This window comes from Haliotis asinina, chromosome 14 (assembly GCF_037392515.1).
Source record: "Haliotis asinina isolate JCU_RB_2024 chromosome 14, JCU_Hal_asi_v2, whole genome shotgun sequence".
Classification (NCBI taxonomy): Eukaryota; Metazoa; Mollusca; class Gastropoda; order Lepetellida; family Haliotidae; genus Haliotis; species Haliotis asinina.
This window is the reverse complement of record NC_090293.1, coordinates 52,486,413-52,589,230: the sequence shown is the minus strand read 5'-3', so window position 1 is coordinate 52,589,230 and position 102,818 is coordinate 52,486,413. Positions and strand designations below refer to the sequence as shown.

At 38.8% G+C, this 102,818-nt stretch overlaps 1 protein-coding gene across 6 annotated transcripts; it reads left to right on the top strand.

Annotated features, from left to right (window-relative positions):
- The first annotated feature begins 10,543 nt into the window (after positions 1-10,543).
- Positions 10,544-100,983, top strand: LOC137262194 (1-phosphatidylinositol 4,5-bisphosphate phosphodiesterase delta-1-like). Of its 6 annotated transcripts, none has more exons than XM_067799987.1 (22): positions 10,544-10,667; positions 70,657-70,812; positions 75,417-75,487; positions 76,436-76,589; positions 77,929-78,056; positions 78,397-78,509; positions 82,414-82,480; positions 82,633-82,726; positions 84,223-84,340; positions 85,522-85,607; positions 85,721-85,841; positions 86,253-86,338; positions 86,862-86,938; positions 89,820-89,849; positions 92,121-92,325; positions 92,777-92,956; positions 93,351-93,458; positions 93,930-93,997; positions 94,494-94,629; positions 95,039-95,185; positions 95,599-95,710; positions 96,003-100,983. In XM_067799987.1, exons 1-21 carry the CDS (start codon positions 10,634-10,636, stop codon positions 95,694-95,696), a joined length of 2,277 nt encoding a protein of 758 aa, XP_067656088.1. In that variant the 5' UTR covers positions 10,544-10,633; the 3' UTR covers positions 95,697-95,710; positions 96,003-100,983. The 6 variants fall into 6 exon arrangements, with proteins under 6 accessions (XP_067656088.1, XP_067656090.1, XP_067656086.1 ...); XM_067799989.1 differs by lacking the exon at positions 10,544-10,667 and adding an exon at positions 37,465-37,516; XM_067799985.1 differs by lacking the exon at positions 10,544-10,667 and adding an exon at positions 42,232-42,319.
- The last annotated feature ends 1,835 nt before the right edge of the window (positions 100,984-102,818 follow it).

The window sequence follows — 102,818 nt, the reverse complement described above, 5'->3', positions numbered from 1 at the left end:
CAAAAACAAAGTTGCGTTTCTTTTGTTGTGCGGTATAGGCAGGAGTACATATTCACCTGGCATACACTCGTGCCATACAAGCGTGTACGGTTACAAGCGCAACGCCCCTTGAAAACCACTAAAAGGCACATACCATATTCATGTTCCAACCTGAAAATATTTTCAAATTAGGGTCAAGTCCCTGGCGCTGGTAATCTCTGAAGCAGGTGACCCCCCACCTTCAAATACACATACTCCACACATACCGAAGTGCTCCAAGACAAAAGACGTTAATTGATGGTACTTATTGTTACCCTGCCTGGTGGCGTTCATTGATGCATTACAGAAGAACCGGTGGATTCGGCGTCGTTATACTGTCCCTGTGCCTGCCCTTGCCGCCCAGGTGTGTTGAATAAAGCCCGATGTGTGAAACAGCCAAGTGGTTAAAGCGTTCGACGGCGACCTAGATGCGAACCCCCACATGGTACAATGTGTGAAGCCCATTTCTGGTGTCCCCCAATATTGCAGAAATGTTGCTAAAAGTGCCGAAAATAAGCTCACTCGCTCACCCCAATATTGTGGCGGCAGTTAACTCACACTCTGAGTGTTGCGGTCTGTGTTCAAATATGACAGTTTGACGAACACATTCAGTGTCGTGACAGTTCTCATCAATGAACAGCGCAGTGCTATACATTGTCTGGTGTGTTGTAAAAGTCCACCCTGAATCACCAGAACACGCATTACCCAGCTGAGCACAGACGGCGTCTGTCTGGCAGCTGGTTTAATTAAGTGTCGAGGGCGCCTTCACGACCTCTCTGCTTTTTATAACAATGTAACCATTTATCTGATTGACAAGATAACGTGTACATATCAGTACTGTATACAGTAGATAATGCCCTACCATGTTATTGCGAGATAACAGGTGTAATACATTACAGACAGATATCGCTCACGTGTCTTCGGTTCCCCCTCGGTGTAACCTGTTAGTTGAACATTGCTGAACAGACAAACGTCCACGACATATTGTAAAGTATGCCCACGTCGATCAGTGATTGGTTGAGTGAGTGAGTTTAATTTTACCCCGCATTCAGCAATATTCCACGTATATAGCCGTGGTATATAAATAATCGAGTCTGAACCACACAATCCTGACCAACAGTATGAGCATCGATCTACGCAACTGGGATATAGTGACATGTGTCAACTATGTCTGACCACCCGATCTCGTTAGTTGCCTCTTATGACAAGCATGGTTCACTGAAGATCAATTCTAATTTCTAACCCGGATCTTCATGTGCCACGTCAGTCAGTAGATGCTGACATGCTTGAAAAGATAAAGATCTGTCAACATTACATTGTATAACAAGACATAATACATTAAATTTTAAGACCTTTGCAGACTGGTGGCAAATATTTGCTATTGGCCACAAAACTCGCCTCAAGGTTCAAGACAACTGAAGTAATTAATAAATGTGTTTTCTCCAAGTTTAGTAAAATTCCCGAGGAAATAAGAGTTTGCAGACAAACTTGCAAAAAAAAAATTCATTTCGTGTCGGTCAGGGGAAACATTGCAGCATGCAAAGAATGTGACACTGAGTTGGGATAACCAACGCTTAGTATATATAGATATATAATTTTGACACAAACAACTTTGTAATTGGAAAAACAACTCCACTAAGAGGGCACACTCAGGGACTTTGTACCTGTTGAAAGTCTAGATTTGCTACAATTAGAGGTGTATCATGGGAGAGGGCGAAAGAAAATACGGTATATGGTGCTGCAATATAAACTAGCCATTTAAAAAAAACCATGGAGGCTAACGCTCGTGATTGTGTTTCGAACGCATTTGTCCTTTCATAAATTATTCCATGTAAAGTTTTAGTTTTAATAGGCTTCATGTTTAATGTTGAAATATTACAAAATCACAGAATTATTAAAGTCTGACAAGGGTGGTGTACATTTATAGCAATGTACACGCCTTATTACGGGAGGGATCCACATTAGTCGTCGCGCACATATATACATTTATATAGTGTATAATAAGCCGAGGTTATATTGAAGATAGAGCACACTGGTGGATAAAAATATTTGGGTATGTTTTATTGTACTGAAGACTAAACAAACGATTTCAACACAGCTGTTTCCAAATATATGCATAATCCCTAGCCTTTTGTGTCCTGCATACAATAGATATCTGACATACTCAGAAATCTATAAGCAATATCAATGATTGAACCATATTTACTGACCAGTAAAACTGTCTCCTCCCTCTCCCATATTTCTAAGCTTGAGGACTTGTATTCCCATGTTCTATAGCATAAGCGTTGTCGCATCTCCTGTATATCAATGTATAGACACTCCAGCAGCTATCTCGCCTATCCACGGTGGAGTGACATGTGACCTATATTTGTATATTGCTGAAGGCATGTATTGGAATGTAGTTTGTCATTAATAAGGACGAAATGTTGCTGATTACCTCGGGCCAAATGTGTTCTGTCGCTCATTGGAGGTGTTTTATCTTTTTGGTTTGTCCAATTTGTCAGCGTGCGTGCGTGCGTGCGTGCGTGCGTGCGTGCGTGCGTGCGTCCAAGCACCGTGGTTACTAATCTGACGGATGCACTGACGAATTCGTGTCTATTTCGGCGAATCTAGCTATTGAGACCACACACTGACATTCACACTCCTCCGCCATTGTGACCCTCCAATCCCCATTTAAAGTGTCTCCACTATCTGGCCCTTGAATCCACAAACTTGAACCACTGATGGTGGACTGGGTCTCATATACAACATGTTTCTGTCATGTTGTTTTGCGCCGCTGTCAATGCCGTATCACAAAGACATGCTTACATAATCTCTAACTAGTGAGTGAGTTCAGTTTTACGCCGCACTCAGCAATATTCCAGCTGTATGGCGGCGATCTGTAAATAATCAAGTCTGGTCCAGACAATTCAGTGATCAACAACATCGATCTGCGCAATTGGTAACCGATGACATGTGTCAACCAAGTCAGCAAGCCTGACCATCCGATCCCGATAGTCGCTTCTTACGACAAGCATAGTCGCCTTTCATGGCAAGCATGGGTTGCTGAAGGCCTATTCTACCCCAGGACCTTCATGGGTGTAAACTATCCAACCAATACACATTATGCAATAAAGCAAGCATGGATCCCGTTTGGACTCTGGGGTAGAAATAGGACGGGATCTACAACGCGTTCGTAACGTTACGATCCATCGTAGTCTATACTTATCACTTAAGAATGACGCACTGCTACGAACGTTCATCAGTGGGGATCAGTCCCCAAGGCCTCCTTTCACGGAGCACTAAGGTGATCGTAAGTCACTAAGGAAACCTTAGTGCAATGTTTAAGAATGGGACTTAAGGTTGACCTCAGTAAAGGTTTGCTTCGTGAAAATAGCCCCAGGTCCTTAGCAGTTTATGCCGGTCAAGTGGCTCGGGTGGTCATCGCCCCCAGCGTCGTTGTTGATGTCCTTGTACCACGACAGCGTGGACGGCGTCCAGAGTCCATTTCTTACAGGCCGAAGTGACAAGCTGAGTCACGTTCCACAACGTTACGTTACAGCTGCGTTAACGTATGAGTTACGGCGTCCTCAGTGGTAAGATCACTTTGTGGAACGGGGCTTGCCTAGCTATTCTCCAAACGTTCGTAGCTCAACTGACTGCTTAAGCCAATGCATTCTTAACGCACTGGCTACGATCAAAGTTAGGAATTCTAAGGGCAACGAACGTTTGCCCAGTGCCCTATTTCACACAGCGGTCGTAGTGCTCAGGTAATCGTAACTCCCATACATTAACATAGACTAATGACAGCCGTACTCTACGATGGCTTTGTGAAACGGGCACCCAGAACTGTAGCTGAGGGCGCCATTTAACGAGCAAACAAGCGAGCGAACGAACGAACACACAAATGAGTATGAGACCCACGAGACCTTAACTGCCCCCAGTGTTTGGGGCATGCAGAGAAGTCGAGCTAGACATACCGTCTATATATCATCACTTACAGTTCAAATGTTATGACAGTGACGTCATCAGCGTTATTAGAAATGTAATATTCATGCACAGGTCGCGTTTCAGCGTTCCTTGCTTCATTATTGATGTGTGCGTGCACTGTAACCAAGTCGCTAAGTCTTCATACTGCCGACAGATTTAACCTGAAAGCAACCGGTTTCGATGAATACACGAGATAATTTATCATAACTTTCATCAATTATTTGATAGTGCGTCGCACTCAATCAAGCTATGACGTAGTAATGGCCATTTCGGTTATTTCTGGACCGGTAATTAAATAATTCAACAAACTTACAGATCCTTATTTTTTTATGCAATCAGGAGAATACATTTAGTTGATCCCTAAAATAAGGTCAGACGAGGCGTGTGACCTCTTAAACGTTGGTGTCGCGGCGTTGGTCTGTTCCAAGATGAACCCTTGGCGAATATTCCCGACCTAATCGCCCCTCTTGAGCGGTACTCCGACCTATCCTGTATGTATACTCGGAATACACACTCCACACAACAAATACCCTCCCACATCGCTGTATTGAGGAGTAAAGCACATGTGTGGTTAATGTGTCAACATGAGGGGTGTGGTATTTGTGATATACTTATGAATCCTATAAGGGGTTCAGTGGTGTGTAGGTAGGTGTAGGTGTAACGATATTAATTGCATTATATAATATATGAGGCGGTGCGGTTTCCCAATTGTTAAAGCGTTCGCTCGTCACAAGGAAGGACTATGTGGTCCCGTTTGTCGCCTCATACGACAAGTGTTGCTACCCGATCCCGTTAGTCACCTCTTGCGATAAACAAACTGCCAGACCCGTTAGTCGCTTCTTACGAGAAGAATGACTAATCGATCGCGTTAGTTGTCTCTTACGACAAGCAAATTGTCCGATCCCGTTAGTCGCCTCTTATGACAAACTGCACGATCCCGTCAGTCGCCTCCTATGACAAACTGCCCGGCCCCGTTAGTCGCCTCCTATGACAAACTGCCCGGCCCCGTTAGTCGCCTCCTATGACAAACTGCACGATCCCGTTATTCGCCTCTTATGACAAACTGCACGATCCCGTTAGTCGCCTCCTAGAGTCTTGTCCACTGGGTACACAAACTAACATTTCTTGCGAAATTAGCGTTCTAAGAGTAAACGTTTGTGGACTGAGAAATAGACTTAATTTTCCAGAATTTTTGGAACTTGTAAATAATTTTAACTTTGTTGCTCTTCAAGAAACTAAAACAGATGTACTTGATGATATTGAAATTGATGGCTACAAACTGTTTTTGAAGAACAGAGCCCAGGGTGAGAAACGCTCAGGGGGTATTGGTCTAGCAGTTAAAGACTGTTTCTCCAAATATATCTCTTTAGCGGATTTTGATTCAGAATATATTCTATGTTTTAATATATCCAAGGTAGCTTTTAACAGACGATATTATGATTGGCGTCGTGTACCTCCCCCCTGAAGGATCCAAGTACGCCACTACTGACATGTTCGATCAGTTAGAACGGGCACTGTTATACTTGTATTCTCAATCTGAAATTGTCATTCTTACTGGCGACTCTAATACCCATACTGGAACATTGTGTGATTCTTTAAGTTTAGATAAACATTTGTTAGAAGAATTAAATATAGACACTGATGAAATGTCACATGACTTAGATCATGAAATTGTTTTAGAAGAGCTTCGCATCCCGCTAAAGCGATACTCGTACGGCAGACATATAATTAATAATTACGGACATAAACTGATTGATATCCGCAAAATTTTCAATTTGCTCGTATGTAACGGTAGAATGGATAAAGATGCAAAGTTAGGAAAAGTTACTTGTAAGAACAGAAGCACTGTTTATGTCATATGTTCTAATAGATGTTTACCATATATTAGGAACTTTGAAATTGTTGATTTTCCCCCTCTCTATTCAGATGTACACTGTCCTATAGCATTCTCCTTATCAAACATGAATAGCAGATTGCATACTAAGGCATCTAAATCATTTACTGATAAACCTGTAATTACATCGATGAAACCAAAAAGATATGACTTTTAAAAAAAGGACCAATACAGGAGCAATATTGATATTATCCAAATAGTAAATGTAACAAACCCTGGTTTGGAAAAGAATGTATTCTACCATAAAGCTAGAAAGAAATACCGAAAACAAAGGAATGATGCAAATCATATCTACTACCGCCATGCAGCTAAGGAGTATAAAACATGTATGAACAAACACATGAATAGATACAAGTGTAAACTAGCCACCGAAATTCGAAATAAACAGAAGAACCCAAAGGAATACTGGAAATTACTGCATAAACGGAAACAGACTCATAATGATTCTTCCCCTAGTATCAAGGAGTTATATGAATACTTTAAGAACATTAATGCACAAGGGTGTAATGATACAGTCTCTGAACATATTACTGATACGGATGTACACATAAACTGCTCAACTCTTAACGCTGCCATAACACAGAAGGAAATCTCCGATGTAGTCTCACAACTAAAAAGAAACAAAGCATCACTTGAGGATCTTATAGAAAATGATTACATGATTGATTCCATAGATTTATTTCTCCCATTCCTAGAAAATCTTTTTAATGTTGTATTGGACACAGGAAAAGTTCCAGAATCATGGTTAATTGGAGTCATCAAACCCATCTACAAAGGTAAAGGTGACTCACGTGATCCGAGTTCATATAGACCGATTACAATCTTAAGTTGTCTTGGAAAACTTTTTAGTAGCATACTTAACTGTAGATTATCCAGATTCTTAGATACCAATTCTTTATTATCACCTTGTCAAGCCGGATTTCGTAAAGGCTACTCTACGATGGACAGTATGTTTGTTCTAAACTCAGTCATTGAATTTCTAAAACATAATAAGTACAAGCTGTACTGTGCTTTCATTGACTTTTCTAAAGCATTCGATAATGTCTGGAGAGTTGGTCTTTGGTCAAAAATGTTATCTTATGGTATTCAGGGAAAGTTTTTTACATTAGTTCAAAATATGTACTCTAACATCAAATCAAGCATAGAGTTTAACTATGAAAAATCGGCATCTTTTCCAAGTTTCTCGGGGGTCCGACAGGGAGAAAATCTCTCTCCTTTATTGTTCTCTATTTTCATAAATGATTTAGAATTATGGTTAAAAACATTTGATTGTAATGGCGTTGATATATCCATTAATAACTATGATATGAATGTAATCTACATACAGCTTCTGGTACTTTTATATGCAGACGACACCGTACTGTTTGCTACCTCAGCAGCATCCCTGCAAAGGTTCTTGGACCAGTTTGATGGGTATTGCCAGATGTGGAGACTGACTGTAAATAGTGATAAAACTAAAGTTGTTATTTTTGGAAGTGGGAAGTGTAGAGTAAATAAGCTATCGTTTCATTATGGCACAAATGAAATTGAAATAGTAGATAATTATAACTACCTGGGGTTTAATTTTCACAAAAATAGAAACTTTAAGGTTTCCTTCGGTATTAATGTACTTGCTACACAGGCAAAAAAAATGTATGTTTTTGTTGTTGAAATTGGCAAGAAATAATGACCTACCACTAGACTGTGTACTTAAAGCGTTTGATATCATGATTCTACCTATCACGTTGTATGGCTCTGAATTTTGGGGCCATGGTAAAATTGATATACTTGAAACCGTACATATAAAATTTTTTAAACTGGCCTCGGGTCTCAGAATGTCTACACCAAATTACTTCTTATATGGTGAATTCGGAAGATGTCCTATCAGTATCCATGTATCTAAAAGAATTATTAGTTATTGGCATAAACTTACTACGACCATGTCCCAATCCAAATTATCGCAGATAATCTATAATCTCATGTCACTAGATAGTGTAGTAACTAATCATTCCAATCCTTGGCTTAAATTTGTTGAAAATATCTTAAACTCAAGCAGGCTTAGCAATGTGTATATGTTCCCGGGTAATTTTAGTCGAACATGGTTGTTGAATATGGTAGAATGTAGATTAAGAGATAATTTTTTTCAAGATTGGAGGAATAAAATAGAAATGAGCTCTAAGGGACAATATTATAAATATATTAAAACTCTACCCTCATTTGAAGCCTTTCTATTATTGCCCAAACATATTTATTTTCCATTATTAAAATTCAGAACTTCCAATCATTGGTTACCAATTGAAACCGAGCGCTGGAATAAAATTCCAACAGAAAATAGAACCTGTAAATTATGCGAATCCCCAGCAATTGCAGATGAGTTTCACTATATTTTTCGCAGTCCTGCCTTTAACGAATCTAGAAAAAAATTAATACCAACCAAATTATTGAAACACTCAAACATTGTATCGTATAAAATTTTGTTTACTTGTTTAGATTTTACTGTACAAAAAAACTTAGCAAAGTTTGTGAATGTTATCTCTTCTGCCATAAAAACTGTTAGGTAACAGACATGTCATATCATCAACTGATTTGTTATAATATATTGTCATACTCTGCCGCCATTTTGACTGTGTGTAAAGATTGATGTGTGTAACATGTACTCTCATACCACCATTGGTGGTCTTTGGAGAATAAATGAAGTTGAAGTTGAAGACAAACTGCCCGGCCCCGTTAGTCGCCTTAGTCGGTTGGTATGTTGTTCCACGAAGCGCTCATCAACATTTCACCTACAAGCGCGGTGGTCTGTAAGTAATCGAGTCTGAACCAGACAATCCAGTGATGAACATCATGAGCATCGATCTGCGCAACTGGGACCCGATGACGTGTCAACCAAGTCAGCGAGTCTGACCACCCGATCCCGTCAGTCGCCTCTTACGACAAGCATACATGTAGTCGCCTTTCATGGCAAGCATGGGTTGCTGAAGGCCTATTCTACCCCGGGACCTTCGCGGGTTCGTCACGAGAGAACCTTATACAGAAATAGAGCATGAAATACATTCAAATGTTATAAAGTCCTGTCGCCTAAAGACAGCAAAACAAACAGTACATTACTTTTTTAAAACTTGTTTGGGAGCACATAAAATAGTTAACTGTTTTTTGACAACGTGGTATAAACATGGGTTATAGATGGCCAGTGACTGAAGGTAGGTCACATACCGGGGACCATGGGGACTCCTAAGGAGGCACAGGACCAATACAACATCTAATTAACGAGTCAGTTTGTATCGATGAATATAAATTGGAACTGATGAGTGAAAGAAACAACAGGAATCATTTCCAGTGTGCACTGATGTTCACACACTGGTCTATCTGCGGATGTCAGCTCGCTGGCCAGAGAGTCAGTGTGAGAGCGAGTTCAGCTTTACGGAATCAACCAATCCCTTCAGTATAACACCGTATCATTTCCCCCACACCCCCAGTTAAGTTCACAAACTTCTTTGTACTTCCTACTGACGACAAAGCACGGTCTTGTACTAGAACTTGTTGTGCTTTCTGTCCCCTAGACATAAACAAGATTTTCCAGTTGCGTAAAAATATTGAAGCAAAAGACACGCCTTATAAACGGCCAAACAGAGACAGCGTCTAAAACCGCGGAATGTAACGAATCACAGTTTACCACGGGCACACAATGTGAGTGAAAAATGGACGTTTGGTAATTGTGTGTGGAGACATCAAAATGTATTCTACTTATAATCAGGCATCGACCCGTGAAGATCTGGGCTAAAAATGATCTTCAGTAACCCATACTTGTCACAGAAGAAACGCGACGTCATGGCGTTCTTGACGTCGCGTCACCATGACAACGTGATAGTTTGCCGTGGGGCATCGTATGAGAAGTAAGAATCCTGATATTTTCGCCCTCGTAGCTAATAAATATCCACGGGCGAGAAGTAAGTATTGGTATCACCAGTTTGTGTCTTCTGGAGTATTTTTCAAATTGGGAAGCACAAAAGTGAAACTGTGACAAACTTAATGGATAACATGTTATTTCACTTCGTGAGTGCGACGTTTCAATACACATTCCGATTGACCATTGGCAGTGGTACCCAAACCTGTATCGAAACGTCGCACTGAAGAAATGAAAGAAGTTTTTATCCATAACGTCTATCAATATTATACATACATCAACAAACAACATTTCAGGAAACAAGGTGTCCCGTGGAGTGATAATGAATAGTAAAGAGTTTTTTTTTCTTGTTAATTCATAACATTTGTAAGACCTGAGTGCTCTGTGTTAAAGTTTGTAAAATGCAAACTGGAACACTGCTGCTTGCTTTCAACCTTTTAGAACACAGCGTGGAGCAACTTGGACGTGCTATATTTCAAAGAAAACATGCGGATAAAAAAGTGGAAAGATCAGCACGGTGACGCAACGTCCCACTCATCTCTACCTCACGCAGAGAGTTCCAGTTAACTTCTACATACGCGCTGCGTCGTTGAATAGCCGTATCTCACATCTAACACATAGACACATCAACGCGGAACTCACCACCATTCGTGAGTCAAGGCTACTAAACTTAACCCGTGTGTATCTACCTCAAATTCCCACATCGTCCGACCCAGCACGTCCCGTGCACAACACCTCGCCGGGCAGGTAAAGTCACGTGACAGCTATTAATAACTTGGTATTGACTCAATCGCAGCGTGCCGTCACTATAGGCCTGTGCTGGTCAAGTTTGTGACAGATTTTGGGATACGGAATTTACAGAAGTAGCTATGGCAGTTTCCAACAATCCTCAAAGACTGTCACGTAAGTGTTTCAACCATTTCAGCGATAATTACTGTTTTGCAAGCGCGTCACTTCTTCGCCGGTGACAGCGAGCAGTCTAGTCACGGATCACTGCGCTTGGTTCGGGTTTACTTTCTCAAGTCAAGATGCTCGACCTCAGAAATCTTTTTATATTCCACCTTATAATGTCGGTTCGGTTGGTTTAAATATATGGTGCATATAAATGACAGCTAATGTGTCTTAAACGGGGGTTAGAGTTTGTATAATTTTGTCAGTGTTTATATTTGGAAGTGCAGTGAGAACTCGCTCTTTCGTAAGTAAACATTGCGCCGGCGAGTTGACCGCTGTCGTGACTGACAGTTGCAATCATCAACTTTGACATATGAGACAATTTACTTCCAACCTGACTTACAACTAGGCGAAATGCCAAATATATACACCAGCAGCATAACTTCACGATAACTGGTTGTGGTATATGAATACTTTCATCACTTGTAACTGTAAGTTACCACAAGTGTGTTAGACGAACATGTAAACGCGATTTGCTATATATTCTGATCTGATTCTAATAGATCATATGATAACAAAATTCACAACAACGGCGAGTTACATTTAGTGAACCCACCTGAATTCAAATGGATATTGATTTAGAGAAATATCATTAATGATAAACTCATGCTCCCTCATCCAAGACAATCAGAATGTTTTAATAAATAAGGACGTGTTTCTGCTGAAAAGCTGTTACCCAATACTCAGAACTATGAAAGTAGTGATTACTAAGCAAAAACTATGACGTTTTCCAAGTAAGACTACTATGTAACTTTTTAAAAATTACTCTTATGTTAATGACAACATGAGCTTAACAGTGGAACAGCTGGGAGTGTTCCTATACTCCACAAGGTTATGTTACGTAAGATATTAGTGTGCTGCCAGAGTAGCTTCAGGCTAGGAATTAGGGACAGCAGTAGACTACAGGTCAAATTTAGTTTTATAAAAATCTGGCAGAGTTTATGAAGCAGCCATTGCTGTGTTTTCTGAGATTTTCTAATGTGACAGGTTGAGGTGTGGCTACGTGTTTCAGAACCTGTTATATGAAATGTGAAATCTGATTCAGGAAGGATATCAAACGCCCTGTATTACTTCACCAATGTTCATTCAACACAAATAAACACCACATTCTTGACAATCTCATGCACGCTAAAAAATTAGGAGTTTTCAGTTTAACACAGTCTTTCTCAAGGAAACATTGACTCTTGTTTTAGAAAACAGTTACTCACCCATTCAGAAAGATAGGATATTTCACAGTGCTATCAACACTACATTTTTTCACAGGAGGTGGTTAACAAGCCGCAAGGTTTGGCTCGTTAAGACAGACATTTATACCCCAAGGCAAGCTGTGTTGGTATGGCCTAGACGAATTGCTTTGAAGTGCTTTATCAATGAGCTCGGGTTTGTATCAGCTGATGTTTTATTTGGAAGTAAATCAGTTACAATTTTGTTCTTTATCAATTAGTTAATGGGAAAGTGGGTGTGAGGCACTGTCACGGCCAGACAATGAGCAAATGTTTTAATGTAATGCTCTTGTAATGAAATATCACTTGTATACTGCTTGAAAAGGTTAAGCAAAATGTGTTATGATTCTTTAATATTACCACAGTTAATCTGCAATGGCTTGACAGATTAGTTATTGCAATATGGATGTACCATAAGGTCCTTAACTTCATTTGAGTAGTATATACAAGGAGGCACCTATGGTGTGGACAGCAAGATTTGAGGTATTGTATTGTAGTATTAAGCAAGGATCAGGGTGTTAAATCAATGCTATGCATGTAACCTATATTTTACACTTCAACATAGTTGGACCTAAATAACTGTACAAAGTAAATGAAATAGCAAGACTCCTTGATACAGCCAGTAACTGTACATGGGCACATGGATGCCCCCTGTAAAATGCTTTCCCTGTTTCACAACTATCCAGTTTGGTCAACCCTCTGGTCACAAGTATTTCTACAGCATGGTTGTCTCCCAACAGCAGCAACATATCCATGTACAATGAGTGAGTCAGTGAGTTTAGTTGTACGCCGCACTCAGCAATATTCCAGCTATACGACGACGGAATGTAAATAATTGAGTCTGAACCAGATAATCCAGTGACCAAGAACATGAGCATCGATCGGCACAGTTGGGAACTGATGACATGTCTCAACCAAGTAAGCGAACCTGACCACCCGATCCTGTTAGTCACCTCTTACGACAAGCACAGTTGGTTTTTATGGTTGCTGAAGGCCTATTTCACCCCAGGACCCTCACGGGTTATCCATGTATGGATTTCATCACCGAAGTCTATGGAATGTCATTGTCCCTCCATGTTTATTACAGAGGCAGCAAAATTAATGCAGCATTTCACTCACTCACTCATAACATTTCTGGTGAGGTAGCCTAGTGGTTAAAGCATTCACTTCTTACACCGCAGACCGGGGTTCAATTTCCCACATGGTAGACTTGCACAAGTCTCTTCATGTGAAAATTGATAGACTACATGGTAATATCTAAAAATCATATACTAATGAAGACACTGGGCTTTTCTAGACTTGAGTCTTTAAAGGATAGAATTACTTTACATCCATGGGCTCAGTGTTCAATGCAGCCTTGGAGCAAAGCTAGACTCATGGTTACAGTGTGAAGCTCATTTCTGGTGTCCCTGTCATGTTATTGCTGGAATATTGCTAAAAGCGACATAAAATCAAACTCACTCACTCAGTGATAACTTCTGTAGCCTAAGCTCTAAGTTTCAGTATTTAATCTGACTGAATCAGACTTGGCATGCTGAAACAGGTAGCTATATTCAGTGACAGAGTCTAGACAAGGGTTTGAGTGGGTGTTAGGAAATGTTATAGTGCCCAGGGTGTGTTGACAGGGTCATTGTTGTCACAGGCCCTACCTTGTGACAGAGTTCATATACTATACTTGATCGAGATAACCACTTGGTGGAGTGGATTGAGTGTACGCCAGAGGTTCGTTCCCCTCACACCAATATATGTTACAAAATGGCAATGACAGGATAAAACATGGACTGGTTGGTTCAGTCACACTGTGTCTTTGTGGGTATCTCTGTTAAATTGCAGCATGGAGTCTACGTTTGTTATTACTTATCATACAAATGGCACTGACTGGAGTGGTACAAGCAGCCAAATACACAGTATCTAATAAAGACACTGAAACAAATATATCCAAGGAAGCCCATGCAAGTCTAGATTATGTGGCAAGTATATATTTCCATAAAGAAGAAAGTCTGTAAACTCCATTTTATTATATTCAATGATTATGATTAAGGGACTGTCTTTTTCTGTAAAATATGTTCATTTCAGGGACTAGATGTTAGTCTATCTTATTTACTGTGTTGTAAAACCACCACAATCCAGCCGACAACATTCTGATATTTCTTCTAATGATATGTGTCCTAAAATGTGAATGTTACAAATTTTGCAAAATCAAATATTCTATGCGTTTGTGTGCATCCATGAATATTATTTCCTTTCAATAAAAAAATGTAATGCTCTGCAGAAAATTTGTTTTTTTCAAAGCATTATTTGTTGCCGATGGATTTCGTGTGAATTGACCCTGTGTTGTATTGGGTTTAGTAATATTTCTGACACTCTGGACAAACTGGTGTATAGCCCGTCTGCTTATATTTTAATTGGCTGAGTCAGCATGTTTTTAGTTGTTCATCTGTATGCCTTTCATCAGGTGCTAGGGTAGTGCAGAGGGTGAAGCATTTGCTTGTCACTAAAGACTGACTGGCTCTGCTGTTTGTTCCAGTTCTTGCCTCAGTGATGATGATGTTGGAATATTTCTCAAAGTGACCCACTCTCGCTCACTTATTCACTTAATCTAATGTCATCTCATCTTTAAGCAGTGAAATCAATGCAACACAAGTGTAAAGAAAAAGGAGCATGCATCTTTATGCTTGACAGCTTGTAGGTGACATCCCTTTTCTGGAGGTGTCAGGGCTGTTCTATAGAGATGGGTGGAGTAGATGTGATTTTGCCCCATTGTATAACAGTAGTGTATATAACACATGGTCTGTGACAGCGCCACTCGATACACAGGACATGTAGGTCATGTCTGCCTAGACTAGATGGAGGTTGTATTGTTGGTACTTCTGATGTAGATGGTAAAGGGATGCTATGATGATGTAAATGAGTGAGTAAATATGTTTTTATGCAGCTTCTAGGAATATTTCAGCAATACCATGGCAGGAGATGCCAGAAATGGGCTTCACACATTGAAACCACGTGGGGAATCAAACCTCGGGCTTGGCATGATGAGTGATCACTTTAACTACTGGGCTACCCTACCACCCATGATGATGTTGTGATGATGTTGTGATGCTGTGGTAGCTGTTGATATGTATTGATAGGAAGCTTTAGTAGTTATGGTAGATGGAATATCAGATTATTGTTATGTAACAGGTTTCAACATTACAATATTAGAGTGATGTAACTCATAACGTATAGACTGTAGTGGTATATGTAACATAACAAACATGTTACAGTGATATATGACAGGGTGGGGTAATATATCATGTAATACACAGGCTGCATTAACATAATCATTATATCAGAAAGATTGCAGTGATGTAAGTTGCACAACACTCGAATGACAATAAACACTGCAGTAATATAACCATAGTTTATCAGTGGTTTAATAGTTGTTTAACAGTGATATAACTCTGGTTTAACATTGGCATAACAGTGGTTTATCAGTGGTCTACAAGTGATTTAACTGTTGTTAGACAGTGGTACAACAGTGGTTTATCAAAGATATAACAGTGGTTTATGAGTGATTGAACAGTAAGTATCTACAATGCATTTGTGAGAATGGCATATAACTTTGGTATAACTTTGGTTTTAACAGTGGTAGAACAGTGGTTTAACAATAATATACCACTGGTTTGACAGTGGTATAACAGTGGTATAACAGTGGTTTAACAGAATGATATCACGATCTACAATGCTTTTGAGAGGTTGGTATCTAAAAAATTAGGTTTCACATGAAGGTGCAGTCAATATTTCACAGATGGTCTGTTAACACATTTATCACAGTCATATGCAATGATTTTCTTCAACAGTATTAATTTATCACCTAGTATAGTGAATACTGGGTTACAGAAACAGTGGATGCTGGGTATATCTTCATCCTGAGTGATACATTCAATGAGACAGCTGCACATATCTCTTGAGAGTAGCTTGTGCATCGTCCCTCAGCAGGAGTGAAGAGTTAAATTCTAAATGTCCTGGGTATGGCATGATCAAATATAATGCCCCAGGCTGATTAAGCTAATAAATATCTGATGGACATTGGTTAGTTTGTAATGAAGTGATGGTTTAACCAGTTGATAATCTGCAATGCTTCTTGTGTGGACATCAACAAGGACAGGTCACAGTCATTATGACTTTATTCTGCAGCATTAAAAACGTGGGGTGTGCTTGATGAACAAAGTCTTTGTATGTGAATTACTGTAGATTTGTTAGTTCAACAGATTAACTCGGCTTTAGTAAGCTTGGCTGCTACATAGGGTGATGGTGACTGTACAGGAATAACCAGAATTTCGGGGAACTGATTTCGTAATTAATGAAACTGTGTACTTTAACATTGACGAGATTCTTCTGATGCAGGTTCAAATTGACCTGTGCAACCTAAGTTTACAAGCAGACTGTGAGTGGTCTCTGTAACATGCTACACAAACAGATTGATAAATTTATGCCCTGGATATAAGCTCTAAACAAACTGAAACAAAATTACAAGTGCATTTTTTAAATCACTTTATTTCTTTTTAAACGGTAATCATTTGCATATTGTGTGATGAATATGTTCCCATCTTGTATACTACAGAGAGCGAATCTTTCATGTGCGCTTGTTAGCCAGAAATGTAATATTAATTGTAATCTGATAACAATGAGATGATTATAATCATACAGTGCAGAAATGTTGGAGTGCAAATGTACTTGTATCAGGATAAGGTTAGTATAATATGACACAATATGTAAACCAACTTTGTGCGACATCACGTCCTATTTTATAAGTGTTCCAGAGAGTTATGTAGTGCTGCCGGTTGCTCTGTTATTGTCACTAACCGCTCTTTGAGTTTTTATTTCACATTGTATGTTTATGGTGTTTTACGTGTCAGTTCAGCTATGAAGATCCGGTTTAGATTTGGCCTTTAGTAGTGGTGTTGTGTTGTAAGAGGTGACATTCAAAGGTGTGGGGATGGGGAGATCCCTAGCTGTGTTAGCCGACCTATGTCATTGCGTAGATTGACGCATTTGATGTCAATCAGTGGCTTGTCTGGTCCAGCTGTCATGTAGCTGGAATATTGCTGAGGTTTGTATTAAGCATCACACAGACACAAAACATATTACTTTAAATAGAACTGTACAGTTTTGTATTGGTATACAATGTGTAAATATGACTCTGTGCGTTTTATATAGCTGGGCGTTTTATGAGTCATAGAATGTTTAACATCTTCAGTGTCTCTCTAAAGCTTTACTGTACAGTGCCCAATACAGTTCCATACATCATGTCATTCTGAAGGAAGTGAATGAAGTTAATATTCCGTCAGTAGATTCATACAGTTTTATTCTACAGATGACTCACCTAGATAATTACAGTTGTACTGGAGGTTACTGCAAGTGTGATAAAACTGTTTCTGTAACAGAGCGTAGTAGATGTCCCAGCTAGTGATGCATGGAGATCTCGGAGATCTCGGAGATCTCGGTATGGCTTGCAAAGCTGAAACAAGGATCTCCTGTCTGGGAAATATAACATAGATCAGCCAATGATCTCAAACTTGATAAACAGTTATTTTACGTAAAGGATGTTTAGAGCCTCTAGTCAGTGTTTTGCTACAACTACAACTACTGCTGCTACTGCTACTATGGCTACTAGTACTGCTGCTACTACTGCTGCTACTACTGCTGCTACTACTGCTGCTACTAGTGCTGCTACTACTGCTTCTACTACTACAACTGCTGCTACTGCTACTGCTTCTACTACTACAACTGCTGCTGCTACTGTTACTGCTGCTACTGCTGCTACTGTTGCTACTACTACTGCTACTACTTATAGTTTGTAAAACTTTGTTAAAACTATCTCCCTCTCTCTCTTTCTCTCTCTCTCACACACACACACACACACACACACACACACACACACACATTTTTGTTGTCAGTTGCATGATCATTGTTTGATTTTTTTCTCTAATTTTCTCAGCTTCATGGACAGTATAAAACCCTGTGAGGTGCTAGGAGGTTGTTACATGTAATCCTGCCAGGTACCCATTTATTCCTGGGTGAAGGGATGCAGGCCTCACACAAAATCACCCGCTGAAGGAGATGTGTGTTTTATGTTTGACAGTGATCTGATAAGTGAGCATCAATCTGGTGTTTCCAGTAACTGATAGAGTTTTTGTGACTTTTTTCAAAATGTCACCCACAGTGAAGTTTACTGATGTGTAAGCATTCAGCAGAATGTAGACATTTTTGTCAATAATGACGTTAAAAACACCACATTCCTGCAATATTTCAGCAGGCTGAGCACTGAGTGGGACGTTATTTCTGGGTCACATGTATTGTGTCAGCTACTGGTTTTACAGGGGCACCTGTTTCACAAATGTTGTTTACTTACTCCCTGTGTCGGAGGAATGTATGTTTTAGTCGGAAGTAAATTAATAAACAAATCACAACCCAAGATGACTCTTGTTTACTTTTGTAAAACTTTTCTCTCTGAAACAATAATTACGATAACACATGATGTTTTTATACTCTTTCTGGAAGGATTTTGTGAACGTTAAATTTTAAGCGTTATACAGGCACTAGTTGATAGATGGGTAAATGAAGGGAGAGTGGGTTTCATCAACGGTTTACTACTACTACAACTGCTGCTACCCCCCCCCCCCCCCCCGTATGTTTTGTTTTCTTTGTTGTTTACAGTTGCATAAAGCAACATTCCAGCTATATATGCAGGTGGTCTGTAAATAATTGAGTAAGGACCAGACGATGCAGTGATCAACAGCATGAGCATCAATCTACACAACTGGGGATAGGGCTGAAGTCCTGACTTGTGGTGGGGAAGATAAGATCATCTTATGTCATGATCATCGACTGTTTTGTTTGCTTGAAGGCTGATATTAAAATATGTTTCTAATATATGTACTAGGAGTTATTATCACACAGAATATAGTTTGACCCCATCAAAAATCTTGAGTAATGAAAATCCATATACTTTTTGCTGTAAATTTTGTTGAGAACCATATCTGGGTAAGGAGGTTCAAATGTGTTTGACACAGACTGCATTTGTCACACCGAGTAAGCACACATCACATTTAAGCCTTGGTGGCAAAATGCGTGTGTTAACATTTCAAATTTTGTTTTGATGTTAACTAGACAATTCATGAAGGTAGTTGAAATAAATGATTGTTTGTCAGGAAATAGACACCAACCTTTGACACATTGTTTCAAGCTAACTGAGTCATGGAAGGACCTTTAATGTCAAGGGCATGTGATATATTTTGTATCACCTCCCCATGTCTAGCCATATTTATTTTCTGCAGCCCTGTTGGCTGAGTCAACCAGGATATGCTTCAATGGGATTGAAGTGAACAAAAAGCCATGTAAAATAATGTGGACAGAGATATTTGAAGAAGAGTTGATAGAATACTGAAAGCATCTATTGTTTACACTGTATATGTTCAGATTTCATTGGATTTTAGTATGACACAGTCATTAGAATGTTTTTTGATACCTCTTGTGTTGTAATTAGAATTGGACTTCATCAACCTATGCTTGTCCCCACAGCCCCAAAGGGAGAAAACAAACATCATGCTGTTTTTGTTTCCTTTTGTTCATTTTTGTGGTTTTATTTGGACATTGAACCAGACTGGAGCAGTTTCATGGAATGGTCATCACACAAAAGATCAAAATACAATTAATGATGATAACATGTGACGCACACCTCTGAGTTCTCCATTAGGTTCTGGGGGGATATTCACACCTACTTCGTGATGTGAATGCAAAATGATTTTTTGATAATACTGTAGATAACAAGGAGGATGATGATGATGATGGTGATGATGATGGTGATGATGATGATGATGGTGATGATGATGATGATGATGGTGGTGATGATGATGATGATGATGATGATGATGATGATGATGATGATGATGATGATGATGTCGGGTCTAGACTGGATTATTTCCAGAATTCTCTGGGAGCTATGAGAGCTTAATTACATTATGACATTAAGACGTTATGACATTAAGACATTATGACATTAAGACATTAAGACATTATGACATTAAATAACAAACAATCAAATAATCAGCATAGAATCTTTAAAACACTCATGTTGATGTATCAGAAAGTTCATTCTACAATTGTTCTGCCGATCTTGTTCTATATAGAGGAGTATGAGGTGCACAGGACATTAAACCAATTAGTTCATCGGTAGCAGTGCTGTTGGAACTCTGGCATTAACACAACAACAGTACATGGGGTAACAGTGCACTCATCAAACACGATTGATTTAGTTTTCTGCTAGACAAAATTACCTGATTGGATGTATTATACATGACATCGGGATGCCTGGGTTGTTTATCGACATGTTGACATGACATGACCTCTTACCATTATCACTTTAACAGCGGAATCGTGACGCTGTATTGGGAAGGGTTTGCACTTCATGATTAAATTAGGCTAGTGTGCTGGTAATGGATTGTGAAGAAACAGACTGATGTATGCATTTCTAATGGGGAATTCTGGTGTGCGGTTGGGAGTAGGTGAGTTTACTAAGGGAATGAGTTAGTCTGAGTGTGAGTCTGAGAGTGAGCGAGTCTGAGAGTGAGTGAGAGTGAGTCTGAGAGTGAGTGAGAGTGAGTCTGAGAGTGAGTGAGAGTGAGTGAGTCTGAGAGTGTCGGTCACTGAGTCTGATAGTGAGGGAGAGTGAGTCTGGGAGTGTGTCTGAGAGTGAGAGTCTGAGAGTGAGAGTCTGAGAGTGAGAGAGTCTGGGAGTGAGTGAGTCTGAAAGTGAGTGAGAGTGAGTCTGAGAGTGAGTGAGAGTGAGTGAGTGAGAGTGAGTGAGTCTGAGAGTGAGTGAGTCTGAGAGTGAGTGAGTCTCAAAGTGAGAGAGTCTGGGAGTGAGTGAGTCTGAGAGTGAGTGAGAGTGAGTGAGTGAGAGTGAGTGAGTCTGAGAGTGAGAGAGTCTGGGAGTGAGTGAGTCTGGGAGTGAGTGAGTCTGAGAGTGAGTGTGTCTGAGAGTGAGAGTCTGAAAGTGAGTGAGTCTGAGAGTGAGAGAGTCTGAGAGTGAGTCTGAGAGTGAGAGAGTCTGAGAGTGAGAGAGTCTGAGAGTGAGTGAGTCTGAGAATGAGTGGGTGAGTGGGTGGATGAGAATAAGAATAAGAGTGGGTGATCGAGTTTTGACAGTTTTAACTACATTCAAACATTGCTGTGTCTGTGGTTGGTTGGCTGCACCATGATGAAGCTTGCTTGTCATGATCCCAGTGCTAACTGTTGACAGGTTCCGCTGTGTCCATGGTTGGTTGGCTACACCACGATGAAACTTGCTTGTCATGATCCCAGTGCTAACTGTTGACAGGTTCCGCTGTGTCCATGGTTGGTTGGCTACACCGTGATGAAGCTTGCTTGTCATGATCCCAGTGCTAACTGTTGACAGGTTCCTCTGTGTCTGTGGTTGGTAGGCTGCACCATGATGAAGCTTTCTTGTCATGATCCCAGTACTAACTGTTGACAGGTTCCACTGTGTCCATGGTTGGTAGGCTGCACCATGTTGAAGCTTTCTTGTCATGACCCCAGTACTAACTGTTGACAGGTTCCGCAGTGTCATGACTTAAGTCATTCCACTTCTTAAAGGTCACGTGCAACATAAAACACAACTTTGCAGATTCTTGTACCTTTTGGTATGCACTTACCGAAACAAATCATAAAAAATGCCAGTTCAACCTATAAAGTTGAAAAAAAAACGCGATGGAAAAAAAGCCCGCGAAATCGGAGTTCAAACGTTTCACTAAATTCCCCCCGGCGCTGGGGGGAAAACTGGTTTCAACAGCTGTGCTGCGCTGCGTATATTACGCATGCGCAGTGAATGGTTCGCGGAATTGGAAACAACCCAGCATCTGAGGTTGTGAGCAGTGGTCTAATCTTGGGTGTGTACACAAACAAGTAAATAATCTACTCGTTACGTAAAAAAACTTGTTGATTGTGGTAAGCAGCCTCTGTCACAGAGAAAGCTCAATGTCTGGTTTATTCACACCTATGTGTCTGCCTGCCTGTCTGCTAAAGACAACATGCAATACACAGCTTCAATCATTGACCAAATGCAATTTGAACGTAACACCTATCAGACTCTACGACATAAAGAAAATAAGCTGATTTATGACTCGTGCACCCGAGTCCCGTGTCTGCCACATTATGTAAATAGGCTCATGTGATACACATGACATGTTTTTATGTCTGTGGGTTGCAAACAAACTACATTCATTTTTTTCGGATGACTGGATCTGATGGAAACTGGTGCAAATTCTTGTCAGTTTCAGGTCCTGCTTTGTACTTGGACGAATGACAGATTCCAGCTACGCAGTAGTTTACCATCTCTACTGACATGATTTGTGATTGGATCGAGCGCAAATTCAGAGAACATGTATTTTCCAAACCCAACATCTCTATGTACATTCTTCTTCGTCTAACAACTTCTTTTAGTGTATATGATTTTGTTTGACAACAGTATATGAATCCATACTGAAACAACACATCAAGTACACAAGAAGAAGTTGTTATCCATAAAGAATCTTATTTTCTTGTGACTGGCTATACTTCTAAAATGCCCATCAAACGGCCAATTGGAAGCCGTCGTTACACTTGAGTGCATATCAACCCGCTATGACTGGGTTCGGTCTCCCGAGGACTTCGTTTCGGGGGAAGTAAGCCCAAGGATAAAATATTGCACTTTTGAATTGCGATTATACGCTTATAATTTTCTTTATTTGTTTTTTTAAAAGCAGCAATGTATATTATGTGTCATGAATAAGCGATAAATGTGTTTCAATTATGTTTGATTTTTTGGTTGCATGTGACATTTAAACAGTGCCTGCGGTTGAGCATGGTTTCCTTTGACCTCCCCAACTTCAGTAGGTGAAAGACAACATAGATGTTCTTTGTTGTGAACACAACATGACTTAATATCTCCAGAACAGGTACAACGGGAAAGGAAGTATTTCATCGTTTGCCTCTTAGCTTTCTGATGAATGTTTAACTATGTGTTCACTGAGACGTAGATGACCACAAGTTATCAGGTGTTCCCTTTGAGATTTATGTGTGCCAGATAGAAGATTCTTTTCTCCTTTCAGTGAAACAGAATAGGTTCTTTGAAATTCTGTTTTTTGTAACATGTTTATATGTCCATGATTATATGTGGTTTCGTGTGGTTTACCTTTACTCATGTACATTAATCACTGACTTCACAAAGCAAACTGTGACTTGTAATGGAATCCGTTTTTGACAGTAGTACAGACACATTGTTAATACAAGCAATTTGAAACCCTGTACACACGGCATTCCTTGTGATTTACATACTGATGCTCTTTAATTTCTGTATGTTTGTTTTCCACAAAAACAAGAAAAAAATTTAGTCTATCTGCACTTCATTAACTTATAATAGCTTATGAATATAAATATTATTAAACACTCTATTCCATGCATGGTGAGGCAGAGTGCTGCCATCACAGCTATTGTCTGCTCGAGTGACCTCTGCCATTTTTTTTTCTTAGGGAGATGAATTTCTCTTTTGTAGGTAATAACATCAATATCAGTATTTCTCTTTTGTAGTTAATAACATCAATATCAGTCTATCAGAAGGCTAATATTGCTCATAAACAATAAACAGATGTTAGTTACCACTGTTGTGTTTAATCAATATTGATCAGTGTATCCTGATTGGACAAATCAGGCTAGGGTTATTTTCCCATCAATCTGACATATGCAGTAAAAAATATATCACCTGTACCTTTGATAGGTGAAATTGTTTTTTGCAGCCATTTGTTGTAAGCTGTTATTGGCATGATTACAAAAGAAAATATTGATCAACACTAAATAATGTACCTGACTTGCAAGGGCTAAAACTATTGATTAGCACTCACCTTGTATTGAGTGCCGTGAATTGCTCTACTGGTGCTTAACGGTGCATAACGTAGATGATCGATAGATATTGGTATAGATGGTGGGTACTGTGTATGGACGTTTGTCACGCTTGGCTGTGTTACGTTTACACATCACTTAGTCTGGAGGAAAGAACCTTGAACTTGAAAAAACAGATGTTCAGTCATAATGTTTTTTTATGCTTTAGATTTTGTTGTTGTTTTATGCCAAACTGCAGTATTTTAGCTGCCTTTAAAGAATAGAGTTGGGGCAGACGATCCAGTGATTAACTTTGTGAATGTTGAGCTACACTACTGGAATAGTTCCAACCAGTGTGTGTGGTAGCCACTGGCCTGCTAACATGTGGCTATTAAAAATCCAGTCAGGCCAGTAGCACCACTCATTAATGCAACTGTCTCGTGGGGTCATGTTCTAGATGGTACTACTCTCTCCTACTTGTTACGCTAAAAATGCACTTTTAAATCATGTAACATTATAGCCTGATATAAATATTGATCATATTAGCAGCTTCAAGATGAAACCTGTGTCTTGCCGACAGTATGCAGGTTTCCAGAACACTGGGAGTACATACACTGTACTTTTGCAAAATAGGATTACTTAAACCCTTAAAGTACATTTGGAGTACTGAATGGAATTTAATGGAGTATCAGTAATCTAGTATTTCATTTCATATATGCGTCAACAGGGGGCCTGTGGTCATCAGCTTGTGGTGAATTAGCTCATGATTTTGATGAACATTACGTTGACGAAGACAAATGAATACGTTGATGAAGATGAAGGCATAGTTTAGTTGTTCAAACTTCTTTAGTTGGTTTCACAAGACATGACAACCAAGTATACTTGAATGAGGTAAGCGGACTTCCAGCTCAACCCCAGGGCCTTTCCTGCAAGCGGCATAATCCTGCTCACTGTCGTCCCTACAAAGACAGTCGGAATGCCAGTTTCCACACTCACATCTCATGTACAGTATAGATGTGAGAATACATATATATAGTTTTTTAACAACTATAGACAGGCAAAGATTCAACAATAGACAGATAGAGAAACAATAGCACTTCCTTCTACAGTTGATGTGATGACAGACACAGCCAAGGGGGATGACCAATGAAGGCCATAAATGTCATATACAGTAATTAATGGAAGTGACAAAGAGGAACAAGGTAGCTGACAAAACCATGTACTTTGCGGTAGTGATAAAGATCAAAATTGCAGATTGAATAATAATAACTAAATATCATATAGCCTGGCTACATAGTTTTTGGTCTGTAGAAATATTTGGACATGGCTGTCCTGAAGTAGACACTATAACAACTTCCCCTTGTTCCGTAAAGCTTGGACCTCAAGCTTAAATAAATTGAGTCCAAACTGATAGGAGTGAAGCTATGTACATACCAACGGTGCGAATCAGTACATATTCACTGTAAAGCAATTCTTGATGTTGTTGACATGCCGTGGAGCAAATATATCTATGCAGTGATAGTAGGAGAATGGTCATGTTATCAATCTGACATCAAAGGATCGTTGCAATGTACATTTCACTTTCAGGTATTGTCCACTTCAGACAGATTATTTCAGAGAAAGTATCTTCAAATCAGGAGTTTGGCTTTGCGACAAGGCTCAGTACTAAATAGTGATAATGATTAGTGTCATAAAAATATATATTAGCATCTCAGCAAATATTTCACATTAAGAGAGTTGAAACCAGGAGTCTAGCTTTACCGCACGACTCAGACGGTACTCGTGGGTACTGTTGCCCTTTTAAGTATGATTGGTGCTCTTCCCATTTTCCCATGTCGGTGACGGAGCTTGCCCATATAGTGTGGGTGCTATGCCCAATAAAAATAAATAATACTCCTACAGTGGGGGCTATTCCTGTGTTGTTGACAGAGCTTGCCCATATATTGTGGGTGCTATGCCCAATAAAGAAGTATTAATAACAACCCTACTCTGACTTCAAAATTCTAAAATGCTGAATATTGCTTTGCTGTTAATGCCTTAATATTGACACATGATAAAAATGTGGTTATGGGTATCTGGACAAAAGAATATTCCTATTCTGACTTCATTCTATATCTGTATAAGTAATCAATTTTCACATGCATGAAATACAATATGGTATAGACATGAGAAGGTAGTATTGTACTGGTCTTGATCAAACATACCTGGCTGCACTTATCAACAATAACACATAATATATCCGAAATGAGTCTTTTGAAGGCAACACAGACAAGTAAGTCCTGATGAGCTGTCTTGTACACAATGTCCATCTTGAAGATGTTCATAAGGTGGCTTCTGAATGAATACACGATCTCCATGTTGATGGCCGTGGTAAGATCTCTGTGGGAGAAACGCACCTACTTTTTTGGTCTGTCATATCTTGCTGTTCCATTCTTAACTTGTAGGTTGTCCATTAGGTGGTTGCTGTATGATGCTCCATTCAAGAAGGCAGTGTTGAAGGACCATGTTCGCTTGCAGTCTCTTCATTTTGACGTAGAACTTGGGGAATCATCCTTGATTAATGGAAGGCACATAGAGAGGTTTCAAGATCGGGAATAAGCTAGAAAGTTTCTCCAGCTGGATTCAAACACCAGTTGTCGACAGGGGCCTGTGGTCATCAGCTTGTGGTAAATTAGCTCATGATTTTGATGAACATTACGTTGACGAAGACAAATGAATATGTTGATGAAGACGAATAATAATAACTAAATATCATATAGCCTGACTACATAGTTTTTGGTCTGTAGAAATATTTGGACATGGCTGTCCTGAAGTAGACACTATAACATATGTACCTCAGCATTGCTACACATGGGTAAACAGGTCAATAAATAAAAACAGAATACTTGCAAATATACATGTCCGTAAATGATTCTTTGACTGTGGTGCATATCTGCTACGTTGTCATAATTATTATATGGTGGATATTTTTTATCCATACATAGGCTGATATGGCCCCAATCTGGATCCCTCAGTATGAGACTGATTCACATCATGTACTTTGGAATCTTTTCTACATTCAGATTTCAGGCGAGTGAATTATTTTGTGGGTTAGTTAAATGTCTTGACATAGGTTTGGACACTATTTTGCACGCTGGTGTCAACCGACCAGCCCCCTCCTGGGGTCTGCCACTGTGATAATGCTGGAATTAAATAATCTTCTAGAACAGCATGGACCTCTATGAATATTAGTAAAGGCATCCAAAAAGTATGTCACTCACTATCTTATCTATTTGAGATGTTTGAATGAATGATGCATACCAGCAGTTAACGAGCATAACCTTTCTGCTTAATTTGGTTTTGTATCTTTGGTGGTTTTTATCCATGTCATGAATGCAACATATGTTATTCTTGGGATTTCACTTTCTTAGTAAAGTAAAATTCTAGTACTTTTTTGGTTGAGTCCCATCCGGGATTTGAACTCGCACGCTCTGGGCCAGGCACCTAATCACCAGCACACAAAGTCAGCTGCCTAGCCCGCTCAGCCACCACAACTTCCACAAAAATGAAAGTGAAATCCCAAATATAACATATGTTGCATTTGACCACTTTCTAAATGGTATCGTGTAATCATGTTATGAGTGTTTTTTGTACATGACTACAAGTAGTTTATAGTTTATAGAGGACAGGATTGTGAAATACTCATCAAGTGTCTTAGGCAGGACCTACTTCTACATGGATGTGCTTGGTGAGATTTAGAAAACAAATATTCACATACATGTATTTAGGTAATGTAGAAATGTAAACAACACAGGATTAATAGCTTTGTCGCTGATATGGATCAAGTTACGTACTCATGCAAGAACGAACATGACAGCCAGCTTGTTGATGGTCACTCTCAAGGTAAATGCTCTGTCTGTTTGACCACGGAAGAAGTGTGGCAACCAATCTCATAAGGGTTCCTTAGCCTATACTTATTACATTCTTTCATTATCATAATTGTTACAGTTGGTCACTCTGTAGTAAGAACATGTAATGGAAGCTGTAAGTATTTGCCCCAAGCCGCAAGCCTGACAAATATCTTGTCTGGGGTTAAATTAAACACTGCACTCAGTTGCTCCAGCTGGTCAGAATAGGTCTAGCTGTTATATTTTGTAGGAAGTATAAAATTCATAATCCTGTAGTGTTTTGTTCAACCCAGTAGATTTGACCTATGGATCATGCCCGTGGAGATCCAGGTTAGAAGTACTTCTCAGTAACCCATGCTTGTTGTAAAAGACTCACTGACTTGGACGATGTTTTTGTCGTATTCCATTTGTGTAAACTGATGCTCATGCTGTTGATCACTGGGTTGTCTGGTCCAGAAGTGATCATTTATTGTATAGCTGGAATATAGTCTGTCAAACAGACCCTGAAGCAAAAATATCCTAGAAAGGCCATGCAAGTCTAGAAAATGGGGCAAGTCTAGATTTCCATTAAATGAAGAAAGTCTTAGGCATCCTTTTCATTATATTACTTTTTTTTAAGTATAAACTTTGTTCATTTCAGAGACTAGTTGTTGGTCTAAGTGGAATATTGCTGAGTGAGGCATTCATTATACAACCAGCCAACCAACCAAGCACCCAATCTATAAACCTATTGTCCATGAAAAATAGGGAATGTCTGTAGATGTTCTGTTGACATGTAAACTGTGTTGTCTGGAAAACAGTGTTGACAGGTAAAATTTGTTTTCAGATTAAATATGTTGATAGGCTGTGTAAAATTCAACTCCAGGAAATATACTGACAGGAAAGATATTTTGACATGTTAGAAATAATGAATGCAAAAATGTCATCCTTTTTCCTTTTCGACAAACCCCACTTTCTTTCCATAGTTTGAAAATAAAAGAATTATACTGTATAGTAATTTTGTGAAACGTGTTTGTCTTACTTTTGTGATGCTATTTGCACTTTTTCCATTTGCATGCATTGCACCTGACAAGGGACAGTATTTGTGTGTGTTGGACAAACACAGCCTGTTTGTACTCATGGCTGATCCGATGGACTTTCATTGAAGCTGCGGATCACGTATTTGTTCGCTCCACATCAGTGACGTTCAGACCTACCGTAATTAATCAATATACGAAAAGCAAAATATTTGGCATTTGGTGATGTTTGCCTGTTGTAAACATGAATGATATGAACACTCTGGTTACATCTGTGGAGTGATCTTAGCGCTAGAACTTTAGAATAACAATGTTAAAGCATGGGCATCATGCTCACCTTACTGCTGAGGTCTGTTTAAGGGAGGTGCCCTTCGTCTTTGAAGATCTAGTCTCCATAATTGTGTATTATGTTTGTTTCATATTATTTCCCTAATGTCACTTGAATGACTGAGTTGAAATAATCAATGAATATATTTGAATAACTACATGTTTATGAATATATTGGAATAATCATATGTTCATGAATATATATTAGCAATCACATGTTCATAAATATATTTGAGTAATGATATGTTTGGTAGCTTTTGATACACATGGAAAAAGTTGCAAATTTTAAGTCCTAAAAAATCTTTACATGGACATGTGTAAATAATTTTTTCCTCAGTTCTTATTAGGGTAACAACAATAGGTGTGGGTTGAGGATGGGTCTGAATCTCTCTTTTAGTGGTATGATAGTGGCGCTTCTGCACAGGTAGTGTTAATTACATTATATGGTGTGTATGGAACAACATATCCACAAACACATCTGTATTGAACTTAATGAGCACAGTGAGAAGTTTGTATTCTTCGTCAGATACCATTCGAAGGATACTTGTATTGCATAATTTGTATGTATTTATACCTCTTATAGTATACTCTATATCTACCCAGAGTTTTCACACAGTTGGGGAATAAGGAATAACAAAGCTGTTCTTTTCACAGTCACTTATGAGGCACTATGCAATTTTTGTCGCTGTATATTATGCAAACCAGACTATTATCCTCCCCCGTAACTATTATTGAACAGCCATTGTGATGATGTGACCCTCCTCGAGTGAGTTGCTCCTTATTTCAAGCCTGGTTTCACACACATTACATTGCTCCACATTAAACTGTCATGAAGCCCCATCCAGACTCTGCTACTGTAACATGGCTGCATTATTCATCTTCATGATGACATAATACCTTCAGCTTACATGAGAAAAAAATGTTGGGAACATATTGTGCTATTGCAGTTGTTTTAGTGATCTGCTGGAGAAGTCTGTGAAGGCTTAATGATGTAGATAACATGTTATTCGTTAACCCTACTGTGTATTCTGTGAACGTCTTGTACAGTGTTCCCAGAAATTATTGAGAAAATCTTTGTTTTTTTCTAATGATGCTAAGATTGGAAAAAGGGCTTTCACTATGCACTAAGCATACTAAATAAGGGAGACAACTCTTGAAGGATTAGAAGGCAGCTCATTGCGTCAAGAGTTATCTCCCTTGTCTGAGCAGACGGCTTCCTGTGTTGACATGGCAGAATTTACAGCAAGAGAGAAAAGAAAGCTCATTCTAGATGATTTTAAAAGGGGTGAGGCTGATGCTAAAGTGTTAGCTTGTAGACATGGTATTCCTCTGTCTACAGTATACAGAACTTTGAAGAATATTCAAACAGGAACCGGGATAGAGCACAAAGCAGGGGCAGGTCGGCCTAGGAAATTCAGTGTTGTGGATCGCCGAAGACTTGGGCAGATTGTAAGTAGGGCCAAATTGAAAAGTGTTGAGAACATCAGAAATGAAATGATTAGCAGAGGAAGTCCTCAGGTGTGCAATGAAACAGTTAGGCAGGAATTACAGAGACATAATTGGGTGAAAAAACGTGGAATTCCCTTGCCGTTGATGAAAGATGCACAAAAGGAAAAACGTTTAAACTGGTGTCGGGCTCATGAAAATCAAGATTGGGATAATGTTTTCTTTTCGGATGAAAGTTCTGTTTGGCTTTTCCCTAATTGTGTGAAAATTTGAACCAAAGATACTGTCAAACCTATCTACCAGCGACCAAAACATAGCCCGAAGTTTCACATGTGGGGTGACATATCGGCTCGCGGAGTGACGCCATTGTGTGTTTTCACGGGAAACTTGACAAAAGAAAGATACGTTGACATTCTAAATGGTCACCTTCTTCCGACAGCACAAACATTGTATGAAGATGATTGGATTTTCCAGCATGATAATGACCCAAAACACACTGCGTGCTACACAAAACAGTGGTTGTCAGGCGAAAATGTTCAAGTTTTAGACTGGCCCAGTTACAGCCCAGACCTAAACCCAATTGAGAATGTGTGGGGAGTCATGAAGGACAGAATAAAGCAAAAGGGGACTGAGAAATATTGAAGATATGAAGGCCGAGGTGGTCCAATATTGGGATACCCTGTCACACGATTACCTACAAACTTTGATGGGTAGTGTGCCTAGGCGTATTCAGGCATGCATTGCTGAGCGAGGAGGTCTAACAAAGTACTGAAACAAGACTGAGACTGTAAAAGGATGATGTTTTAACATGTTTATGTAAGTAAACGCCAGAAGTTAATAAACGTAATGAGTTACATGACGCAACATGATTCTCAATAATTTCTGGGAATACTATAAACATGAATAATCTGTAGGGTTGTTATCAAAGATGGAAGTGTATAAAAACTTTAAACATGCCCTGTATTATGGAATGTTAGCATGTGTTATTTCTGAATGGTATATTTACACTGTTTAGGAAATGTTAAAAATCATGCAACCTTTTTCCCAATATAGATTTATCAATTAAATTGTATTCATAAAAATGAACTGTTTTAACTGAAAAATTCCCAGATTCAGAAACTCAAGAAGATGTCTGCCCAGATTCATTTCTTGATATCTTGTCAATGCATAACATTTTTTAGAAGGAGGAATATACAGTGTGACCAGAATCATTTCACAGAACAAGAATCCTATCAGAATTTGAAACTTCATAAACTGGGTGCTCTTGGTTAACAAGACACACCTTATAACACCTGGGTTCAAATCTTTTTTTAAAGGCAGCTTGCCACAGGGCAAGGGACTTCAAGAAAGTAACTTGTCTTGACTGATTTTCCACTTGCCCTGATTTTATGACACAATGTGTGATGTTAATATTTACTGGACTATTTATCGAAGAGTGATGAATTTCAAAGAACAATAGCTCTGAATAGGTATTATTGTGAAATGTAATAGCTACATTATGAGCAGATATGAAACAAAATTCAAGTTTATTTGCAGTTTGGAACCATAAGTGAAAATTATCAAGTAGTCTATGGACAAGTAAAATATCATTATTTCAATGCCTGAAATGAAAACTGACTCGTCCTGGGTGTCGGGCGCTGGGGTTTTCAGCCCCTGAACACAATTATATAGTTAAATAAATAGTTTCCTAAAACATTCCTAAAGAGGGTCACAGACATAGCTTTTGGAGAGGAAATTACTGCATTCAGTATTTCTGCAAATTTTAAAACTGAACTTTACAATTATGTCACTAGTGCATATGTAGTGAGCTGTATGTGAGGCTCCACAATGCATGAGAAGCCCACAATATTTTTACAGGTATGTTCAGTCCAACTAGGAGCTATATATGTGAGTCTAATAACACAAGAGATGAGAAGCCCACAAAATTTTGACAGGTATCTTCAGTACAACTGCAGTGTGTGTTCGTGAGAAAATTTACCAGTATATTCAAAGCCTGGCTCCTAAAGAAGAAATTATTTAAAAGCAAGCGATTAATTTCTGAGGCAGGATGAGGGATCCAAGGAAATGAAATGAAAGTTGATATGATACCGATACTGATTCAGTGAATTTACACTTAAGTGATTTTTATGTCTTTCCAAAGTTATTTCGGAATAACTAGAATGGTATATTGTTGCTGATAGAAATACTTTTGTGTTTTTCATATATGGCAGTCAGTATTGAACAGTCCCCTTGTCCTATCCACAGTCTTTATGAGGGAGTGAGTGAGTGAAAAAGTTTGGTTCTACACTGCTTTTAGCAATATTCCAGCAATATCACGGCAGGTGACATCAGAAATGGGCTTCATACAAGTGGGAAATTAAACCTGGGTCTTTAGTGTGATTAGCGAATACTTTAACCTCTAGGCTACCCCACCACCCCTAGTCTCCATAAAGATTGATGATCTTAGATTAATACTGGAGTGCTTTGTACCTAGTAACACTCAGGGATGTCTTGTGGCTGTCCACAGGTGTGCACATGATGCTCGTGTTTAAATTCATACCAATATTCCCATGATGCTGTGCCAACTCAACACTTCCTGTTATTGTTTAAGAAACATGAGTGAGCGTTTCTACACTTCACGGTAATTGCCTCCAGACAACCTACGTGAGCTCATGAGGTACACCTGAGTTAATTCCCTTGGGTTATTCTGTTTTTAATGACCTCATCTTGGTAGACGTCACAAACTTTGTAAGTAGTGCTTTAGTTGTACAGTAGTTTCATATCACAGTTGAGTTGTGCTCTTTTGGTCCAAGACATTGAGTAATTGATAAAACAAATATTGATCTTCATAGTTAGGATATTATGACTGTTCGATTCTCTAAGTCACCGCTTTTGACAAGCACCAGTTCTTCCCCAAATCTTCACTGAGATGAATTTGTTACAGTTGTGTTGTGCATGTGTACTTTTTGTTTTAATGTTTAGTGATTGACCTCATGAACACCGATCTGCATAGCAGGGATGCTGCGACATATATCACCCTTGTCATTGTTCCTGTTAGTCACCTCTAATGCCATGCACCAGTTTTAACTAGGATCTTCACTTAGATAGGGAAGACAAGCTGAAGACCAGTTCTAATCCCAGTTTGCTGAAGACACCGATCTTCACACGATGCCTATCTGAAGACAGTCAGGTGGATAATATGTACTGTTTTCATGCTCTCCACCACTACATTGCCTAGTCTGTACTTAACCATTTTATGGCCACCCTGGATTTATTTGGTATGTTGTTTCACGCCCTCAGCAATATTCCAGTCTGGACCACACAATCCAGTGATCAACAGCATGAGCATCATTCTACACAGTTTGGACAGGATGACATGCATCAACCAAGTGAGCGAGTCTGACCAATACATTAAATTGTTGTGTCTTATGACAAGCATGGGTCGTTGAAGATCAATTCCTGGATAGTAAACCTTTATAATCTCAGAAATAAGGAAATTCTTGTATTTATTTCTGTCATCCCTAACTACAGTTGTTCTGATTTTCTTAAGTAGTGTATATTCAGCATGGAGATGAATTCCATAATACGTTGTACAAGTAATAGTGTCTTGCTGCTTGTACATGCATGAATCAGAAAAAGCTCTTAAGTGTGTGTGCTTATGGTTTAACATAGACTTAAAATGACTCATACGAAATTATTTTTGATGTAATTTTCTAAATTTGTGAGGCATGAAACTATTGTAAGTACAATGCATGGATATTGCATGTAGTGGAGTCAATTTGATGAAGGTACTCGCATTTGAAAAACAGCTGCATCAGCTATGACTCATATGGAAATATTTTTGGAGTATTTTACAAGCTTGTTGAGTCAAATATCCAGTGTGTAACACCCTGGTGCTCACCTGTAAAATGTTAGTGTTTGTGCATGTTGTGTGTGTTATGTACATTTAATCTGCTCATGAACTCGAAAATAAGAAAGGTACAAACATCTGAACTAATGGGGGATGCCATTAAATAGTTTCTTCAGAATGTGCGTGCTTTAATGAAATTAAAACTGTGCCCTTGTTGGACTCTTGTTGGTTAAAACCATTTTCTTACAGGTGTGATAATATTACATGATATGTGATAATATTACGTACCTGGACTGGAACAATGTGAAAGATGACCAGAGAAATGAATATTGAGCCTCTGTTGACAGACTTGAGGCAGGACACTGGAATGCACTACACAAATATAGCGTCCAATGGTAGAGCTAAGTCATATCAGTGTTTAACAGGTATTGTGTGAAGGTGAAAGAGTTGCTTGAAGCTCTCCTACAATCTGCACAGTGTTGTACAGAATCACTTGGTTGAACCCAGATCATGATGATACACTGGGATTGGTTACATGCAACGTTTTTAGTTTGCCGTTGCATGTGAAGTCGTAATGCCATCAGTAAGCCCAAGCTTGTTTGCCATGTACAGTGAGTGAGTATAGATATATACTGCACTCGGCAATATTCCCGTTTTATGGAGGCGGTCTGTAAATAATCAAGTTGGGACCAGACAATATAGTGATTGAAGTACTCAACTTTGGTTATGATGACATGTTAATCATCAAGCTTTGGTTTCATATTAAGATGTGGATTTACATAAAACCTTGTTATTTGTTATACAGTGTCTGCGGTAGGTTTTGTACGAGTGCATGCAGAAATGAAATCATAAATATGCAGTCCAATTCTTTTGTGTGTGAAATTTTCATTGAAATCCTGAATCATGTTAAATTGTATTGTTTGTCTTGCAGTTTTAAGGTACTTTTTAAAATTACGTAGGTCAGAATCTATGCGTCCAAAACACGTCCAAAATATTTCTATTAGTTAGTGGTTCTATTAGTTTTTTATGTAAAAAACGCAGGTTTCTGCGTTAATGCGAACACTTGCATTTATATATAATGATGTTTCCCCCAAACATTATTTCTGTCCTTGTCACAGAATCTAGCCATATACAGACAAAATGGTCATTATTATCTCAAATATGTTTTTGATTTGTTTAAATCTCACATTCCTGCCTTAGTGATCCATCATTTCTCTGTTCAGTTGTAGTATAGTTTGTAATATGTACAATGTTCTGTGGTTAGAGCTTGAACCAACTGTGTACAATTGAGATGTTTGATCTTAAAGGTTTCATCGTACTCCATGCTCTAAGTATGGAACTGTTAAAGCTTTTCTTACACCCGTTTCCTCACTCGCTCACTCACTCACTCACTCACTCACTCACTCACTCACTCACTCACTCACTCACTCACTCACTCACTCACTCACTCACTCACTCACTCACTCACTCACTCCACATAGTCAGGAACTATCAGTCCATGCATGGTGTTGTGGACAGAGGATGTAATGTCTCCTGATTCAGGAGGAGACCAGAATCTGGGATGGTAATCAGGTGATATGTGCCTTGGGAATTAGCATGGAGCCATCGGTAGTTCCTGACCCAGTGTTACATCCCCACAGGAAATCAGGTCAATTAAACTTACTATAATCTGATCTATGCCAGTTTTATCATCTCTGGAGGTTGTTAATTGCATCAAAGTCTTAAGAAAGCTGTTAAAGTATTTATAGCTCACAGTACCACAAGCTATACATGGCTATAGCAGAGGTGGCATTTCAGTTCTCACAGTAATGTGTGTGGATACCTTTCAGTGGAAGAATGACCAAATTACTCTTCATCACTTCTGGTAATCCTCTGTCATTCTTTAGTCACATAGTATACTTCAGTGTTACCAGTATGTTTCTTATCTAGGTGGGGTGCTGGCATTACTTAGTGGTTAAAGCATTTACTTATCAAACTCAAGACTTGGGTTCAATTCCCAACATGGGTGCAATATGTAAAGCACATTTCTTCATTTCAAAGGTGTCCTTCACTGTGATATTGCTAGAATATTGCTAAAAAGTGTAGAACTGAACTCACTTACTCAGTGATAGCCTCAAGAATGCTTCTAAGTTTGGTGGAATCCATCGCCAGCAGATCTATATATGGTGAAAGCAGATGCTTTTGCGAGGAAATCACCTGTCATTACTGCAGTGCTCAGGGTCCCTGGTGTCCTACAGTGTGTGTCATGGCACAGGACACAGAAGTATATCCTGTTTAAAGATAAATGTCAACAAACAAAAATTGAAATCCAAATGTAGTGTTCATGTTGGAGCTCAGTAAGTTTATAAGCTGTTAATCAGGGTATTTTTTGCAGATGTCCAAGACTGTTTGTCCAACAGATCAGTTTAATCTCCTCTTAAAAAGTGCAAATTCAATGAATTCGTTTGGTGCAGTAGCCTAGTGGTGCAGGCATTTGCTCAACAGGCTGAACACCTCGGTTCTCCTTATGGGTACAGTGTGTGAAGCCCATGTCTTGTGTCCCCCACCCCCCCTGTAGACACAAGTACAGATTCATGTTTTGTTCTGAGCTTCCTTAGAGGTAGATAGACTAGAACAAGTTTCTAAGGTAGACATTACTGATTGGTAGTTTCTGAAAAATAATAAATAACAGACTAAGGTCCTTGAACCTTTACTGACTGATTATCGAGACATGTATCTTCAAAGGTTAGAATTACTATACATCCATGTGCTCAGTATGCAAGGCTAGGAGTTAGACTACAGATCTTCATCCAAACAATTTCTTAAAATATGATGGCAAGCTGCAGGAAAATGTGTCAGCCAAATAAATCTCAACATTTTCCAAAATCATCCATCATGGCTGTACAGTAATGTCCTGAATATGAAACAGAAATCTAAACTAGCCTGACATCTCAGATCCCAGATGACATCAGCCTGAAGTTGCCCCAAGGAGGAGCAGGTCAACAGGCCCAAGACTACGACCTTTAACGCTTCAGGAGGATGATACGACCATAACCTCACTGTTGGATATACACAGACCTGACCATGTGTGAAACACATCAGTAGGGGGCCAAGTTTTCTGCAGATTGCAGATTGTTGCTGTGTTGTTGTTTTGGAGGTTCATCGGGCCATGAAACAACTGAATCCTTGTATTACTGAAGTAAGTGTTCGCTTCAGTTCAGCTCTGCTGTGGGGAGAGAAAAATGCCATGCTGTTAAGTCATTTATCACATAGTTTCAGCTATGATGGAGCTTTTGTTGATTCTAGCACTCTCCTGAAACAGTGCATTGTGAGTGAATATTGTTTAATGCTGAGTCAGCAGTATTTTAGCTTATCTTAGCAGTTTGTACACATTTGAACATGAAACACAGTGAGTGTACTGTACTGTACTGTACTGTAAACAGTTTGGTGGAGTAACCTAGTGGTGCAGGCATTTGCTCGACAGGCTGAGGACCTCGGTTCTCCTCATGGGTACAGTGTCTGAAACCCATGTCTGGTGTCCTCCCCCTGCTGTCATATTGCTGTAATACTGCTAAAAGCTGCAGCAACCAAACTGACTAATTTGTTAACAAACTAAAAAATACAGATATGTGGCGCATAAGTGTCGGCTCTAGACTCAAGTACAGTTGAACGTGAAACACAATGTAAGTGTACTGTAAACAGTTGAACAAGAAACACAATGTGTACTGTAAACAGTTGAACAAGAAACACAATGTATGTGTACTGTAAACAGTTGAACATGAAACACAATGTGTGTACTGTAAACAGTTGAACAAGAAACACAATGTGTGTACTGTACTGTAAACAGGTTCATCATGTTTGTCTGTATAAATATTTCAGCTTGTTTCAGCAGCTTTCTGTATAAATAAATCTGTATAATCGAGCCTAGACCGGACAATCCAGGGATCAACATCATGAGCATCGATATACGCATTTGGGATACGATGACATATGTCAACCAAGTCAGGGAGCTTGACCATGACATCCAGTTAGTTGCCGCTTATGACAAGCATGCATTGGTTGCTGAAGATCAGTTTTAATTCAGATCTTTGCTGGTGTCGGGATAAAGTAGTGTTGTACATCACCATGATGTGTGTAGCACGGATTGATGAAATGTTGGGTGAGAAACACCTTGTGGCATAAATTTCTCCTTTATCATGATTAGCTGAATATAACAAACAAGTGGACAAAGTCATGAGCATCACGCAGTGTGATTTATGACTTACAGCAGGCCTGTAACCTGGATCCTGACAACCTGAGTAGTTTAGCTGCCTGTTAACAAGGGGTGAGGTGATAGCCCATCGTGACAGAGTCCCAGGTTTGATTCTACACATTGCTGTCAGAGGGGTAACCTAGTGGTAAGGTGTTTGTTCGAAATGCTGAAGGTCTGGCTTCAATTCCATACAATGTATTTCTGGTGGTTCCCACCATGATATTCCTGGAATGTTGATGAAAGCAGCGTAAAATTGAATTTACTCACTTACTGTCCACACTGAGTCAGTGTGTGAAGTATATTTCTGGTGTTCATTGCTGCGATATTTCTGGAATATTTGTAAAAAAGACATAAAGCCCAGCTTACTTACTCTCTGCCTACAATGATACAATGTGTGAAGCTCATTTCTGGTGTCCTCTGGCTTGGCCATATTGCAAATACTGTTTAAACTGCAGTAACAATATACTCACACAAGTGAAAGACAAGTCATTCTAGTGACACATTCAAACCCAGGTTCTTACAAGATCTGCACTTTCTTGTTCGTATAGATATGAAACACAGCCTTTTGTAGTTATTTTCATTTACTTCATGGTTTATTTTTCATGAGTATCGATTTCTGAACATTTCCATTGCGGATTCATGTTTGCACACTTTATCTACTCGTACAGACAGAATTTCAAACTGTTGATCAATGTGTTAGTGTCTGCCAAGCCATTTTATCACGGGGCCTGAATAGTTAAAGGTACAAGATATGGATCGTATGTTTACATAGAGCTGAGAGCACTCAGTGCATTACACTTCCAATGTGTTGTCAATCCGTGTCTACTGGAGACTGCAGGCGGTGTTTACATATGTAGACTCTGACATGGGGAATAACAGACTCACCACTTACGTGTCAAGATGTTTTAAGGCCTTCCTAGTATGTTTGATAATGTACAGGGGCATAGGCTTAGTGGTTAAAGTGCTCACTCATCAGACTGCTGGCCTTGGTTCAATTCCCCACATGGAAACAGTGTGTGACTCCCATTTCTTGTGTTTCCTGCTGTGATATTGCAGGAATTTTGCTAAAGCAGTGTAAAAGCCTCTCTCAAACAACATCAGTTATCTCCATGAAGATGGTTTCATGTACTTTTTATAGTCAGACCTCTTGATTCACTTTTTTATGAGCTGAAAAAGTTCTAAGAATGATGTTAAGTGATAAACAAAATCACACCCTCAAGTCTGTTTATTATCAAATTTATCAAGACTCGTTAATAAAATTTAAAAACTCAGCAAGCTTTGGAGTTTTATGTTTTACCTATTTTGACATATTCTTTATGCTGAAAGACACATATTACATTATCTTTATAGCTGTCTAGCAGGGTGGTGCGGCCTGGGTTCAAATCCCCGCATGAGTACAATGTGTGATATTGCTAGAATATTTCAAATAGCGGCATAAAACTTAACTCACTCGCTCACTTATAGCCATGTTGAACACTGTATTGCACTTAAAAAACTTCCTTTCCAGCCGCCGTGTTGTTGTAGGTGGTAACAAAGAAAGCAGTGCAAAGCTGGCCAAATAGGCCTACATTCCACATAATGGATCAGTTAGCTCGCCATCAATATCCAGGAAGTGCATTTCTTGGATAGTGGTGTATTTACCTGCACAGCTTCACATTCTTCATGCACAGTCTGACATTGTTCATAATAGGTTTGAAATGTGATGTACAGCTGAAATGCTTCTGATTGTAGCAGATATAATCTTCTCAAAGTCCCAGAATTATTTTTTCCTCATTATTTTCCCTACTGTCTTTGCCCCCCACCCTTCAGTGCTAAAGGCCTGAATGAAGCCAGTCTAGATTTCAGAATTTCTTGGCTTACTGTCTCAACTATACACATTCAGGGACTATTACTGATACCAACCTCTACTACTCTTTTGTAGTTTGCTACGAATTAGCCTCAAACAATGCCAGTACAATTGCACTAGAATTTCTATGTAATTTGATGACAATTCATTACAATTTGGATGTAGAGACAAGAACTTATAGGTTCTTTGTTTGAATACATTTTTGGACTTCACTTACTGTCCATTCATCAAATTTAATAACATATTTGAACTGCAATCATTGCAAGTAACAAACACAATTTTAGCGAAATTGAAATCTGAAAGCTGATTTCAATACTTTTGTGATTTGGCCAACTTGTGTATTGGCCGAAAATGAATTATTGAACCATGTGACTGTTTCTTCCGTTTGATTGTACGAAACTGCTATGTGAAATTAAACCTTCTCTCTAGATAGGTGTCATGTTATCATTATCAGAATCCATCATGATTTTAAGTATTTAGTTGAAAACTAATTTATGGTCAAAGCACTAAATTTGTTCCTTGAAACTACTATTTGCAACTCTTGGTTTGTCATGTTTGGACTAAGCATTAGTCTTTAATTACATGTGTGTATTTCACTATGTCGTATAGTCTTCTATGATGCTTCTCAGGTATTTATATGTTTGATCATTGCCAGCTCATGGTATGGTCGTCATGCATTGACTGTATACCTTGTCGAACCACAAGCTAATTGTTTTGACAACAACTTACCATATGTGTCCAACTATGCTATGCACAAGCATTTCTTATCTACATGGCCTTGAACTTGAGGTGTAAGTAACCCTGCACAGCTGGTTGACCTTTCATCCTCCTGGCAGCATTGCACAGTTTCCATAAAGCCTTTTGTGCAGTCAATGAAAACCACAAGTTTCTCTTAACACAAATATAAAATTCAGTAGTGCATAACTCCATACAGTGACATACAGTCCACTATAACACAGGTATTTCATAGTATAATGACTTTGTACTCCATACTGTTAAAGATTAACACTGAGACTTTGACCTATCAGTGAGCAGGGGCTCGGTCAGCTATATCTGTCTCATTTCAAAGGAGCATGTGTGTCTGTTATTTTGTGTAGTCTCTTATAGAAAAGTAGCAAAACAGTTCAAACCTCAGAGTTTGCCTGTCAGGTGGTTGACCAGCAACTCATGTCTACTGACTTGTGAGGCTAGATATAGGCTGTATTGAGGCTTGTATTATCTACCCAGACGGTGGATAAATTTAGGATAGTGAATCATATCAAATCTTGATAGCAGGATATATGCACTGAATTAAGGGTTGTGCGGGGTTTATTCCCAGGATGTGCCGTTCCTTGTGATTAATCTGTTGGTTCCTGTGATTAATCTGCTGGTACCTGACAGTGCCGTTACCTGTGAGTAATCTGCTGGTACCTGTGATGGACAGAACTATTACCTGTGATGAAACTGTTGTTACAGAGACTGTGGAGTGAAAGCAACAGGTTGATGTGTCATATCGATATATAAGATACAAGTCCTTCAGCTCCGCTGTTATCAGTTACAGTCATTCATAAGAGTGTCACAGAGTTGTTTTCAAGTTTATATTTGACGCTAGTGTGAATGTGTTGTTCAAGAAAGTCATTGTTGTGATGCTGATGAATTCCATATCAGGAAATATGATTATCAGTATTGACTGATAACAGATTTGAGAACAGTGAAAGCGTGTATGATTTATCCACGGCTGAATCTGAAAGCTGAGTGTCACTGATTACAGATTGTTATAGGTCAAACCGGATTTCAAGTGTCATTTCTGATTTGAATCAAGTGTGTATCATTCGTCATGGATTATTTATGCGGGACCCGACGTCGCCGACCTTCCGATGACGATGTTGTTGGAGAATGGTTTGTTCTAGGATCACTCGTTCCAAGTGAGTATCCTGGATAACACAATCATTTTTTAAGTGACAAAGGTGAAAAGAAAACCATTTTATTACATCTGCAATTCGTACATGTGCTTAGATGAGCTGGTGGTGACTTTGAATCCATGCTGGGCCAGATTGTGACCCATGGTTTGTCATTGCCCTACCTCACCTGGATTCTGTTCCATCTTGTAGGGGCAGTGGAGTAGCCTTGTGGTTAAAGTGTTTGCTCGTGGCACTGAAGGACTGGTTTCAATTTTCCACATGGTTGAAGTGCCTACATGACGCCCATGTCTGTGGTCCCCCACCATTATATTTTTGGAATATTGCTAAACTAAACCTCGCTCACTCACTTCATCTTGTACTTGTAACTCCAATTCTTTAAGATTGATTAGAAATATAGAAGTCTCTGAAATGAAAACATTTTAAGCTAAACAAGAAAACCACCTCCAAGAACAACTGTGGTTGAGTGATGAAACAGAAAGTAGCCTAGACTGATAAATAGTCTCTGAAATGAACATATTTTACAGAAAAAATGCTGATAGTGAAAAAAATACAGCATAATGAAAAGGATCCTTGAGGCAGACTTGCCACGTTAGACTTGCCGCATTAGACTTGCCACGGCAGACTTGCCACATTAGACTTACCACGGCAGACTTGCCGCGTTAGACTTGCCACGTTAGACCTGCCATGTTAGACTTGCTTGGATATATTTGTTTCAGGGTCTGTATGACAGACTAAAAGTAGCCAAGAGAGTTTGTTCATTTTCAAACTGCTGTAATCCAGACCTGCCGAATATTTTAGAGCTCTATAATATTTGTGTGTCTTAGGTTGGAGAAACACTGCCCTGAGACAGTTGTAGTGCAGAGATTGTTTAGGGAATGATGCCTTGTACGTGAAACCAAACTAATTAGTGTCTGAATAAACCTGGTGCAGGGTTACCTCTCTTAGCTGTGTTGGGACCAGGGAGTTCTTGGTTCAAATCCCTGATTTCACTAGAGTGATACAGGTTCTGCATCGTCCTGATGTGATATAAGCGAACTATTGTTCAAAACAGCATTAAACCCTCTTAAAAAGTAAAGATTATGCTATTCAGTAACCAAAGGTATACCATGTACTGTAGGGCCTACATCATGAGACTGTAGACGGATGACATCCCTCATGTTCCCAGACCAGCAGTTGCATGTAGACTGACTGGGCAGCTCTTAGCCAGAGGATCTGCTTTTGTGAATTGGATTAACTAAATTGAAACTTGATGTAAAATGTTACATTACCATTCAATAAACAGATGCATCAATGATAATTGTTGCTGAAACCATAAAATAGATAGATGCATCAGTGATAATTGTTGCTGAAACCATAAAATACACAGATGCATCAATGATAATTGTTGCTGAAACCATAAAATACACAGATGCATCAATGATAATTGTTATTTAACCACGAAATGCACAGATGCATCAATTCTGTATGTTATTATACAATGAAATACACAGATACATCAATCATATGTGTTATTACACCATGATATTAACTGATGCATCAATTACGGATGTTAATATAGGCTAAAATATACACAGATGCATCCATTACGGATGTTGATATAGGCTAAAATATACACAGATGCATCCATTACGGATGTTAATATAGGCTAAAATATACACAGATGCATCCATTACGGATGTTAATATAGGCTAAAATATACACAGATGCATCCATTACGGATGTTAATATAGGCTAAAATATACACAGATGCATCAATTATGCATGTTAATATAGGCTAAAATATACACAGATGCATCCATTACGGATGTTAATATAGGCTAAAATATACACAGATGCATCAATTATGCATGTTAATATAGGCTAAAATATACACAGATGCATCCATTACGGATGTTAATATCGGCTAAAATATACACAGATGCATCCATTACGGATGTTAATATAGGCTAAAATATACACAGATGCATCCATTACGGATGTTAATATAGGCTAAAATATACACAGATGCATCAATTATGCATGTTAATATAGGCTAAAATATACACAGATGCATCAATTATGCATGTTAATATAGGCTAAAATATACACAGATGCATCCATTACGCATGTTAATATCGGCTAAAATATACACAGATGCATCCATTACGGATGTTAATATAGGCTAAAATATACACAGATGCATCCATTACGGATGTTAATATAGGCTAAAATATACACAGATGCATCCATTACGGATGTTAATATAGGCTAAAATATACACAGATGCATCAATTATGCATGTTAATATAGGCTAAAATATACACAGATGCATCAATTACGCATGTTAATATAGGCTAAAATATACACAGATGCATCAATTATGCATGTTAATATAGGCTAAAATATACACAGATGCATCCATTACGGATGTTAATATAGGCTAAAATATACACAGATGCATCAATTATGCATGTTAATATAGGCTAAAATATACACAGATGCATCAATTATGCATGTTAATATAGGCTAAAATATACACAGATGCATCCATTACGCATGTTAATATAGGCTAAAATATACACAGATGCATCAATTATGCATGTTAATATAGGCTAAAATATACACAGATGCATCAATTATGCATGTTAATATAGGCTAAAATATACACAGATGCATGCATTACGGATGTTAATATAGGCTAAAATATACACAGATGCATCAATTACGGATGTTAATATAGGCTAAAATATACACAGATGCATCCATTACGGATGTTAATATAGGCTAAAATATACACAGATGCATCCATTACGGATGTTAATATAGGCTAAAATATACACAGATGCATCAATTATGCATGTTAATATAGGCTAAAATATACACAGATGCATCCATTACGCATGTTAATATAGGCTAAAATATACACAGATGCATCCATTACGGATGTTAATATAGGCTAAAATATACACAGATGCATCCATTACGGATGTTAATATAGGCTAAAATATACACAGATGCATCAATTATGCATGTTAATATAGGCTAAAATATACACAGATGCATCCATTACGGATGTTAATATAGGCTAAAATATACACAGATGCATCAATTATGCATGTTAATATAGGCTAAAATATACACAGATGCATCAATTACGCATGTTAATATAGGCTAAAATATACACAGATGCATCAATTATGCATGTTAATATAGGCTAAAATATACACAGATGCATCAATTACGCATGTTAATATAGGCTAAAATATACACAGATGCATCAATTATGCATGTTAATATAGGCTAAAATATACACAGATGCATCAATTATGCATGTTAATATAGGCTAAAATATACACAGATGCATCCATTACGGATGTTAATATAGGCTAAAATATACACAGATGCATCAATTACGCATGTTAATATAGGCTAAAATATACACAGATGCATCAATTACGCATGTTAATATAGGCTAAAATATACACAGATGCATCAATTACGCATGTTAATATAGGCTAAAATATACACAGATGCATCCATTACGGATGTTAATATAGGCTAAAATATACACAGATGCATCAATTATGCATGTTAATATAGGCTAAAATATACACAGATGCATCAATTATGCATGTTAATATAGGCTAAAATATACACAGATGCATCAATTACGCATGTTAATATAGGCTAAAATATACACAGATGCATCAATTACGCATGTTAATATAGGCTAAAATATACACAGATGCATCAATTATGCATGTTAATATAGGCTAAAATATACACAGATGCATCAATTATGCATGTTAATATAGGCTAAAATATACACATGCACCAATCCTAATTGTTATTAAATCATCATATAAACAGGTGCATCCTTACTTTTGTTAGCTGGCATGAGGTAGCCAGGAAGTAGTTAAGTGGTAGCCTTGTTTTACTTGGGACACTATGAACCCATTTAGATTCCTTATAAGGTTACGATGTCCTAAGACTGTTCCAGGATCATTGGCTTTACCTGAGTCATTAACAAAGCATCAAATCCTCAGCATTCCCTTCAAGGACAGACTTGCTTGATAAAGATGTTAGTACCTACACTGACATGCCGTACTCATTGCAATAAAGAAGGTAAATATTCATAGAACTTGGTTTTCCAGCATCTTTACAACTTCTGAAATGCCACATAAGACATACTGACTGTTTAATGATCAAACAGTAAATATCATGGTTCAGCTCGATGTGTTTCAGAAAATGTTTAACAGCGTGAGCAAGCCTAGCTGAAGCGAGCACCAGATGCAGAAGACTTAGAATGTTTTTATTGCTAATGCAGGATGGTCCAGTCTCCTCTGATGAGGGAAACGTGGCGGATATGAACATAATTGAAAAACCACATACATGTGTGCATGTCAAGATGAATTTTGCTTTACTGTGACTTGATGTAACAGCCTGCATATTTTTGTCTCCGTTTTCAGAAAAATTAGAAATATAACTCAATTACTTGTGTCCAGCAGAGGTGATAGATGAACTGCGTTCACACTTCAGTATCTGTTGACTTTATATGTACGCACATGCTGCCTGGGGATGTGTATTGATTTTGAATTGTTGAAGCACACCTGGTTGCACTTGCAACAATGTAGGTTGTTGTTGTATAGCTAAGTGTCTAACTTTGATGTCACTTTGGTGTATTATAATTGAATTGTGAATTTTATGAATTTCTGAAAAGGGTTTGAAAGACAGGTCTTGAAATATGAGTGTTAGAACTAGCCTTGAGTTAGTGTTATAAGGAGATTCATATGTTGGGGGTGGTCTCAAAAGTTCTTCTGGTAGTAGAGCATGTGTACTGTATTGAATTTATCGTGTTGAGTATGTTAGTGAAGAGTAAGGATAGCAAATGGATAAGTGTTTATTGTGGATATGATTTCAGAAAGGTGAATTAATTGGTTAATTAGTTTCAAGACTGATCAGTAACAGAGTATGTGGCATATTTTGGGGAATTTCTCCGGAGTTACAGTTCTTGGCTGTACCAGGATCCGTTGATCTTGGACTTGAATCCCAGAGTTGCCTTGACTTTGACTGTTGGACTGTTGCTCTTGGCTTCATCTACTGTGAGGGGCAGTGGGGTAGCCTAGTGGTCAATGTGAAGTCCCGGGTTTGATTCTCCACATGTATACAATGTGAAAAGACCATTTCTGGTGTCTCCAGTTGTGATATTGCTGGAATATTGCTAAAAGCACCATAAAAACTGATACTCACACACTCATCTGCTGTGAAGAGTCATCTTATGATATATTCCAGCTATTAATCTTACATTCACCTGGCTATGCAACATTCTGTTCACTGTGTTATACAGAGTTATATCCACACTCTTATTTCACTCTGAAAATGTATATATTCACCCAGATATTCTGTTCCTCATGTATATTTATTTGGGAACCGGATCCTATATCCCATGCCCTTTCTGCATGTGTGCAGCTGCATAACATAAACATTATCTCAGACAGTTTGAACAAGGCTAAAATTCATGGTCACAATTTGCTACATGTCAAGCTGGAATATTTATGGTGTGGTTGTGATATGTTGAATACCTTGTTGGCTCACAGTGCTGTTGACAATGAGGTGTTCTTGCAGAAGCTTGTCCATGGACCATGACAGCAGGTGTCTTACCGAGGATTCTGACAAAACCACTTATCATAGTAAGTACTTCACGGAAAAATCTTCAAGAGGGTCCAGACAGGAGGACCACTAGTAGCAGTGAGTCAAATTATGGGCCTTTATTTCCATTTTTGTGAACAGGTTTTTCTCATCATATTTAGTCAATGCACAGTGGAACTTTGTCTAAAGTGTGAATTGTCTTGATCAGAATGCAGATGTCTTTCTGTCTGGGGGAAACATTGGGAAAACTTGTTTTGCTTTTGTTTTGTTCTGCTTTTGTTTTGTTGATTTGTGTAATTCATATTGTGCAAGGAACTCTTGACTGTTTTGTCTGATTGTGAACAAGAGTCAAGTTATGTTTTGTGCTAAGCAGACTATACCCCATAGAGACCCTCTTGCAAGGTCACCAGAGAGGGTCAGTTGTTTGGGGTGCTATAACTCTGTTTATAATGTCCATGACAGGTCAGACAGACATGATCATACTGGTTACAGTGCTGTCCTGGTTGTGTTACTGATAACCTCCAACCCACTCAATTACACTTAAAAGTGCTTTCCAGGTTTCAAGGTTTCCAGGTTTCCATGGTTTCCAGGTCCATATCAATGCTTATTGTAAATGTCTGAACCAGGATTCACTTCAGGCATTGTTGATGTGATATAACTGAAGTACTGCGATAGCAAAACTCCCAAGTCCTCAAAGTGGATCTGGCATGACCCCTTGGGGTCTGTATTGGACTTGGCTGCCAACCCCACCCGTCCCCACCCCACCCCCAGCTGTTGTGCATCTCTCAGTCATACTACTGTACCTTTCTGCAAAACACTAAATGTTACTAGCAACTCATAATTTTCTCAGGAATCTCTAAACTGAATTGGGCTCCGGGGCCCCGTTTCACAAAACTCTCGTAAGCCTAAGGTCTCGTAACTTTTCCCGTAGCCTTTGCACCCCCCATCTTACAGTATGCCAGGTACAAATGCTACGAGAAAAGTTACGAGACCTTAGGCTTACGAGAGTTTTGTGAAACGGGGCCCTGTTCATATAAAAATGGAGTTTGTGGTTCAGGGCTTGCAGATTTTGTTGGTGTGGACAGAATGTTGATAAGAATGATATTTGTTAAAGCGGATGGTACTATTAATCCTATAGAAAGTGGACTTCAAAGTGGTGTCTCACACAGTCTAGGAGTGTGTTTAGTCATGATATGACTTTATTTAAACACCCGAGATGGCATATGGCAGAATAAACACAGTCTGCCCACTGTGTCCCGACATGCATTAAGTAGAATATGTGAATGGTGAAATGGTCAGGCTGACATATTTCTGAATGAAATACAGAAGAAAAGAAGTTGGTGCAAATAAGATATATCCTTGACTCTATAAATGCGTGTGTTCATGCATGTGTTTTGCATGTGTGCGTCTGTGAGCATGTCTTGTGTCTACCTTGTGTGCATGTCTGGATTAACCTCTCTTCAGTTCAGTCACTCATTGTATGTTTATCATTTGAAAGACCCACAGAAAGTCTTAAGCTTAAACTGCCTACGAATGACATGACATTTTAGGGTTACAATCTTATCTGTGCGCCATTAATACTTCAAACCAAACTCACTGAGTCTTAGTACAGAGGAGTATTCTTCATACGTTTTTATAGGAAGTACAAAATATTTCACCGTTTAACACTGATGTAACAGACCTATTTCCGTTTCACAGGAAAACCTTAGGCCATTTCATTTTATGTAATCATTTTATGGTTGTGACAAGTCTCTAGGGTAAAATTGATAGTTTAAATGATAAGTTCTACAAAATAATAAATAGCACACTGGGGTCCACTAATGAAAAGTATCACTGCCATGAGTTTACTTTTGTGTGGAGGAAAGCAGGTAAGAGTTGTCTGCCCTTGGTTATACAGCCAGAAAATTTACTGAAGCATTGGGTTGCTACAGATGTGGGACTGGGCACATCACACTGTTTATTATTTAGTTTAACATAATTTAGTTTTACTAATCTACTGTGTAGTTTAACAGATGACACTTCCGTATGATAGGAAGTAATATTTCTCTAAACACATTTTAAAGGATTTGTCATTAATTAATTTTTTAATTCTTTGTTAACTAATAGATTAACTGATAGCTACAACAGCTGTTGTACCAACTACTGTTTATAGTGTAGTCTTATTTTTGTGTCAATTGTCAGAGATTTTACATCATGTCATATTATACATGTACCTTTAGACCCTTCACCAAGTTCTGGGCTGAGTCTTGAAATATTTCTAGGTTCAGTTTCTGTGATTATTTCTCTGTTTCATAATTCTTGTCATGGGCTAAGGAGCCCTACTTTATTTTTCTAATTTATCAACATTGTTTATAAATTATAGAATAGATGCTTGTCGTAAGAGGTAGCTTACAGGATCGGGTGGTCAGACTCACTGACCTGGTTGGCAGGTATGATCCAACTGCATAGATCGATGCTTATGAAGAGGGTCACTGGATTGTTTGATCCAAACTCAGATATTTACAGCCTGCTGCCATATAACTGGAATATTGCCAAGTAGGGTGTTAGCAACAAAGAACAGAGAACTGTGTCATTTCAAGTATTGGGAATTGTTGTACCGTGATGACAAGATGGCATGATAGCTTACGGCCTGTGTTGCTGTGTTCAGTTGTTGAGGTATTGCAGCTTAGACAGTTGGACATTCATGGTACAAGTTGGACACCTGTTGATTTGCGGACATTTCTCAGTTAAGCTGGGAATAGAATCTTATTTGATTTATTGTTGACCAAATCAAATCTGCTGAGGAAGGATGGAAGAGGGACATATTGGCTGTCGTAATATCATGGAAGCAGCGGTGCATGTGTTGTTGATGATGAGGAAGTTCCCTTCTGGCAGAATCATGAACAGGCTGGAAGGTACTGCAGATAATTATAAACATACTTGGAAAATTACTCAGATGTCAATTGTCCAATGTTTTGATACAGTACAGTGACGTGTCATGTGTGAAGGTTGCTGGTTAAAATATGTCCCTTCTTGGGTTGGCATTTTAAAAGTTGGTAAGTACAGCATTAAGAAACTTTACAACAACTTCTTTTATTTCATTGTAATAAAAAAAATAATACATATTAATAATAATATATCAGTATAACAAACAAACAAAAGTACAAGAATTGAAACAGCACTCATGGAATAAAAGAAGTTGTTATGAATAAAGTTTGTCAATACCTTGTCTTTCTGGGGATCGAGGTGGGGAAATCAAGTGGTTGAAGTGTTTGTTTGCTGAAGACCTGGGTTCCATTTCCAAAATGGGTAGAATGTGTGAAGCCTATTTCTGGTGTCCCCTGCCATGATATTGCTAGAATCTTGCTAAAAGGGGTGTAAAACTGAAACTAAACACTCACTCACTCACTCACTCACTCACTCACTCACTCACTCACTCACTCACTCACTCACTCACTCACTCACTCACTCACTCACTCACTCACTCACTCACTCACTCACTCACTCACTCACCTTGCCTTTTTCCAATGTGAAGGTTGTGCATCAGGATCCCAGTACCCCATGTTTATCCTCTGTGTGAATATTGTGGGTGAAAATTACCCACCAGTACCCCATATTTGTTGCCCATGCAAACGTGTGTGTTAGAATAAGACCCCGACACCTCATGTTAGTCTCCATTGTGAAGACTAGGGAGGTGTGTGTATTATGCATTAGTGGTCTGTCTACACAGGAAAGTGTTCTTTCTTTATGATCAAAGATAATGTGTAGAGTTTGCCTGGGATTACAGTGTGAGAACTTACAATGAAATGAACTGCGACGCTAGATTAAGACTTGCCAGTAACTCTGTAATTGCAGTAGAGATCTGTGATAAGTGGCACATGTGGTCAGTCAAGCGTGACATAGTAACAATTGAAGTAGGAAGGACAAGGAATGGTCTGGTCCACTGTGTGTTATTCTCCGTCACATGCCTGCATTTGTACTGTATGTAACGCAGAGCGCGGTGGGATCGGGTGTAACGTCAGGGTCTTCATTGTACTTGTCCGAACGTTTTACAAGTTGTACAGTGCTAACCTACCAACATACTAGCGGCAGTGTAACATGGATATATATCTCAGATTCAGACACTTCAAGGTGAATATGAACCAACCAGTTCTCATTTTATTCAACCAATGTCGAGTGCTAAGGAAGGTCCTGTCTTGTATGTGTCTGGTATGTAGTGGCAGGAATTGAACCACTGACTGTCCGCTCACTGTGCAGATGCTGTATCCACAAGGCCATAGAAGCTGTCAGGAAGATTGAGAGCTGCAGTTATAGAACTCATGGTTCTGAGCTGCACATTCAGCAACAATATTTTCTTTGTCATCATCAAATCTGACGTGAAGATCTTGAAGTATCAAGAGTGGAAATTAGTACAGGATTGTAACCATATTCGTGACTTGACACTAACGATTTCAAAATATACAACAAAGAAATGGCTTCAGTATTCAAATAGTCACGGTACGGTACATATACAAGAGTTTTATCAGGTTATGCTTCCGACCCTTTTAAGCTTAAGGGGGCAGTTAAGTTGCGTATTGGTTAAAGTGTTTGCTCGTCACACAGCAGACCCTGCATAGGTACAGAGTTTGAAGACCATTTCAGGTGTTCCCTGCTATGATATTATTGGAATATTGCTAAAAGAAGTGTAAAACTAAACTGATTCACTCACTCATTAAAACATCAGTAAGATGTCGGTGATGCTGCAGAGACTGCGCGGACATGCTCGTTACTCCGAGTGGGGGGTGTTTGTTAGTGAGGACAGTTTAGACTGGAGTGAGACAGCTGCTAACGGCAACAGGTACATAGTATACGGGGACTCCGGTATGCCAGATTTGAGTCATGTTCCCAGGATGAAGCTGGAGGAATTCCTGGAGAGTGTTAAACGTGAGTAGCAGTGGCCTCCTCAGATAAATAACATATAAAAGAAAAGAAACACAACTATTTTTCTGATCTTTTTAAGAGAAGAGATAAACATGAACGCTTACTTTCATGAGATTCCATGTGATCGAAACTTGTGTTTGTTTTGCTGTAAGCGTTCATGTTTATGTCTTCTATTTATAAACATGGCAAAATATGTTGCCTTTCTTTTGCTGTCAGTATATATATGAAAAATGATGTTTATGAATAACACACATTTATTATGATCTCCATGTATCACTAATGTACCATCCCAAAACTGATGATACATACCTTGTTAGCCTGGCCTGTCTCATTGGGCCACTCACCACACCAACACCTGGCTAGATGTCCAAGTGCTACGTCAGCAAACATAAAACCAAACTGAAACAGATGCTGATGAAATAAGTAGTTATAGTATTTTATACTACTCATGGGAAATAACTGCATTATACACTGGTCAAACAGATAATACTTTTCTGACAATGATATAAGCAGTTTCAGCAGATAGTGACTAGTGGATACAACTTTTCATTGTATTAGGATGATAATTTAACCTGTTTATTGATTAACAAGGTCAGTCGAACATTTGTAAACTGAAATTAAATTATATCTAGTGCTGATCAATGGCCTGGATGCCTTTAATGTTGTCATGTGACCTGTGGTAATATTGTTGTCAGTTACAATCCCGTTAATTGATTGGATGGAAGGATCCGTCAGTGTATTACGAGGCATATGGAGGATAACGTACCTCATAAATATCACGGGAATCGCTCGTCTTATAGTTATGGTTGTACATTGTTTATTGGATCCGGCCAAATTAACACAACTACATAATGAAGAGAAACCATTTGTAAGGTCAAAGCTATTTATCTCCTAATCAAACGCTTAAGAAACAGAATGAAATTATTCTTTATAGAAGTGAATTTTTGTTCAATTCTGAAATCAGTAAAGTTATTTTGTTCCCTGTCAACTCTTCCTGCTGTCAATCCAGGTTAGGTCTTCAACAACTCATGCTTGTCATGAGGGGTGGCTAAGGTTATTAGGTGACTAACTGATTTGTTTGCTGCATGGTTCCCTGTCGACTCTTCCTGCTGTCAATCCAGGTTAGGTCTTCAACAACTCATGCTTGTCATGAGGGGTGGCTAAGGTTATTAGGTGACTAACTGATTTGTTTGCTGCATGGTTCCCTGTCGACTCTTCCTGCTGTCAATCCAGGTTAGGTCTTCAACAACTCATGCTTGTCATGAGGGGTGGCTAAGGTTATTAGGTGACTAACTGATTTGTTTGCTGCATGGTTCCCTGTCGACTCTTCCTGCTGTCAATCCAGGTTAGGTCTTCAACAACTCATGCTTGTCATGAGGGGTGGCTAAGGTTATTAGGTGACTAACTGATTTGTTTGCTGCATGGTTCCCTGTCGACTCTTCCTGCTGTCAATCCAGGTTAGGTCTTCAACAACTCATGCTTGTCATGAGGGGTGGCTAAGGTTATTAGGTGACTAACTGATTTGTTTGCTGCATGGTTCCCTGTCGACTCTTCCTGCTGTCAATCCAGGTTAGGTCTTCAACAACTCATGCCTGTCATGAGGGGTGGCTAAGGTTATTAGGTGACTAACTGATTTGTTTGCTGCATGGTTCCCTGTCGACTCTTCCTGCTGTCAATCCAGGTTAGGTCTTCAACAACTCATGCCTGTCATGAGGGGTGGCTAAGGTTATTAGGTGACTAACTGATTTGTTTGCTGCATGGTTCCCTGTCAACTCTTCCTGCTGTCAATCCAGGTTAGGTCTTCAACAACTCATGCTTGTCATGAGGGGTGGCTAAGGTTATTAGGTGACTAACTGATTTGTTTGCTGCATGGTTCTGTATTCCAACTTAACTGATGCTCATGATGTAAAGCACTATATTTCTGGTCCACATTTGATTATTTACAGACATCCATATGTAGCTGGGGTATTGACTGTGGGAACCAATCAAATCTTCTCTCATGATGCCGAAAAAAGATATATTATCTTACCTTCATGTCAACCTAACTATAACTATTTTGATAGCAGTTTTAAGCCTGTCAGAATATGGTTCACTGATTTAAAAATACAATCGAAAGACAGATGCCATTTTGTTTGCAAGTCGTATAGTGTGTAGCGATCTCCAAAATAAAATAAAATGGTGTTTTGTACATTTAACATGGCGGTAAGATCAATGTGTTGAATGCTACTCTCTTGTGTAATATGTGTGATGTACGCGTTATTGAGGTAGTGTCATCCGTCACCATGACGTTGTAACAAAGAGGCATGCATCAGTTCTGTTACCCTCAAGAGAAGCATACAACTTATAATATATGCAAACCGTGAAAAAGTGTGGCTTCAAAGTTATTACAGAAGGGTCATGACGTCATCTTTAAGATGGTTATAAGTGCTAACTCAGCGGAACTCCCTAGGGAGTCACTGTACACTGTGTTCACACTCTATTCCCTGTGATGTTACAAGTACACGCAGTTAAAGCCACATGCTATTACCACTTCATGCAACTTTGTTTTCAAATGAAAATTGAAAGGGAGTTTATTTTTAAAATCCTATTTCTTCAATGGATCTTTTCCCCCATGACACCAGTGGCCATCTTGCATGTTGCCATAGTAGCGATGGATGAACACTTTTCCCAGAGAACACAGCTTCCTGTCTGGCGCACTGTGTGTGTTCGACTGATAAAAAATTGTGAAAAAACAACACATTTGACAGTTTTCTTTTACATGTTAGCGACAAATGTAATTAGTGTCTCGGAGATAAAGGAAATTACATTAACAAAGTGCTGTATCGAAGTTGCTCAAAAAACCGTTTAACAATGTATATATAGACTAGTCTCATCTCAGTAACCTTTAACAGCTTTAACTTCAACTCATAGAACAGAACTTTAACAGGACTGTCCTCAGTAACATCTGTGTCATCAGCTCACACGTCTGCTACATTAGATAATCATAGTCATTGAAGGAGTGAAATAGTCTTATGGTTAAGGTGTTGGCTTATCACACTGAAGGTCTAAGTTTGATTCCCTGCCAGTGTGCAATACAAGAAGCCAGTTTCTAGCACCCTCTGCTGAAATGTTGATTAAGTGGATTAAACACTGACTCAGTAATTCTTATTCTGGTAACGTCAAGAGTGGGTTGTTACCATTATGTGGGATTGAAGAAGTGTTCACCACCGTTAACCCAAACTACCTGCTAGAAGATTAAGTTATGTGATCATTTTTATCCCACTGGGTACCCATTCTCTGCTGGGTGAACCAAGTCATTTCTGAACAGTTCACTTGCCTCAGGTGAGACTACACAGTCATGAAACTCTGAGGAATCATGCAGCTAAACATGGTCATCCATCCAAGGACCAATGCTGCTTCACCTCAACTGACTAGTGACCAGGAGCACCTTTCTCGAAGCAAATATTACTAAGGTTGACCTTGCGCACAACAGGATCAGTTAGCCATACTTGATGTAAGAAGTGACTAATGGCTTACCTTCCATTCTTTAACATTGCACTAGGTTTACCTTAGTGACTTATGATCACCTTAGTGATTTGTGAAAAGAGGCCCTGGACTGTATGCACAAGATGACATATCTCCAAGGATCCTTGTTTTTTAAATATTCATTAAATTAGTCCTGTAGAGGATCACATATTCCTCTCTTTAGACACATCATTGGTTTAATGGTGATTCATTTATTTAAATACACTAGACATGTTCAGTTACTGTCACATATATAATTGTTACATAATGTAGCCTGCAGACATCACGCTTTCTTGAATGTTTCCATGAATCTGTCTAAAAAAAAAATTGTAATGGGAAATACAAATTCTTTCCTGTTGATTATGGAGATCCAATCATAAAAATCTCTTGATTTGTTGTTGTATTTTGTTGTTAATGGATATACTTGAAACGGTGCCAGCATGGTTCCAGGAAGAGAAATAGCTACTTTGTCTCAGACAGACCCAGTCACTCATTCTCTTCTGATAAACAGCTTGTTTTATATGGGAATAGTTATTGAATTTATCCAATCTAGGTACTGTACTGTGAGCATGGAAGGATCAGGTACTTATTTCAAAGTTGACGTGATTCAAGCGGATTGATGCTCAGGGGAGATGACGTAGGAAGGAATATGTCCAGTTTATGAATTTAAGTACATACATTCTGAAAGTAGTTTGTTAAGGGGGAGGGACGACGTCCATCATGAAATCTTGATCATATTGTAAATAATTGATATTATAAGCTGCAAGTGTTAGAAGCTTTTAGCACATGTGCAGTACTTGCCCTATAAATTATACTGGTTTGCCTCTTATAGAGAGAAGCCATGTTTGGGAGCTCCACCTGCTTCCGCCATTTTCCTTCTGTCTTTAGACCTGTAAACTAAGGTTTGATTTGCTGATAGACATTAAAATTTGTTTAAACTGTGTAATAAAAATATAACAACGCTTTTAATTCATGCTTTACAATAATATGCCTTCACTGAAACATATATTGTAGATATTACATGTCTGTTCTGACAAGTGACTTTCATTGCATGTAAGTTCATTTGGTAGGGAACTTCACTGTGTGAGGGATGGTGAGGCAACCTAGTGGTTTGAGTGTCCGCTTGTTGCACTGAAGACTGAGTTCGATCCCCCACATGGGCACAATGTGAAGCCTATTTCTTGTGATATTTTTGGAATGTTGCTAAAAGCTGCATTAGACTAGACTCAATCATCTTCATGACAGTGGAAGTTGGGAGATTCTCTTTAACAACCCATGTTTGTCCTTTGAGTTGACTAATGGTAACTGGGTCCACTTTTTGCTCTTGTATCTTTGTTTCTTAGTTCAGTGCTTATGATGTTAGTCACTTAATTGCACTGGTCCAGACTTGATATTTTTGCAGTAGCTTGAAGATTGTGAAGTGAAGCTATTTACAACAAAAACCGAAGAAAAATCGTCTTAATATTTAAGACAGTAGACTGAGAAACTTAGTTTTCAACAACCTAAACCAAATTAGCCAGCACCGTCATAAACCCCATTTAAGGATGGTGTAGGTAATTGTGTTTGTATTTCATTGTGTTAAGGTTCCTGTGAATATCCAACAACATTCTTCCAGTGAATTGTTGAGTGTTCGTCTTTCTTCACAATCAGTACAGGAGTGATGCTGAGAAAATCTGACAAAATGTCACTGACTTTTATGAGTTTCAGTCCTGTACACATGTAGTGGCGTAGGATACGTTGTGATCAATAACACAGATAAATATTTCACAAAACACAATTGATTTTTACCAGGAGTATTAAGTTACAGTGCTTTGCAGAAATGAGATCATTGAGATAAACTTGTCAACACAACAATAAAAAAATGCTGCTTCCCACAGGTTTGGGAAACGCTTTGTACATCTTAAGATCTTGAACTTGAAAAGTGACACAAAATCACACTCACTCAAGTCACAGGCTTTTGTCAAAATCACATGTTGTGTTGAGTGGAGGTCATGCTGTCAATCTCTGGTTTGCATGGGCTTGACTTACTTTGCTGACTCCTTGATCTGGGGTACTGCTGATAACAATGTGCCCAAAACCCTCTAATACCAGTATTCTACAAACTCAGAAAGCTTATATTTTTTAATAAAGCAATTGAAAATATTTTTCGTTTCTTAAAAAATCTACATAAACAAACATGTATCTATCGTTTTTAAGATACATGCTTTTTTTAGATTCTGGCAGAATTTCTCATGTATATACAGATATGAATATTCCTACAAGAGGGAGAAATTATGTGAAGACATAATGATAAAACCCTTTAAAAAACCTACTCATATCAAATTCAAATGAAAACATGTTTCACAAATCCATATTTTCAAATAACAAAGAATTATATTATTATATTCAGGTTTGACCTAAATAAGTAAATAATGATATGTAAACATATCGCTTGCCTGGAAAAATGAATGAATTATTGATAAATATTTCTAAACATAGGATTAATAAATAGTTGATGCACTGTGTATGACAGTTTCAGGGAAAGTCATGACATGGTTATTGTGCAGTCTTCAGTAGTCTTGTTTATGGGCGGTAGAATTTGGTAGGCTGATGGAATTGTTATTTTCAATGCCTTTTCCATTTCTACATATAAGTCGACCTTGTTTGTCTGCTGTAGACTTTTTTAACCGACCTAAGGTAGCTCAGATAATATGAAAACCATTTAGCGCTAAATGCGGTGTGTCAACCATGATTTGAGAGTGGAGCTTTGGACTTAGCAACCAGACATGGATAGTATTTTCTAAATTGTTTCTCTCTCAGTTGACTAAGCAAATATTTGGAGACAAAGTTTTGAATGTCCATAACGTGACTTTGACTCAATTAATCAGAGTACAGCCATGTTGAATGTTGCTGAATTGTCCAAGGGTAGCTACTTGCAAGTGTAGCGTAAGTTACCACGCATCGTGCATGTTTTCACTCAAGTGGGCCAATCTAAGGGGCTGAATCAATACAACCAGAAGGGAATTCTTCTCCACTGAAATGCTAGCTGTGTCAACGCAGGTGGACATCAATATATAGCGAATTGTTAGTTTACGATGTATGGCGAAATGAAGTGGAGTTGTAGTTCATTCAAGGAATGTGCTCAAAGAAATGACAGCTGTGAAATGGAAGGACAAGTTTTTCACTTGTGGATAAAGTTGCTTATTACACAGTGTCTGTCTCCTGTTGATGGTTGTATGTGAAACTGTTTAGGGTATACACGTTCCTCCATTTACGATGTCAGCTTCAGAGGAGGATAAGGAAAATGATGAAGAGAATGAAGAAAATGAAGAATGTAAGTTTTTCTTTTCCCAAGTTATTACGAAGGTTCATTTGTTGAGTTTTATGACTGTTGTTAAGTTTGATTTCGGGTTATTAAAAAATTACTGTATTGGAAAGCCATTATTCTGTACACTATTTAGTCTGAGTTGATGTGATTATATTTAAAGGTTGTTAAAAGATATGTTTAAGATTAATGTAAAGTGGTGATTTGAGTGTAGGTGTGTACATAACGTGAGAATGTTCCATTTAATTCAGTTTTCAATTGTAACAGCAAGAATCTGGGAATCCAGCAGGTGTTTTGTCATCAAGTTGTCGCATATTTAGAAACAAGATAATAGAATGGAACAATCATGGTGAGTGAACAGTGAAAATCAATGATAATTTGAAAGAAGAATTTTTGAAATAGGCAAATGTCACTTTGTTATAGCGAGTTGGCTTTGATTCTGCTAATTGTTTGAATTTCACAAGATGTGAAAATGTTATGAGATAGATATAACTTGAACATTTTTAAAGTGAGCTGTTGATTTGATGACATGCTTGTTGTTGCAAGACAGTTATTTTTTTCTTCAAACCTGAGCATTGTAGAACTATGAGAAATACTAATTTGTAGAGCTTGATCATACGATAAAAGTTGATTAAAGATGGTGTAAGATGATGAAAGATGATAAAGGACGTTAAAAGCCGATGAAAGACGATGACAGACAATGGAAGGCCAGCACAGGTGTGAGGGTCATTACTGTATGGTCAGTGTGTTTCAGTAATCGACAACAATGGTTTTGTACAGGAATATAGATTCCAGCATTGACTATGATATGTATTATTCTGTTGCAAAGGGGTGGGGGTAGACTACAATAGTGCTACTGTGTCTCTCTTGACAATGAATCCATCATAACTCAAAACTAAGTCCTAAAGTCCAGATGCAGTGTTTGATGATAATGATACTCCTGGAAATATTTTCCTAGCGCCTAAGAACTAGGTCTGGTAGCCTAGTTGTTAAAGCAGTCGTTCATCACCCCAGAGACCCTGGTTTGATTCCTTGCATGGGTACACTTTCTGGTGTCCCCTGTTGTGATATTGCTGGAATATCGCTTAAATGGCATAAAACTAAACTCACTCACTCATTGTGCTGGGACATTATTACTTCTGTTTAAGCTGTCATTAAGATGTTAAAAGGTAAACAGTTTGGATTTGGATCTATTAAGTTGATTTATGTTTTCAAATAAGATAACAGTTTACTTGGACTAAATGTTACTCCATCAAGATATACATATCTATATTCAACGGCATCAGTAATGAAACATTTACGTCAATACTGCATCAGGGTTAGTTGTCTCCCCATTATATCGGAGAGGTTGTCAGGTCTATACACTGCATGCTTTCTCATCTCCAAGATAGTTGCTTTGTTAAATTTTAATTCAAACGACTTGAACATTATCTCTTTGACCTTTCAGCCATTGAGGCTGTGTTCAGCACAATTAATGCATCTAAGACCTGTAGGCCAGTGATATTTGAGTCGTAGCTTCCAATGTCTCCTCATGTTCAAATGGGTGTTTTGGAATGTTAATTTGTGTTCAGTCTTGTTTAAAGTTTATATATGGAATGTTTGTGTATGTTCTGTCCTAGACAAGTTAAGTACATCTTTTATAGCCATGAAGAATATTTGTTGTGAAGCTAGAAACTATTTACCTGTGACATGTTCTGTTGTGGGGAATCTGGGTGCTGTGTATTCTATGATTATTATGGATGGGGACCAAGTTCAAGGTCAGGTGGTCATGTGACCAGGCGATTGTTTAGCACTGAACAGATGTTGCCATTTTTACTCGTGCTATCAGCCTCTTTTTTGCCTTATCGAATCCTGCTTATTTCTGGGTTTCCACCAAATGGCTTGATTATCCCACCCTATTACAAAACTTTAAATTCCCTTATTCCCCATATGGGTGACAGTGTGTGAAGCCAATTTCTGGTGTTGCCCACCATGATGCTTCTGTAATCTTGTTGATAATGGCATAAAATCATACTCACTCACTCACTCACTCACTCACTCACCCGCACACCCACCCACCCACTCACTCACCCACTCACTCACTCACTCACTCACTCACTCACTCACTCACTCACTCACTCACTCACTAACTCACTCACTCACTAACTCACTAACTCACTCACTCACTCACTCACTACAGAGGGTTGTCCTTATAAATATGGTTCAGACAGTTTGTGAAGCAGCACATAATCTCAGATGTGCTGCAAAGGAACTCTGGTTTATGTTGACGAAAAAGATATGAAAGATTTGCATTTATATCAGTTTTCTGTCTTTGACAGTTGAGTTTATAAGTCTGACCACTGCTTGGCTCTGTTACTGGATTAGTTAGTTGCTGTTATGACTTGTCTAGTTGAAGTGACTCTTCAGAAAATGGTGGGAGTCACCGGATGTTTGAACTTTGATGCATGTGAATAGATACAGCATGTTCACAACTGATTACATGATCCTGGGATTGAGACACTTTTGAATGATAACTTTACAAAGTATTTAATTCCTCTCATCTGTTTAGATGATGATGATTTGGAGATTTAACTTGACAGAATGCGAATTTCACATACAGGTTCCTCATAAGATGGAGGTATATATACTCAAGGAATATATTTTGGAAAATAGTATCTATGACACAGAGAGTTTCAGTGCAAACTTTTGTTCTGATTTCATTCAAGCATTGCATCGATTTACATACATTGTAGTTTTAACTTAAAAAACCTTTTGCTCAACCAATAACTTGAACACCTTTGATTGTTTAGTTTTCAAATTTGGGGATCACATGCTGTATCCATAGCAGAGGTGCAGGGCAAAATTATATTTTGACAGTTTTCCTTTATTGAGTATTATTGCAAATTCCATCTCTTGAACTTGTGAAAAAGTCCTTCATAAAATTTGTGCAACCAGTAACTTTACCGTCATGGAATGGATTTTTTCAAACTTTACGATGGCTTCTTTGTTAATACAAAAGACACTGTGGAAGGTTTGACAGAAATCTTTTGTTTTTTTTCAAGAATAATCACAGTTAATTGTTGTTCAGATGTGGTTTGGTGTCACAGCTGAGGTTATTGGTGAGCCTTGCTCACATTTGTTTGCATGCATATGTTATTGGAATGTGATAGCAGTTAAGAATATTGTCAGGAAATCAGTATGCTGTTTGTTTCTTGATTTAGGCCCCTCTAAATGCAATATTCAGTATATATGGCAGCAGTCTTTGACCAGTTATGTCTGGGCCACACAATCCTGTGGTTAATGTCTTGAGCATGCAACTGGGACATGATCACATACATCAAGCCAACTGCAGTGCAGCTGATCAGTTGAATCACGTCATATGCCAAACATTGAAAGCTGGGAAGTGTTTGTCTCGCCGTGTATCCTCCTGGGTAGCCAGGTCTTGATCTCAACAGAACACTCATAAACATTTGTGTGTTCATATCAATAGTTAATCCACAAAGAAGAATCAGGGATGGCAGGGCTAAGTGTTTCTCTGTGGTCCCTGGGGCTTCAGATGATGGCTGACTGATGCATGGTCTGTCTAGTTGGTGCTAGCATCTTTATAATAATAGGTGACGATGTGGTAAGAAGTGGGAGGGATGTATATAGGTGATAACACTCTGGTCTGTTGAATGGCTGTGTGTATATTGGTGATAACACCCTGGTCAGTTGAAAAACTGTGTGCATATAGGTGATAGCAACCTGGTCTGTTGAACGGCTCTATGTATATTGGTGATAACACCCCAGTTTGTTGAATGGCAGCATGTATGTTGGTGATAACACCATGGTCTGCTTTTGTAAGTGTGTATATTGGTCATAACACCCTGATCTGTTGAATGACTGTGTTTATATTGGGGATAACACCCCAGTCTGTTGAACGGCTGTGTCTACACTTTTGATAACACCCCAGTCTTTTGAACGGCTGTATGTATATTCGTGAAGTACAAAATCATATGGAATCTGTTTTGAGGTTGCTTATGTTAATAGCCGTGCATATTTTTGGTTAGGCCAAATAGACACTCAGTGTTTTTTTATTCGAAACATAGAGATTTATCTTCCTATGTGACAATAAACTTTTGATCTGTCCCTTTGATTATTACATTGTAATATGGCATTGTCATACTGCTATTCACTGTACTGTCATATTTGATAAAGTCCCATTTAATATTAATGCCATCTCACATGAGCTTTTGCCAATTCAGCTTCACAATATCATACTGAAATATTTGTATTGATTTCAAACACAATGTAGAACAGGTTTAGAGTAGGAATGAGTTTTTGCATTTTCAGTTTCCTTTGAATGAGGATTACAAAACTGGCAGAATGTTCTTTGACTGCCACAAAACTGTCAGAATGTTCCATGACTGCCACAAAACTGTCAGAATGTTCCATGACTGCCACAAAACTGTCAGAATGTTCCATGACTGCCACAAAACTGTCAGAATGTTCCATGACTGCCACAAAACTGTCAGAATGTTCCCTGACTGCCACAAAACTGGCAGAATGTTCCATGACTGCCACAAAACTGGCAGAATGTTCCATGACTGCCACAAAACTGGCAGAATGTTCCATGGCTGCCATCAAAGAGCTGGAGTGAGTGAGTTTATTTTGAAGTGAATTTTAGCAATATTCCAGCAATATTATGGCTGAAATGGACTCCAGAAATGTGCTTCACACATTGTAGGCAAATGAACCCAGGTTTTTAGTGTGACAAGCGAACACTGTAACCACTAGGCCACCAAGTGCACATCAGTCAGCCGGGAAGTACTGCATTCTGTGCTGCAGAAGTATATTCAGTGTCAAATCACTGAAGTCTTCAGCATATTTGATTGTGACAGATTTTCTCCCCACTGACTTTAAGTATGACATCCCTGTGTCAAGGTCCTCTGCTGATTGTATTTAGGAATGTCAGTATACTGATCATCACTGGCGGCTTTGCTCATGGAAGAAGTATCATTTATGTGAACTTTTTAACACAGTCTCATTGATATATTTACAACCAACATGGAGTGAGTGAGTAAGTGAGTTTAGTTTTAAGCCGCTTTTAGCAATATTCCAGCAATATCATGGCGGGGGACACCAGAAAATGGGTTTCACACATTGTACCCATGTGGGGAATCGAACCTGGGTCTTTGGCGGGGCGAGCGAACACTTTAACCACTAGGCTACCCCACCACCCCACCAACATGGACCAGTATAGATTGTGTATATGAGTCAAAATAAACTGAAAATCGTGAAGATATGGATATGTTATGTAGTCTTAGCTGTGTCCTCACAGTGATGTTTTGTTGTTGCACATGAAAAGTGTTAAGTGCTCTCTAATGGAGCCTTGCCGAAAAGCTGCTGAAAATCTGAGTTAAGCAGTCAGTTCACTCACTCACTCACTCACTCACTCACTCACTCACTCACTCACTCACTCACTCACTCACTCACTCACTCAGTGATTGTGACTATGTGATAGATCGATTATGTATAATTTTCTGTTGAGAATAATTTCCATCACACAAGTCCTAGGTTTTCTTGCCAAATCAAATAATTGTTTATCCCCGGAAAAGTGGTATTCTCCGCTTCTGTTACAAGGAAAACAGAGTCCTGGAAAACATATCATTATGCACCTTTTGTGATTTCTTCCAATGATCTGCAGACATTAACTGTTGTGATTTCTTCTGATGATCTGCAGACATTAACTGTTTCGATTTCTTACGATGATCTGCAGACATCAACTTGCGATTTCCTCTGATGATCTGCAGACATTAACTGTTGTGATTCCTTCCGATGATCAGCAGACATTAACTGTTGTGATTTCTTCTGATGATCTGAAGACGTTAACTGTTGTGAGTAAAACCACTTTGATGTTTTCAGTGTCAGACATTAAACATTTGCTGAGACGGATAGTATTATGTTTTGAGAGTTTGTGTAGAAAGCTGCTTGTTTTAGTTTAAACTATAGCTTTAGCCTCTGACCCATTCAGAGCCATTGGGTAGCCTTGTGGTTAAAGTGACCCAAATTCGATTTCCCACAGGGTACAATGTGTGAAGCCCATTTCTGGTGTCCGCAGCTGTGATATTACTGGAATATTGCTAGCAGCAGTGTAGCACTAAACTCACTCACTCCCTCTAACCTTTCTTTTAGGGAAGTCAGACTTGGGAATCAGGGCCTAGATTTTCGAAGCTCTCTTAGCGCTAAGTTAGTCAAAGTCAGTATTAATGTATGGCACTTACAACTGACTGTCTTAACGCTAAGAGAGCTTCGAAAATCTAAGCCCAGAACTTGTACATACCCTTAATAGTATTTTTATGAATATATATCACAGTAGGTTCTGAACATACTGATGTTACGGTTTCAGGATATTTTCATCTTGGTGTCAGAGTGTGCATAAGTGAAAAGTTGAAATGAAATTGTGATAATCAGATGTTATCAACTTGATTTTTGTGATAGAAAAATAGAAACTAATCGCAACTGATTTCTTGAATATAATTGTTTGTATGACACATGTGTTGTGACCTGAATGTAGAATGTGTCTATGATGTGTTGTGGCCACGACAGCATCTAACAGTAAGGCTGACCCATGATTGTATGAAAAGGCCAGTGTATGGATCCCATTTCATTCCAGTTCTTAGCAGTTTACAAGTGAAATAACACATGTTCAATACATTGTAGCACATTTTGCAACACATGAAAGAGTTTTGCAATACATTGCAACATGGAAGCAAGGCGACTTGCATCAGGACTTGGGGTCAGATTGGTAAATCCAGGATTTATAATCAGACTTTGATTAGTTTCCCTGAATATACTGAGACAATGACACAGTGTGAGATAGGACATTTATAGCAATGTCCAGGGCTTGACCGGTAATTAGAGCTGACTAGTGAAGCATCCCTCCTGGCCCTGTGTTTACTCACTGCAGGCATATTTGAAAGCCAATTTCAAATCAGTCAAGCCTGTGAGTGAGTGTGTGAGTGAGTGAGTGGATAGATGGGTAGATAGGGTAGATAGATTGTTGGTTGATTTTGATGCAGGCTTAATGGATATTCATTCCTATGGGGCTTTGGTGAGTGAATGATTTTTTATACCACTTTTGTCAATATTATAGCAAGATCACTGCTTAAAAAGTAGTGAGTGACCATCATTATCATAGGGGGATCTAGAAGAGGGGTGCAGGGGTGCACACCCCACCATTGTCCTGGAATTTTGTTAAGTGACCATTGATTGAAACTCAATGAAGTGTGCACTCCCCCTTTTCTCAATAGTGTGCCCCCTTCTTTCGCAGCAAGAACCTGTATCCGTATCATCAGGTGAACCTGAAGAAAGGGCAAGGAAAAGGTCAGAAATGTTGTGACATACAATTAACAAGAACTTGTCATCCATATTATTTGTCTTTTACTTGGGTTTACTGTCCTTGAAGCAAAGAACACGTTATACCAAACTCACTCAGATGAGGTGGGCGAGCTCTTAAGTGTAGTGAAGACATTCACTGGCTGGTCCATTTACTAATTAGATCATCTGGCTTTTTGTTTATGGCATATAAGCCTGATAGGTGTTCTGTTCAAATTGACTGTGGTCAGTGAAGTTATGTATTGCACATTGTCATTTGCAAACAGGCAGGCACACCCAGACGTGTCAATGAAACAGACATTATAAGTTCAGTGGTCACAAGCTTAAGGTCATGGGTTGATGTACCCTTGATGATTGTGTATAAATGTAAACAAAGATCGAGGGTACATTAACCCAAGGGCCCCAAGGGACCAGTGAACAACGTGTTTATCTTACAGAACACCTCAATGTTAATTTTGAACTGTTTGAAGCAGAGGTATCAGACCGTACGCTTTAGCCAGCCTGTGTGAATCAAATGATTCGAATCTCATATCTTGCTGTTTTTCCCCCGGAGATATTATCTTAGTAAAATCGCCAGGAATATATTTGAATGTTTTGTGAAAATTTATTCATTGGAATGAGAGGCAAACCTTTTCATAACCATCGCTAAATTTCGCAGACGATACAACAAAAACAACTTCAGAGTTATCTCCCTTTCACCAATTTCCATTCGCAAAATGTCGGTAATTTCTGTGCATCATGCGTGATTCAATGTTAACTAAGAGAGAGAAGTAATGCCACAAAGTGCTGAATGAGTTGCCATTGACAGCGGGGTACAATGCAATGTACCTTGCTTGTAAGTGGGTTACACTGAAAATAATAGAAGAGTGCTTAGCCAGTCAGAAAACGACATTTATGTGTGAGATAAGAAAATGAGTTTTGTCTGTATCACAATCAACATGCTTTTTGTGTAACAAGTAGGTTATTTACTTGTTTGTGTACACAACCAAGATTAGACAACTCCTGCTCATGACCATATAATCTGGGCACTCTCTTTCATCTTTCATAAGTTGCATGAACCCATTCACTAAGCCCAAGATGATGATCTGTTGTTAGGGAATCAGTATCGATAAGGGGCTGAAAATGTAATGATGGGGAAATAGTGTTTGTAAATGGGTGAATAGGCTGATAAGGAAAAGATCAGTTTGCTGAATTTTCAGCTGAAATGAAATGGAGTGCTGTATATGATCTTGAACACCAGTGCAGCCATGTTGTAGGAATTGATGGATCACTGGTTGATGGCCATTTTGTTTGAACCATACACCTGGAAGTATATTAAGCAACCCCTCATATATTTCATGATAGTAGACCAACTGTTAACCATCGTTAAACATGAATGGGACTTTCTTGGACGCCATGTGAGATTGAGAGAACCCCTCCTCCAGAATCTTGCACAGCTGGAAGCTGCTTTGCCTGAAGAATGGCGGCAGTTGCCACTTGATCATATGAGAAGGTTTTATGGTAGCATGAGGAGGAGGATTCAAGCTGTCATCCAAGCATGTGGGGGACACACCCGATACTGATGCCAGACACATCAGCGGTTAACATGTGACATTCCTTGTGCATAATTTCTTGTAATAATTTCTTGTCAGCCATTGACAATGCTACGACCATACTTGGTCAGTGAGGATTTCCATCAAAATCAACAGTGACCAAATCACATTGGTTACACAATTACAACAATACAAATTGTAATCATTTTCTTGTTTTTCATTTGCCAGTATATTGTATGTTTCACATTCACTAAGGTTCCACTATCTTTTAAATAGTGAGAGAGTTACAGTAAGTTCTGATTCTCATCCTCCCGAAAATAGGAGGGTGTGTGTGTGTGTTGTGTGTGCTTAATTACTTTCCAGGTGTATAAATTATTTATTTACATTTTTCCTGAAAATCACTTCATAGATTTGAATAAAGTTGAAAAAGGGTTATGTTATTTCCTCATTATTGAGTTTGTAGCTAGAATGGCAGCATGGAAGCTATGCATGTCAACATCGTGATTTACTGTAAGTGACATTTTGTGAACTTCTTATGTCAGTCCCTAGGTAGTTTTACTGTTGAATGTTGTTAGGGTAATCTGAACTGAAGATTGCCATATTGATTACATTGTTTTTTGAACTAGGAAATAGAACTCCACTGTTTGGAGAGAGGGCAATTATAGATCAAGTTTTGTGATACTTATATACAATGTGAAAATAACCTGTTTTTCACAGGCTTGGTTGACAGACGGCGTAATTTTTTTTCAGTGGAGGTAAATCACTAGATTGTCTCGTTCAGACTAGTATAGAGGCCACTGTCTCCCACAGTGGGATTCTGCTCTGTGCAGAATGAAACATGTTGTAGAAAGACAGAAGAGCATAATTATTCATCTGAACTCGTGTGTGAATATGTCTGTATGCTTAATAGATTCTGTTTTGAAAGTAAAAATTTTGGAATGCTTGAATCAACATAATGAATGAAGCAGAATAAATAATAAATGCAAAGTCATGACGGTTATTTCACTGTATTGTCATCTTGCTTTCTGCCAAGGAGAAACTGTAGTGATCTCTCAACAGTTGGATGATGGCTTACAATGCATTTTGTAGAACATGAGAGCAGGGAGACAAGTCTTAGACACTCATGTCAACATGTATTTAATATTTTACATGTGAAATGGAAATAATCAATTTGTCAACAACATGCTCCTTGATGGCAGAGTAATAATATGTCATTGACTGGATTGAAAGGGAGACTATTCAGTAGGTTCTGAGGACTATTTCCTAACCAATCCAGCTTTGGCTACATGTGTGAAATTGAAACTTACTATACTCTTCGAAAAAAGTTGGGGAACTGCACTTTCAATGTGCGATTGTTGAAATTGGAAGATATATGGGATTGAATCAATGTTGATACAATAATAATGGATGCTTTGAGAATGCATCACCACATGGATTTCATTCAAAGCAAAGCTGTTTGTTCAGTTACCCCCTTGCTAGGTGACTGGAGTTTGACATGAAAATTTCAGGTTTACAATTTTCAATCAGTAGTGTGTGATTTGACCCTGAAAACCCTGACTATGCACAGATGCAAGAAAATTATCAGAAATATGGTCTACAGTGATTTATCAACCTGCCTGAAAAACATCAAGATCATAATGACGTCCCATGCATTGTGTTTGTGTCTGGTGATAACGTGAAATGATGCTGCATGCACAAGCTGAGGGTCATTGTAACCTTCCTCAATGGGTTTTCTTTCTGCCAGACTTGCTTTTGTTCTTTAGATAAAAGGAAACAAACAGACAAAGCATTGTTTACTGACATCACACCAGTTTAGCTGTGACTTCCATTTAGGCCAGTACTGGTTTCCCTTTGAAAGCTAAAACTCCCCTTGCTTTTATTAGTAAGGGGTTAATTTCATATTATACTGTTATATATTTTATATAGGGTAACAGACATTGGGTTTTTGTCAGTTCTAGATATCTTGTTCCAGGCTCAGAAGGGAGAAATCTTCTGTGTTTCTGTCTTTTATATATAAAACCACAACATATTCATTTCAGTATCAAAATGCTGAATCTTATGAACAGTTATTTTGGAGCCACATTTGTAATTAAAGTTATGTCCCTTTGTTTGTCTAGTGGACCGTCTGCTTGAAGAACTCAGTAAAGGTCAAGTGTTGTCGAAGGTCAAGTCACCCACCAAGCTGCTTCAGCGCAAGTTCTTCCTTGACCACCGGAACATGATTGTCCATTATGAGGGCTCGCAGAAAAAACTGAGGGAGCCAAAGAATGAAAGTAAGCGATCAGAATGTCAGTCTTATTGCTCACACCACTGAACCAATGATTTATGATACCAACTTTTAAAAAATATTCAAGAAAAAATGCATCCCCACTCTAGACCCTCCTCTGTATCCTCAAACTGTCCGCATGTATTGAATATTTTACATATACCCTGCCCAGTGCTTTCAATTCCTCAACTGCATCCCTTGTATGGATCCTAGACTGCATTTTCCCTCTGAATCACTGACTGCATCCCCTATCTGGATCCCTGATTGCATCTTCCCCTTGAATACCTGTATGCATCCCCAATCTGGATCCCTGACTACATCCCCTTTCTGAATTCCTGACTGCATCCCCTCTCTGTATCCCTGACTCCATCGTCCTCTTGAATCCCTGACTGCATCCCCTGTCTGATCCCTGACTGCATCCCCTATCTGGATCCCTGACTGCATCTTGCTTCTGGATTCCTGACTGCATACCTTATCTTGATCCCTGACTGCATCATCCCTCTGGATCACTGACTGCATCCCCTTTCTGAATGTCTGACTGCTTCCCCTATCTGGATCACTGACTGCATCTGCCCTCTGAATCCCTGACTGCATCCCCTATCCGGATCCCTGACTGCATGCCCTCTCTGGATCCCTGACTGTTTCCCCTATCTGGATCCCCAATCCGGACCCTAACCCCAAAAGTGGTGTTCTGATTAATTGAAATAATCAAAGATTGGTCACAGTGACCAGACAACCAATCAGTCGATCACGTTTTCTTTTAATCAAACACAAATGATTTAGAAGACTTGATGATGGAACGTATCCTGAAGTTGTCAAGGTCTGAAATCTTGTTTAATTCTCAGAACAGGTACTTGTCATGGCTGTATATTTCTTGAACACTCCATGGAGTTTATGTTCATGATCTATTGGTCCTCACTTCATAGTAGCAAGTTGCATCATGTTGTACATATCTGCAATAACAACCTGGACAGGAAAATCTCTAAAATGATGCTAACCTATTTTTGTCCATGATACTTCATTTCATGAAGCTGTCATCAGTGGCAAGATTGCAACCAGTTCCAAACACTCTACCTCGAATCTCCCCAGTGCCTCAACTGTATTCCTTTCTGTGGACACTCTTAATGCATTCCCTCTCTGTACCTCTCTGGATCAGTGCTACCTGTAAAAATTTAATAAAAAAACTCACATGCCATTAAGAAGGATGTAAGATGAATGCTGATAACTGTAGAGTATTCCTGTGTAATGTACCTGTGACATTTCAAAACTCTTCAGTTTCTGGAAATGTCTTCCACTTCAAAGCTGATCAGATTATATTTGATAAGAAAGAACTATGTCCTTGAGTGTGGGCAAGCTGTGGTAAATACGCGAAGGAATGCATAAATACTGAATGATATCCATATCTTAATTTTCAAAATGAAAAACAATGCATTTATATTTATATCTGTAGGAGTGAATATATACTGACAAAAAATAAGAGTATTGATGAAGGTCACACATTTAACTGGTGATTTTGTTTGTTTGCTTGTTGTTTAATGCCACACTTAGTAAATAACTGAGTTTTGCCCAGGGACACCAACAATTGACCTGACTTAGAAGATGGGGCAGGGTGGATGGGGGTTTATGGTGGGGTGTGCATGGAAGTATATTTTAGTGGAAAAGTTTGAAGTCTTTTACACATAGTTTGTCATTTAAATACCGTATATATTATAGATAAGCTAGACTTAAAGGTTTGAGTCCTAACTTGGTCCTTAGGATCAACTTTGTCATGGTATTACCTGCGTGGGGTCCTGATCGTGGCTCTCTCAGATTCACTATAGTAGTAGCTTGGTCCAAACTCCATTATTTCCAGACCGCCGCCATATGGCTGGAATATTACTGAGTGTGGTGTAAAACTAAATGCAATCACTCCTTACTCTTGCTGCCATGGATTAATTGTAGTACTATATTCTATATTCTTTAACTTCTTTCTATTAGTCCTGAGGTATAGCATTGTTTCATGGCTGGTTAATGTGTTTGACTCCAATGTTTTCCTGCCTTGCTTCTCATGACTGGTCATCTCAAAGACATCCAGGAGCTCTTCTATATCTAGCATGACCTTTGACGATGATACAACTGTCTGATGTCGATGCCTTGATGGCAGCTGGCTGACATTGAGTATTGTCTTGTTTCTTGTGATTCCTGATGATCAAAGTATAAAAGTACAATTGTCCTACCCACCTGAAGCCTCTCATATCACCAGTTGATCTTCACACAGATCCTTCAGATGGGGTATGAATACAGTAGGGTCGCATCTTTACCATTGAGAGCTCAGCAGCTAGTCAGAACCACCCCCTATGCATCTGTCTGATAGCCATAAATAATCACAAGCAGATTAGGCTATAATATATCAGTTATTGATTTCATCCAAATATTTCTGAATTAGGGGTGGTTAGAGATATTTTGAACAAATTTTGTTTAATATATCTTATCTGTCGATAGACAGTGATTTACAATAATGGTATATTTCATGAAGTTAGTTAACAAGTTTTTTTTAATGATGTTACATGGGTAAAGTGAGTGAAATCCTTATCTATATGATACATTAGGAACAGATGCCAACTATTGAAGACTGGTGGGGTGGCCTTATGGTCAAAGTGTTTGTGTGTCACACTGAAAATCCAGGTTCAATTTCTCACTTGGGTAGAGTTGTTAAGCCCATTTCTGATGTCTCTTGCCATTGTGTTGGTGGAATATTGCTAAACAAATAATGCTGGACTACGTGCTGACTGCAAGACTTCAAACCTTTGGTGGTCTGTAATAACACAGAACCTGTGCCGTCTGTATGAAGTGACCTACAATTGTGTATATGATAATTTGTTAGATATCATACATCATGCCCATCGTATCATAACAAGCGATTCTAGTCTGTCTGTTCAATGTCTTCCACTCTATAAAGGTTTGATTGAGTTTGGATTGTCCCATTTTGTTCATCTTACACTGGAGCCATTGTTCGATCACCATCTTGAGATGTGTCAGAGTAAATTGTTAATGGTTTAGTCTATATTCCTCTCTCTCTCATAATTCCTGCTGCATATTTGATGATTATTTAATATCCTGTACACAGAGGGCCTTGTGAATTTATGTATGTTAGCCAGGCACTGAATCAGTAATTAAAGGGAGCATGTGTCTTGTCTTCCTCAAGTACATCAATACAGCGTTAAGTGGCTGTATTCAGCATGGAGGGAACAGGAATATTATTATGTATCCCTGTGGAGAATTTAGGATAGAACCGATACAACTGATCTGCATCATCCTGTCTGTTATTAAGTAATGGATAGTCTGTGTTGTATCATCCCCTTTGTAGTAACGGAAGGTCTGCATCTTCCTGTCTGTAGTAACAGATGACCTGTATCTCCTGTCTGTAGTAACAGATGACCTGCATCCTAATGTCTGTAGTATCAGATGACCTGCATCCTGCTGTCTGTAGTAACAGATGACCTGTATCTCTTGTCTGTAGTAACAGATGACCTGCATCCTCCTGTCTGTAGTAACAGATGACTTGCATCCTGCTGTCTGTAGTAACAGGTCTGCATTCTCCTGTCTGACGTAACAGATTGTCTGTATCCTGTCTGTAGTAACAGATAATTTGTATCCTCCTGTCTGTAGTAACAGATAATCTGTATCCTCCTGTCTGTAGTAACAGATAATATGTATCCTCCTGTCTGTAGTAACTGATAATATGTATCCTCCTGTCTGTAGTAACAAATCTGTATCCTCCTGTCTGTAGTAACAGGTCTGTATTCTCCTGTCTGACGTAACAGATTGTCTGTATCCTGTCTGTAGTAACAGATAATTTGTATCCTCCTGTCTGTAGTAACAGATAATCTGTATCCTCCTGTCTGTAGTAACAGATAATCTGTATCCTCCTTTCTGTAGTAACAGATAATCTGTATCCTCCTGTCTGTAGTAACAGATAATCTGTATCCTCCTGTCTGTAGTAACAGATAATCTGTATCCTCCTGTCTGTAGTAACAGATAATCTGTATCCTCCTGTCTGTAGTAACAGATAATATGTATCCTCCTGTCTGTAGTAACAAATCTGTATCCTCCTGTCTGTAGTAACAGATAATCTGTATCATCCTTTCTGTAGTAACTGATGGTCTGTTTCCTGTCTGTAGTAAGTAATGGTCTGCATCCTCCTGTCTGTAGTAACAGATATTCTTTATCCTCCTGTCTGTTGTTTACAGATAATCCTTTTCCTCCTGTCTGTAGTAACAGATGGGCTGCATCACCTTGTCTGTAGTAACTGATGGTCTGTTGTTTTGTAGCTTTACAGTTATTAGTAACTAGAACCCCTTCACTCCGTGCTGGTCAGACAGACATTATCGTGCAGACAATCACAGACATTCTTCACATTCCAGCTTCAACCAACAGATCTGCTTTTGTTACACACATTCAAGCCACTTATTTGAAAACCTATATTCTTGAACCAAACCTTTCTTGACCTAACCCTTTCTTGATTAGAAGCAATATGAAATTTGACAATCGTAATCATTTTCAGCATGCAAGAATTTAATAGATCTTAGATTATGCTGTTCTAGTTGTGATTTAATTGTGTTTACTTTGCAGTCCGGATATCGAAGATTCGTGAGGTCCGAGAAGGAGAGAAAGACTACTCGAAGAAACTACAAGGACTTGATGTAAGAACGGCCCACCCAGCATGGCAAATTGATCATTTCCTGGCAGATATTGGCCCTTCAATACGTGTAAACTTAATGATTGGGCACATTAATATGGGTCCAAAGTGATTATTTTGAATGATTGCAGCCCCTACTACATGAAGGAAATAATATCATTGCTGTAAGATAGGGTATTATAATTCCATTATATCATATTGTGGGCAAAACTATATCTGTCTGCACGCTGTAATGTGTAATTCATTTTGATGCTATCAGGAAGTCTTTTTCACTCATCTAATAATGTTAATTGTTTAAATAACGTCATGTCAGTCTGTATTCTCAAGGGTTAAAGGTATTCTTAGACAGAACTGATTGAGATCACTGACTGATCACAAGCTGTGATCATTTGAAGTGTATGCAATCTGCCTTTATAAATCCCTTACGTAATATACTTACCACAAGAAACATTCTGTTGGAAGTGTGTACCAGGATTTTCTAATTACAGATGGTTCAATAATCACAGATACCATATACTGCTGGAAGTTTCTGTCCTGTTAGATTCATTTTGTCACAACCAAATAACTCCATTTAAATTGGAAAGAAGCTCTGTGGGCAGAAAGATTCAGAACCTAAACTTGAGGATAAATCTAGACTTGCTTCACTTAGGGGAAGGGGATGGACAGAAGGGAAAATAATGTGATTCAGGGAATGTGAGACAGACAATGTTGTGTTTAATCTTGGAAAATATCTACTGACCTCAGATACCCACTGGAAAAGTCTAGTGTTTGTGTAGATGGGGCAGTGGAGTAAGTGTCAGCTTGTGCCATTGTTGGCACATGGGTACAATGTGTGTGACACCCATTCCTCGTGTCTATTGTGATAGTGCTGGAATATTGCTAAAGATGGGATAAAACCACACTGACTCACCTGTGGATGATGTACTGATGAACTGATGATTCTCTTGTCTAGAAAAGCCTGTGTCTGGCGGTGGTGATGGGGGCCAACCACAAAGTGGTGTACCTCATGGCCCAGCGACAGGAGATCCGAGACATGTGGCTGCGAGGTCTGCGCTACGCCATCCAGAAGGACAAGTTGGCTGAACAACGCAATGAGACAGACAGATATCCTTGGGGCATTGACAGACATATGTCCTTGTGTTAACGACTAGGGCTGGAGTAATGTGTTCGGGAATAATCTTGGAAACACTGAGAAACTTCATCGAAATCTACATTTTAAGTTGTTCACTGGTCACGAGGGCGCCATGGGCTCATGTACCCCGAGGGACCAGTGAACAACGTATTTATCTTACCCAACACCTGAATTTTAATTTTTAACTGTTTGAATCACTTATGTTGAATGCGAGGTGAATCGCCAATTTGCAGACGACACAAGGTAAACAGATTTAGAGTTATCTCCCTTCCATCGATTTTCAATCGCAAAACATCCATGCTTCATGCGTGATTCAATGGTATTGGAGACAAAGAAGTACTACCATGAAGCATCTGAAGAGTTCGGAATTCCCAGTGGTATACATTGAAAATAATACATTGCCTGTAAGCGGGGTACATTGAAAATAGCAGAATAGCGCTTAGCCAATCGGAAAGCGACATTTGTGTGTGAGGTAAGGTAAAGGATGATGCACCCTCGATGAGGGTGTTTGTGTTTAAGTTCCCTGAGCCTGAAGAGCAAGGAGAACATAAACATTGAGGGTAAACCAAGCCATGGGCCACAAGGGACCACGACCAGTGAACAACAGTTTGTAAATTGCTGAGCTCTCAATGTTAATTCTGAATTGTTTTAAGCACAGGTACAAATCTTTTTGTGGTCATTGCCAGATTTTGCAGACATGAAAAAGAGAAGTTATCTTCCTTCCATTGATTTGCATTTGCAATACATAAGTAATTTCCGTTTGTTGTATGTGATTCAGTGTTATTCGAGTTACAAAATTACTGCCAAATGAGTGCAGCATTGATGCATGCACTGTCAACCCCAAGCTTGTCTGGTTCACATTCAGTATTTACTGACAGCTGGGGTATTGCTAAAATATTGCCCAGTGAGGTGTTAAACAACATACACACAATGTTCATGTGACATAGCTAGGGGCAATGCACAACCTTTGTCTTGGTGCAAAGAAAAGATTCATAGGTTGTTGGTTGTGTTGGAAATTTGATTTTTTGATTGGGGTTATCCAGTTATACCCCTGCAGAGAAAGTGTTTTGGATGAAAACCCACTGTTTGAGGATGAAGAAGTCATGTTTTGATCATAAGATGCCTTAGTTTTTACAGATAACATCCTCAACAATTGAAGATCGAGTTGAAATCTTTTGAAAGTGTAATTTGCTGTCTTTTAAAAATGATTAAATGATTAATGCATGTGTTTAAAATGATGAATAGTGGAACAGTTATATTACTGAAATCTATGCATTTTGGCAATGCTTGTTTTGACCTTGACCTTGACACATGGGTGCGAGAAGCATTCAACATGGCTGACAGAAATGGAGATGGAGCCTTGGACTTTGAGGAGGTGATGAAACTCCTCAAGAAGCTGAACGCAGATCTGAAGAAGGAGTATGTCAAGCAGATGTTTGATGTATGACCTGTTGGATCTTCTCAAATTATATCCTTAAGAGTGTCCTTGTGGAGTCCATTTTGCCATTTAATTTTATTTTCCATAAGAGAATTCCAAAACCAATTCCATTCCTCTCACATGAATCTGATGCTCCATAAATGCAGTATGCTCTTTCAGTGAGGCTAGAACTCAAACTCTTTATGTTAGATGCTGCAGAGTCTGGCTATATGCTACTGGGTAAACTTTATCTGTCTACGTGGACACTGTTAAAATGGTGCAGTTCAAGTATCAAAATGTATATAAGTATGTTCACTTCTTGGACATGCATCCTGTTTGAACACTGATGACTTTCTTCTTGTAGAAGGCAGACACAAACAAGAGTACCAAAAGCAAGGCTGTCTTGGACAGGAACGAGTTTGTCAACTTCTACCATGCCTTGACACAGAGGCCAGAACTGGAGGAGATATTTCTTCGGTGGGTGGCAGAGCATGTTTTCTGTTGTACGGGAATTTGGTTGGTGTCATGTGGGTAGATGGTGTGATATTGGGGGTATGGTGTTGTAGTAGGTAGATGTTGGTGAGGTATGGGTGGCTGGTGTCATGATGGTTGGCTGGTGTCACATTGGATGGATGGTGTCATGATGGATGGATGGTGTGGGTGATGGGTGGGTGGTGTTGTGATGGGTGGATGGTGTCTTGATGGGTGGATGGTGTCACATTGGGTGGATGGTGCACGTGTCATGATGGATGGATGGTGTGGGTGATGGGTGGGTGGTGTTGTGATGGGTGGATGGTGTCCTGATGGGTGGGTGGTGTTGTGGTATGAGTGGCTGGTGTGCGTGATGGGTGGCTGGTGTGCGTGATGGGTGGCTGGTGTTGTCATGGGTGGATGGTGTTGTCATGGGTGGATGTTGTCATGATGGGTGGATGGTGTTGAGGTATGAGTGGTGTCATATTGCGTTGGTGGTGTTGAGAAATGTGAGTGGACTTGAGGAAGTGTAAGATGATGTCAAGGTATGAATGGGTGTTGAGGTATTGGTTGCTGATATGTAGATATGGATGGGTGTTGAGGTATTGGTTGCTGATATCTAGATATGGATGGGTGTTGAGGTATTGGTTGCTGATGTCTAGATATGGATGGGTGTTGAGGTATTGGTTGCTGATGTCTAGATATGGATGGGTGTTGAGGTATTGGTTGCTGATGTCTAGATATGGATGGGTGTTGAGGTATTGGTTGCTGATGTCTAGATATGGATGGGTGTTGAGGTATTGGTTGCTGATGTCTAGATATGGATGGGTGTTGAGGTATTGGTTGCTGATGTCTAGATATGGATGGGTGTTGAGGTATTGGTTGCTGATGTCTAGATATGGATGGGTGTTGAGGTATTGGTTGCTGATGTCAAGATATGGATGGGTGTTGAGGTATTGGTTGCTGATATCAAGATATGGATGGGTGTTGAGGTATTGGTTGCTGATGTCAAGATATGGATGGGTGTTGAGGTATTGGTTGCTGATGTCAAGATATGGATGGGTGTTGAGGTATTGGTTGCTGATGTCAAGATATGGATGGTTGTTGTGGTATGGGTTGCTGATGTCAAGATATGGATGGGTGTTGAGGTATTGGTTGCTGATGTCAAGGTATGGATGGGTGTTGAGGTATTGGTTGCTGATGTGTTGAGGTATTGGTTGCTGATGTCTAGATATGGATGGGTGTTGAGGTATTGGTTGCTGATGTCTAGATATGGATGGGTGTTGAGGTATTGGTTGCTGATGTCAAGGTATGGATGGGTGTTGAGGTATTGGTTGCTGATGTCAAGATATGGATGGGTGTTGAGGTATTGGTTGCTGATATCTAGATATGGATGGGTGTTGAGGTATTGGTTGCTGATGTCTAGATATGGATGGGTGTTGAGGTATTGGTTGCTGATATCTAGATATGGATGGGTGTTGAGGTATTGGTTGCTGATGTCTAGATATGGATGGGTGTTGAGGTATTGGTTGCTGATGTCTAGATATGGATGGGTGTTGAGGTATTGGTTGCTGATGTGTTGAGGTATTGGTTGCTGATGTCTAGATATGGATGGGTGTTGAGGTATTGGTTGCTGATATCTAGATATGGATGGGTGTTGAGGTATTGGTTGCTGATGTGTTGAGGTATTGGTTGCTGATGTCTAGATATGGATGGGTGTTGAGGTATTGGTTGCTGATGTCAAGATATGGATGGGTGTTGAGGTATTGGTTGCTGATGTCTAGATATGGATGGGTGTTGAGGTATTGGTTGCTGATGTCTAGATATGGATGGGTGTTGAGGTATTGGTTGCTGATGTCTAGATATGGATGGGTGTTGAGGTATTGGTTGCTGATGTCAAGGTATGGATGGGTGTTGAGGTATTGGTTGCTGATGTCTAGATATGGATGGGTGTTGAGGTATTGGTTGCTGATGTCAAGATATGGATGGGTGTTGAGGTATTGGTTGCTGATGTCAAGATATGGATGGGTGTTGAGGTATTGGTTGCTGATGTCTAGATATGGATGGGTGTTGAGGTATTGGTTGCTGATGTCAAGGTATGGATGGGTGTTGAGGTATTGGTTGCTGATGTCTAGATATGGATGGGTGTTGAGGTATTGGTTGCTGATGTCTAGATATGGATGGGTGTTGAGGTATTGGTTGCTGATGTCAAGATATGGATGTGTGTTGAGGTATCGGTTGCTGATGTCTAGATATGGATGGGTGTTGAGGTATTGGTTGCTGATGTCTAGATATGGATGAGTGTTGAGGTATTGGTTGCTGATGTGTTGAGGTATTGGTTGCTGATATCTAGATATGGATGGGTGTTGAGGTATTGGTTGCTGATATCTAGATATGGATGGGTGTTGAGGTATTGGTTGCTGATGTCTAGATATGGATGGGTGTTGAGGTATTGGTTGCTGATGTGTTGAGGTATTGGTTGCTGATGTCTAGATATGGATGGGTGTTGAGGTATTGGTTGCTGATGTCTAGATATGGATGGGTGTTGAGGTATTGGTTGCTGATGTCTAGATATGGATGGGTGTTGAGGTATTGGCTGCTGATGTCTAGATATGGATGGGTGTTGAGGTATTGGTTGCTGATGTCTAGATATGGATGGGTGTTGAGGCATTGGTTGCTGATGTCTAGATATGGATTGGTGTTGAGGTATTGGTTGCTGATGTCTAGGTATGGATGGGTGTTGAGGTATTGGTTGCTGATGTCTAGATATGGATGGGTGTTGAGGTATTGGTTGCTGATGTCAAGGTATGGATGGGTGTTGAGGTATTGGTTGCTGATGTCTAGATATGGATGGGTGTTGAGGTATTGGTTGCTGATGTCTAGATATGGATGGGTGTTGAGGTATTGGTTGCTGATGTCAAGATATGGATGGGTGTTGAGGTATTGGTTGCTGATGTGTTGAGGTATTGGTTGCTGATGTCTAGATATGGATGGGTGTTGAGGTATTGGTTGCTGATATCTAGATATGGATGGGTGTTGAGGTATTGGTTGCTGATGTCTAGATATGGATGGGTGTTGAGGTATTGGTTGCTGATGTGTTGAGGTATTGGTTGCTGATGTCTAGATATGGATGGGTGTTGAGGTATTGGTTGCTGATGTCTAGATATGGATGGGTGTTGAGGTATTGGTTGCTGATGTCAAGGTATGGATGGGTGTTGAGGTATTGGTTGCTGATGTCAAGATATGGATGGATGTTGAGGTATTGGTTGCTGATGTCTAGATATGGATGGGTGTTGAGGTATTGGTTGCTGATGTCTAGATATGGATGGGTGTTGAGGTATTGGTTGCTGATGTCTAGATATGGATGGGTGTTGAGGTATTGGTTGCTGATGTCAAGATATGGATGGGTGTTGAGGTATTGGTTGCTGATGTGTTGAGGTATTGGTTGCTGATGTCTAGATATGGATGGGTGTTGAGGTATTGGTTGCTGATGTCTAGATATGGATGGGTGTTGAGGTATTGGTTGCTGATGTCTAGATATGGATGGGTGTTGAGGTATTGGTTGCTGATGTCAAGATATGGATGGGTGTTGAGGTATTGGTTGCTGATGTGTTGAGGTATTGGTTGCTGATGTCTAGATATGGATGGGTGTTGAGGTATTGGTTGCTGATGTCTAGATATGGATGGGTGTTGAGGTATTGGTTGCTGATGTCTAGGTATGAATGGGTGTTGAGGTATTGGTTGCTGATGGCCTTAGTGGTTTGGGGTCTTGTGGATATAGACAGGACATGCTACTCCAGTCCATGGCAAATGACACTTTTTGGAAATCATTTTAGAATAAAGACTTGCCCTGCTGAATCCTGCCTTCCCTTGGTGTAACCTCTCTCACTGTGACTTCTCTACACTACAGATACACACGAGGAAAGGCCTACTTAACGGTGCGAGATCTGCTGTCCTTCCTCAGAGAGGCACAAAGGGTGAGACACAACTTCAAAACAGCTGACTACATAACTGTCAGAACAATCTAGGAAGTTAGAACTATAGCATCATCTCACATTGCTGATGAGATTTTGAGGGTTTGCCTGAGTTACCTCCCTTGATGTGTGCCGCTGTATTGTATGTGTTTCAGATGATGGATGCAGATGAAGAAACATGTCGCACTTTCATTCAGACACATGAACCCCATTCTGTGATGAAACAGAGGGACCAAATGTCCATACAAGGTAGTGTACATTGTCCATTCAGGGTAGTGTATATTGTCCATAGAGGATAGTGTATATAAGGCAACACAGACTGGTGTATATGCCCATAGAGAGGTTGTATAAGCCCATACAGGTTTGTGTATATGACTGTACAGGTTATACGAGCCCATACAGGTTATTATTACCCTTAAGATAAATTTGTCAAATTCTGATTGGTCAGTAGCCAAAGCATACAAAACCTTGCAGGCAGATTTGCAAGGGTGTACGAAGCTCAAGTCTTTCACATGACACACTACACAGACTGTACAAATGACTTTGACCTTAGATGGAATGTGGCTGCCAAATGGCTGATCGCTTCGAAATTATGAGTATAACAGAGTAATACAATTGTTACCATATTTTTTTATTTGTTTGTGTTAGTAAATATATTAAAAAATAACACAGTTCTGCATTTTACTTGCTGTTTAACAAAACCTCAAATTCGATCATATTTATCATAAACAAAGCGATCCCAAGTTATCTCCTTGTATGACTGTTCAGGAAAACTCATGGCAAAACATTTTGCATCTCATTCTGTCGAAGGTTGAATGTTGTTGTGTAAAGATAAGCAAAATCAAAAGATCTTAAGGGTAATAAATTCGTCACATGGTATTTTGAAAGGGTGTCCAGAACTGTAATACCCTTCAAAATCCTTTGGTTATGATAACCCATACAGGGTAGTGTATATGGCTATACAGGTTATATAAACCCATACAGGGTATTGTATATGGCTATACAGGTTATATAAACCCATACAGGGTAGTGTATATGGCTATGCAGGTTATATAAACCCATACAGGGTAGTGTATATGGCTATACAGGTTATATAAACCCATACAGGGTAGTGTATATGGCTATGCAGGTTATATAAACCCATACAGGGTAGTGTATATGGCTATGCAGGTTATATAAACCCATACAGGGTAGTGTATATGGCTATGCAGGTTATATAAACCCATACAGGGTAGTGTATATGGCTATACAGGTTATATAAACCCATACAGGGTAGTGTATATGGCTATACAGGTTATATAAACCCATACAGGGTAGTGTATATGGCTATACAGGTTATATAAACCCATACAGGGTAGTGTATATGGCTATACAGGTTATATAAACCCATACAGGGTAGTAGATTATTTACTTGTTTGTGTAAACAACCAACATTATGCTACTGCTCATGACTTCATACTCCAGGCAGACATACTGTTTCAAGCTCCTCAAACCTATTCACTGCACATGCATCATGAGTGCAGTGCTGCATAGCTGTTGCTACCACTTTATTGAATTTTTTGCATTCTGATTTCACGGGCCTTTTTCATCACGTTTTTTTTCAACGTTAAAGTTTGAATTGGCATTTTTAATGAATTGTTTCAGTAAGTCCATACCGAAAGGTAATAGAATCTGCAAAGCTGTGTTTTACATTGTATGTGAGCTTAAAGTATTTGGTATGAGGAAGAGTGGCGCCGATGTTGCAGGTTTCCGAGTGTTCCTGTCCTCTGACAAGCAGCAGTTGTTCAACCCCGAACACAGTCGAGTGTACCAGGACATGCAGCGCCCCATGACGCATTACTTGATTGCTTCTTCCCATAACACGTGTGTACCAATCAATGGCCATCATGGCATTGTCATTGTATAGGAATTATCAAATAATTAATCAGATTAATCAAAGTGCAGAACACAGAAGCCCGAGGTGATATCAGTTGCAGACCAGAGGCCAAGATAAGCTGCATATGCGGGTAAAATACTCATGGAAAATTTCCAACTATGCATTGAAGAACTAATTGTTGCATATCCATTACACATTAAAAAGTGTTAGATGTGCAAAAAAATTAAAACATACGTACAGAATCTATTTACAAACATTTCTTGTGTAGTGAAAAAGACATTGATTACTATCAAGTTGTACTGTTAGTATAGGATGAGTGATTTTAGGTCCCGGCCGTCTGTCCATCCATATGAAACTGTTTATGTACACCATCCACTTCTCCTCAAAAACAGCTTTATGGAATTCAGTGAACTTATACGTGGGGTTTTTCGGGATTCTAATGGTGTGCATCTTATGTTTTGTTTCTGTATTTTATTGTTTTTTTGGTAAGTTTGAAGACTTTTGCACTTTTTGCTGAATTTCTCCATGATGATAGTGTAATAGTGGATGAAGGGCAGATGTACGTTATCCACTTCTGCTCAAAATCTATTGACATACATATTTGAAATCAGTGCAACGGAAAATGAAATATCCACTCAATATTCTTAATACCCACTCCATAAAAATATAGTTGCAGGGTATAGTACTGACATGATCTGAACCTTATCTGAAGCTCTGTCAGACATTGACCAGTTTGGTGTAAACCCACAAGCAGGTTACTGACAAACTTAGGAACCCAGAATCATTGGTTCTTGGTATGGTACCCAAGGGATGTAACTCTGTCCACTTGCCAGATGGGCAGCATTTCCACGCTGTTCAAGTAGAACTTATACAGGGGTGGATGTAGAGGAGGGTGGGTGTGTGCCAGGGCATGGGGTGGTGGCAACCCTTCCCTAAAATCCTGGATCCACCCCTATAAATATCATGGCTCGCTATAGGTGACTTGCTGTCCAGTGAAGGCACAACAAATGAGACGTATGTTGCTTTCAATGTGAAATGAAAGTATATCGTTAAAATACCTCTGAATAAAAACGACCCGTGAAGGCCCTGGGTTAGAATAGGTCTTCAGCAACCCATCCTTGCCATAAAAGGCAACTATGCTAACCGTTGATTGTGTTGATTGTCGTAGGTATCTATCAGAGGACCAGCTGAAGGGCCCCAGCAAGGTGGAAGCGTACATCGCCGCCCTCACCAAGGGATGTCGCTGTGTGGAACGTGAGATGATATACTTACTTAATCTTCATTGAAACTGACAGAAATACAGTGTTATTTGACACTTCTCCAATTGTAGACTCATGTTCTTGATACCAATGTGTCCTGTCTTGTAGTGGACTGCTGGGACGGGCCTGACGATGAACCCATCATCTACCATGGTTACACCCTCACCTCCAAGATCCTCTTCCGTGATGTGATCATGGCCATCAAAGACTATGCCTTCAAAGCATCTCCGTGAGCAGTTTAATGCAACAATACCTGAAAATGAATGAACCGATCGATTCTTAGCTCACCTTCGCAATTGATCAAGATTTAATTATTATAAGATTTGCTACATTCATCTTCAAGGAATACATGAACATTCCACTTCAAGACCTGATACAGTGCAATAGTGACCAATAACCTGTTGCTATGATTTACATATCAGCATGACACTGATAGCTCGTGGAATAGTGGTTAAGGATGCAAGTGGTACTTGGCATTTTCAGAAACATGTCTCCAGCCACTTGTCTCACATGGGTACAATGTGTGTCCCCACTGTGATTTTGCTTGAATATTGCTAAAAGTGGCATAAAATCCAACTCACTTACTCAGTATGTGCTTGCTACGATGAAACCCAATTCCCATACTTGTCCACTGTTGCAGGTACCCTCTGACTCTGTCCCTAGAAAACCACTGCTCCATTGACCAGCAGAAGGTGATGGCCAAGCACCTGACAGAAATTCTGGGTGGTATCCTTCACTGACACAGGGATCAAGTCATTCATCCATCTATACTACACCCTGATTAAACACTTGTGACACTAATGTTTAGTCCCTGAATATATACGATTTTGATAGTAATAAACAAACCCATTTGAAGTGGAAGGAGCCCACAGTTGGTTACAGCTTTTTGAGAAAGGGTGGCGTGCCCAGTTCATTTTCACGAGTTTCAATGGTCATTTAATAAACTTTCAGGACAAGAGGGTGGGGATGGGGTGTGTGCAGCTCCCAATCTAGAAAGAAAGAAAGCCCATACAAGTCTAGATTATGTAGCAAGTCAGATTTGATTTGATTTGATTTGATAAATTTAATTTAATTTAATTTAATTTAATTTAATTTAATTTAATTTAATTTAATTTGAAAAATATTACAGAGACTAGTTCTTAGTCTAACTTGACTACTGAATTGTTGATTAGCAGAAGGGAAGTAAAATAGCATCCACATGGCTTGTTTTATGTCCAGACAATGTTGTTAAGCCTTACATGACTGTCAGACATATTATGGTACCCTGAGGGAGAGCTCGACCACACACCCACCCCACATGAGCTAAAGAACCGGATCCTCATCAAGGTAAGAACTCACCTGGGTCACAAGTCCATAGATCACCTGATCAACAGATTGATTTTTCTAAGGATGAGAAGCTTTAATTTAAGCAGAGATATGTGAACATGCATGAAATGTTGTCTCATTGATAGTGTACTAATTAGTGGTGATTAGAGTTATACTGATGGATAATAGTAAGGGAACACTTGCCATTATTGCAGGTGACTGTGTTTGCTGTGTTAAATAATGCGGGTGGTAGTTGTGAGGTAGCCTAGTGGTTAAAGCACTTGCTCATCACGCTGAAGACCTGGGTTCAATTTCCCACATGAGTGGAATGTGTGAAACCCACTTCAGGTGTCCTCTGTCGTGATGTACCTGGAATATAAATGCTAAAAGCAGCGTAAAAGCAAGACTCACTCGCTCAATCTTGTAGCTGGAATATAAATGCTAAAAGCAGCGTAAAAGCAAGACTCACTCTCTCAATCTTCAGCAATGCTTCATACAGGCATATTAACACATGGTGTGACTCCAGGACACTGCCAGCAGCCTAAATACAATCATGTTCAACTAATGCTTTGTTTAATGTATGTTCCCTTATTTAGATCCATCAGTATATGTCCGTTTATATCCATCTGATAACAGCAGTGAGACACATGCATGTAATTAATTTTGATAATGACACACCATCTCCAGTGTGTTTACTTCTAAACAATATAATGTTAGCTAATTATCAAAATGCAGAACATTATCCAACTCCTTCCTTCCGGCTGTTTGACCTCAGTGAAATGGGAGCTGTTGGTCAGACTTGCTACTTGTTTGACATATGTCATCATATCTCAGTTGTGTGGGTCAGTGCTCATACTGTTGATCACTGGATTATCTAATCAACACTTGATTATCTACAACCGCAACTATATAGCTGGAATATTGCTGAGTGCAGTGTTAAACAGCAACCAATATGTCTGTCAGGGAGTAGTACAACATCTTGTAAAAGTCTTGAAATATCAACACAAAAGAATGAAAAGCTGTGAATGCAATATTACTGAATCACTTAAATTCAGAGTGTTCACAACAGTATGTATGTCCATGTTGGTGTGTTAGTGAGTGAGTGAGTGAGTGAGTGAGTGAGTGTTAAAATTCAATAAGTTGATGGATTGCAACTTTGAAACAAGTGTATTCTGAAGTATCACTGTTTTAAAGTTTGAAAAAAATATAAAAACAAATTGTGTGTTACATGCATTTGTACAAAATGATGCCAGGATTGTTAATCTCCTTTGACCATGAATGACACATTTTTGCTCAGTATCTTGGCATATGAGCAACAATAATTTAAAGATATTTGTGACTTAGCCTCGCCAGTTTTAATTATATATTAAAGCCATCGATAAATTATTTTTGTTGTTTGTGGAATGTACCAGACTTTGTGGAAGTTCTGTCCCCACCTTCCCTGTATCTTACCCAGTTGTTTTATGTTTGACTAGGATAAGCGACCAGTAATAGTATGTAGATACCCGAGTGGCCTTTGTCTTCTATATTGTGCAGCAACTGTGTAATCACGCTAGCTTAATTACCTGAGTCTCAGTACTTGTGTGAATTATTGCTGTGTGGTCTTTACCGCCACTTGTCTTGTCGCTGCTGTCGAGGGAAAGAGGACGAATGAGCTCATTTCTGCCTAATTCTACACTCTTGGATAAATACCAGTCAGACTGATAAAACCATCAGGTCTGAAATAGCAGGAAAAGTGATATTTAAGGACTTTGGTCAAATCCACTCTGACTGCCAAATAAGCCAAGCCTAGCATGTGCCCCTTTAAGAGAATGTTACTGCACAAATACTTGTGGGTGGCAAGAGGGTTGTTTAGATAGAACTTGTTCAGAGTACAAATATAAAAATATATGTTTTCTTATACAGAGAATAAATAACGCCATGTCAGATGCTCTCAGTTAGAATATGGCCAATATTTGAATATTTCTAGCGACACAGCTCAAAAGGAGTCTGAACAAAAGCATTAAATATTTCAGATGGTAGCCATTTTCTTTGATTTTTTCATTTTGCTTTATTTTTAAATATAGAACTAAAGTTCTTTTACTGAAAAAGGTCTATTTTTCCGAATTGATTGGATTTATCCTAAAGAAGTATCCTCAAACTATCAATATCAATATGTTCCTTGTTACTGGCAGGAGACAATTGTTTCTTGTGCCTATGGGAAACTTGTTTACAAATACCACTGATATAGCTAGGAAATAATTTGTAGTGACAAATTCGACCAGACGTTGATACTAAGAGTATATTCCTGGTATCAGACAGTGAGTGTATTCCTAGTGGGAGACAGTGAGTGTATTCCGCAGACAGTGAGTGTATTCCTAGTGGCAGACAGTGAGTGTATTCCTGGTGGCAGACAGTGAGTGTATTCCTGGTGGCAGACAGTGAGTGTATTCCTACTGGCAGACATCGTGTTCAGCCAACTATGTGGAACAGGGACATGTTCCATAATTGTTTAAATGTTTTCTGTTTTTAAAAATATATCCTGATAAATAAGCAGTGTTACCAGTTAATGAACTGTGTTAGATTCTTTTAATCACCCTATCTGCACTACTCTAGGATAAGTTGGACAAGCTATTAAAAAATGTTACGTTTGATGTATGTCAAAAATGTTCATGGTCAGTTATATCTTCATTGACAAATTATTAACAAAGTAGAAACTCACATATACCTTCCAGCACCAAATTTAGATCCTACTGGCGGCAGAAGTATATTCTTTGCTTTTTCAGTTTAGCCCTCTACTCATTGAGATTATGCTCATTTTGAGACTGTTTCCTACCCCTATCCAGTTTGCAGAATGATAGTTTTTGGTGGTGTGTAACCTTCGTACTAATCAGCATCGCTTGTGTATTATTTGTCTTCACAGGGTAAGACATTGGCATCAACTCGGCTAAAGGTAGATCAAGTGACAATACTGTGTTTGTTTGTTGGTTTAATGCTTTTTTACACCATTTGTCGTCTGTTTTTATTCGTTTCATAGTTAACAAATTATTATAGTCAACAGTTTGTATATTTTTTGTAAATGTTTTGGTGTTAGGTTTATATCAAACATCACTAATATTTTTGTTTCAGTCCATTTATATTTTGTTACATGAAATATGTTATATTTTTCACTAAGAAATGTGGATTTTACGAAGTTTGTTTTCTTTGTGAATTATGCACGAGAAAAGTCAGTTGTGAATCTACACACTTAATGTCTGATAGAGGATAGTGTTTGTAATGTTTTAAGTTTCACCTGTAGGATAAGATTTGTACAAGCACCTGCATAAGAGAAATCTCTTTTTCTGCATATCTTGCCACACAAATATGCACCTTAAGCATTTTCTCAAAATATTCCAAACCCAGCTTATAATTTTTCGCTTCTTGCCTCCGGAACAGCCTTCAGTTGCCACATCGTATAAAACAGTTGTGCAATTGTTGTGTATATCACAGTCTATATACATGTACGATCGTACCTTACATTGAGATTCATTGGATATTTCACTCCAGGCCAACATAGGATGTTCTGAATATGTTATATGCTTTTTTGTCAGAGCAAAACTGCTTCTCATTGTCTTTGTGTCAGTGTAAAGGGATTTCTTAACAAAATGGGAACCAAAATCAGTATTGTACCACCTTGTACGATTGTATGGTCATTATGCAAAAATATACCTTTCTTCTTCTACTTTGAACCAAATTACTGAAAAATGTTGAAATCCAAAAGAAAGTTGTCAAAAGAAAAGTTTGAATTGCTGGATAAGATTATATAATGTGTTCTTATGGCAAGAAATATAATGTCACAAAATCCATATGCATAAAATATGATCATAATTAATTAATGCATTTAAATTTATGCCATGTACATAGTACATATTACTTGATTCAATATCTAGTCCAGTATGAAGATTTGTCAGATACACTGGAAAACATTATGTAAGCCTTTGTTGATATTATAATTTCTGTTCATTCAAAAGCTCATTATTTGTACAGTGTTGATGATAATATTGTTCAAAATACATGGTTTAACTTGAGCATACATATTATTAACTGGTGATTGTATTATTAAAGATAATTAAATACCTTACATTGTTGTACTTCTCACCCCCGATATAGGATGCTGCTTGTAGATCTATGACATAATATTGTGTGCATAATGCTTCCTAACACCCCATTGTCATCATCATCATCATCATCATCATCATCATCATCATCATCATCATCATGATGTAATGTGTCGGATAAAATACCTAACAAATATTTACGTTCATTATTCTTAATTGTTTTCTTTTAAAGGGTTGCTATGTTATTATATTGGGGCAGAATATGCTTTTAATAAAAGTAAAAGGTGATATAAGTGGTGGTTTCAACAATTGACCTGGCTGATTGTTGAACAGAGGGACTGACGCTATATATCCATGCTTCTTGTGCAAGTGTTAATAAACATCGTTCATGTTGTCAGCACAATAGATAATATGTTGTGATAATGATTGCATACAAAGGAAATACATTTAGAGATGTTGTTTAATAAATGTTACTTTAGAGATGCTGATGGTAATTATTATTTTCTACTGTTAAACTTAGTTTTCCTCCTATTTGATAAACTTGTTTGTTTCTAATTTGTTCACCTTTTAGTAATGGCTGACAATCAGTTTGACAAAATACAGTTACAGAGGGCAATTTTAAACCCTCCATGTTTATACTTACTTTTATGAATCATACAAGATGACTAGTTCAGGTACAACAGATTTGCTTCCTATGTTATCTTACATGCTGCTGAACAACTTTCTTAGATTATCTCAGCACTAAATTTTGGCAGCAATGTAAATATGCAAGGCTGTAAATATGGATCACCATGTTCTAAATAGATTTATATTTAACGGATACATTGTACCTGGTTTGATCAGTTGTCAGTTGCTTAAATGCACTATTTGTTACTGCACTGAAATAACATAGAAAGCTAAAAATCTTTTGTTGCCTTTGGAAGAGGGTAGGAATCTTTGTTGATGGTTATATTTTGAGCAAAATATTATATATTTTTTTCTTTGGGATCAGGTGTGAGTAATTTTTATAAATACAGATGAGTTTATTCATTCTTGGTTCGAGGAGGCTGTATTTTCTTGTGATCGAGTCACATATGGTGTCATTGATAGCTGTTTGAGAAGATTCCAGCTTCATTGTGTTGTTGCAGGGGAAGAAGCTGCCCACAACCAACCACGACAACGATGATGTAAGTGACGAGGAAGATGGAGAGGGTGATGTCAATGAAAACACTGAACAGAAGGAGCAAGGAAAGAGTAGTGGACACAAACACATCAAGCTGTGCCAGGAACTGTCTCGCATCACTGGCATGACCAGTGTTGGCTTCAAGGACCCAGAGCAGGCTGCCACATCAGGTACAGTGAACAAGTGATGGAGGGAAGGGTGTAGGGAGACGGGTTACTCATCGGGGAGAGATTAGAAAATGGCTTCTGTGAAGGCAATTTAGTGTGAGGATTGAAAGATTAGGGCCTTTTACATTAGCCAGTATGTAGAAAAGCTGTCTTTATTTGGTACTTTTCAGATGTGCCTCTTATTTATCTGTGATAGTTAGTCTAATGGTTAGAGGATTTGACCATCAGGGTGAAACCCAGGTTCAATTCCTTCATGGGTACAATGTGTGAAGCCCATTTCTGGTGTCCCCTGCTATGATATTGCTGGAATATTGCTGAAAGTGGTGTAAAACCATATTCACTGATTCACTGACTCACTGACTCACTGACTCACTGACTGACTCACTCACTCACTCACTCACTCACTCACTCACTCACTCACTCACTCACTCACTCACTCACATTGATGTTACAGGAGGGCTCCTGGCCATCTACTCACTCGGAGAGAGCAAGATTGAGAAGCTTCTCCAGACAGTGGCAGCCGGCATCAACAAGGTGTCCCACTCCAAGCTCCTGAGGATCTATCCTGCTGGATCCCGAACAGACTCCTCCAACTACAACCCTGTTCCCATGTGGAACCATGGCTGCCAAGTTGGTAAGTGCTACTTGTTCTATAATGTTATTCTACCATTTTCACATGTGGAACCATGGGTGCCATCTTGGTATGCAGTACTGTTTCTGTCTGTTATTCCACTCTGATGTTAGTGAGGAATCACTGGTGCCATCTTGGTATGATATACTGTTTCTATCTGTTATTCCACTCTGATGTTAGCGAGGAATCACTGGTGCCATCTTGGTATACATTACTGTTTCAACTTGTTGTTCCACACTGTGTTTGGTTGATTCAATGGTACAAAGAAAGTAAGCGCCTCTGGTTCTGTAGTTTAAATTCACCCTTCGGCTAATGTTGGTGCCATGCTGGTAGGCACTAATTTCTTGTTTTTATATTTGTTTTAGGAAAATCTCTACTTGCTTTTTCTGAATTTCAGTGGCCTTGAACTATCAGACAGGAAGTGAACCAATGCAGCTGAATCATGGGAGATTTATGGATAATGGCAACAGCGGCTATATCCTGAAACCTAATTTCTTACTCTCAGGTGCAAACATTCAACCTTGTCATAACTTGACTTAATGGCAACTGTTCATATTTTATATTTTCTTGTTTCTTACAATGCAATACTAGCTTAATGTCATCTTAAAGGAGGCTGAGGTAATATGAGACCCTTCACCGACAGTGGTTGAATAAACTTCAAAATTACTAATGTACTTTGGTACAGTGGCACTTGTAAAATCACTTGCCCTAATAATTTTCCATGATACTGGCCTATTTTCTTGTTGATATTTCAAATAAGCAACATAATTAATTCTGGAAAGTCAACTGGACAGTGGGATATACAAATGTGCTTGCAAAACAGAAAAAAATACTAGACTGGGACGTCAGGCAGTGGGTTATTTCCACCCCAGACCAAGCAACGAACACTTTTGCTTTTGGTCAGAAAAAAGAGATTTTTTGTTTATTGCCATTTGTGATTGACCATGTTGAATGTTGTTTGTTGGTATGTTTCCAGAGGAGATGTTCGGTATTGTGAATGGCACTGTCACAAGGAGTAACATGTCCAAGGTCCTGAAAATACTGGTGAGACTGATTGTTACAATACAGAAAACTAAATATTTATTTTAACAGTTGCTGTTCTTATATTATAAAGTCATGCAGAAGACTGGAACACATTTGAAGGGGGAGACTTTCAGTCATGGTTTGTGAACCTTAATCCTAAAACTGAACCATTCTTCATGATAGTGTCAGTTCTGTGATGAAGGACTTACATGAGTTCAAGTCATAGGTCCAGCACACCATGTTTGTTTGAATCTAACAGAAACTGAGATAGGTCCATTGCCTCTATGCACTGTGCCAGTGGTAATGTGATTTGTTGCCTTTCAGTCACTGTTTTTACGTGTGTAGAATTGTTTACATGCAGACTGCTGCCATGAAACAGCTTGATCACCACTGATGGGATGAACATACAAACAAACAATTTAACAAAGAAATGAACCAGTAAAACATGTTTGCTGCATTTCTGAACACTACATGAAATATTTCAGATAGATTTTATTGGATATTGTGCTTTATGCAGATCATCAGTGGCTATCAGATTCCGAAGCCAAAAGATTCTGAGAAAGGGGAGATAATTGATCCGTTTGTGAAGATTGAAGTGCATGGAGTTTCCTCTGATTCGAAAGAAAACCGGACCAAGACAATCGATAACAATGGTAAGGAACTTTAGCTGCACCGTGTCTTGAACAAGGGAATAAGGGTTAGATGTGATGGCCAGCTGCCTGTGCCACTAAGCAGATGGGATGGTCAGACCGAATTATGAGGTTCATGGCATTACACGTCATCATAGCCCACACACATAGACCATTGCCTACAGTATTACTCAGCAGATTGTCTGGTTCATACTTGATTATATGCAGGCATCCCTTGTGCAAATGGAATATTGCTGAGGATGGTGTTGACAAAACAACAACAACAACAACAACAACAACAACAACAACAACAACACATCCAGTATGGACATCTGATTTGTTTAGTACCAAAGTTCAGATGATACTTGCAGGATGACAGATCAGTGATTTCAGAATTTCAGTTTATGTATCTCAATATATATTTCTTGCCCAGGTTTCAATCCCCGCTGGCATGAAGTGTTCACCTTCAACATACGGGTGCCGGAGCTTGCCATACTCCGCTTTGTGGTGAAGGATGAAGATCGTGGGAAGGATGATTTCATTGGCTACTACTCTCTACCATTCACAAGTCTGCAGGAAGGTATGAATTGTCTCCCCTTGTGTGACATGATAATAACTGCTTGACGTAGCAAAACTTTCAGCTCAGTGACATATTATTAACTGCTACCTGTGAAACTTGTGCAATGGAAGCTGTCAGTACCAGCATCTGTCCAATTCGGCATGTTGTAAACGCCAGCATAAAATCTCAGTCCCATCTGTGGCTTGTACATATCAGTTCTACAATCCAGCACTTTGTCTAAACCAGATTATTTCTTCAGTCCCAAAGAGTTCCAGTTTAGACAGCTTCCACTGTATTCTTCTTACTGTCAACAAACTTATAGTGTGTGTCTGTCAGTGTGAGAGGTATACTAACTATTAGATACTACAATTCCTTGTCTATCCTAAATGTCAGTAAATGATTGCTTTGCATGTACATGTACTTGTTTGTTGCAGGTTACCGTCACTTTCCCCTGTTTGACAAACATGGCGACCAATTCTCCCAGACAGTCATCTTTGCACATATCTCCATCCAAAATGCCCAGAATGCTTGATTGAAAATGTGTGGGTAGGTGTTTTGGATTGAACATGTGTTGGTGTGTGTCATGTGATTAACAGGTGTTGGTAAGTGTCCTTGATTGACCATGTGTTGGAAGATGTCCTTGATTAAACGTGATGGTAAGATTCCTTGATTGAACACGTGTTGGAAGGTGTCCTTGATTAAACAGGTGTTGGTAGGTGTCCTTGATTGACGATGTGATGTGTCTTGTCAGTTAAATGAAACTGTTACTGCCTGTATGACCCAGTTATGCCAAGGTTCAATCATTTCAATGGCAGTTTTTTTTTATATTCTTTTACAGAGAGGCACAATCTACACTAAGCCAGAGAACTGACAAAGGGAAGCAACTCCTGCTGGTTTACGGGCAGGTAGTGTAACAATCACGAGAGGGATATATGATGAGGATGAACTGACTTATAAGAGTACATTATCAGCTCCTCTTCACTGAGTATAGGATATATACCACAGCTAGTTATACAACTTTAGTTACCATGTAATAGGTATAGAAATATATATGCATACACTTGTAAATAATTTCACATTTCACTTCAAGTAAAAATGTTTAATGTTTGTTATATTCAGGAGTCCTGTTTGACAAGGTAATCATAAGCCATTATTGTTTTAACTCTGTGTCAGAGTTTCAATCATTGTGACTCTCAGATTACTTTCTGGTTTGAGGCCATGATATGTGAACAGAGTTTAGTTTTAGTGATTGCAAGTGTTAAGAGTTAAGTGATTTTGTATTGTTTTTATAGATTGTTTTTTGACTGCTGGAAACACATTGTTACAAATACTACTGTAGACAGATGTAAGAATAACAATGTTTTAAAGTGCTGCAAGGTTGGTATGTTTACACTTGTGTAGATGCACACAGTGTCCTATGTTCCATTTGTCATCTGTTGACTTTGAGAGCCATCACCATGGCGACCGGGTTCTCATGAAGATAGTGCTAAGAAAGTGTTCACCAGAAAGTGAATCTTTCTCCTTCCTACCATGACTAGGTTAAAGCATTGACTCGTCATGCTGAATCTTGAGTTTCATTCTCCATATGGGTTCAGTGTATGAGGTGCACAGTGTCCCCACTGTGATTTTGCTGGAATATTGCTAAACGCAGCATAAAACTAATTCAGTAGTACTCACTCACTCAATCACTCATTCTGTCTGGACAATATGTGTAATTTGTCTTTATTTGTTTTTACAAATCTAGGTGTTTTTCCAAGATATGTTATTCTAATCACCTGATCTTCATTACAGTAACATTTACAATGTGGAAAGGTAAACCAATGACTTATTTTGTTTTAAGCGAACATGCAAGATAGACCAAATTCATTGATATCAACTTCATTATTTAGTGAGTGTGAAGTTTCGATACAGATTCTTGTATCATTGCTGTTCATGATTGTGATCTTGAGTTGTACATGGAACATGAACTGTGTTTCTGGTTGTATCTGATTGTGGTTTGTGCAGATTGCGAGCTTCGGTTGGCATCTACGCTTCAAATATGTAATGATCTTCCATTGCAATATGCATAATAAGAGCTATACTCCATTCACTGTTGGTATTAGTAGATGGGCAAATTCTGCTGACACTATCTTTATTTATCTTTTGATATGTTTTGACATTTTTAAAGAAATATAGCATTGCAAAGGTTTAAACATATATTTCCTGAATGGAATATATAGTATTTTGATGATGTATGAACTGTTGATGGTTGTGTTTTGACATTTACTGATCAAAGCGGTTTCCTGTTTTGTATACTCACTTTACATATGTATTTAGACGTCTTTACCCCACAGCCTCAGGAGCAGTAGGTTGTAGACATGTTTTCGTATTGTGAGCGGCCATCGCTGTACCATGATCAAGATGAAGACTGTAAAAATTCATGATATTCTGCTGTGCTTAGATCTTTAGTAACCTCTCCCTCTGTTCCTTTCTCACAGACCCATCATCCAGTATTGATCCTATATCCCTGGAGATCCGGGTTAGAATTGGCCTTTAGTAACCCATGCTTGTCATAAGAAGTGACAAGCCGGATTGTGTGGTCAGGCTCGCTGACTTGGTAGACGTATGTCATCATATCCCAATTGTGTCAAGTGATGCTCATGCTGTTGATCACTGGATTTCTAGTACAGATTTGATTATTAACACACTGCTGCCATATAGCTGGAAGAGTGGCATATTGCAGAGAGTGGTGTAAAACTAAACTCACCCAGTTGTAGCTCAATACCACTTTGATTTCTTCCTTCGTACCGACCCCTTTCTGCCCTCACTGGCTCTTGTCCCCCTTCCCATTCTTCAGCTCTTTTCTTCTACCCCTTCTCTCACTCCCTTCCCTGTCACTGGTGCTTTCTCCTAACCTCCTCTCTCTCTCTTTCTCAGCACAATATATTCAGGTACACTACCACGTAATCAGTGTCACATTTTTCATCCATTGTTGGTAATCAGGGAGTCTTTTATCCCAGGTGCTGTCCACACATCTGAATTAGCAAGGTCTCATTACACACTGTAGAAAAATACTTTAAGAAATATCCATTTCTATCGCTAAGGGTTTTAGTTACCTGTAATTTGGAATGCAGTTAATGCTGAGGGCTATTCTGAAGGTATTTGTCCATTGCTCTTGGACTTAACTGGCTGCTGAACCAATGTTTGCTGATTGTGTTAAGTGATAGAATGCTGTTTTGTATGAATGGGAACATATTTTCTTTATTTTCCAATTTTATTCATATAATGTCATTGTGTTATGTTTTAGCATTATGTCATAAGGTTTTTTTTAAAAAATACTTATACACTTGTACATACATTTCTAGAAATTATTTCAGGGCTTGTAATTTATAACTCTGCTGGTTTGGGGACTTTGAATGCTGGAAATTTTCATGACAAAATGTATTTGTTCAAGATTTAGAGCAAGATTGGGTCCTAAGGAAGCATTCTGGCTATGTGATAAATACATTGTAGTAATGACATGGAATAACAGGACACTATATACCAGTGTTGTAAAGACCAAATGTCATTATTATCTCACTCTGGAATGTTGTCAGGTGTGTAGTTCCCACCCTGATTCACATTACACCTGATTCACACTGCAAGTGATTCACATATTTAGACCTCTCATGTCATGACCATTGTCAGTTTCATAATACTGCTTTTGAAATGTAAATCATATTATAATTAGTATAAATCATAAATAAATATTTGTTTTATATGTTCTGTTTTATCTCTACATGTATTATTCTTTATGATGATATTTCTTGTATATATTCATGTCTATTGTCAACAACAAATTAAATTAGGATTTCTTATAATCATGATTCAAAATAAAACTGCTGTATTTTTGTGTTTTATGTTTAAGAACGTATAATTTGTGAAGACAAATAGTGTCATTATTTACCTATTTATTTGTAATCTTGTTACAATAAGTACTTACCTATGTTTATTGTTGGGGAAATCATATTTGCTGAGTACATGTATATGTGTGACTCATATTGTATATAGAACATAGGTAACTATGTTCTGTCATTCTACTTACATCGGCATGCTGAGATTCATGAGGCTATCATGATCAATACAAATCTGTAATCCATAAGATCACGTATTAAATATTGTTATGTTATATTGTTATATTGTTATAAAGCCACAGTCACGATATGTGGCTGAAATATTGCCGATGTGACGTTAAATATTAACTCGCTCACTATAAAGCCACAGAGAAAAACTCTTATTAAAACATATAAAAATATGAGTAAACATAACTAATTATTTCTAAAGACAGATCCAATGGAACCAGAAAATAATCCTTAATGTCCGTTCCTGAGGAAATCCAGAATTGCAAAATTATTCTTGAGTATGTAAATGTATTCTCTAACCTATGGGAGACAAACTACATCATGTGTACAAATATTGTATTTGGTGGCAGTGTTACAAATATTGGATTTTGTTGAAATATTACAAATATTGGATTTGGTAGCAGTGTTACAAATATTGATTTTTCTGGAAATGTTCTAAATACAAAATTTTGGAACAGTGTTACAAATATTGAATTTTGTAGAAATGTTGCAAAAGTAGAATTTTGTAGAAATGTAACAAGAATTGAATTTTGTACAGATGAAATGTCATAACAGGTGCTAATGAAACCTGCGTTGTAATCTGTATTGTAATTGAATGTGACATGTATCATGTGCACGTAGTTACTAGGTCTCATCCACATAGTTAGGCTTATAGAGTTTAACAGTTAGCTAAAACCACACTATGCAAGGCAGTATGTTTGTATTCAGCACCACTGCCTTTAGTTGGGTTAGATATCCCTTATATACAGTAGACAGGGACAATAGAAACTGTTTTGTTCTGACTTATATTTTAGGAGCAAGATGATAACTTAATATTTGGGGGCAGGGAGACGGATTAGTATTGTGTTGAAAAGAGAAATAAGATAACAATGTTTGTATGTAATGGATACACTTGATAGTTCAATCTACTGAAACATGCAATACTACTTTACTGAGCTGAAACTGAAATTACTGATAACCTGGATAACTGGTAACCATTACCATAATCTGGATAACTGATAACTATCATTCCATCTGTCCTGATGCACCACCACTCATATCTCTTGTTGGAGTGTGCACTGGTACTCATTGAGTTGTTACCTATCCCTATACCAAGTTTAATGAAAACTGGATATGCAACCAGGTGTACTGTAAATCATTTTTGACACTTTTGTCACATTTATTTACAAAGATTCGTTTAAGGGTATCATAAATGAAATTGTTATTACACTACTTCTAGGTTTTCACGGACATTTGAAAGTATAAATATTCTGCTAGTTTGTCAGAGTATAAAGTAGTCGTGTACTATATACTATTTTCAGGAGGTTGGGTTTATTTAATACTGTTGTGAGACAGGCGTTCACTTACCATAATAAACATGCATTATGTACAGGTAAAATGGCGTAACAATATTTCATTGTTCAACATTATTGATAAATCATATTATAGGTATATAACAGCCACAACGTAACCACGACTCAGTTGATTCTGAAAATAGACTCAAATCAAAATGCTCTCTCGTAAACTCTTCCTCCGGCATAAACATATTTAGGTTATTCCGCCATTAGATGTGAAACGATGTATATTTATTTTGAAATTACCCGTATGTTGGACTTGGTCATGGGTTGTTTAAAGCGATACGTCTTACTGTCATATTTCCAACTGGCATTACGGCTGAATGGCGACAATACTCAAGCCATGTCATGAAATATTCCATCTCTCAATAAACATCGAAGTGTACATGTACTTGTTGTTAATGACTGCGACACGTCTGTTTCCTGTTTCCAAGAGTGTCATGTCCGTTCGTCACCAATTTCCTCCAAGTTATTCGGCTTGTCCTGGAATGACACGACTTGGTCATGGATGTCTTTGGTCACGTGATTTATAAATTAAAGGAAGTTCACATTTTATAATTGATTGGCAGGAAGTTCAGCATGTGAATCATTAGCAGAAGGGGAAGAAGACAGAATATGAGCCATTGGTACCGACAGTAAATATACACTGTTATTTACACAGTGGTGAAATGAACTTTATTTTGGCATTTACACTTTCTCAGTAATGTCCAGGGCTCTTTTCACGAAGCAACCGTTAGTGAGGTTGCCCATTGCACCGAGGTTACCTTAGCGATTTATGATCCCCGAAGTGCTTTGTGAACGCAGACCCTGATTCTAGTACTTTTGTTAAGTTGAGCACCATCCTGGATTTGAACCCAGACCCTGAGAGTATGTCACCGAATCACCATCAGACAAAGTCAACGATCCACCCACTCAGCCCCTTTGACTCCCAAGATGGAAGGGAGACAACTGGTTGTCTACATCACGTTCTTGTGTACCCACTCTACTGACAAGTGTAAATTGGCACGGCTCCTACCGCCGAAAGCTTTGAATACACGGGCAAATGTAAAAAGTGTTGAAAGTAACATATATGTCACTAGCTGAAAAGAAAATGTTTACCGCCAAGACAAGGTCTATATACCGGTGCCAATCAGTCGAGTTTTTTTTATCGGCAAGAATGTTGCAGCCTTGAGTTTCTATCACGCAAAAGACAATGTTTCTACGTCTTGAATGATGAAGTCCAAGGCTGCCGCATCGACCTAAAGTTACAGCTCCGTATGAAGTAAGTCTAAATTTCCCCCAGTTTCTGAATTGTTTCATCTAACATTGGCACTTCTATAATTTATGGGAGTATTTTTTTAAAAAATATGATTATGTGTTAGAGCCAGTGCATTACTCAGGAATGTAAATCACGACGGGCTATAAACAGAGCTGGATGCTAGGGACCAATTCAAACACGGAATGTGTGGTTTGACACCGACTTTAGCAGTACTCCAGCAATATCATGGCGGAGGACACCTGAAATAGGCTCATAGTACACATTGTACCCATTTGGGGAATCGAACCCGCCGGGTTCAGCGTGACGAGCGAACACTTTAACCACTAGACTACCCCACTGCACCTCAAACACGGATTCAAAGCGGATGGAGATACGTTACTTTGACGATTACACTCAGATACATGTTCCAGTTCCATGTCAAAAGAGACCAAAACAATACCTCGAAGGCACAAGGGTCAGTGACGTGGTACCAAATAAGCGGAACACGTGTCACCTTGGACCCCACAGGAAGAAGAGGAAGAAGGCAAATCAGCACTATCGACAGGAAATCGTTTAAACCCCAGATAACTATTTATCTGTCTGGGGTCGTTTTTAAGTACCAGAGTGCTCTATAAACAAACGTAACAGGGAGATGGGTTTCATTGAATGCTTTATTATAGTGGCTCAGTATGAGTCACATTTGTTAACTGAATACTGTTTTGTGGCAAAGCGTCATTTCAGCATTCTCCAAGACAAAAGCCCTCTGGTGAGAGGTCATCTGTAGGACATTGTCCTTCAACAACAATATACATTCTGAGAGTACTGCCACGGTCTTTGAGCCAAGACTTGTGTTGCCTGTTTGCCTGGCTTGACTCACACCTTTAAGGGGATGTTTCGTTAATATTAACTCTTCATTGTTCGAGAGGTCAGTTTGCAAACATCATAACAGTCGAGTTCTACATTACTCGAGTTCTCAACATCTA

Excerpts from the sequence above, each read along its gene's own strand:
- LOC137262194 (XM_067799985.1), top strand. The coding sequence starts at position 42,232 with ATGGATTATTTATGCGGGACCCGACGTCGCCGACCTTCCGATGACGAT. Across the intron at positions 70,813-75,416 it reads GAGGGAGCCAAAGAATGAAA|TCCGGATATCGAAGATTCGT; the intron begins GTAAGCGATCAG and ends TTTACTTTGCAG. Across the intron at positions 85,842-86,252 it reads TATGCCTTCAAAGCATCTCC|GTACCCTCTGACTCTGTCCC; the intron begins GTGAGCAGTTTA and ends CCACTGTTGCAG.